Source organism: Rhamphochromis sp. 'chilingali' (genome assembly GCF_963969265.1).
Source record: "Rhamphochromis sp. 'chilingali' genome assembly, chromosome: 5".
Taxonomy (NCBI): domain Eukaryota; kingdom Metazoa; phylum Chordata; class Actinopteri; order Cichliformes; family Cichlidae; genus Rhamphochromis; species Rhamphochromis sp. 'chilingali'.
The window spans coordinates 27,034,015-27,156,705 of NC_137932.1; the positions used below are offsets into that span (position 1 = coordinate 27,034,015).

Sequence of the window (122,691 nt, forward strand, 5' to 3'; positions counted from 1 at the left end):
TTTGTACAATTAATTCAACAATCTGCAAAAATTATTGATATGTGTTCTCATTTATGTTAAATTTACAAGGAGCAGGCCGGTTTGTCAGACTGTACTCTAATTTGATTGGATATTTTTCCTCAGTACAGAGTATGCAATAACGTGATTAAATTCCTTTGTACAAAAGTCCCAAAAGGCTTTTCAAGAAATATGCTTTTTTTATGAAATATGCTTAAACGGCAGCCTGTGAACTCATCAGAATTAAGTCAGTCAACAAAATTATTCTGATTAAGAATGATAAGAGAAGCTACAGGGTGGTCAGTGACGCTGATGTGATTCTACTGTATCATATCAAATTACCAAAATTGGCCGACTTGGCTGCCAGAATGTAAGATGAAACTAGGAGCAAGGGGGAGTGATCAGAGGGGTGAGGAAAGACAAAAAAATGAAAAAAAAAAAAAAGGATGTTATCAAAGAAAAAACTAGACTCTTAGGTTTGGCATCTTTTTAATACTGTGATGTTTATTAAAACTGTCCATTTGTGCACGTGTGTGTGGAGCCATACCCTCTGTAAATATAGATCTATGTATTCTATGTGCCTTATTTTTATTGTGAAAATCTGTCTGGATGGTTGATTTTATTCATGCCTTTGTAAGGTCCTCAAAGGGTCACTGCAACTGTACATACTTTATGCTTTATATACATGCTTTAAGTTGTGATGACCAAAGGGGCAGAAATAGGATGGACACACACAAAAAGAGAATTGAACAGAATATAATCTCCACCGGGAAAGGCCGATTGATCAAGGTGTTTTCAAATACTCATTTAACATATTTACATTTATTAAAAATATTATTATCATGAACAAAACTTGGTATGTCTATTGATGGAATGCTTGAGTTTATCAACACATATTTTGATTTTCAGACTCCATTTTTGAAAATGTTGTGCTCATATATAATTACTGTAATATTTCCCACATGTTTGGTGGTTTATTGGATAAAAGATGTTGAAGCTTTCTTGTGCATGTCAGCCAGAGTTTAGCAATCATAGTGGTAAATTCTTTACTGTTCACATTTGGAGGTTTGTTTTCTTACTCTTGTTCTAATATCTGCTCTTATTCAGAATTTTGTGATAGTTTTTTTTAAGGTAATACAACTGCTAGAATGACAATATTATAGCCTAAAGGACTTATGGATAAGTTTACCCAGATCCCAGCAAAAATGCTAAGTCTGCCGATGTTGTGGTTTAGACAATACAACTCAGCATCAGTGTGTCTTTTTATATCCGATATTCAAATTACTACAAGTATTTTGCAGACCTCCTTTTAGAAGGAACATATTTTTAAGAGAAACCTGATGACAGCCAAGTCTGTAGATTACCCAGCGGTCCTGGAAGTGCAAGAGGAATTCCATCCTAGTCCTTTCATGTGGTGGCAAATATCTAAAGCAGAGGAGATTTAAATATATCAGCATGAAAAACGAGAGGGAACAGGAGCAGTGACAGAGGATATTTTTGTTCTCGTAATTCAGCTGAACTGATCCATGAATTTAATCATCAGTATCATTTTTTCTTTTTAAGAGAATCAACCGAGTTAGCAAAATAATCTACACTTATTTCTCAAAATGTAAAAAAGTCAATATCAGTTTCATATTAATGTTGTTTCATCACCTTCTACACAGGTAAAGCAGCATTTTTACATATGGTTTAATTTGTAAAGCCATGAAAGTCAGCACTTCCTTCCCTTCCTTAGACTTTAAATCCTGATAAGAATTCCTTTGTATAATAAAGAGATATAAAAAGAAACTCCATGGCACACATGCAGCCACCATGCAGTGATCAAGTGTGATATTCATTGTTTGACTGTGTTTGTATCATGGACAACATCGTCAGTCTAGGTATGCCACACTGCATTGACATTTTTAACTGGCTGCAGTTTATACAATATTTTATTAAATTAAAAATGTTGAAAATGTAATTCCTCATTGCTGTTAGACCAAAACTGCGCTTTCAAATCCGCTGGATAAACTCACTTTTAATTACTACCAAATTAAAAATAACTAATTCCCATGTTTTAAGGCCCCTGAGACCTAAACCATCACAGGTGGTCATCCTAACCCTGTTCCTTTATTCCGATTTTCTGGAAGCAGTGTAAATAGCTTTTGATATCAGTTGGAATCATTATTGTCTGGGAAGACAATTTAAGAAGAACAGAAATAAAATATTCCGATTGGCGACTGGGTTGTGGCTGATGAGAGGGTTAACGACTTGCACATGAAATGTTATCCAATTTGCCACCAAACAATCAAACGTAATCTTTTTTCTTTATTTTATCAATCAAATTTAATAGAAACATACACTCTGCACATTAGACCACGTGTTAAATATATATATAAAGTAGTAACATTGTATCAGTATTTAAAGCTGTAAGAGGCTCAGTTAGTAGTTAATTTGTAATGAAATTTGAAAAGTTCACTGTTACATTTAGAAAAATATAACTTGTGTGTGAGTGACATCGTAGTAGTAGACCTTTCTTTGCCCGGCAGCACTTTAACTCCCATTTACACAATTAGCACTGGAGCATTCTTGGTGTTGCATTAATAAAAGACAATCAGTCAAACAGTTTTATGATGGTCTTTTGTCACCACCATAAAATTTCATGAATTCTGTCAAAGTGGGGAAAAAGCACCATTCTGTTCCAATAGAAGCCTTTTTTGAAAAAAAAAAAACAAATATGTGTGCTATTCTGTTCCATTGCTTTGAGCATCTTTTGAGCAGTGTTTATTGTGTTGTATGCTATTTATTTTGTAAATGTTTTCCTGTGTCCGGTTAACCACAAATTAAACTTACTGGAAGGGAAAACCATAGAAGATGAACATGGGGACCTATCTGAGGTCTTTTTTGGTATTCAGACTCATTGGACCTCCACTCATCAGCTGTTGGCTAACTGGACTTCCACTGCCTACATGGAGCCAACAGCATTCAACACTGCAGAATGTATTGTAGTAGTCACACATTGTACCCCTTAACCCCTGTTTCTTTTTTCTTTTGCCCAGAGTGGCAGAAGAATGCACTCTTCAGCACTCAGAAACAATTCCCTTGAGACTGTGAAAGAAGAGCCGAGGCCTTTTTGGCAGCTCCGTGCGGGGGCATAGCTCAGTTATCCTGTCAGTCACTGGACTGGCTTCAGAAATGCCTTAAAATGTTCATATCAAGCACGACTGCCCAAAGAGGACAACACACACACACACGTCAGGTTTTCAAATCTGTGGGGACATCTAATTAACGTAATGCTTTCCTTAGCCCCTTACCCTAACCATAACCCAATTGTAACCCTGGCACTAAAACCACATTTTAAGTCTCAAAAATGCCTTCAAACTTGTGGGGTCCAGGATTTTGGTCCCCACAAGTATAGTAAACTTCCCATTTTTGGTCTCCACAAAGATGTGAATATATGCTCACACACACACGCACACACACACACACACACTCACACACACACAAACGTGGATTACCAGGTGTGCACACAAACTGAATTTTCCTGACTGGAACAAGGCTGAATGTTTGTGTGGTAACAAAATGAAAAAGTACACACAGAGTGTAAGGAGACTGCTCAATCCAGACAGGCTGAAAACAAAAGTCATGTGACAAAATCAGATGAACCCAAACTCTGCCCAACGCCAAGAAAAGGCCAATAAAGAGCCTTAAAGTTAAACTCACTCGCACTGCTTGGCTGAAGAGGCCAGAATTCATTTTATGTTTCTAATCAAGCAGAAATTAATTATTTTAATGAACTGCCGATGCCCACCTTAACTTTTTGAAGCCATTTGTAGACGAGTTCTTTAATCTGTCTGCTCTTGTGCAGAATTCTTGTTCCCTAACGGCTCTCTGGCAGCTCAGCATGCAGTAGCATTATAGTCACTGTTCAATCAGATATCCAAACTCAGTAAACGTTACGAGTCCCGTTTCGTTTCCTCTGGGCTGGCTCGTCCACTCACAGGTTAAGTCCTCCCACATCTCTATTTTCCTCTAACATGACGTGTGTACAGTTGCATTTAATGTAAATACTTCATGTCACCTGCACTATGTTTAGTTGACGGATATTGTATCACATGCAGATGTTTCACAGAGGATTGTAACTCATCTTGGCTTTTGCTGTGTTTTAGCGTTTGTACTATTTTTTCTATGATTCTGTGAACGCTTGTCCTCCCTTCACGGCTGCGTTATTGCCTGGTTTTTCTGTGAGGTTATTTTGTGAAAGCACGCTTTAGTTTCAGCATTAAAGGGAATAAAGGTTTGACATGATTACAGAGCCGGAGTCAAACTTTTGTGTTGCTTCTTTATTTTTTTGTGACATATGACTTTGAGTGTGATCCATTTCAGTTAAGAACACAGAGGAAGTTCCCTGCTATAGTATAGTGAAAAGATTTCTATCAAGCCAAATCATGAATTGTTGTTTCTTTCATAATCAAATGATGGTGAAAATAAAGAAGGAAAGAGGCTCTGCTGCAACAGTGCAGATAAGAGCCAACAAGGTCTGATTTAAAAAGAGAAGGAAGCAAAAAAAAAAGAGGACAAACACTACCTGATCAGCCGATGGCATGGATTACCAAGTGATGGCATCCCGCAAGGATTAAAGGACATCAGTTTTACATTCACCCTTAAAAATCACTTTCAGTGCCATCATTTGTGCAGAAACAAGGTCTGAGGCAGAAGAAAGAAACTCAAGTAAGAAAACATCTGGAAGTCCCTCAGAGTTGCTGCTGTGCCCTAGAAACGAGCCAACCGAGGCAGTTCAGGCTTCTAATAAGGATGCCTCCTGGGTGCCCCCTGGAACCCACGGAAGATTTCTTAGGCCGCCTTGGAGTTGTTAACTCACCTCATTCGAGCACATCTTGAGATCTCTTGCAACGATCGGGAAGATGCTGCTGGGAAGCGCGTTTGAAGTAGCTCGCTTAGTACGGTGCCACCATGACCAGACTTGGATGAGAAAGTGGATGGACAGACAGGTGTTTATATTTCAGTACACAAGGCCCGTGGGTTTTCCCATCCACTTCTACTTCTACTCAGCCTTATACAAGTTTTATACAATTTTAAGGTGCAAAAATTGAACATATATAATGAATGCTGTCCATATTTTTTGAAAAATGGTCCATCAACCTGCTTTCAGGTCTTTTTTTATTGTTCAGCAGGAATAACTAAAAGACTATGAAAAGATAAGAGGCTGAAATTTTCTCTGACCTTTCATGCCATCAAACTGAATCAGGATTTGTAATTTGGCAAAGATACACCAGAAAATGTCCAAGTATTGGCTGGTTAAGTTAAGATAAAAGGTCACACACTAGTAAAGTCTCAAATTTTATTGAATTAATTTAAAAAAATGTCTGAGGACTGTTCCACATCACTAAAGCATGCTATAAGGTTACTTGGTAGATATCTGAGTTCATCAACTTAGCCACAAGTCAAATGGGAGAAAACACAAGACGTCCTAGGTCATTTCTCATAGTGTGCATGGAGATGAGGTGGTTAACACATTCTTACACAAACAGTCTAAACAGTGTTCACTCAGAATTCACTGGTTTCGCTCTCTTGACTCCTGAAATTGATTTTAATGCCACAGCGTCTGGATAAAGTATGTGGTTTGGAAGCTGCTCTGAGTAGATGCTTTTCTGAGGTTAGAGAGGTTCCTGCTGCTGCACGGTGGAGGAGATATCCTGAGGTCCTGGACTGGCGCACAGCCCTGTAAGGGAAAAAAGACCAACTCAAGTGCACATTAGTTCAGTGGCCACACTTTACTCTGAAATCTAATCTGAAATCTGAAATGTATAGAATTTAGAGGTGAAACTGACCATATGGAGACAGAAAGTAACTAAATATGAAGTATATAGTGTACGTGCTCTTATCTTTGTGGATCTGGCAGCTGTAGCGATTATATTTTCAGTCTGCCTGGCTGATCTGGATGTTCTGATAGACTGAGCTTCATGATTTGCAGCTACAAGGTATGAGCATGCATATTTCTATAAACCGTATATATAGTGGTAGATCTAAACAAATATGGACCATACAGTATGTAATATAACAAACATACAGTACTGCGCTATGATCAGGGCTGCACTTTTTCTCCAAGCAGCAGATCACTGAATCACTTTCCTTTATGATAAAGCATGTAACTACATGCTTTATCATAAAGGAAAGTGATTCAGGGCTGGATCAAGTGACCCTGAATCCTCCCTTAGTTATGCTGCAATCCGGTTGTTCAGTCTGACGTCACTAGCCGTGTCTGGGTCTAAACTCCGCTGCAGGTCCATATATCAAACGATCACTATGGCTTTACTGAGAGTTGAAAAACTGTCTAAATTCTTTCATCTTTAATAAAATGATCAGCGTTCTGCTCTACCAGGTGTAACAATTGAGTTTAACATCCAGGCATCCATGAAAACGGAATTTATGACATTTAACGGAGTTAGAAGTTAGCAGGGAGTTAGCTCGCTAGCTTCTATCTAAATACAATATAGCATGTCCTGACTGCGGGGTTTTGGAAACAAATTAAAACGTACAGCTCTGTTATCACTTCCAACATAAATGAAGACAGAAAGCTAAACAGCAGTGACGTTTGTAGGGTTACTGAAGTTTGGCTAGCTGGTATATAATGATGTGCTACGTGACCGCTAGCGACACAGCTATGTTAGCATAATATAAACAAGCTAACTTTTTTTCCACTTGATAAAAGTTACCGTGAGTGTTCTCGGTGGTCAGGAACAAATGTAATCGCATGGCAGGATGCTGTAAACGGACCAAACTTCAGCCAGGAGAACAACTGAGATAATCCATCCACAATACGAGGTTAGTCATTCATATACTGCTGCATAGGCTGGGCTGTAGTTACATCCTAAGGTTTTAAAAACTGAGCTTAAATAAATGATTAGCGGTAATAAAAGCCGAGGGAGGTCAACAGTGATCGCTGACTGTTTTAGGAGCTTTTTGAGATCAAATAGAAGAAAATACATAACATTAAACATGTTAACAACACAAATGCCATATTAAACACAGACTACTTTAGACCCGGAAGTAGGATTCATCACGTCATCACTGAACAAGCGGATAGGTGTAGGCTGCTGGGGGATTCCCATGATGCACTGTGCGTTTCTTTTCACTCACTATGTGTTAATAGACCTCTCTGCACTGAATCATACTTGTTATTAATCTCTGGCTCTCTTCCACAGCATGTCTTTTATCCTGTCTTCCTTTTCTCATGGCAACCCTCGTCACCCCTCCCTGAGCCTGGTTCTGCTGGAGGTTTCTTCTTTTTTTTTTTTTTTTTTTTTTTTTTTTCTATTTTTATGACATCAGAAACAGCAGTATGCGACATTACGTGATGGCAGAGCTTCAGTTCATCCTTTGTCTTTTTTTTTTTTTTTTTTTTTTTTTTTTTAATAAATAGGACAGGGGGAATGAATGAGAGAAAGAGGGGGAGAGAAAGAAAGAAAACCAAAGGGGAGAAGAGACGGTGAGAAGGGGGGGGAAGAGAGAGAGAGAAGAAAAAAAAAGAACTCCTGGGTCACCTGTATGGAGAAAAAAAACAAACAAACAAAAAAAACAAACAGAGGAGACAGCAAACAACAAAGAGCAACATAATAATAGAGAAAACAAAGCACCATCACAATAAACTAGCTAGCCATAGATATCAATATTTACTAAATAATAAACGATATTGTGCAGCACGCAAGATAGACAGCGCACAGTGTGCTTTGAGGTAGCAGCCAAGAAAGCTTTAGTCCGCGTCTGTGAATACCCATGTGTGCATACCTGTGTGGATCAGCATGCTTGCATTCCAAAGGTTTCTCCATGTAATGATCTGCTAGGGAGTGTGGGGGGGCCACAGCCCCGTCCTCCAGGGTGTGAAGCGGGTATGGAGGAGATCAAAACTCCAGATATCCAGAGGCCCCCAGAACACAAGAGACCATGGAAGACCAACAGAGGGGCAGCCGCGCCACTATTCCAGTAAGAGCTGAGGAGAGTCCCAGATGAGGGCTCGCCCAGCAGCCGCGGAGCAGAAGTCAGGGGGAGTTGCAGTGACGCGCCCGTGAGCTCCGCCGGCCCCCAGCTGCGCCTGAGTGACCGAGCCCCAGGCCGAGAGGCCGGGGGCACCCCACCTCCAAAGGGGGCCCGAGCGAGCCCCAGGCCCCAGGCCCCGACAAGCGGCCGCCAAGGAGTGAGCCGGTGTGTACCCGGACGCCCACCCCCAGACACAAAGAACCACCAACACACCGACACCTGAGGGAGTCCGCCACCGGCAGGGGAAGTGGTGGTGGGTGGAGATAGGCCTCCAAACCTTGGAGGGCCTGAGGTGTCCCCAGAGAGGTGGCGTCTGATACCCAACCTGACATATAGACACAGACATACAGGCACACACAGACACAAACATCCATTCCTACCCTCATGCTCTCATATGCACTCACTCCACACTCAACCAACGTGGAGACAGACATAAAGAGACGCTGTACACACAATCACACTCCCCAAGCGTACTCTACAAACCGGGTCTAGGTACCCTTGCCCCTGGAGGGGGGAATTGCACCCAGACCCAGGTGGTGTTACCCTTTTCCCTGCGGTGGGGAGAGGCAGACCACCCCGACTCCGCAGCAGCAGGGAGGCCCCACACCCCAGACAGCAGTCGGACGGCCAACTCCTCCTACTAGCCCTCCCGCTCCAGCAGGCCGCAGAGAATGGGGGTGGGAGAAGACTCCAAACCTCCCTCCACCCGCTCATTGTAGTGTTGATGCATATGTGTTCTAAGGTGCAATTAAAACCCAGGAGGGCATGGAGCTACCTGCCATGGAGCAGCAGGTAAGCGCATAGTCCCTCCTGCTAGCCCTCAATGACTAAGTGTATTTAAAATTGAGAGGTGGGCAACGACGTCAGGGGTGAGGTATACACCCTGATGGTAAATTGGACTCCGTGATTGTGCCCACCCCCAAGATCCTATATGTATGTGTAATGAGAGTGTGCTGGAGGTTTCTTCCTGCTAAAAGGGAGTTTTTCCTTCCCACTGTCACCAAATTGCTTGATCATCTGGGATCGTATGATTGTTGTGTTTTTCTCTGTATTTATTATTGTAGGGCCTACCTTACAATATAAAGCACATTGAGGTGACTGTTGTAGTGATTTGGAGCTGTATAAATAAAACTGAATTGAACTTAATTGAACTGAAGGCCGAATAGTCAGTTTTGTTGCCCAAGTGGACATGAATACCATGTTGAAATGCATCATAACTTATATATGAGCGTTTATGTAGCCCTGCACCGTACTGAAAAATGTCTGTGTTGGAATAATGACCATGAAGAAAGGGAAGCTGCATACTTTGTATTCCATACAGAGCAGCTTTCCAGGATTCACAGTTAAAAATAAGCTTTTTTTAATGACACGCTTGTGCAGTGCCTCAGTGCACAGCCGAGGCGATCAGGTGTGTGAAGGTGTTCAGAGCAGTTTGAGCAGCTGGCTCACAGACTGACTTACACTGACTGCTCCTTACTTTTGCACTGAATAGAATAAATGTATTAGACCGTCTGTTATGAAAATAGGAAAACACAAATATTTTCGAAATCTGTTGTGAACTTCAAAAGTAAAAGTAACCGTTTTGAGCCTGTAAACTGGAGTTCTCTGAAAAGCAATGAAGCATAACATTCATCCACCAAGGATCATTTCTGTTCAGGAATTCAAATAAATGAAGGAACTTACTGGATAAATATTCATATCAAGCATTTATTTTTCTTTAATTTGCAAATATTATTATTATTTCTTTTTTAGCTGATAAGATGCATTATGAGGAGACTAGAACAGTCCTTTTACTGTGATTATGCATGGCAGCTGCTTTAGTGTAAAAATAAGGTTCATAAACAAAGGAAGGCTTATTCTTTTTTTCTTTTTTTTTTGCTAAACCAGCCTCTCTGTCTCTGTGTATTTATTTCATTCAGCCTGACAGACCTGACTGCTGCATTGTTGCAGGGGTTACATCAGACTGCGGTCTGGCAACACAACCGCTCTGAATTTTCCTCATTTATCATCTCATCAAAACAGAAAATGAACAGAAACCAATTAATGTGACTGAATAACCCTTCATACCACTACACTGCTCCTGAAAGTTTGCTCATACACACGTGAAGACCAAACTAATGAAAGCCAAAGAGGCAGATAGAAGACACGGCTGGAAGGCTGAGCACAGCCGCAACATGAAAACCACTGACAAAGGAAGTGAAATGATCTGCTGGGAACTCTGTGGTCCTGGCTCACCAGGAAATCACCAGAACACCACCAGAGACCTGCGCTATGAAACAAGCTGAACACAGCCCAATATCTCCTTATCGTGTGTTATGTGAGTGATAAGGGACCGAGCCAAAACCTGCTTTAAATTCCAGGCCTCAGATGAACAGGTATAACTTGCACAAACTAACCAGACAGTCCCGTTAAACAGGGTGCTGATGCGTCGACAGTAAACACAAGCAGGTAACCTGTAGGATTACAGAAACCTCAGAGAACTTTAGCAAGAGAAAGATCACCAACAGAGCTAACACCTGACGTTTAAAAAGTGAGGCAGCATAGTTTTATGATTTATCCTGTAGTTTTTTCATCTTCCATTCAGTTATGAAATATGCAGGATTTGGAGGAGAGGACGGGAAGCTTTAGTTGTACTTTGACTGATCACATTCAAGCAGATCTTCACTGGTTTACTCAACAAGTAAACAGTTTATTTGCCGAAATTAAATGTCAGAAACATCTGCAATGCTCTAATTTCAGGTTAGCTTTTAAAATGTAAAATCTATGGCAGTAAATGATGATGAATGGAAGGCCCTCAGAGGGCATGTCAGCAGGGGGTTTTCCAGACCGAGCACTGTCTGGACCGAGCTAAAATTCAAACTGATGTTTTCTGGCTGGAACAAAAAAGATTTTTTTTTGGGCACCTTGTGGGATCTTTACTGGTTTCAAGTGTCGATTGTTGTAATGAGACGCAGAAGCAGTTCAGGATTTGCAGCCCTCTGCAGTTTTCTGGATCAGAATTCACGACTTACTTTTTTCGTTTGGAGGTGAATTTCCCAGATAAGCAGAGTATGATGCATCGCTGTTTACTGCCCATCTCTTGACTGCTCTCCCTCCGCTCCTCTAGTTTCAACATCTCCTTTGACATTTCCTTTTCCTGCTTGTGAAGTGATGAGCGCTCATGATAAATATCTGGAATATGAACATACACCCTGTTTTCCTGTTGCACTGTGAAACGTGAACAGACCATGAATATTAATCAAATTCTTTTTCACTTTGCCAAGGGAAAAGGAGAACTTCCCTTCAGTAAGACTCAGCAGCAAATGTAAATCTTCAGTGCCTTGCTCAAGGACATGTGTGCAGGCTATTAGTAAAGGAAAAAAAAGAACAGTTAGCCTCAAATAAATCTTAAATATAGCAAATGGTGCTGATTCCACAGCGGTAACAATCCTCTATTTGTCAGTTCACTTCTGTTTGCATTAAAAAAAAAACTGATTCTCTGTTTTTATAAACATGAAGCAATAATTTTGTGCAAAATGCAACAGAAATATATAATATTAACAGTTTTTATCAAGGAAAATATAGTTGGTATATACAGAATTTACAACAGTCAAGTCCATTTTTTTTGTTTTTCCTGAATCATGTGTGAAAAATCATGTCTGATTTTAACGATCATGATGTGCAGTATTTGTTTACAAGCAGATATTTCTCGAGTTTTTTTCAATGTTTTAATGAAAGCATTACATAATGTGGATGATAGAATCCAAATCTACAGTTACACTTTCCTATTAAACATTCTGGTCACTCTGAACTTCTGATATAAATTTATTGATGCATTTTTTTAATACAAGCCATCATGAGGACGTGTGCAGAAATGTTTAAAAAGTGTGAGGCTGAATACATCATGTAACCCAGTGAGTTTACACGACTCAGTAATGCACTACAACATGTTATTGTTAATTGGGATTTATCATTACTCTGTTAATCACTGAGTTGATCAAAAATAAATCAATAATAAAAGATAAATACTATAAATATAAGAATAAAACCCAAAGAGTATATTTAACACCCCTACTGGTTAGGAAGGAACAAGCCCCGCCTTCCCCTGCTCTGTACCGTCACGTGCTCAGACACAGAGAGAGACGGAGGTGCAGGAGACCATCGCTGATTTTCACCGCCAAGCTTTTTGCTGGAAAATAACTATTAACTTGATAAATTGAGCAAATATCCATACCGGAGATCTGCATGGACCTTGGAGAAACGGACCTGATTTATTGTGAACATTTCGGACCTTGAAACCATCGCGGTGAGTCAGAAGCTGTTAAGGTAACCTTGAAGCTAAAAAGCTAACAAGAAGTTAACAGGGAATATAATGGCCCAATTTCAATGTTGTAGATCTGCGCGGGAGCGGATGAAGTGGACAAGATCCTCTCTGAGAGTTGAACAAGATCCTCTCTGAGAGTTGAACAAGATCCTCTCTGAGAGTTGAACAAGATCCTCTCTGAGAGTTGAACAAGATCCTCTCTGAGAGTTGAACATTAGAAGTGTGCTGGTGAGTTAAACTGGGACTGGGCGAATCAGGCTAATAGGGCTTCGGAGCGTGATGTCACGGGGGTGGGCGTGGAAAGGATTTTGGCCCGATTCACCATTTTGGGGGTCTAAGCTAGGAGCGATAGCATAGCCATGGTTCGTACTTGCTGTGTGCTCGGCTGCAATGTTCGATCTTACGACCGGCACGGGAATAAGGTTGGATTGTCTTTTTATGCTTTCCCAACCTGGAAGCGACATGAGGCAGCTCGTGTATCGATGTTACCAAACGAAGGCGTCTAGCCTGGATAGCAGCTGTGAGATGAGCTGACGTGCAGCTCTCTTCCATCTCCAAATATCTGTTGGTGCTCCAGACATTTTCATTCCGGTAAGTTCTAAATATGTTCATATCTCTCTTTATAGCCTATTAGTTTCATTTTCGATGCGCTCTGAGCTCATAGCAAATTAGAACAAACATCCTACTGAGTGATTTTGCAGAACTACCGTCTATTTATAGAGTTGCTAATTATTTGGCATTATTGCAGCAAACCAGCCGATGAAATGGATGAAACATCATGACTGGTTTCCAGCGCTACACGAGGGACCTGCTTCAAACAAACCACCATGCCAATCAGATTACTTCTTCCATGTGAGGGTGAAGAGGTGACCCTTCTGGATAAGATGGTGAAGGTTTGCTGCGTTTGGTGAACAGTGTGATAATAAAACCAGAGAAGAATGAAACCTGCTCCTGTTAAATGTTCTTAAGTCTTGTGCTGTTATTACTTTATTTACTGTATCTTTTGAAAAAATGTTAGTAGTGGGTGATATCATGTAAACACTCATGATTTGGTGTAAACATTTTGTCATTTGTAAACTGTAAATGACATGGATTCTACACTGTTACTGATGTGATGTTCTATAAAGTGGTTTTAATAAAAAAAAAAAAAAAAAAAGGCAAAATAATTTAGTTTCTTTATTCAACTTTTGAACAGTGGGACTCAGTCAGTACATATTCAGTAAATGCAAATTATTTACACAGCAGTGCACTACAGGCATACATCTAGACCCCTAGATAAAACATGATGGCATTATAGCAGTGACAACTCCTCCACAGTAGCAGGTGGGGTTTTTCTTTTTTGAGGACGGCTCCTTTTACCTGTCACTACAGATGGTCTGTGTATGTTTTGATCAAGAGCCTTTTTTTGGGCAGCTGAAGAGAAGTCGTCTATCTTATGGCCAACCTCTGGGTGTATCTTGGTATTATTACCAGGCAAAACCCAGTATGCAGGTTCATCTGTAACAGTCCTTGTGCCACGGATCAACACTGTTCCGTCTACTTTAGACAGAAGAGCAGCGACGTGGGTGCAGGTCTCTGCGACTCCGGCCATACAGGTGCAGCGGGCGGCTTCAACCTTCCCTGTGATGCTCACAGTGACCCATGGCTGCAATGCTGGTTCATTCAGTCTTAGAGTGAAACACACACAGACAAAGTTCATTTAAAGACAAGAACTATGAGCCAAGGCCGACACAAATGTGTTTAATCTACTTTATCATAAATGTAACAAAGTGTCAAGAAAGTTAGCACATACATGTAATTTTTCATTTCTTTATGTGTCCATCTATAGAACGCTGCATGTTATAGTCTAAATCTGTCTGTTCTGTCAGAAACCTGCCTGCAGAAAATGAACCTAAAGTATGTAATGCAAGGATGTCATCACTTTAGAGATGGAGAAAGCATAAAGTGACAATTATGAATCACTTAATATGTTAAGGAGATTCTGCAGGTCATTAATCAAAGTATAAAACTAAAATAAAATGTATTTTTAGTGACACAAGATACAAATATGGAAGCAAGATGTATAATTAGAATTATTTATAATAAACATTAATAAATCATTGCAATTTCTTTAACCATAGAGAATAACTAAATCCTTCAGGACAGTGTCTCATCAATGCACTGAACTCACTATGTTATCCACCTAACAGTCTCCACATGTTCTCACTGTAATTTCCCCTCATGAATGAATTTATGCTGCAGTAATCTGAATGTTTGCAGGGAAATCAAACGCATTTCACTCGCTGTACTCGAGCTGACTTACCTTTGATTGAATGACGACTTGTACGCGCTGACTCCACAGATAAGGTATGAAATATATCAGGCTACGTCAATAGCGGTTGGTCTTCAGGGTTTCTACTCCACGGCCGTATTTCATACGGGTCCACATTTCCAATGCACGCTATTTTCTGCAAGTACCGCCGCTTCGCCTCTGGACGCAATCGGTCTCTATACAGTCCATTCTCTTTTAAGCTGCTTTTAAGCATCTTGTAATCGTCGTTCCAACACAGTGTGTTTGATTTGATTCGTAGACCCCGAAAATGCCGCCGCGCTCCCACAATGCATTGCGGCGTGACGTCAACTCCGAAGCCCTATTGAAAGCTAACTAGCCTAATGCTCATAGCTGCAGCTGTAGCTGACCACGTTTTCACTGTGGGAGAACACACGGGGTTTCTCATGGAGTTCAGCCATTTTGAGCACTCAGCTTGTGTGCTGATGATATTCTAGTATTACTTGTTGAATATTAAATGCACTAAAATTAGATGATGGAATAAGTTAATGTTGATCTTAAAGGTCATGAATCTACTTTATTTTGTTACATTTGATGCTCGAGCGGCACTGGATAGATGTCCGTGTGTATTCTTACTGTGCTGATACGTTACCACATACTGTAAAACTACAGCCTGTGGGTTTTTGTATATTCTTTTCATAATTTTATTTTGTACATTGAGTGTAAATAATATATTGCTTCATTGCTATGCAGTGTATAGCAATGCTCCTGTAATTCAGTTAAAGGGCAATACTGTAAAAAACCAATCTACCATAGTTTATGGTTTATTTCTGATTTCTGATAGAAATGTGCACCTTGATGATAGAATAAGCTGATTGTGATTTAAAGATTGCATTCATGATTAAGATGCACTGTATAGACTATAGTTAGAAATTAGAATTAATGTTTTGTGCTTGTTTTGTTATAGCACTTATATTATTTACATATGGCCATGTATATCTTTAGAGTGTGAACTGAATTAGTAATAGTCCTGTTGTTTACAGGCTAGGTTTTTTTTATGGGATCGTGAGACCTGGATCTCTTCCTGACGAGGAAGATGGCGAGCCTTTCCCTTTGAACCGAACCACAGCCATTCCGAGTTGGCCCAGAAGGGCAGGTTGCTCTTCTCTCACGAACAATCGCAACAGTGCGGTAGGACGAAATCTCACCAATCACAAACTTTTGACCTGTTGGATTTGACTTGACTGAACACTGACTATTAAGCCGGCAAGACTGACATATCTGAGCTCAGATAGGATTCTGATTGTTATTATTATTGCTGTCACTGTATTTTATTTTATGTTTTCATTCCTGTTCATGAAATGCTGTTAAATTGTTGCTAAATAGTTTAATACAATTCATAGCAACTTTACCTGTGGCTCCAGTCATTCTTCTCCACGCAACTCACTATCCCTCCTACGAATCTAGCTATTGGCCCATTCTCTCCATCTTACTTTAATTTCCCCTACCCTATCCTGTACTGGGCTACAATCACATTTCACCTGTTTTTCTCGTTTCATGCTCATTTGCTGTTTTGTTAGTTTGAGTTTGGTTTATGAAAAATTGCATTCGGATTCAAATGTGCCTCATTGTGATTTACATTGTATCCAACAGTGAAAATGAACGGTGAAACTAAAACATGCTTATCTTAAATGACACCTTCAGAATGACACCGTCCTCTCGAATGAGTCATTATGAAATCATAACTGTGGATTTATGTTTTATAAATCACAATATACAAAATCAATATGTGCCACTGTTAGTTATAAAACAATATACATCCTTAAACATTACTTATAACAACAAGTATTTACTGTTAGTATTCTCAGTTCAACACAGGCTTCCAGTGATTTGGAAATTGTAATTTTTCTTCTTTCTTTTTTTTTTTTTTACATTTTACGATGTCCAAACTCTTTTAAGAAATTGGGCTGTGATTCGTTTTTTCCTGTCTTAATCCACTTTTCAGCTTCCACATAACATTTGAAACGGATAAATGAAGACTATTTCATTTTGACGTGCACGCCTGACTTCTCCAGCAGATGAACCTTATGCATATATATGTTTTAGAAATGGGGCCAGATTACATACAGTCTGTAATAAATCCCAGGCTCCCCTGAAGCTCGAACACAATAAATCACATGCTGTTTCTTTTCCCTTCCCCATGTTTCTTCTTTACTGCATTCCCTTTCAATCACCTTTCTTCTTATCTCTCCAATCCTTTCCTCTCATCTCCTTTTCTTGTTTCATTAGGTTCATTGAAAATAAAAGTGAGCTGCTGATAAAAAACAGGCTGGGTCGGTCATCAGCCGTTCAGTACGACAGACCAACATTTGATTTTCTGCTTTGAAATAAGAGCTTGAAACAGTAAACCGAGGTGCCTTCTCACTTCCCATAAAACATGGTTTAGGGGAAGGAGGAGGGATGAGGTCGGCCAAACATCAGACCTCATAAACCCGTACGTACCATATATATAAAGTGTGGTCGGAAGGAAGGGGAGCTGGAGGGGGGCAGCAAGGTTACACTTAGAAGTCATTTAGGTAAACCGAGTCCATTCCTGAGCTCAACTGCTGTATGGATGTGGTAGGTCAGGCAACATTTGCATACCGCCTTTTTTTAACAAAAGCAAGGAAAGTGTCATTTATCCCCATAGCAACCTTTACAATAATTAACCCTTTGAAATGGTAAACAAGCCTCACTTTAAACTGAGCAACACAACAAAGTGCTCAACTTGGAGTTCCGTGTTTGGCATGAGGACGGTTCAGTATGTGCAGGAGTCAGGGATAAAGCTACCAAACATTTGGAGGTAATCTAACAGTGTTTACTTAATAGGTCTCTCCCAACAAAAAGGTAACACAATGGTGACTGAGCATGACTGAGGTGACTCGTATTTATTAAGACTTTTGTGAACTGGATGTCTGTGATTGCTACTAGAATCAATACACGTTCCTGCTCATGCAAAGCCAACATTTCCTACAGCTGCTATTTCAAATAAACAATATTTAGCTAGCGAAATACACCAGATGACTGGTTGCCTACTGTTTGTTAGTGCTATGGTAACACTATGCTAAGTGTACTGTGTTAATCATCAAAACTCTGTTTACGGAACAAGACATGGTTCGTTGATGACGGGATGCAGGGGGCACTGTGAGCAGTTAGATGACAACCTGCACACCTGCATTGTCTCAGAGACTCCCTCTGTGAGTGTAATTTATGGTCCTGCAAACGTGGCCATCTGTGTAGTGCAGGTAAGGGTGTCAAAGATAAGGCCCGGGGGACAGAATTGGCCCGGCGAAGACTTAATAAATGGATGTGGATGACCCATGTGTCAACACGAAAGGAGGAATAGCAGAGTTCACCAGGAAAAGGAGACTTCCTCTCTCTCTCCTCGGCCGGCTGACGACCAGCAGTAGCACAAATAAGAGTTGCATCTGTCTGCCTCCAGCCAACAACAAACCGCTTTCACGCTTAGGCATAAAACAAGCATGATGCTGCTTCCAGCTTTTGGCAGAGCCGTGCAGTCTGCAGCGTGAAATCAGATCACTCAGCTGATAGAAGGAGATAAAAACATTTGCTGTTACCGCCAGTCACAGCGCTCGGAGAAGGTTTTGTGAGGTTTGTGCAGGAGGCTTGCCACTTTGATGCCAAGCACGTTCAGGTAGAGTCCTGTTATAGGTAAAGTACAATAGCATGTTGTCAGGCCAGCATCCTGCCCCATCTCGTCACTACTCTAATCTTTGACTATATAACAGTAATTAGTTATTCAATGCTAATAGAAACTAAAACCACATAAACAATGTAATAAATAATGTTCAGTTTATCTGTTCAGATGTATCCTCATTATAAAGGTTTTGAAGTAAAGTATGAGAGTAGTAAAACATATCAACATACCTATAATATTTGACGTGCGGTTACAAACATCTGTGGAGAGAACTGCAGTTCGATTTTTTTGTTGTACATCAGGCTTTTGTAACAAATTACTTCATCAGTAAACACACCTGCAGGCCATCAGGTAACAATTTTGTGGGTTATAAAAACCTTTGAACTCGGAGAGAACACTGCATAAACAACCTACCACACAAGATTATAGAGGACATTTAATTGAATGAATTGAGCTTTTTAAACTCATTAATCTTTGTTTTCTTCAAGTGTGCATTACAGTGAAAAGCTGGAGGACAAAATCAGTGTGTGGTTGCCATAAATTCACATTAAAACTAATAAAGGAAATGTAATTAGGATATCACATGTCAGTTGGCTCGCTCCAAGTAACGATTTACCAAGGCTGTCACTTTTATGACAGGTTCATCATTTTCTGTCTGTTCACATGAAGGCATCTGGTTTGATGCTTTCTTTTCCTTTGTCATAAAAAAACAAACAAACTGGAAGCAAACTGCATCATATTTCCTCTCCAGTGACGTGTTAAGTTCCCCGTGAGCTCTTGTTGAGGCTCACATTTACAGCTTTTCCAAATCATTACAAATTGAAAACCCATTTAAGTCAAGCACCAGTCATAATAAATCAAATCTCCACCGCAGTTGGTTTTCTGCTTTTCTGTTTATTTGCTCTGATATTGCATCTGAACATAACTTTTTCCAGTGAAGAGCTATCTTTTAGCAATGTTATGATCATTCATTTCCCCCTCGAGCTCCAAACAATTTCACTGCTAATGGGTCTAAAGTTTTTTGAAAAATACAAATAGGAACAAACTAATAAGAAACAGCTCTTGATGATTTCTTGGCATATGGAGCTTGTGGGACCTGAGGCTGCGTTCAAAAAACCCTCTTGCCACACTTGGCAGATCCTGATCCCACAACATGCTCGTTTCTTATATGAAGAATTAAAATTGATTAAGGCTGATGGAGTAAAAACATGATTGCTGTAAAAACATGCATCTATAACCCAACAAAGAAATGTAAAAATTCACCTAGTTTAAAGCTTATAAATGCTCTTGTTTGCTTTGCAGCCTTTATACGTTTTTGCTGTTTGATGAGGTTTGGTTTCCAAAATAGTCATGATGTCAGATATTAGGTGAGTTCAAAGAAACTTGCAATGAACCCAGAGAGTGTGTTCTGGTGTCAAACAGCATCATTCAGCAGAATGTGCAGAAGAAACAACAGTTACAGACGTCTCCCCTGTGCTACTTAAAGCCACGGCGAGCCGTCTCCATTGTTCTGTGAACAACCACATGTTGCGTTCCCCAAGTTCCTTTTGCCGGCTCATCTGTCAGAGCTCTGTTTTGATCTTTGAGGACCAAGCTTTTTCCAGAATTAATCACACAATGCCTCAATCCGTTACCAATCAGTGGTGGTCGCCTGCCAGAATTCTTATTAGAGTGTCTTGCTGAGCCTCAGTTTTTTAAAAAAAATTCCCCGTCTGGCCTCACCCCAGTCATCTTTTGGAACAAATCTGATCTGCTGTGGTTCCACCTCATAGGGACTCAAATGGTCTGGTGCTAGCATCTTGGTGCCAAATAATACAGGACACCTTCAGAGGTCTGTTGGAGTTTAGGACTTTGTAGGTCAGAACTGTGTAGTCGGAGGTAGGGGTAAAGAAAATTTCCTTTTCTGTTCCTACAGGTACAGTCTACACAAAGGTAAGTGCAGGAGAGAAGTATCTCACATTTTCTATATGTACTTTTCAAATTAGGAATCACAATGTCCACATTCTGCAGTGGCTTCTGTTTTCTTTTGGCTTTTGGCTTTTATAAATTTCCATTTGGAGGATGATGGAGAATGATCTCAAAATAAATAGTGACGCTGCAAAAACCTCAGTCTTTGCAAAATCAGAGTCCACGATTAAAACTCTGATGTACCTTTAGATGTGGTGGGGTGCCACTGTTGGACCTAAAGGTGTAGTAGGATTCTTTATTTTGTGATGCAGAGACTCTGGCTCCTTTCAGAGGGCCTTGATATAGTTGGGGGCATTTTGGGAAGTTCGGAGGTGGTGTTGTGGGTTGTGGGTTTAGCTGGTTGGTTGGTATTCAGAGGGCAGGAGATGTGTAGGTGGAGTGGCTTCAGACCAGAAGCGTCTGCTTCCAGACTCAGACTGTATGATGTGGTGTTTTCTCCAGCACAAATCCACCGGCTCACGGCTGTCACAGCAACAACAAAGTGAGAAAATGCTTCCTGAATCAAAGCAAACCGACTCAAGTGCTGAGGTGTAATTATACAAGCGCAGATGGAGCCGTCGACCTGGCCAGACGACCACAGACCCTTTTTTAAAACACTGTTGTACACATTTGTGTGCAAGTCTGCGTACATCTGTGCTTTCAATTATTCAAACTGAGAGATGAACAGGTTGTTTTTCTCCACTAAAGCCCATCTGTTTGGGCCTCTAAGGAGGGGTCGATCATGCAGGCAGAACACCATTGAAGAAGAATTAGCAGTAATTTATCCTTCTAATACAGCTCACTGATCTTCACCGTGTGTTAAAGTCTTTACTGGTGAGGAAAAATGAGAGAATGTGAGGAAATGGTTATCAGACTGTGAGGGGAGAAAATGAGATCCACATGAAAAACAGGCACAGACAACTGAGACAAATCGAACCAAACATCACATCGATAATGAAGTCTTTGACAGTGTAAAACATCCTTCACTTATTTAACAGCAGTGCAGATGAATTTAAAATACGAGCTCATATTTAAATCATAACCCAAATTAACAGGCGACACAGTGCAGTGGTCGGTACTGTCCCCTCACAGGAAGAAGGTCTCGCTGTGCCTGTCAAGGACGTTAATTTTAGTCCTTCAGAGACTTTCAGCCCCATGTGCATCAGGTTAACTGGTGATTCAATAACTCTGAATTGGACACAAAAATGAAATGGAAACCAAAATTAAGCTGTTAATTTTAATAGACTTACACCAAATCACCAAACACATCTCCACATGCTCACTGACTGGCAAGACTGAGATCTGTATTTATAATAGTCAAAGATCACACTGACTCAGTTTTATTAACGCTGTTCTAACAACCATCAACTACTACACGATTGATCTGACTGAGTGTAAGGACAAATACTCTGGGACATTCAGAACATGTCTCTGTCTGGGAGGTCTCTGATGCAGAAAAGTTCATTCAGATTCTGTTCAGCAGAACAACAACACAAAAAGGCTTTCGAAAGCTGAAGAGAACCAGTCGATATAAGGGATTTTGTTTGGTGACCCTCAGGTGCAAAACACTTCAAAACACCAAAACCCAACATTTCATAAAACATAAGAATGGAAAAAATAAACACAACAACCTCAAGACCGCTAATTTCCATCTCTACAAAGATTACAGTTAGAGTGACCCACAGAGAGAGAACCGACACCAGAATGAAAAAACCCAGACTGAAAGAGAGTGGAAGGATCTTCTAATGTTTCACAAACAGTGAAAAATGTAACATCCTTTAATGTTCAAAGACGACTCCTTTAGTGAAATCTGTGACCCGTAAGCTATTACTTAAGATTACACTCAACTGTCACTGTGTTAGTAACACCTGGGTTTCATGGCTTTGACATCTTTTTGCCTCCAGAACTGAGAAATGTACCATGTCAACCCATCAAAAATCGATATGGCAACATGACATTTGTTGTTTGCAAAACTTGTGCATATGATGATGCCATTTATATTTGCATTTAAAGTTATGAAATATGATTCATTAAACATGTTTGTGGTTGTTACAGTAAAAATAACTTTTTCTACTCGAATTTTATGGGTTTTTTTTTCTGATTTTAGATCAATTGTGTTAATACAGTATGCCAAAATGAAAACATAACTGTAAATTCAGACATGTGAGGTTGTGCTGAAAAGGATGATACCAAATTTTTCGGTAAGTGAATGTGTTTAATTGTAGGCAGGGACATTACTGGATATTCTTTTGTTATTGCTACAGAATAATTTATGTTATACTTTGTTATTGCTACAGAAGAATATTGATTTTATTGTTTTACATTTACAATTTTTTTTCCTGGGGACCCTGTGACACCCCATCGAAGAGCCGTAGTCTGTGGATCTCTTAAGATCTCGCTGTTGGGTTTGTAAGGCCATGTTACTCCTCAATTTCTATCTTGTTCAAAGAGAAGATATAAAACAAAGATCTAAGCTAATCGACCTTAGTGTTCTGCTTTTTAAAAATAAGAATCGATAAGAGAATCGATAAAGAATCGAATCATTAAACATAATCGAAGATGGAATCGGAATCGTGAAAATCTTATTAATTCCCATCCCTATCTGACACACAACACAAAACTAGAAATCTAGCAATCTAAACAACATAGAGTCAGGAACACCAATGTGTAAGTATCACATACCTGTGGATCCTTTGTGCCTGTCAGAGTGAAATTCAGCTCAAAGCTTTGCTCTGTGACCTTGGATTTTCAGCTGGAGCTGGATGCCAGCCTCACCTTTTCTCGCAGCTCAACAAAGATTTTTTCATTTCCAAAGCTCAAGTTGGCTTGTTTTCAACAGCGCAAGAACATTTCAATTCAATTTTATTTTATTGATAAAATTGAATTGAAATAAAAAGTATGTGTGAAACACTGAGTTCATATTTCTGTTTCATTAAAGATCCAACCCTGTATCCTTCACATGCCCTGCTTGTCTCTCAGGAATGTTGATCCGGTCTTTGACTGGTGGACAGAAAATATGGGGTGGATTTGTGGGCAGAATTAGGTGGTTTTTATACTAAAGCTGATCAGGACATTCTGTTCATGGGAGCTCATAAAATCTGCCTGTGTGTATTTTTTCTTTGTGTCCAGTTGAAGCAGACAGCATGCTTTTATTGCTCCTGTATGTCCATCATTTTTTCCAAGATGAGTTTGATGTGCATTCTCATCATCGGGGAATTTCAAACCAAAATGTATTTGATGTATTTAAAGTAATGGGGAAAATAAATATACATGGAGAATACTAAATCCAAATTTTAGACACCTCAATGTTACATCAGATGTAAGCTGGCAAAAATGTGAAGCTGACTGAAAAAAGCTTTGTGCCAAACTTTGTTAAACATGTAATAAAATCGTATGTTTTATTTCACTTCATTCAGCGTGCTGCGTTCCAAAAGAACCTCCTCAGGAATAAAATCTGTTTGTTGTTCTACAATGAACAAGTGTGCATTATATACATAATAAAGGCCATAATAGGAACACTGGGATTCCAAAATCCATCATTTTTAATTTGTTTCAATTCAGCTTTATTTATACAGTGCAAAACCAGAACAACAGTCGCCTCAAGGTGCTTTATATTGTAAGGTAAAAGAAGAGAAAAAGAGAAAACTGTGGGCGTGAGATGAACAGGTGCAGTACTTAACCGAATTTCCCAGAGGAACCCGCCCGAGGGATTAATAAAGTTCTATCTTATCTTATCTTACTTCTTTTGTTGCTTTTTGTTTGAAAAAGGTGGGTTTGATTCTTGAGGAGTTGCTGTCATGACTCATCCAGTGATTTCACTCCCTGGTCAGTCAGTCGGCATGCAGTCTGTTGAAACTGTTTTTCAGCTCCACTCAGTTTGTTTGGAATTCTGGTAGTTAAGTAGGTACTAAGAAGTACCTGTGATCAGGTACTGCTACCTAATGGTAAACACCTAATGGAAATGAGGCATATGTATTGCAATTGTATTGTAACTTATCTCCCTGGATACCAGATTTAGGGGTGTGGCCACATTGATTAACAGATATCCTGACACAGAACAATGGAGCCAATCAGTGTCTGCTTAGCCTCACTTCTGCTATTCCTGATTAATTTCTGTTATTCAGCTGTGGTCAATGAAATTCTCTTATGTATTTATATTTAGTTTGTTAGCACTAACTGACAAATTTGTGTCTCTGCATTGCACCTGTACTGTTTATGAATGTAGCTTGCTAGCCAGGTTTGCTAATGTTAGATGATAACTTAGCATTCCTCTTTTCATACATATGAGGTAACGTCTGGCATCATAAAAAACAAAACACAAAAACTGGATTAAAGCAGAATCAGAAATTAATGTGTGACGTCATGATGACTACAAACCGTCGTTTAGTTTGTTTGTGACTAAATTAAAGAGACAGAGTTGCAGTTCCTCTAATGCCTGCTTGGATTTGACTTCAAAAACAGGTCAGAATCTCAAAAAGTTTGTTCCTCATTTTGATCTGGTTGAGTCTGTAAATGTCACAGTCCCCGGCGTCTCAGACTGTTAAAGACAGACATTTAAATTCCACATCATTTCCCAGCAGTTTGTGCACATTTTGGTCCTCCCTACAAATTCCAACATTTTTTTACCTGCAGCTCCACAGCTACTTTAGTGTGCTGTTATATATTATGCACAAATGCAAAGAAGAGATTGCCCTGTTTATGAACAAAAATAAATTTAAAAAGCCAAGAGTGCACCTGGGAAGCAGATTTGTGTGGATATTTTTGCCATGTAAGTTGACAGAGGGTGGATTAATGAAAAAGCTGTACGGTATAGTCTGCCATGTCCCTGCACTTAATAAGACACTGGATGGGATAATACACAGTGGAAGAGAGGAGGGGTCGTGAACACATGCATTATTCAGGATTGCATTAGTTCCTCAAGCTGTTGTTACCAGGTGTAACTTTAGATGGTTGACATTTTCTAGCCAAAGTACTTTCAATCATTCTATTAGTAATTTTGGGTTATTCATTTCACCACAAACACATGACCATCAGAAAAAAGGCCAGAGTAGAAGTGGAAAGCTGTTGCTCTATCAGAACAATTAAGCCTGTGTAATAGAAGAATATAATGATGAAGGACTAAGATTTGGTCTAAGGTTTCTCACCTTGACTCATCCTCACACACTCCAGGGAACAGGGAGGGAGCTAATCAATCAGACATTCCTCCAAGTCCACAATATCATACCACCATACTGTGGACAGATGGGAATGTTGAATCAGAAACAGCAGGGAGGGCCTCTCTGGAGTTAGATAACTTGACTTGAAGATGAGAGAAAAATGGAGAACAACAGTTACAACTGATATGAAAAACTCCTGTGGTTAAACTGCAAAAACTCGGACTGTAATGAGATGAGCTAATCTTTTTCAGATGTCATTAACATTAATGATGGATTGCATTTTTCCTGAATTCTCCTTTTTGTCTTTGTTAAACCACCCAGTAAGCGGTAAACTTGATATCAAATTCATTTGCTTCCGTGTACCCTACCAGAGCTGGGTTGGACCAGCATACTTTCTGGCTAATCACTTGTTTTTCTAAAAATAATTTTAATGACAGTGTTTAAAAATTCAGACAGATTTAAAGGGACACCTCACCACCAAATCAAACATTTTTTTTTCCTTTGGCCCATAGCGCCATTTATCCTTCTAGATTGTTTTAGCATGTGATGAATAATTTTGGAGATATTGGCTGCAGAGATGTCTGGCTTCTCTTAGATTTAATGGAACCAGATGGCACTTGCATTTTGGTGCTCAAAGTATATTTTAAAAAATCAGCAACAGTGTCTTTTTCCAGAAATTATGACCTGGTTACTCATAAAGGAATAAGACCAATCTTTTTGCGAGCATATTCACATGTGATTTTCCTGTTTCTCCTGAAGCAGCATAACCTTTTCCCAACCATTGCTTTCTGCCATCCTTTTCCATTCCTCTCTGTTGATGATCTCTATAATCCAGTCTTCTAGTCTTCCAACATGTGCTATCCCATTTTGTTAATGCACACAATACATCTATCTTCAGGTCTCAGTTTAGTTCAGTGGGTGAGCAAACTACCATTTGTCTCATGGCTAGACTGCAGTGGCCCAGCTTTGAGCAAACCGGAGGGCCTTTGCAGCACATATCTGCTACACTAGCGAAAAAAATGCCCCCCAAAAATCATCTTAAGAGATAAAGACAGTTGTCTGCATATGAAAAATGTTAAAGGCTGATTTACAAGATTGTTCAATGGTGAACTTGGGTGGGGGTAACAAGGCTTTGAGTAGCTTTGAGTGAAGGAGAATGAATCCTAATCCTATTAGAGCACTTCGCTCTCGCACTGCAGGCCTACTTGTTGTTCCTAGAGAATTTAAAAGTAGAATGGGAGGGGAGAGTCCTTCAGTTTTCAGGTCCCTCTTCCGTGGAACCAGCTTCCCATTTGGATTCGGGAGACAGACATTATCTCTACTTTTAAGATTAGGCTTATAACTTTCCTTTTTGCCAAAGCGTATAGTTAGAGCTGGACCAGGTGACCCTGAATCCTCCCTTAGTTATGCTGTAATAGGCATAGGCTGCCAGGGGATGTATTGAGTTTTTCCTTTCCAGTCACCTTTCTCACTCACTATGTGTTAATAGACCTCTCTGCATTGACTCGTACCTGTTATTAACCTCTGTCTCTCTTCCACAGCATGTCTTTATCCTGTCTTCCTTCTCTCACCCCAACTGGTCGCAGCAGATGGCCCCGCCCCTCCCTGAGCCTGGTTCTGCCGGAGGTTTCTTCCTGTTAAAAGGGAGTTTTTCCTTCCCACTGTCAGCAAAGTGCTTGCTCACAGGGGGTCATATGATTGTTGGGTTTTTCTCTGTATTTATTATTGTAGAATCTTCTGTACAATATAAAGCGCCTTGAGGGGACTGTTGTTGTGATTTGGCGCTATATAAATAAAATTGAATTGAATTGAATTGAATTGAATTGAATTGAATTGAATTGAATTGAATTGAATTGAATAGGCGGGTTTATCCAGAATGAGACAAGATGCACAAGAAGTGATATGAAGCACAAAAAACAAAAAATGACAGGAAGTCACAAGAAAAACACGACCAGACTTGAACACTGTTACCAGAAAGCTGCCAAACAATCTGGCAGTGGTGTTTAAATGGAGAAGGTGATTATAAACAGGAACCAATGAAGACTAGAAGGAGCCAAGTTAGAAAAAGTTGGAAAATAGGCAACCAGCACTGAGATGGAGAGAGAAAGATGTTAAAGAGGCAGATTAACACTAGAAGGAAATGGTAGATCATAACAAGGACAAGATATTTGGTACTGGAAGCAGTGTGATTTCTGGTTGTAGTAAGTGTGTAGTATGAGTTCACAGCTGGCTTTGGTTTCATTCAGCCCAAGAGAATCCAGTTATATAATCTTTCCTAATATATATGTGTTCATTAACATTGACATACAGAACCAACAGGAAGTACAAGCCTGGATATTCTGGCTACCTGGATCTAAATCTGGTAGCTATAGTACATTACCCACAATGCACCTTTACCACTTATTGGCTAGTAAGTAGTCAGATGGTGTTACTCATGGCACATGGCAGCAGCTACAAAGCTCAGGTAAAGTCACTTTCGCTGTCTTTAAAATCACAAGAATTTGTGTCATACATTTCATAAAAGCAAATCTGCAGCCACACAGTTCAATGGCTTCCTTCCATTGTCCTAAAGCCTTTGATGCAGTCAGGTACACAGTAGTAATAAGGCTAGCAGAGATGTGCAGGAAACCTGTTCCTCACAACTTCTAAAAAGAACAAACGTATAAGAAGAAGACATGTCCAGGAGCATTGTGCTAACATTTCTGTCTATCTGTATTCATGTATTAGCATACTTTGAGATTCATCCTCTTGGAATACAACAATACAGTCATAATGATTATTCAAATATTTCCATGTTAAGAATATCATGAAATGAGATTTTAACAGCATCTCTCTTCACTTTACTCTTAAACCTTACAGTTCAGACAGTGTGAGGCCTCGTTCAGCTCTTTCCACGGTGTCATCACTGGAAGAGTGAACACCTTTGTCCTTTACATGCCGATTAGTCCACATTGTTGAGCATTAACACACTCTTCCTCTTTTTGTCACCTGAAGCTGCAGACAGTGTTCTATTCAGAAAACACTCATTGCTGTGGTCTGCTTACCAAACTAAATGGTGGTCCTGAACAGGACAAAACTCCAGAGCAGCTGCTGGTGTTTGTTCAGAGGTCATCTGGAATTATAACTCTGTTATTCTCAGAAATTTAAATGTCTGGAAGAACCGGCTGCTGGTGGTCAAAATGCTTTTATTTATGATAATGTCACTGCCAGTTCAGCTGCCAGCACACAAAACAGATAATGACTCGAGTTTTTTTTTTTGTTTTATTTTGTTTTGTTTTTTTTGTTTTTTTTGTTTTTTGGGGGGGGGATCTCACATATAGCAGACTATCCAGATATGGATTAAGGCTAACCCCAAGTTAAAAGAACTGAAGATTTCCATTGAATTAATAAATAGACATTGCTTCATATGTATAACTGGGTGTTTTTACTTTTACCTTAATATTTCACGCTGTTTTGTTTTTTTTTTTTTTTTCATTTTAAAACATAGTATTAACAAAATTAATCTAAAATATTACAAATATAAATAGGAAGAATATTTTTACTGTTGAAAACCACATACACGTTCAACCATAGCTGGACTGGCCATCGGGCATACCGGGTGGGCCGGTGGGCCGCTGGCGATTTTTTGTTTTTATGGGCCGATCGATTTTTTTTTTTTTTGGAAGGGTATAAATAATGAAAGGTGTTGGACTGGCCAATTGGTCATGATCAACTCTGGGCTGGACCAATTACAGCCGAGGAGGTCGGATACACCCTCCCCCTTGTTTAGCAATCTTATAGACGAACTAAAGAAAATGGAGAACAAAAAAAAGGAAAGGAGGTGCAGAAAAAATTAGGGCCAAAAAGAAACAAGCCCTTCAGGCAGACGCTGCCAAACGTGTTAAAATAACTGAATTGTTTGGCGGTAGCTATGGCATAGCTTCCACAGATTTAGCAACATCAGCAAGTGGTGGAGGCCAGCAGGTGGATAAGGGAAAGGGGAGGCAAGAGGAGGAGTTATGACCTGCTGTCTATCTGTGTCAGATATAAACCAAGTTTAGTTGTAGTTTGTTTTCGTTGTGTTGACTTCTTACAGTCGCTTAGAATAACTGGTACTGCGTACTAGCTAGCATGACGGAGTTTATATACTGCTGGGCGGGTGCTATGAAGTTACTGATAGTAAATTTTATTTTATGCTTAAGGTTAGTTTGTCAAACTCCTCAAAATCTTAACAAATTGTGCCAATCCTTACATGTTGCACCAGGCTGATTTATCATCAAAAGTGGAGAAGTCCGTGACAGAGGAGACAGAAGAGCAGGAGAGAGAGATGGAGATGGAGAGATGACTTTATGTCATCCATGAGAGATGCATTTGACATATGTTTCACATATTATAGCCCAACAAGTTACTTATAGCAATTTAAATACGAGCAATCAGTTTTTGGCAAATACCAGAAATCAGTTTTTGGCAGACAATCACTTTTTGGCACAACACCGGCTATTGCAGTTAATAATACAACAGCTTCTTGCCATTTTTTGTGTTTCTTTTTATCGCTGTGTAACTGAGTTCAATTGAAAGCCTGCATGCGCTAGTACCTTTTGCCACAAGTTCCCAGAATCCTTTGCGGTTTTACCCCTGAATGACATCACATTTTTGGTGGGCCGGTCTCTAGTCAAAATGCCCGGGCCGATTTTTTGTCCCAGTCCAGCCCTGCGTTCAACGAATCATTTTTATAGAATAGAATAGAATTAGAATAGAATAGAATTCAACTTTATTGTCATTGCACATGCACAGGTACAGGGCAACGAAATGCAGTTTGCATCCATCCAAAAGTGCTTTAGTGATATAGATATATTACAATATATATTAGCAATAATATAGATATTTGAGTATATTACAGAAATGGGTCTATTATGGTATGTTATAATGTACACGGTATGAAGTATGTTGTGAATATTCTATAACTATAAGTATGTACAGGCTGTAGTGAGTACAAGCTATGTACAGGATATGAACAGGATATAAATATGAAAAACTATACAGAATATGAAATAAATAACTTTACAGAATCTGAGATATACAGCTATACAGAAATGGGAACTGTGCAAGTTGTAAACAGTTGTAGGATTAAAAATTATCGAATGTACAGAATGATTATTTACACAGAGCTATACAGTAGTGCAGTTAAGATAAGTGAAGGTGTAGATAGTTTCTACAGAGGTATATAAAGTGCTAGTGGTTGTGAGTGGTGGTTCAGTCCATGTTATTATTGTGTGTTTGAGGGTACAGTTGTCCATTGTGGGTGTGTGTATGTTCAGTCCATGAGTTAACGTGGGTCAGATGTCAGGAGGCAGAGTTCAGGAGTCTGACGGCTGTGTGGAAGAAGCTGTTCCGGTACCTGGTGGTCTTAGTCCGGAGGCTCCTGTAGCGCCTCCCAGAGGCCAGGAGGGTGAAGAGTCCATGTGATGGGTGACCGGGGTCTTTGATGATTTTCCCAGCCCTTTTCAGACACCGCTTCCTGTAGATGTCTTTTATGGCAGGAAGTGGTGCTCCGGCGATGCGCTGGGCAGTTTTTTTTTTTTTTTTTTTTTTTATATTCTTTATTTCTACAATATTACCTCATAAAGATGATTACAGGCATTAATTAACACAGTTTACAAGAGAAAAACGAAACAAAACGAGAAGAAAGAAAGACAGATAGAGAGAAAGAGAAAGAAAAAAAAAGGAAAAAAAATTATATATATATAAAATAAAAGGAGAAAGCTCTGTCGGGAGTAAACAATTAACTAAATTGGTGGTTTCAAGCTTTAAAGAGAAAATTCGGTTTATAGGTATTAACGTATTGGACCCACTTATCCCAGCACAGATGGAACCAGGCCATCCTGTCATTAACATGAGCTGTTACTTCCTCCATCCTATATATCTCTAACGTAATTTCCCACCATAATGACAAAGTCGGTATGTCTTGCGAGGACCATTTCTTTGTTATACATTTCTTACTTGCAACCAATAAAGCTCTTAACAGACATATGTCATTTTTGGACCAGTTCTGCGGTATACAGCCAAAAAAAATTGTCTTCATATCCTGAGGGAATGTACAGTTAAAAATGCCTTGTAATATACCATGAATGTCTTTCCAGTAAGTCCGTAGCACAGGACAGTCCCACATAATATGGGTGTGATGGGCTCCTTGGTATCCACAGTTTCGCCAGCACACGGGAGGATTCCCATCATAGTGAGCCTTTTGACATGGAGTGATAAAGAACCTTATCAGAGTTTTCCATCCGAACTCCCTCCAGCTTTTGGAGGAAGTACTCCTCCATTGCCATTCCCACATCTGAGTCCATTCTTCCCTAGAAATACACATCCCTCCCTCCTTTTCCCATAACATCTTCACATAATCAGTTGAGTGTGGAAACTTATTCATAAAAAAATTGTACCAAAAAAAAATGAGTCTTGTGTCAACATCCCCACTGTACGCCTGTCTAAATAAAGTTACCAATTCCACGTTAGTATTTGACATCTGACCGATTGTTGTCTTTATATAGTGTCTTATTTGCAAGTATCGAAAAAAATCCTGTTTTTCTAGATTGTGTCTCTGTTTCAGCGTGTCAAAACTAATAAGGTTCCCATCCTTTATCAAACTATCATATGTAGATAACCCTTTAGCAGGCCAGCTTTTAAAACGTGAGTCCAATTTATTCGGGGCAAAGTCAGAATCATATGCATACCATTTGAATAAAGCCAAATCCTGTTCAAGTTTGAATTCTTTCACAACTTTTCTCCATATATTAAGTGTGCACGACACCCAGGGGTTATGAATCTTGTCAATATATTTTCGAATATTCGAGTCCATCAGGACAGCTTGTATTGGGGAGGAAAACATATTCTCCTCTATAGTCTTCCAGTGTGCTTGGTAGCTTGTATCACACCAATTAACCACCGTTTTCAACTGAGCAGCCCGATAATAATTTTTTAGTGATGGCAACCCCCATCCTCCCACCTTCTTATGTAATTGTAAAGTTTTAAAACAAACCCTCGGCCGCTTCCCCCCCCATATAAACCGCGATATTATTTTATCCCATTCATTGAAACGACTTGGATCAATGGATATTGGTAGTGTTTGGAATAAATATAATATTCTTGGCAAGATGTTCATTTTAATAGATTCAACTCGTGAGTGTAAAGAAAGAAAGGGGATCATGTTCCATCGCCTAATATCACCCACTATTCTCCTTTGTAGAGAACCAAAATTCTCCTCAGATAGTTTAGTTAAATCCTTGGGAATAACAACTCCTAGATATTTCAATGATTGTGCTTGCCAATTCATTGGATATTGAACAACCATGTGAGCTGGGGGGTTGTAGTTATAGCTGAGAATTTGAGTTTTAGACATATTAATTTTATATCCAGAGAGTTTCCCAAATTTTTGACACAGATTCATCAGCGAAGGCAAGGAGTTAGTGGGCTGATCTAAATAGATCAATATGTCATCCGCATAACAAGCGAGCTTGTGTTCCTGTCCTGCAATAGTGATCCCCTTAATGTCTTTATTTTGTCTAATTGATTGTGCCAAGGGTTCTAAGTACAATGCAAACAGGAGCGGGGACCAAGCACAGCCTTGTTTATTTCCTCTCTGCAGAACGAAGCTATTTGAGAGAGAACCATTAACTTTAATTCTTGCGGTGGGGTTAGTGTATAGTGCCCTCACCGTATCAACAATTCCCTTATGTAAGCCGAATTTATCCAGGACTTTATATAGAAAGTCCCAATTTACAGAATCAAAGGCTTTTTCTGCATCAATACTCATAAGCATGGCTGTACTCTTAGATGTCTGTATCTGATGTATTACATGAAGAGTTCTACGTATATTATCCTGGGTCTGTCGTCGTCTTATAAACCCCGTTTGATCATTGCTAATTAAGTCAGGTAAAAATTCTTCCATTCTCCTGGCCATTATCGAAGTAAACAATCTATAATCTATGTTAAGGACAGAAATAGGTCTATATGAGCCACACTCCATTTTGTCTTTCCCTTCTTTCGGAATAGCCGAAATAATTGCCTCCTTCCAACTCGGTGGAATTTGCGCTGTTTTTAACACACAGTTAAAAGTAGTAAGTAGTGTAGGGATCAAGTCCTGTTTGAATTCCCGATACCACTCCGCGGTGTAACCATCGGAGCCTGGTGACTTATTTGATTTCAGCCTATTGATGGCATTCATAAGTTCAGCTTCCGTCACCTCCGCTATCATCGTTTTATTTTGTTCCTCGTTAAAGCTTGGTAGCGCTGGGCAGTTTTCACGACCCTCTGCAACGCCTTCCGGTCCGAGGTAGAGCAGTTCCCGTACCAGACTGTTATATAGTTGGTCAGGATGCTCTCGATGGTGCAACGATAGAAGTTCACCAGGATGTCTGAGTGTTGGGTCTGTGTTTCCACAAACCCCGCTAATTCTAGAGACTTATTCATCATGAAGAAAACAAGACAGTCGATCGATCCATTACTTGCACAAGGGAGGCCTCGTCTGTGTCCAGCACGACAAAGAACCCCAAAATGGTGGCCTCCTCTCGCTGCCTTTTATTGACAAACTTCAAACAATAGTTTACAAAGCACCTCCCCTTGCAACCCCCCTTTGGTTACAAAGACAAGGCACTGTATGTAAATGTATACACTGAGTGTGTGTGTGTGTGTGTGTGTGTGTGTGTGTGTGTGTGTGTGTGTGTGTGTGTGTGTGTGTGTGTGTGTGTGTGTGTGTGTGTGTGTGTGAGACCTCCTGCTGACCAAAGGGTCATAAACCCAGGAAGCTTATATCAAAAGAAACAGATCTTTCAGATAGGATGTATCTACAATAAAACCTCCCCCAGCACAGAGTGGCTGGAGAGGTGGTCAGAATCAAAGGAATGGCTTTGATCCTACTGCTTAAACTAAGACTGTACAAATTTAAGAAACACAATGGCAACATTCAACAATTAGACTTAACATTTCCCTCCTTTTTGTCATTGTTCTTAAATTTCAACTTATGCACCCTTTGTTCAGACAGTGTCAGTGTAGATTTCATTCATGCACAGTAAACTACATCCTGTACATAAGCAAATCAATGTCAACAGTTCAAAAACAGGAATTAATATTTTCAAAAGAAGATGCCACCAAGGACCAGACGGTAACCAAGCTATCCAGCCTTGTGGCGGATCTACTCCTGTCGTGCAATTCATTATGTATTTCTTCAAGTAAACAACTGAATGTCAAAGGTCAAACAAGAAGAATCATCATTCTCAAAAATCATGTGTCACTACAATCCAACTGTATATAGACATAGGTATTTAAATGCATCAGTTGACTTTATTGTTTGTCCATGTGGCTCTCAGCTAACTTCAAAGCTGCAGCAAGTCAACACCCTTCTTTATGACTCCTATCAACCCCCCAAATCTTCTCACTGTAGGCATCCTGTGGGGGTTAGAGTCAACTTGTGAATTATCTGCATTTACAACTCTTCTCCTGTCCTGTTGTCACCGCAGAAAAAGCTTTGTAAAGGAAATTGGATCAAGCTGTTTTGATCTTCTTGGCTCAAAACCTCAAGTGTTCATGATGTAAATGTAGACAAAAGGCTTCTCTGTTTACATCCTTCTTGCAGAAGACAAAAGAATAGGTGATGTTGCCATGTTCCATGGTTAATCTCCAACTTGGGCTAATCCATTGTCCTTCATACACATAGGCATTTGGCCTGTTTCCAGTTCGTTTAACTGTATAATGCCCTGCAGCAAGTCATATTCTTTGAGTCAGACGAGCAGGTCTGTCCTACCAGAGCAGTTCACCTTCCCAGCTACTGGTGAATCAACCTTCCATTCAGGTTCAGAGCAGTTGAAAAGTTGGCAGTGTTCCTGGATGTGTTGCTAAAGCAACCAAACAAACTGTCTCGCTCTCAGTGATGCTACAGGGCCACAGTCCAGAAGAATGTGTAGCCAGTGGCATCACAAGCATAACCATTGGTCTCGTTGTTTATGTGAGCGGTTGTGTTCTTAAACTGCCACCAGTAGTTGTTGAAAACCCATGCGGGTACCTGGTGTGGTTCGCTCTGTCCCAGTGCGCTCCCTGTCATCCCACTCAGGGTCCACAGGCACAAGAAGATGCACAGCACATTCCCAGCCATTCTGATGAGTACCTGTGGCTCAGTTGGTTTCTTCACCGGATTGAGACGAGGGGCCCTGGAGGCTTTCCCCCCCCTTTGTTCCCGGTCTTCCTGCCACTTACTCCGAGCTGGCCTGGATGTGTGTCACCTTCTTGCAGTGCGCTTGATATATCCAAGTGTTCCTTCCAGCAATCTTCACTGCTGTGGTCGTCGTCAGCAGCATCCGATATGGACCTTCCCACCATGGACTGGACCAGCACTTCCTCTCCATGGCCTTATCAACATCCAATCTCCAGACTTCAGACTCTGCTCCTGCGGAGAAACAGAATCATCTGGCAGATCGTTTGTTCTCATGACTACTTTACTTTTAAACATTTTCAAGCATCTAATCTGCTAATATGCTCTCTCTTCTGCTTTTCTATCATCACTACAGAAGACTGGAACTCTAACTCTAAATCCTCTAACATGTGTAATCTCAAAGAGTCAGACCATTCTCTGTTGGAGTAATCCTCGTGTACTTATTCTATACAGTCTAACCATGTCCTGCCTGTCTTCCTAAATCTTAACTTTACTGTTCCATTAGTTCTCTCTGCAAAAAAGTTTTTTTTTTTAAAGTATTTAATAATCCTAGAGTGAGTATAACGACTGCTCATCTCCCTCCTGTTTGAGACATGGTATAGCCAATGGCTCAAAATAGCAGCAGTCTTATACAAATTATTAGGCAGTACTGGTTTATCACACAGATAAAAAATCATCCTGCAAGCTTGCTCCCTCTGTAAGTCACAACTATTGTCCTGCAGTAGGTGAGTGGCCCTATATGTCTGCTGATGCTGTACTGATAAAAGGTTAACACCATGTTTAACTAAAGCTGCCTCTTTTGCGATCTTATCTGCAAAAACTTTCCCTAATGCAACCGGATCTTTCCCCTCACATGTGTGCTGCACATTTACAAACGGCAATTCCACTGGTTAATAACGCTGCCTCCAGCAGAATTTGCAAGAGTTTGGTGTGTTCTGCAGGTTTCCCTGTAGAGGTTGTCACCCCTCGTCTCACTCACTGCACTACAAAGAAATGTACAGTAGCAAATGTATACTGCCTATCAGTGTATATTGTCTCTCTACAGCTTTACACGCTTCCGTTAAAGCTAGCATCTCTGCTGCTCAAGCAAACATGAAACATGCTAGTTGTCCTACATAGATAACTCTCTCTCACTGTCAGCTACAGTAAAACGTGTTCTAGTCTGTCCCTCTGCTGTTGTAAAACTCAAACCATCAGCAAACCAAACCTTTCCCTCAACGAGTGGCACATCTATTAAGTCATCCCTCAGCTTACACTTCTTCTCCTCGCGCTCTCTACTCTCATGAGAAGTGCCCTCCTCCGTTGGCAAAAAGGGTTTGGCAGATTCAGAATTCTGCACCACTTTATGGTAATATGTGTGGTTGTGAGAGTAACAGTAACATTAAAGACAAGTGTCTTGTAGGTGACAGAAATGTAAGTTTAGTCTGCAATAGTAAACATCTACCTCGTGTGGAACTAACAGTGTCAAAGGGTGAAATAAACTATTGAAACATTGTACAGCTTAAGCTGCTGCACATACTGGTCTCACGCATGGAGGTAAAGCACGAGCAACTAGAGCTAATCTTTTAGGATAGTAAGTTACTGGCTTCACTTGCGGAAAAAGTGCTGTTAGTTATTTTACAGTCACCTGGCATTTGTGCTGTTCACAGAACCACAAGTCCATCGCTGGACCTCCTCTGCGCTGTCACTTTTTGGAGCTTGGCACGCTCCCTCAGGTTCCATTTTGTGGGCGATCCTCTCAGTCACTCCTTCTCATCATGGCACCTCATGACATCTACAAATTGAAAAAATGACACTCCTCTCGCCACATGGCTTTCGCCATGTGTCAACTCCCCAATGAGACATGTACAAGAGTGTTGCACAGTCTCCCTAAAACAATCTCCAAGGTTTGTCCCTTGGAGCAGCTTCACTCCAAGCTGTAACCCTGTGTAAGAACATTAATCAGCACTTAAATGTTCAGCTTGTTTAACTCCCAGCTCCTGTATCACAGAAGACAAAGTCTTAAATTTAAACAACTTCACATTTGCAACCAACTGTAGATCATAAGAGTAATAAAGTATTCAGCATCACAGAGACAAGTATCATTGCAGGTTTATTCTAAACACATTAAACTCCTACTTTTTCCCATAATTTGTTCCAAATTATTTAACATCTCAACGTCATTCCACATTATAATCAGTGAACTTCACTTATAGGCCATCAAAGCCTCATCTGAACATGGATGCACCACTTGCATAGGTTTAATACTTGTAAATAAACAGCTAATCACACAAATCACTGCAACAATAATAGTAAACATTGTTTAATATTAATTCTGGACCCCACCTCTTGACGCATGGACACTTCTCATGCGTCAACTCACCAAACCTGGATCCCTGTCTTAAAAACTGGCTCCACCAGGAGCCTGCATACAAAAAATCTGGAATAAAATCAAACTTCACACGTATAAACAATTATATCAAAAAAGTAACACGCATTCAGCACGGGCGAGACAAGTGTCATGTGCAGGTTTTCTCAAATCATTAAATCACTATCATTACCATAATTCGCCTCAAACATGGATCATCCCATGTGCTCAGTTAACATTAATGTAATCGGTGACTTCTCTTAAGCAAAGTCACTCCACTCATATATTTATTATGGGTCCAAAAGTGGCCAGCAAATGAGCCCATAATAAACTATTCCATAAATATCGTAATCTCTTATTTGTTTTACTCATGTCACTTGTCCGTTTCAGCTGAATCTTCCACAGCATTCTCAGAGAAACAAACATTAGCAATACCCATTGACTGTGGTCAGACGGAGGTCAGACACAGGTCAACAGGTTCCAGAGGTGCCATAAAAACACCATAAAGTTAGCTAACCCTAGCCGTGGAAAGAATGTCATTCACATATAAACCCAGAAATCCTGTAGTGGGAAAGAACATCAACCAGTTGTCCTGGTATAAATCGCATCATCAATTCACATGAAGAACTGGCATGCTGTAAGAAAAGAAAATGCAAATATTAGCGCTGCGCAGGTGTGTGCATACTTTGTCACAGTTATCTCTGTGAGCAACACAAGCCTATGAATAACACACACATGGTAAATTCACAGACACAGAAAAATATAAACTAAAAGGTTAAATTTTCAGAGTTCACATAGTCATGTGACCCAAGTTTCCTCCTGTGGTCTCCTGCTCCTGCAACAGAGACGCACACAGAGATACATCCACACCTTTGTCAGGTGGGGGTTAACTTCACACAATGGTGTTAAGTCAGTCTTGTCAGCTTTTGTCAGTCAGTCAGTTCCCCATTTATTTTAAAATTCTTACTCATTCACTCAGTGATTCCTTCTTTTGCTAATTGTGGAAATTATCGTCGCATTCGTTTCCACGCTCAGCAAAACAACGTCATTTCAAAAAGAAAAATAATTTAGACTGGATTTCCTCGTTGAATCCTTTTGGACAGGAATTTGTTTCCTGATTGTCCCAAATAAGAGCCCATTTTAATTTTGGAGAAGCTCACTTTGCAACAGTTTTCTTGACGACGCTTCGATTCTAATCGTGCAGATCTGCTCAAACAGAGATCATCAAACAAAACTTTCAGTGCACCATGAAAGTAACAAAATAAAAGAAAGAAAATAAAAGAAATCAAAGAAAATAAAGGAAAGATAGGCCTTGTTTAAATCATGACACGTGTTCTTCATGCCAGGGGGATAAATCGTAACAACCCAATTGGCAGGTTCAACTTTAGTAATAAAAGACAAATCAAACAGCCAGTTTAATCTCAAACATTCATCCAATCAGCCATACACACAACATACAGCATAACCCTGTTGTCTTAGCACATAATAAGTTTTAGTTCTCATGTAACTAAATGTGTGCCATGGTAAAACTTCTTCACACACCAGAAACTCACAATCAGCTCACTCAACTCACTCATTTAAGACCTCTCATCAGCATTCTGTTTCCTCCTCTATGATGCAACCATCTGTCCTCCTATAATATTCAGTCCACTAGTCTATGTATCACTTTCATCTTACTAGTGACTTGGACAAGATGACAAACAGAATCTCATGCTTAAGATGCTGTCTGGTCTCATGAGTATCATTGTATGTGTATATGCATGTGGGGTTAGTATAGTTAATGCATTTTCAGTATGTTTTTGTGTTAGTCTCTCATCACACTTTCATTATTCTCATCACTGCTTAAAACAACACACATCTCTCTCTGTTTTTTTTCTTTAACTGTACTTTTCTCCAAAACAGAAAATAGCATTACAGCTGTTTCAGACTGAGAAACACCAAACACTCTTCGTGCCATCATTCATCCACACAACTATTTTATTTCTTTTTGTCCACTGGGCAGGTGACCTGCAGAATCACGTCTGCCCCAGCTGGATACCTTTCACACACACCATGACGTCAGACACTCTCACACTCGCGGAATTGATCAGGAGAAAAACTTTCTTCATCTTCACACTCTGTTACAGAAACACCATATGTTTTTGTTGTTTTTTTTTTGTGTTGTGTCAGGGATGGATATGTAGTTGTAACGTTTGTGTTCACTTTCTTTCCTTTCTGTCTCCTCTCTTGCCTAGTCTGTCTTGGACTCAATGCTGCTCCTAATATGCCTCTAATCTCTCCTCCACTTCTACCTCTGCTCTCTCACGCTCTTCTCTGACTCTACTTTCTGCTAACATTCTTGCTTTTTCTAATGCTTTTCTACGGTGTTGTTCTAGAGTAGTTGCAGTGGATTGAGCTGTAGTTTCATCCTCAGGTTTCACAACTACTTCTTGCAATATTGCTCTTTTAACATTCTGTGCTTCTCTCCTCTTCTGAGCCTGCTCCAGCCACAACTTAGCAACTGCTAACTGCAATTCCTTCCTCTGCTTCGCTTTACCTGTTTTACCTGCTACACTTACAGATATTCTTTCTACCAGCATTTTACACTTAACTTCCACTAATGTCCCTTCAAATCCACATTTCTTATACCAACAACCTACATACTGCGTGCTGCCTGGTAAAACTTTCTGCATAAATTTTACATCTCCTTCTAAGGCAGACTTACACATTTTATTCTCCATTACAAGACAACAATCAGCCACACTCACGCAGACCACGTCTGGCCCGCACACACACACAACATAGGCCTATCGCTTGCGTCTGCACGCACAGCTAGCGCTCTCTGTTGAAAACTCTCAAACGCCCCATATGGCGGAGAATTCAACCTTCGGACACTCTCCAACGCCCCAAATGGCGGAGATTCCGGACTCTGAACCTAGGTTCTCTCCACGCCCCAAATGGCGGAGAACTCTCTACGCCCCAAACGGCGGAGAAGCCTGCGTCTCTCTCACGCGGCTAGCGCGCTCCCGGACTCACGTTTAACGCACAGCCCGTAGCCGCTCTCTATTGTTTTGGGTCCACGTGCGCTCTCGTGACCAGCGCTCCCCGGGACTCAAACGTTTCACGCAGAATCACGGTGACGCGTTTCTAGGATCCCACATTCATTCACACGGTTATAGAGACGCTCTCTAAGGCCTTCTGTACTCACTGTTTGTTTACGTTCATGGGAAGAGTCTCTGGATCCCGTCAATCGTCATCCATCCCGAGGGGAGGTCAGGCGCAAACTTCCCGGCCTGGTGGCAAGCCAAAAACACCAGGGCTTTACGTCAATCATCCCAGACGTTGCGGTGGCGTCCTCTCCCTCTCCTCGGTGGATGCAATGTGTTAGGCTCCGGCTCCGAAGGACCAAATAAATGTTGGGTCTGTGTTTCCACAAACCCCGCTAATTCTAGAGACTTATTCATCATGAAGAAAACAAGACAGTCGATCGATCCATTACTTGCACAAGGGAGGCCTCGTCTGTGTCCAGCACGACAAAGAACCCCAAAATGGTGGCCTCCTCTCGCTGCCTTTTATTGACAAACTTCAAACAATAGTTTACAAAGCACCTCCCCTTGCAACCCCCCTTTGGTTACAAAGACAAGGCACTGTATGTAAATGTATACACTGAGTGTGTGTGTGTGTGTGTGTGTGTGTGTGTGTGTGTGTGTGTGTGTGTGTGTGTGTGTGTGTGTGTGTGTGTGTGTGTGTGTGTGTGTGTGTGTGAGACCTCCTGCTGACCAAAGGGTCATAAACCCAGGAAGCTTATATCAAAAGAAACAGATCTTTCAGATAGGATGTATCTACAATAAAACCTCCCCCAGCACAGAGTGGCTGGAGAGGTGGTCAGAATCAAAGGAATGGCTTTGATCCTACTGCTTAAACTAAGACTGTACAAATTTAAGAAACACAATGGCAACATTCAACAATTAGACTTAACACTGAGGACAGGTGGTTCTTCTTCAGAGTCCTCAAGAAGAAGAGGCGCTGGTGAGCCTTCTTGACCAGCTTGGAGCAGTTGGTCGTCCAGGTGAGATCCTCGGAGATGTGGACTCCCAGGGACTTGAAGCTGCTCACACGGTCCACAGCCGTCCCCTTAATGTGAATGGGTGGATGTGGGTCAGCATTCCTCCTGTAGTCCACGATGAGCTCCTTGGTCTTCTCGGTGTTAAGCAGCAGGTTGTTTCTGTCGCACCACTCAGCCAGACGATCCACCTCCTCCCTGTAGGCGGCCTCATCGTTGTCACTGATGAGGCCAATCACCGTGGTGTCATCTGCAAACTTAATGATGGTGTTGGAACCATCAGCAGGTCTGCAGTCATGGGTGAAGAGGGAGTAGAGGAAAGGGCTCATCACACAGCCTTGTGGTACACCGGTGTTCATTGTGATGGTAGATGAACAGTGGTTATCCAGCCGGATATGTTGGGGGCGGTTGGTCAGGAAGTCCAGTAACCATTTGCAAATGAGGGAACTGATGCCCAGGTCTGTCAGTTTCCTGATGAGTTGTGAGGGGTGGATTGTATTGAATGCTGAACTGAAGTCTATAAACAGCATTCTGGCGTAGGTGTTGTTGTTGTCCACGTGTGAGAGGACAGAGTGCAGTGCGATGGAGACTGCATCCTCTGTGCTCCTGTTCTGGCGGTATGCGAATTGGTGGGGGTCCAGGGTGGGGGGGAGACAGGATTTGAAGTGTGCTAGGACCAGCTGCTCTAAGCACTTAGTGATGATGGGGGTGAGTGCTACTGGGCGGTAGTCATTGAGGCAAGATGGGTTGGACTTTGCTTAGGCTGCTGCCCCCGCGACCCGGCCTCGGATAAAGCGGATGAAGATGGATGGATGGATGGGGTTGGAGTTGTTGGGTATCGGGACGATGGAGGTGGATTTGAAGCAGGCCGGTACTACAGCGTGGGCCAAGGACAGGTTGAATATGTCTGTCAGCACTCCTGCAAGCTCCCCAGAACACGCTCTGAGAACACGCCCAGGGATGCCATCAGGACCTGCAGCCTTGTGGACATTGATCCTGCTCAGCACCGCTCCTACATCGGTGGGGGAGAGAGTCAGAGGTTGGTGGTCTGCTTCGGTTGTGGTTGTGGGGTTATGCTCAAAACGAGCATAAAAGTTGTTGAGCTCATTGAGGAAGGAGACATCAGCGGATGCGGGGGAGGGTTTGGTGGTTGTAGTCTGTAATGGTCTGGAGTCCTTGCCACATGCGTCGGGGGTTGGAGTTGGAGAAGTGTTCTTCTACCTTCTTTTTGTAATGGTGTTTGGCTTTTTTGATGCCCTTCTTTAGATTAGCCCTGGCTGTACTGTAGGCATGTACATCTCCTGACCTAAAGGCAGTGTTGCGGGCCTTCAGGAGGAGACGAACATCCCGGTTCATCCAAGGCTTCTGGTTGGGGTACATGGTGATCCGTTTCTGGGTGGTGACACTGTCTGTGGTTTCGGAGATGTAATCCAGTACAGATGAGGCGTACTGGTCCAGGTCTGTGTGGGTGAACATATTCCAGTCTGTGTTTTTAAATCTGTCCTGGAGCACTGCGTCTGTCCCCTCTGGACACACTTTAATTGTCCTCACAGCAGGTTTCTCACGTTGGATGAGTGGTGAATACCTAGGTGTGAGGAACAGGGAGAGATGGTCCGATTGTCCAATGTGGGGGAGGGATGTGGCTTTGTAGGCTCCAGCCAGGTTGGAATACACATGGTCTAAAGTCTTGTCTCCTCTGGTGTGGCAGGACACATGTTGGTGGAATCTGGGGAGGACTGTCTTTAAGTTGGTGTGGTTCAAGTCGCCAGCAACAATAAAAGCAGCCTCGGGGTGTTTATTCTGGTGTTTGTTAATGGCTGCAGAAAGTTCTTTCATGGCCAACCTAGCATTAGCGTCGGGGGGTATATACACGGCAGTGAGTATGATCGAAGTGAGTTCTCTGGGGAGGTAATAAGGTCTGCATTTGACCATTAAAAACTCCGCATTAGGTGAGCAGTGACTCTCAGTAGTAGTGGAGTTCATGCACCAAGCATTGTTAATATAAATGCACAAACCTCCACCTCTGGTCTTGCCAGAGTCATCTGCTAGCCCGTTGGTTCGGTGTGTGTGGCGTCCTGCTAACTCGATAGCATTGTCCGGGCAGCTGTTGTTCAACCATGTTTCAGTGAAAAACATGACATTTGAGTTCATAATCCGTCTGTTGTTAGTGATGGAGAGCCGTATCGCATCCATTTTGTTTGCCAGAGAACGGACATTATAACTTGAAATGTAAGCTTTTCATTTTCCAGCAGGAACCTCAGAAAGTTTAAGCTAACCAGTCCAGCGACGGGAGACTGTGTAGAAAACAGAGAAGATATTGATCACAAAACAAAGAGATTTTTTCCAACTTTCAGTCTATGATATTGATGCATTGCAATAGCAGGTGAATGCAAAAGAAACATCTTAAAAACACAAACAAATAAGAGAACAATAATATCAAGCCCACACAGAACACTGGTTCTTTGCTTCATAGCACGCTTCACGGGTTTTTATTTCTGGTGCCCAGAAGTCTCCCATTCTCATATCTTCCTCTGCATATGACGTGCAGAAAAAAACAGTCAGTAATTTCTTGCACGCTTTAAAATTTAGGTGCTTATGATATGTTTTCATAGCTCTTTGATTCCCGGCACGTCACGTCAAACATGCCAACATGGTTTTGTTGACCCTGCAGGCTAAACCACTGCTGCAGAGGTTTGAGCATCAACTCCATCAAACAGCAGGCAAAAGGGTTTCGCCTGCTGCTTTTGATTGCACATATCTCACACTTGACCTTGACAAACCACTGTTATGCAAACCATACATACTTCGGACTGTTTTGAATGTGGGCTGTGCTGCGCTCAAATGCACTTTCAAAACACATCTTAAGTTCACAGTTGTCTTTCACACAGCATGTATTCTCCAGACCACTCGTATCTTTTCATTAACACTGTTATTTTCTCAGATATACTCAAGCCAGTATTTTGCCTCTGTTGTTTCCCTTTCTCTCTCTCTGTTTCTGTCTTCCTCTTTTACTACCTCTCTTTCTCCTTTCCTCCCCTCTCTGTTCTTTCTTGTCCACTTCTTCCACATTATCTCACCTCTATAATTGCAGTTTCTTGTGGCCATGGGAGCATCTGGCTGTTGTTTCCAGTTTGTGCTCTCTAATTATCTCCCCAGAAAACAAGAAATCAGCCACCTAAATGACGAGCATTTGCAGAAACAAACAGAGCAACAGCTGAAAACTGTTTGCAAAAGTGTGCCTTGTACATTCTTAACATTCTCATACTGAAAATCAAAAGTTCACAAAGTTTTGTGAATAAGGTTCTCAGTGTGGCTGGGTGGGCACACTACCTAATCAAACACTGTGTTATTTCAGGGAGGACACGGACCTCAAGCTCAGCTGAAATCCCAGCAGATCAGCTGATGCCAGTGCACATCAACTGATGGCTCTGCAGAGGCGTTTTCGTGCATCTAATTGGCAAACCTCATATACAGCCCACGGCTTAAGCTGCTGTCCCCTGTGTACATGCTGCATGCTACAAGCCGCCCTGAAACCACTTTCCGATCCTTGTTCAGTTCCATATCTACCAGCTCTCTACTGGGGTGTGCCGATGCTCTCGCTGCCCTACACTCCTTGCAGTATCTGCACAAAGAAGACTGATGCCAAATCTAAATAAGTGTAAATGGAGATTTACAATCTTCTCTCAACTATAGGGGTCCTGACTGTAATCTAAAAAAACAAATCTCACAACAGCAAGAAAAAAACCATGATATCGAAAACTTCAGAATCAATCTGCCCGGCACCCTGACAAACAGTTCGTGTCATGAAACATGTAAATGTCAGTTTGTGGTTTTAGGAGTTGTTATAATTGGAACTATTGGTGAACGGCCAGTAGCAGCAATAGTTTTGTTAAAGCCCAAGATGAATGGATTTATAGTTTATCTGGTCTTGGTGCTGGATAAACTGGGTTTTTCCTATAATAATAAAACTTTTCAATCACAATAATCATCTCATTTTGACCCATATCTAAACAGATATCTGCGTATGAATGTGTCGACCCCACAGGGCGTCTTGCTGTTTCCCAACGTTTACGACTTCATCCTTCGCTCTGTGTCTGACCAGCTCTGCCAGTTATAGCTCAGATGAAGCCACATGATCCATGTCTCTAAAACATGATGATGAACTAAGACCAGATTGGCTAACAAGCAGTTCAATAAGCAGAGATCACTTGAACGTGATTTATTCAAACAGAGAAATTAATGTACTTGGCAAACAGACTCTGATGACCCGTCATGGTCGAACAGAATCCTGGTGGCAGGATTTAGGACAGGACCTCCTGGAGTCTGGACGCTGGTGGTGGTGAAGATGAAGATTGAGGCTTGGATGGAGATCTAACTGACGTGTCTGTTAGTTCGAGATCGGGACAACGTGGGCTGCATGAATTACCGAGAGCACAGAGTCAAACCACACGAAGCCGAGGCTGATTGGCTCAAAGAAGACAGGCAGGAAGATGATTGGACTACAGCAATGATATCATCATTGAGACAGTGTGGGGAAGTCATAGTGACATAGACAACAGAAAAGCAGACTAACACCAGGGAGATGAGTGATTACAGATCAACAGATCAACATTACTGAACTTACACTTCATTACTTGATGGCCATCAAGCAGCTGCTTTACTGAATAAAAGCTCCAAAGCAGGCAAGTCAAGGTTATTGACTTCTCACAACATGAAGTGCTAGAACCATTTCCCCTCTCCTACTGACACTCATCGGAGCGTTTTACACAGAGACAGTTGAATAATGTCAATAAAAAACAAGGATGTCACCATTTGTTCCTGGCACGGTACAAATGTGGCTTAGAGTGGATACTGTAGTTCTGCCCACTGCAAAACAAAAGGCTGCATATGTTTGCACAGTGATACACAATCACAATCTTTGCTTTGCTAAAGTCTGCAAACTTAGTTTTTCAACTTTAGACTCTTATTAAAGGTTTCAGATGTACAGTAATGTTTCATAATTGCCAGAAAAGCTGATGCAAGCATGGAAACGAGTGCTAAAGCACAGAGTCATTCACAGCCAAAAGAACAAACTGGATCTCAGTGGACTGTTGGACTCTTTAGTAGTAAACAACCAAAGCTTCTATTTTCTAGAAGAATCAGGTTTTGTTTGGGGTTTATATGACAAGACCACGATTTTATTGTAAATTACTGTAATATCCTAGTACAAACACTGTAATGAAAATTTTGGAGAAATCCAGTTAATGCACATCCCAAGATCTTTGAGGTGCATGAATAATAATAATAATAATAATAATAATAATAATAATAATAATAATAATAATAATAATAATAATAATAATAATGTATAAGCTGGGAAAAATACATGGATGTGGTTCTGCTACGCTAACATCATTAAAATCCATCATGTGTGTTCACTGTTAACTTATCATTTCATATCACTGTGTAGTTTATAGAGGGAAGCCCACAAATTTGTGCTCAGAGATGTAATGAAGCACATTGTTACAGTGGGGCAAAAAAGTATTTAGTCAGCCACCGATTGTGCAAGTTCCCCCACTTAAAATGATGACAGAGGTCAGTAATTTGCACCAGAGGTACACTTCAACTGTGAGAGACAGAATATGAAAAAAAAAATCCATGAATTCACATGGTAGGATTTGTAAAGAATTTATTCGTAAATCAGGGTGGAAAATAAGTATTTGGTCACCTCAAACATGGAAAATCTCTGGCTCTCACAGACCTGTAACGTCTTCTGTAAGACGCTTTTCTGTCCCCCACTCGTTACCTGTATGAATGGCACCTGTTTGAACTCATCATCTGTATAAAAGACACCTGTCCACAGCCTCAAACAGTCAGACTCCAAACTCCGCCATGGCCAAGACCAAAGAGCTTTCGAAGGACACCAGGAAAAGTATTGTAGACCTGCACCAGATTGGGAAGAGTGAATCTACAATAGGCAAGCAGCTTGGTGTGAAAAAATCAACTGTGGGAGCAATCATCAGAAAATGGAAGACATACAAGACCACTGATAATCTCCCACGATCTGGGGCTCCACGCAAGATCTCATCCCGTGGGGTCAAAATGATCATGAGAATGGTGAGCAAAGATCCCAGAACCACACGGGGGGACCTGGTGAATGACCTGCAGAGAGCTGGGACCAAAGTAACAAAGGTCACCATCAGTAACACACTACAACGGCAGGGAATCAAATCCCGCAGTGCCAGACGTGTTCCGCTGCTGAAGCCAGTGCATGTCCAGGCCCGTCTGAAGTTTGCCAGAGAGCACATGGATGATACAGCAGAGGATTGGGAGAATGTCATGTGGTCAGATGAAACCAAAGTAGAACTTTTTGGTATAAACTCAACTCGTCGTGTTTGGAGGAAGAAGAATACTGAGTTGCATCCCAAGAACACCATACCTACTGTGAAGCATGGGGGTGGAAACATCATGCTATGGGGCTGTTTTTCTGCCAAGGGGACAGGATGACTGATTCGTGTTAAGGACAGAATGAATGGGGCCATGTATCGTGAGATTTTGAGCCAAAACCTCCTTCCATCAGTGAGAACTTTGAAGATGAAACGAGGCTGGGTCTTCCAACATGACAATGATCCAAAACACACCGCCCGGGCAACAAAGGAGTGGCTCCGTAAGAAGCATTTGAAAGTCCTGGAGTGGCCTAGCCAGTCTCCAGACCTCAACCCCATAGAAAATCTGTGGCGGGAGTTGAAAGTCCGTGTTGCTCGGCGACAGCCCCAAAACATCACTGCTCTCGAGAAGATCTGCATGGAGGAATGGGCCAAAATACCAGCTACTGTGTGTGCAAACCTGGTAAAGACCTATAGTAAATGTTTGACCTCTGTTATTGCCAACAAAGGTTATGTTACAAAGTATTGAGAGTTATTTTTGTTATTGACCAAATACTTATTTTCCACCCTGATTTACGAATAAATTCTTTACAAATCCTACCATGTGAATTCATGGATTTTTTTTTCACATTCTGTCTCTCACAGTTGAAGTGCACCTCTGGTGCAAATTACTGACCTCTGTCATCATTTTAAGTGGGGGAACTTGCACAATCGGTGGCTGACTAAATACTTTTTTGCCCCACTGTATGTTTGTTGTAAACCCAACACATACTGACTAACAGACTCTGGATGTTCTCTTATGATCATACTAGTCTGTGACTGTGAGCTTGCATGTGCTTTCAGTTTCTATCTGCTCTGCAGTTCTGTGTGGAGTACAGATGTACTGGGACTGTTTGTCTGTGTTCAACTACCATCAGTAGACTGCAAATAGAGTACAAATAAATTCTAAAGAGGCTTCAGTGCCATCTTGTCTTTTGCTTAAAGATTTTAGTTTAATTACATGTTTGAAGACACTGTGGCCGTGCAGGCTACAAGCTGAATGTTCCCGCTTCCCACAGTGCTCATTATGTGAAACGCTGCCCGTATCCGTTCTTTCTTCCATGGTGGTGAAGTGTTCACTTCCTCTGCACAGAGCTTGCGATTTGCTTGCTCCTTTTATCAGCAGTTTTGGGGAAACCCGACCAAAAGCATCTTTGTGGCACACAGTAAATGATCTGGCTCGCAGATGTTCGGATTGTCCTCGTTAATCTCCTTATGAAGATGCTTTACTGCTTTTTGGTTAAACTCACAGAAAGACAGCGAGACAGCTTCCTCCATACCCGACCCAAGAGAGGATAGATATGAAGACAGAGAAAAACTGGGGCCCACCTTTTGTAGCTCTGTTGTTTTCCTGTTCAGTTTTCACTGATTTGATCCAAGTGACCTCAGAATCGACTGCAGGCAACTCCCCAGCAATTCATTCCAAAGCAAATACGCAGAAAATATTATCTGCCAGTAGTAGGGAAGCTGAAAACAGTGCTCATTTGGGATTAAAGTAATAGATGGAGGACAGAAATATTATACACATTTTATTTATCTCAGTGTCCTCTTTCAGGATCTCCTGCTACAGTTTAATACACCATTGCAGGCCTCTCCACAAATTTCGGTATTTCCAGTGTTTTTAGCTGTCCTTTGGAAAAAGATGAATGTGTCCATGGGCTTTGAAAGCAAAGCAGCGATCTGGGATTTGAACAAAGTTGAAAAATTCATTTCTTGTGAGCGAAGAAGACCTTCAGGGAAAAGTGTTTATCAAAACCACAAAAGACAGACATGTGGAACATTATTGCATTGTTTGTGTCTCATTTATCTGGACATATGGAGGAAGACGGTCACATGACATGCTGCTGAGTTACATATATTTTTACCATTTTTAGTCACTTATGTTTTTAATTTCAACATGAATTTGGAGCATTTCTTATATTTGAAGCAGTTTGGCCTGATCTCCCGTGAATTGTTTCCATACAGCTAAACCTGATTCTGAATTATGTTTCACAAAAACGTAGCTAGCAGTTAAAAAGACGGATGATGTCTGCTTAGGTGGTGAAGGATATCACAAGCTTCTCACAGAGGACGCTAAGGTTCAGTTCTGGTGCAAAATCACAATTTCTTCCAAGCCAAGATCTTTTTTTTGGGTCTCCTGCTCGACGAGTGTTACCCCAAATAAAATGTACATAATTATGTTTTTAAAAGAACGATCGGTATGAAAGATATTACAAGCCATTTTTATAAAATCACAGCAAAGCATGTAATAGAAACACCAGTCCATGGTGTCAGTTTCACACTTTGCCTCTCCAAAGCTTCAAATAGACATGTTTCAGTTGTGGTACCAGCAGGGGGAGATAATATATTCAAAGCAGTCACCGAGGAAGATGTGATGTATAGTGATGTACCAAGTACCACTGATTTCCTTTCCAATCTGATACCAAGTAAAATTCAGGGTGGTATCAACAATACTGCTCCAATACCGATACTTTGTACAAAACCTTAATGTGTTATTGTATTTCAAATTACAGCTTCAGAATGATTACAGGACATCAGACTACTTGTTCGTACTGTTTAATATTGAAGAATTATCATATAGAAATAAAAAACCTGAATTGTTAATTGACGCTGTTTGAACACGTATATCTTGTCATTTAACATGCATATATTTGCCTGGACATTTCAACAAAAACATTCAACATTCACACTTACCCTCATTCACAGTAGTGCTGTGCCACACTACAAATTTTAGTATTGATCCAATACCAAGTAAATACAGGGCCACTATTGCTGATATCAGTACCAATAATTTTAAGTTATTCAGGCAGCTAATTGGGGGAGAGTAGCGTGCCATAACTTATCAATTTACAAATTCTGAACACATTTCAGGGGAATAATGGAGTTTGATATAATCTTTATTTCACCAGGAAGTGAAACACCTGAGAATTAAACATTTTTAGCACTACTATGGAGTGGCTCATACTGATAGTGGTTTACATGTGAGAGACAGACAGCCTTGTCAGTATTGGGTGGTGGTCTTAATTAAAGGGTCCTCCCGTGTAATGAAGGGAAGACTTCACCTGCTGGGCAGCCTGTATAGGCAGGTTTTCTCTCATGATGTCTCAGGCACCCAGCTTTGTTTTATTCCTACTTTGGTTTGATTGTGTTATAGTCATCTGTAACTGAAGTCACATCCTGATAGCATGTAGTTTTTATTTCCTAGTAAATTTGCTGACAAACTGTTGTTGTGTGGATCTCCCTTCTTTGGCCCTGAATGAGCCCGCCATAACATGAAACTGGAGGAGACACAAGTCCCTTGTTGTTTTAGGAAGATCATACACCATAATAATCTGCTCACACAGATATGCAGAGCCGCTTGGTACCCCTGCTATGCCCCCTATGAATAATGGAGCTCGAGTATCCTAGTAGCACAAAGCAGGACCCTGCCCGGGTCTGGATCAGAACATGCTTGTCTGGTTGCTGCTTAGCAGACTCTGCAGTAAGATTTTTAATCCTGCTTCTTTCATCACACGTGTCCTTCTGGGGAAATTAAGCTAATGTGCAAGTACCGTAAGCTTTGTTTCTGAGGGCCTACAGTGGGTGAGGTGTGAGAAAATGGCCTTACTGCTCAGTAGATCTAAGAACTCAATAAACATTTTCCTGATAAGTTTAAAGTTGCTAGTTTGAATCTATCCATCCATTCTCTTCTGCTAATCCTTATCAGGGTAAAAAAAACAGACAGACAGCTGGTCACACTCACATTCACACCTATGGACAATTTTGAATCATTGGTTGACCTTACCCCACTGATTGTCTCTGGACTGTGTGAGGAATAAAAAACGAGTTTAAAGTTCCCATGCTAATTAAAATGAGGGGAAAGCAGGACGCTCTCTGGGTCAGGCTTGCCCGTCTGATTGATGAGTAACAACATAGAGTGTGACATGTTGTTTCTCAGTCATGTTCGGCATCTGGTTTAAAAAAAGTTCAGGGGGTGGAAGCCAGAGTTGAGAATTCACCCCACTACTCGCTTAATTTATGACCTCAGTGAACAGTTTCCTTTTGTGTTCCTGGTTTCAAATGATCGCTGCAGGTCACCGTGGCTACATCTGTCTTTTTTATAGTCTGTGACTTTGTGCATCATTAGCTGAGTGGGCACTGACTAACAGGCTGTCATCGTGTCTGCAGCCTAAAACTTTTAAATGCTTCTGTGTGACAGACGCCTCAGAAACTGGCAAATATGTTAACTCTTCACTACATAGAGAACAGAGGACAGCTACAGCAAACAAGGAAATGAACCCCTGTGTCTGTAATATTTTATTGCCATCAGATGAACTGTCATTGTGGCAGATTAGCTCTTTTTCAACCAAGACTTAAACACTTAAAAGTTCAGGTCTACAGTTTTCACTCAGTGTCTCCAGGCAGGTTTTACTCCAGCTGCTGGTGGGATAATAATTCAGTGAGGGTGAAGGAATATTGCAAAAGGGGCAGGATGACAACTATACATGTATGCACGTGTTGCCCCACACAGATAAAGACGTGTGTGCCTAAAATAGCAAGCTGGGCTGTTCCACACATGTAGAGCACTCTGTGAGGAGATCCCAGGGAGGCGAGCGTCACAATTCAGCTTACACAAAGAAAAAAAGAGGCGAGAAGATGAAAGAGACTAGTGAGGGACGCGGCAAGCATGAGAGCATGACATGGCTGAACCACAGGAGGAGGAGGCTGTGATTAATGACATTCAAGCTGTGAAGGTGTCTCAGTGCAGAGCCAGCCTCCCCGTTGTATCCTCCTCCTCCTCTCGCAGTCACTTCTCTCCATCTGTTTTGATGCAGCTCATAACAGATCGTCACATTATCCTCCCTCCGTCTGGAAACCGCAGCAGCCTTGGGATTAAACCCAGCACCACACTCCTCTCAGTGCTGCACCTGGGAGGCAGCTGTACACAGCGCGTTACCTGACTGGACATTTGAAACAAACCCTCGGAGCCCATTCTTCGTCTTCTTAGGTGCTCACTGGAAACACTTAGGTTAGGTTTTGATTCAGCAGGAGCCTCTGCTCTGCTGCTTCAGCTCCTCCAGCTGCTGCGAGGAACTTTACGAGGAGCCAAGGTGCTTTTGCTCCTTTGATTTCTCACCTGGATGCTGAGGAGATCAACAGGATGGACCTCACCTACATTTGTCTCCTCTTCACGGCTCTAATGTTGATCCAGCACAGCGAAGGTAAACCCGTTTTTATATCTGTCCAATTAGATGTTTGTTACTAGATGGGTGGGATGTAAGGACTCTGTTTACATGGTATAATTTACATGATCCTCTTAAAAGACAATGCATCACTAAGCAAATTAAGGAATATGTTATTCTTTGAGATCTAAGTATTTCTCCAGACGCTGATAAATTTTTATTCCCCTTTCAGGACTCAGTTTGATTTTATTAGCCAGTGAGTTAATAAACAGGTTTGTGGACTACCATGGCAACTTGTTAATTTTGGAGCCCTGAAATTAATAAAAGGTAGAAAAGAGTTATCAAGCTTACAAAAATAATAAACAAAAGTGGTTAAATAAAAAATAATGACCTTTTTCTGTATCTCTTACATAAATACTGCTCATTTTTAATACCGTCACAGCTTCTGCAAATCAAGTATCAAAAATCGATTAGGAATATTTAAACAGTGTTTGAGATGTCAATAAATTATGAATTTATTCATTTTCATGAAGGAAAAATCCACAGCACTACACGTTATTTTTCATGACATGAAAGCACTGCAACCTCAATATTTTAATGTTCACATTATTCATATTTTAATTGAAAGCAGAAACAACATCAGGACTGTGAGGCTGTATAATGAGATCTGCAGCTAGGCGCTCTGCTCTCTGGTTTCCACAGTTGAGCTCATCGTGACATTTTATTATTCAAAAAGCAATCAGAGGTCACGTAGCGTGTAAGGACTCCCTCTGTTGTCGCTTTCTAGCTCTTGGATGATGAAGTTTTACAGTGTCAGTGTCACGGCACCCTGTGACCTGTATATAATCATACCCTTGCTCTTTCAGCAAATTCCTGTGTTGAAGGTCCTACGAACAGATAGCTGTGGAAGGCCGCCTCACACTTCAAACATGATAGAGGTCAAATTTAAAAAGAATATGTCTAATTCAGGCTAAAAATGTCAAAAGTGCATTTATACTTCTCTCACTCTTCAATGTTGATGAAACTGGAACTAAAAGTAACTTTCCAACGTCACCATCTTCCAACACAGGATTGCTTTGTGTTTTAAAACGGCTGGTCTGGTTATAGTAAAACACCGCCAAATGTGATCTTTTCTGGGACCAAAACACCAATGAGAATAATACTGGAATAAACTGTAGGTTCAAAATACGAAACCCCAGTGAGCAGCATCACGATGGTTTCACCTTTCTTTGCATATTGTCGACTTGCTTCAGGTCTTTGAAGTTGCCGGGCTTTCATTCATGCACAGCACTCTTAAGGACCCACCACAGCATTAGAGTCAGGTTGCGGTCTGGACTTTGGATCATTGCAGACCTTGGGTCATTGCATTACCTCAGTACTTTTCTTTTTCAGACATTCTGTTGGAGATTTGCTGCTGTGCTTGGGATCACTGTCTGTTTTAGGCCAAGCTTTAGTCCAAACTTTAGGCCTCACACTGACTCTAGAATACATTGCTATGTAGGTAAGTTCACAGTGGATTCAATGACTGCAAAGTGCCTGTTGCTGCAAATCAAGATCAAACTGTCACCCTTCTACCACCATGCTTCACAGTTAGTGCTCTCCAAGCAAAGTACTTTCTTTTACAGAAGAGGCTTTCTCCTGGGAACCCTTATAAATAAGCCATACCTGTTCACTCTTTCTCAGTTCAGAGAGCTGTTCACTTGGAGGTGGCTGTAGCTCAGATCACCCTCTAATTGGAAGGTTAGTGGTTCGATCCCTGTCTGCTCGAGTCTGCATGCCAAATATCTTTGGGTAATGACTAGGGATGGGTATCGTTTAGGTTTTATCCGATACCGGTGCCAAATCGGTACTTTTGAAACGGTGCCGGTGCTCAAACGGTGCTCAAACCGGTGCTTAAAGAATGGAGAACACAAACTTTGTCCAAAAACCTCTCATGTTCAGCTGGTTTTTGTAAAAATATAACAATGTTAGCCTTTTCTGCAGCTATGGGGCATATATGGTATCACTCTTGGCTGGAAGCAGTGCTTAAACAATGGAAAAAACACAAACTTTGTCCTAAACCTCTCATGTTTAACTGTTTTCCACTTTTTCTTTGGTCATTTTAGCCTTTTTAGCCAGGGTGAAGGGAGTATCTGCCATCAAACAAGAGGACAGCCGCATGTAGCTATGATGATGTTTGCTAGTTCACCTTACATGCATTAATGTAATAACGTGGTTAGCCTACTCAACGTAAATTAGCTACTCACGCAGAGAAGAACGGCTGCTGCCACCATCATCCGTCATCATTTCTGCTACACTGGCAGGGCTAGGGGCCAGGACTCTCCTCTTCGTGTTTTTGGGGGATGTTGCATAACAGGCAACCCACCCGCAGTAGATGTGCTCGTGTGAGGTCTCGCAGCAAGCTATCAAATACGGCGCATTTCTGGGCTTTTAAAAAAAACGCTATGCGTCGCCAGGTGTTTCATCGGATTTGAGGTGTTACCTCCTTTGACAGTATCACAGTATCAACTTAAAGCACTTGTTGCTGCTGAGTTTGCATATTTTGCTATGAAGTACAGCCAGACTTTTGACCGCTTCGCCTTGGACATTTTTAATCTGTAGCTCTGCTCTAACAGAACGTACGTACCTGGCCCCGCCTACTATCCTCGGAAACGTAAAATGATTGGCTAGAATCTAAAGTGTATCACAGCTCAGGAAAAAAAAGCACCGAAATAAAGCACCGAAATGTGCGCTGCTTTTCGGTCTGGTTACTACCGTTTATGTCAGAACCGGCACCGGACACCGGTACCCATCCCTAGTAATAACCCCAGGTTTCCTGCACTGGAGTTTGAATGATAGATAGGTAGACAGACAGATAGATAGCACGTAGTTAGGGAATACATAGAAGATGTTTTCGTGTGAATGAGGCAAGCCATATAAAGTGCTCTGAGTAGAGGAGTGCTGTATAAGACACCAATATTAAATAAATTCTAACAGCTGATCAAGCTTAAATGTGCAGCTGTTGTTTAACGCGACATCCGCTGGTTTCCTCTTTCTGGCGCAAAGTGGGCAATAAACAAACGAGAGAGAAAAGCCGATCAGCTGATCATTGATCAGTTTCATGATCATGTTCATTGAAGTAGAAACAGGAGAGGGAGGGCAAAGAATGAGCGAAGAAGAGGCAGCTGTGCAGCGTAAAGACAGAATAACTCCAGCTTTGTGTCTTTTTCCATCCTAGCTGAAGTCCGGGACAAACTGTGTTCCTTTTCAGCTCAATACAAAATGCGTAATATTTTCTCTGAATACCGGACGATTCCAGTTTTTACAGGACGGTTGGCAACTCTAATAACTAACCTTATGAATAAAATAAAGTTCACTATCAGTAACATCATAGCACCCACCCAGCTGTATAGAAACTCCGTCATGCTAGCTAGTACGCAGTAAGAGTTATTGTAACTGACTGTAAAAAGTCAGCACAACGAAAATAAACTCCACCTAAACTTGGTTTATATCTGACCCAGATAGACTGCAGGTCATTACTTCTTACCTGAAGTTCAGTTCACCTGACACTCGGACCGGCGGCCGCCTCGGGTCTCTCCTCCTCCTGCCTCCCCTTTCTCTCATCCTCCTGCTGTCCTCCACCACTTGCTAATGTTACTGAATCTGTGGAAGCTCCGCGATAGCCACCACCAAACAACTGAGTTATTTTTACACACCGGCCAGCATCTGGCCAATCCACCACCTTTCATTGTTTATACCGTTACCAAAAAAAATAAAAAAAATCATTGGCCCATAAAAATGAAAAATCACCATAGACGGGTAAGATGGGACGATTTAGTCTGTGAAGCTGAGTTTGAGCCACACAGAAATCCAACCATGAACACAAAACGACCTCTTGTAGCCTCCAGCTAACATACCTGAGGGCTGCTGAGGAAATAAGTCTTACAGCTGTACATGCTAAGGACTGTGCGGTAAAACCCTTTTCATTGAAAATTAATTCTTTTTCAAATGACTGATGAGTCAAGTAAAACTGTGGATTTAATGAAAGCTGGTATAATCTGGTCTTTAGCTGAGTTTGGGTAACAATGCCTGGTTTAGGTGTTCTTCAGACTGTTAGCACATTCAATCCCCAGATATCTTTGTGAAGCAGCTAATAAAATGTTTTCAGAAACCTTGATGGTAAGGCCCTCACAGAAGGAAGAAGTAATTTTAAAAAATACAAAAGGACATTATTTCACATTAGCCCGAGGTATAGTTTGAGCCTGCCAGGAACTTTAAAAATCGAAGCAGGCTGGGATATTTAACTTTTTGAATAGGTCTACCTGCAGAACTGGATTGTGGATCTTTCATTTCTAAAACCAGGGCTGTGTTGTGTTTTCATACTCCTAAATTTCCTGCACAAGTCTAAACCAGGCTTTCTATTATAGAAGAGTCATTTACAAAGAAAGCTTTGTAGGCTTGATAAAGGTGCCTACAAAGTGAATAAAAATTCATTAATTATTTTAATATACAAATATTGAATTGAAACACTGGCAAAAAAATCATGGTTTGTCAAACAGACTCATTTCATGGTGCAGGCGATGAAGGACAAACACATTATCGGGTGTTTTAAAGAGTTATTTGTGATTTGAACTCATTTAAACTTTTGAAACACCAAAGACATAAAGTGGAATAACCAGTCTAGGTAGCAGCAGACCAGTGACCCCTCTGTTCTCAAAGATAACATTCCTGGTTTGGTCTTTAGGTTTGTTGGCTTGAACCACACGCAGTGCTTACAATGGCTTACAGAGCCGATCTTCTCAAAAGAATTTACAAGCATAACAAATTTAAATCATACTTTATGCTCATTCTTGCATGATGAATTTATATTTGTGATAATAAAAATGTTGTCACATGTACAGTACGTGTCAAAGAAGCCTGACACCAAGTCTAATTTAGCATGCCACAGGCCAGCCAGCTGAAGTACAGCTGGGCACATTTATGTGTAATCCTGGTAAGAACAGGATTTGGTGCAGCATTACAGTATGACCCTCTTGGTGTTGCTGAATGAAAACCCACATCCTCAGGTAGATCTTAAAGGTTAAGGGACGGGGTGGCTACTTGCAGTTGCAAGTTTTCTTTTACATTTACACACCACAAGCTAGAGCTAACCGTTGTAATCATTTCGAGCAGTGTGCAGTTAAAAGGAAAATATAAATGGAAGTTGGCTGAACATCTTCTCTATGAAACAAGAATTACTGAGGTTTGTCATAAAGTGTGAGCACATTCTGAGAAACACCAGCGTTCTTCCTGTTTCTACATCAGTTGAAATCGTCATTATGAAATAGTACTTGTGGTTTCGGGTGTCCTGACCAACACTCAATCTACTCATTTCCTCTTGTTCAGCAGTGTGCATGCTCATTACTGTCACAGGGTACTACTTATGACTGAGGTGAGGCGAGGAGCTGCCTTTTCCATGAAATATTTAGCATACTGAATTACTGGGTACATGCTACCTCCATCATCTTAAACAAATATAGTTTGGGTAGAGTCTTTGTTAGCGTGAGGACCTCAGAGAATTTTTAAAGCACCTTTCTGTCAACATGTTGTCCCTACTCTTTCTCTACTTTTCTGGCTGCCGCTGTCTTTTTTTCCCACTTACCAAACTGTCTACCGTTTTTCTTGCCATTTTTCTGTCTCCTCTATCTCCACCTTCCCGTTGGTCTTAATCTGTGCTGCGTGTTTTGTATTTGTCTATCACAGCCAGACATCTGAGCCTTATTAGGGATTGCTGGAGAAAGTAGCACTTTGAAATCACAAGACAACACCACAGCCTGTCACGGCTGGCGGAGGGAGCCGTGTGGTGTGGAGGAAAAGGAGGACCCAAGATGCAGCAAACTGATGATACGAGTGATGTTTTATTTACAAAGGTGGTGGTGACAAAAACAGGCAACGAGGTATGAGTACTTTACAAACGGAAACCTAAACTGGGAGAAACTAAATAGCAAACCTGAGACCGTACAAAGGGGGTGCGGGGCAGAGGGACGCAGAGACAGGACACCATGGAACGCAGATGAATGCAGAGATACGCAGAAATACACGGATGAGTGCAGACGAGCCGACAACGAACACAGACCGACACCCACTAAATATACACACACAAGGTAATCAGGTAATCACACACAGGAGGGAAGAACAGCTGAACCTAATACACCTGGGGACCGGAGGAGACAAGCTGAACACAATAACAGACACAGACCTTCAGAACAGAACAGGAAATCCAGAACACGAGCCTTCAAAATAAAACAGGAAACAGACTGATGTACAACACAACACGGGGACATGAACAGAGCACCAAGGACAGACACAGGTAGGGCTGACAATACACCAAACTTCAGGTTAACCCTAACTAATACAGATCAGAAAAAACGCAAAACGCTGGGTCAACGACCCAGGACCATGACACAGCCTTTGTCTTCGAGCACTGAGGACACTAAATAAAACCTAACAGCCTGTATAACAACAGAAACAGCCTGAGCTGGTTGAAAATGTGCAGATGGGTGGTAATTTGAAAGAAAAACTACAACCCTGACCCTTACAGTTTGAGCCCTACTTTTCTGTTCCTGTCCATTTTTCCTTATAGTGAGACTGGTCACTGCAAATCAATGCAAAGTAATAACTCATATCACCTTTCTCTCCTGGGATAATGATGCCCCAGTCCACTAAATGATTAGATTAGGAAGAAATGTTTGGACTTGTACCCTGGGCACTCACCGGATTTCAGGCCAGCTGACTTTAGAATGAAACAAATGAAGTAAAAGAATTTGGAAGAATGGTGTTGGTGTCTCCAACAGAGATCAGCAGATTTGGACAGTCAGTAGCTAAGAGCAGATCAACTGTTCTGGTAGCAAGGGCACAACACTTTACTAAAATATTTGGGAATTTTTAAAAAATTTATTTTTTCATTTATTTTATTCATTTTACTAATCCTTGAACACAATCTTCATGCCACTATGTAACCCTCGTTTACATTTCCTATCCCAAATATTTTGGAATGAAACAAGCCATCAGCTGTCAAACAGCTGTTTGGTAAAAAGCTTAAAAATCTACAAAGACAATCTTCAAAAAGTCACAAATCTCTAATGTTTTGGCAAATAACATGAAAGGGTTAATTTCTCCGTCAAACTGCAACCTGTGCGTCAACACAAGGATAAAGTCAGGCTACCTTCTGGAGCTCAGGTGTCATCATTATCACTAACTTGACGCTCGCCGTTCTTCGCTCTGTGCTCACCTGTGCTCAGTCGGGAGGTCAGAAGGTCTCTGACAAAGCAACATGTCCAGGGTGGACGTCAGAGTTTCATCAGGGATGGTTGATGGAAAGTGTATTTTGTTTTTAAACTCTCAAGTGTAATTTTATTCTGCCTTTCGTGACATAAAACTGGAGACACTGGGGCTTCAACGGCCCCAAATTAGGCTGGGAGTTTACTCTGGCTTTAATGTTGGCCTCAGTACATTTTTATAATCTCCGAACGTTGTGCCCGCCAAGGGTAGAATGTTCAGAGACAATGCCCAAGAGTGCGCTCAAACTAAATACAGTGTTTTACTTCTTACACAAAACCACTGCATACCTTCTGTTTCTTTTCAAGTGTTTATGAATGCTGAAGAATTCAAAGGACTGAATGTTACAGTCTTTTCCTGGCTGAGAGGTTTGTACCTGTGCACTGACTTCTGCCAGTCCAAACAACCAGCTCGTGGATTAGCAGCTGATCCATGTGTATATTGTCAAATATTGTCAAACCCCGCGGAGCCTACCAGACCCTCTCATAACAGGGGCAAGAAATTAAACTTTGGCTCAGCAGTCCGCACACGATGCAGGACCCTGAACAGGGGGTTTGCCTCTTGGTATTTCCCATGATTTTATTTTTGTTCTTAAGCCAAAGATGCAAAATAGCACACGAGCTTGCATGAATACTTGCACATGTATGTAAAGTATGCAGGTTCATATGCACAGGCATGTGGATACCTGTGCTAAAGGATCACAAAATACTAAATGCAAATTATGGGAAAGGAAATGTGCATCACACTGAGAGCTGCTTAAAGGACTGAAAGGGTGCCAAATACAGAGACGAAATCATAAGGTCCAGGAAAAGTTTAAATGTTTACATCCATAAAGTGTAATTCACTGCCTGTGGCAAGGAAACAATAAAGAACCAACTTTCAGCTTGAAGTCTGATATCACTCATGCTCCTATAGAGAACAAGACTGGCAAATATCCAAGTAAGATTTCAGGGACAGTGCTTCCCCCATAGTGTGTGTAAAATTTATTATGCCGAGCTCAAGATCAGTCTGATATGTTGTTGTTCTTCTTCTTATTATTAGTATTATTATCATTATTATTATAACTAGTAGTAGTAGTATTGTTCTGGCATTCATTAAGAGCATCACGTTCATGGTCTCTTTTGTATTGTATTTGTGTTACTTTTATCTGTCACAGCTGCTTTGAAATGTTCCCTGATATGCAAACGACTGATGGATCTGAATTATCGATTCAAATGTTTACTAAGACTGATATTAAGATTCTCAAAGCTCACATTATGATGTTTTAGTGGCAGAAAGCATCAGTTTGCAACTCAGGTTCTGGAAATGACACTAACCAGACAAGAACCGAACCCAAGGTGCTGACTGAACATTTTGGCACCTTGTTCCACACAGTGAGCTCTGCAGGAAGAATAAACTCAAAGTGGTGTTGCGTGACTTTTGTGATACATGATGTGACTTCTTACCCAGCTCGTGAATTAAATTGTCTTTTCATTTTACTTTTGTTCTCTATGACACGTTCCTCTTAGATATTTTCTGCTTGTGACTGAATTAACACGAGAAGCTCTGATGCCCACCCAGTTTTTGTTCGTTTATTTCTGGCACAGTTAGATGCTTAGCTCTCATTGGCTTCTGCCCAAGACAAACAAAACCTGAAACTTGAAGGCTTGAAAAACATCTGGAATCAACTAAAGATGCTCAGCCTAAGCAGACTTAGCAGTCCCTGTATTTCCTCTGTCTCTGCAGGTTTGTGAGCATTGTAATTAACACAAACGTCTTTGGGACTGTGCACCAACCCAGTGTGAGTGTGAGTGATCCATTGAGTGTCTACCATCAGTCAATATCAGACCCCTAACTATAACCCTTAGGTGGCCTAAAATTGCCCCAGGAGGTTGTCCTTACCTCATTCAGCAGAGGTCATTTTGTCTTTATGATATAGTCATAAAATCTTGGCCTTTGTCATACAAAAAGGAGTATTTAATTAAATAAGGTGATAAGTTCAAAGAAGGCTGCGATGATAAAATAAAAATGATAAATGATATTTCAATTTTCTTCTTGACAGATCTCAGCCCTGAAATCAAAACGTTAGTGAGGATGAAGCGAAAGGCACCGACAGGTGGTGGCACTGAAAAGTTCACTTTTTTTTCCCCCGACAAACTTGAGGATTCGCGATACGCTCAGTGCTGCAAACATCTGCACGCTGCACTCTGTCATTATTAGTATTATTCTATCCTTTCTGCAGACCGCTCAATCAGTGCCCATGTCTCCGATTTTGCAGTAATTACAACAAGCTGCTTCTTTTGTCTTCAGTCAGATGTCTTAACTTAATCAGAGGTTTACAGGACAAATGAGCGATGGAGACATCTCCCTGTTCAAAAGATGCAAACCAGCGAGGCTGGTTGCATCTGTACATCAATCTTTGATGCTGTACATACACATAAAACATGTGTATTATATATTCTGTTAAAGAATATAAAAGCAATGATGGAGAAACTCGAGCCACCGCACAGCTGGGTGCCACGTGTTCAAACTGAGAGAGGCAAGGTCGACGTTGATGCCAGTTTGTTTTTTTTCTGGCATATTTCTGGCCTTTGGACTCGACATCAGTGCTCCAAAGTGACATTTTGGAAGCAACACTCACTCAGTCATCCTCTGGCACAGCCTCGGAAAAGATGAATAATAATGACTAAATAGGAACATGATAATTCAATATCACAAAATGTGAAACTGGTTAGTGTCATATTGTCTTTTTAGCTTTCGATGCAAATGAGTGGCCTTTCAAGCAGTTGAAAGTCTTTATTGAGGAATTTAGTTTTGATGACAGAGATTTAACCTGACAAATCTCTGAAGTCATCTGAGAGACAGCATTATTTGACTGTTTCCTCATGCAGGCCAGGATTGAAACCTCTAAGCTGCTTGTCTAACCTCGTCTATGTACAGTACGTAAAGGTCACACTCAAGCATGTGTGTTTTTAGGAGGAAATGTGAGGACCATGGATAAAAAGTGTGAAATCTCCATGCCAAATGGATTCAAGCCTCAGTATCGAGAAAGTCCCTCAGTTCAGGTGAGTTGGACTTGGCTGCCCGAGAAGTAACTGTGCAAACCAGTTTGGAAAATGTGTTTGTTTAATGTGCCTTCCTGCTGCAAAACTCCAGATGCAGAAACACTGAGACGTGAAGTTTCCCAAAAACTTTTAACCGAAGCAGAACTGATTTTTTATTTTACCTTGACTAATAACTAATAATAAATATAATTCCTGGTGTACTTGCACCAGCTTCAGTTACATAAAGAGGAAGGACACTTTACAGGTCATTTTTCTTCTGTCAGATTAACAGTTGTTTTTATCTTTAAACAAAGATTCAGTTTTTTATTTGACATTCTTGCTTTGACTGAAACTCCGCTGATCACGCCTCAGCTCAGTTTCTACCAACCAGTAAGGTGATGTGAAACATCTGTGGTGTCAACCCCACTGTGAGGTCAGGAAGTCTGGATCAAGCCTGAAGTGCTATTAGGAAGTTGAAGCTAAGCTGGGATTAAAATCATTTTACATTTTGTAGAGTTTTCTTGTCAAGGCATTTTATTCACATTCAGTGTTTCAATCAGTCCGAAGGTTTCCTCTTAAAGAAAGTTATCACAGATCCTTTTCAGAATATACTTTGGCATTACCACAAAGACCGTGGGTTAAAAATAAGATCCGAGCACTGTGAAGTAAAGCAGAACAGGAGATCCATTATCCTCTTCATCGTGTTGTGTCTGATATCGTAATGATGTCTGGCAGAAAGCTGCTGTGCTGACAGATGTGTCCGTCTGGCACTGAAGCATTCAGGTGTGCAAAAACACACACATAACTTCGACATGACGTTGCAAACAGCAGCAGGTAGCTTTGTGTGGTTCCCGGTCTGTACTTGCCTAAATAAAACCTCCTCACTCCTCCATGACAGCACCCTGCTGCCCAGAATATACAAAATGCTCTGTATCAGTGCAAAGTGCATGCATATGTGTTAAAAATGTGACGCAAAATTAGATTTGAGCGTAGGCGGGCTAGGCTCAGTCTCAGATACAGAGCAAGAAGTTTTGGCATCTGGAATCTGCCACTTAAAAAGAGCCATTTAATGTTGCCTTTTATTGGAGGTTTTCCGTGCTGGTTTACCTCCGGGTAGTCCCAGAAAATCCTGGAGAGATTATAAATCTCAGCATCCCCCAAAAGTATTTTGAAAATGTTGCTTGAGAAGTGTTTTACTGGGATGCTTATTGTAGTAAAAGGGCCTCCACTGACTGGTGTGTCTGAGAATGCTCATCCTGCTGATGACGGCTGGGGTTAGTTGAAATTAGAGATGGACCGATCCGATGTTACGTATCGGTATCGGTCCGATACTGACCTAAATTACTGGATCGGATATCGGAGAAAAATAAAAAATGTAATCCGATCCATTAAATATCACGAAAGCACCTCACAAAACTTGCAACACGCCGTAACTCACCTCAGAACGTTAGCACGTGGGAGCAGTATGCATCACGTGATAGAGCGGCTGTGGCATGCTGGACCTGTCGGTGGTCTGGATAGCATTTGGAGCTTCGCTAGCAACCCGGCATTTCATCTCCGACAAAGTTATCCCCGAGAGAAGTAAAGCAAGTGTGTAAGTCCATCTCTGAATGTAAAGCATTCCTGCGTTAAGCTTAACAAGCGACTGCCTCTTCTTGCTGCTACTTCAATCATGAAACGGCTTAATGATCAGCTGATCGGCTTTTCTGTCGCGAGTCCGTCTCTCTTGTTTGTTTTTGGCCCACTTTGCACCAGAAAGAGGAAACCAGTGGCTGAACAACAGCAGCACGTTTAAGCTTGATAAGCTGTTGTTAGAATTTATTTAATATTAATTTTTACACCAGGATCTTTTTCTACGTAGCTGACGCTGGTAACTGTGCAGGGGCGGATCTAGCAAAGTTTAGCTAGGGGGGCCGATAGGGCATGAACAGGGAAAAGGGGGCACAAAGACATACTTTTCTTTCTTATTTTCATTTAAAATGTCGAGCTTTTAATAAATAATTATCTGACACCCAAAGTTTTAATTTGATGTAAAAGGAATAGAAGTCCATTACTGTATATAGTATTTTAGTGAGGACTCGAGCAGCAGAGTTCTGAATGAGCTGTAGTTGTCTGACTGATTTTTTAGGTAGACCTGTAAAGATGCTGTTACAGTAATCAAGCCTACTAAAGATGAATGCATGGACTAGTTTTTCCAGGTCCTGTTGAGACATCAGATCTTTTATCCTTGATATATTCTTGAGGTGATAGTAAGCTGACTTTGTTATTGTCTTAATGTGTTTTTCTAAGTTTAGGTCTGCATCCATCACTACACCCAAATTTCTCGCCTGGGGCCCGTTCTTCGTACGTCGCTTACTACATCCAAGATCAAATGACACATCCAAGATCAAATCATCGCGCTAACTCTGAGCTCGCTATTCCGGTTCCCCGAACACACCTGTTGTTGACGATTAGTATAGCTGGATGAAGTAATGTGAGATCACTGGGTGGCCCAACAGGGGCTACGCATCGATAGTAGAAACATTGATCGGCAACCCTTTGATTGGTCGGCGAAAATGTCGAAGGAGCGCGCTCGGTATTCTTCGGCAGCAGAGCAAGAACTCTTGAGTGAGGGATTTCAGGAGTTTCAGCGTTTAATTAAAACGCAAGGGAACACTGCAAAGGCTGCAAAAGCAAGGAGAGGGGGCTGGCAGAAAGTTGCTGACAAATCAAACTCGTAAGTAATTTAATAATAACAATAATAATGGAGTGGATTTATATAGCGCTTTTCAAGGCACCCAAAGCGCTTTACAATGCCACTATTCATTCACTCTCACATTCACACACTGGTGGAGGCAGCTACGGTTGTAGCCACAGCTGCCCTGGGGCAGACTGACAGAAGCCAGGCTGCCATATTGCGCCATCGGCCCCTCTGGCCAACACCAGTAGGCGGTAGGGTAGATTTATCATATCACACCATATTATCCAATATTATATTACATTATATTATATTATATTATATTATAATATGTTATATTATATCCCCTTTCACATTAGAGCCACAACAGGACCCACTAGAACATGGGAACAAGTAAAAGTGAAATATAAGAATATTCTACAGAATGGTAATATTTATCACTTATATTGCTTGTCGTCTCTTGGAAAGAGACCCTGGAATACTCTGTTTGTTTGTTCATAACAGCAACCAAGAAAAGGGCAGAGCAAAAAAAAAGACAGGTGGTGGTCCTGCACCCCCTCGTCAACAAGTTGGTTAAGTGAATAATACCCTCACGGGAAAATCGATATCTCTCTATGAGCACACTGTCGCGCTGAGCTAAAGGATCCTGTCTGTCCCGCAATATACGCTGAATTCTGAGGACTCTCCTTATCAATCTTGCACCTTCCGCAATGGGTGGCTCGCGTAAACGGACAGGATATGACTGCGACAGACTTCCCAAATCCACCTTCGCTTTTATAGCCGTGGTCTCTCATCTTGATTACACGAAGTAATTTACAATTACTACTCTGAAATATGAATTACATCTGTAATAATCACATACATGTAATAGAATGTTAATAGTACATTTCCCTTTTTTAGGGAATGACTTGTATGTATCTGTGTGAAATCAATAAAAGGATCAAGTGCTGCATTATCTTTAGTTACATTGATGTTATTTATTTATGGTGAAACAGTGGTGGAATATCGCTGTTGCTTTCGTATGAATGACGCGGACATACCTGCGTGGCCGCGATCTAATCCTGTTTACATAAAGTAAACCTGCTCCCGAGCAGGTTTACGCTTACGGCTCTGTTGCTATGACAGCAAGTCCCGGATGGGCTTCGAAGAACCGAACGATCCAGGATCACGCGAAATCGTCAACAGTCAAATCCGGCTAACTTACTTAGCGAGGTACGAAGAACGGGCCCCTGGTTTGTGGTTTTTAGATGTATAGATTGAAGTTCTCTGGTGACCTGTAATCGTTTTTCTTTGGCGCCAAAGACTATTACCTCAGTTTTGTTTTTGTTTAGCTGAAGAAAATTGTGGCACAACCAGTCATTGATTTCCTCAATGCATTTACCAAGAGCCTGTACAGTGCCTCGGTCTCCTGGTGACATTGTGATATATATTTGTGTGTCATCTGCATAGCTGTGATAGTTTATTTTGTTGTTGTTTATAATCTGTGCCAGTGGGAGCATGTAGATGTTAAACAGAAGGGGTCCCAAGATGGAACCTTGGGGAACTCCACATGTGATACTTGTCTGCTCAGATGTGAAGTTACCTATTGATACAAAGTATTTCCTGTTTTCTACGTATGTTTTGAACCAGTTTAGTACAGTTCCTGAAAGACCTGTCCAGTTCTCCAGTCGTTTGAGTAATATGTTGTGGTCAACTGTATCAAATGCTGCACTGAGATCCAGTAAAACTAGGACTGACATTTTTCCACTGTCTGTATTCAGACATATGTCATTAAACACTTTGGTCAGAGCGGTTTCAGTGCTGTGGTTCTGTCTAAAACCTGACTGGAAGGCATCATAGCAATTATTCTGTTTTAAGAAGTAACTGAGCTGTTGAGAAACTGCTTTTTCAATGATCTTACTTAAAAACGGGAGATTTGAGATCGGCCTGTAGTTGTTCATTTGTGTCTTGTCAAGATTGTCCTTTTTCAGTATAGGTTTGATTACAGCAGTTTTTAGTGATTCTGGAAACACACCTGATAATAAAGAAAAGTTGACGATCTGTAACAGGTCTGACTCTAAAGTCTTTGAGACCTTTTTGAAAAAACTTGTTGGCAGGACATCTAAACAGCAGGAGGAGGAGTTCAGTTGACCTAAGATGTCCTCCAGGTCTTTGCTGTTAATAGGTTGAAACTGTTTCATGGTGTTTAAACAGTTTTTTGGTGGACACAGTACATATCCTGGATCTGCTGTTGATGTACCAATTGCTTGTCTAATTTTTTGGATTTTTTCAGTGAAGAATTTGGCAAAGTCATTGCAGGCCATGGTCGAATGAAGTTCAGCTGCCACTGACACAGGGGGGTTTGTTAGCCTGTCAACTGTAGAAAATAAGACCCGAGCATTATGGCTGTTTTTAGTGATGATGTCAGAGAAGTAGGACCTCCTTGCATTCCTCAGTTGTAAATTATAATTGTGAAGTTTCTCTTTATAAATGTCATAATGAACCTGGAGGTTTGTTTTTCTCCATCTGCGCTCAGCTTTCCTACACTCTCTTTTTTCATTTTTCACCAGTGTGGAGTTTCTCCATGGAGACTTTTTCCTTCCAGAGATAACCTTCATCTTAGTGGGAGCAATAGTGTCCATTACATTTAACATGTTAGCATTGAAGCTATTGACGAGCTCATTGACTGACCCTCTGGACAGGTCAGGTGTTAATGGGAAGACCTGGTTAAAAATTGCACTACTGTGTTCAGTTATACACCGTTTTGTGATCACTGCTGTTGATATATTTGTGTGGGCTGAGATTTTACTTTCAAAGAAAACACAGTAATGATCAGACAGGCCCACATCAGACACAGTAACCTTTGAAATGCTCAGGCCTTTGGAGATCAGTAGGTCAAGAGTGTGTCCTCTATTATGTGTGGCCTCTGTTACATGCTGAGTCAGCCCAAAGTTGCCCAGAGTGTTACTCAGGTCTTTAGTCCCTTTGTCCTGAGGGTTGTCCACATGAATGTTAAAATCCCCAACAATAATTACACAGTCGAAATCAACACAGATCACAGACAGCAGTTCACTGAGGTCATTAAAAAAGTCTGTGCAGTATTTGGGAGGCCTGTAAACATTAAGAAACACAACTTTGGATGGGGCCTTCAGCTGTAAAGCCACATATTCAAAAGACTGAAAACTTCCAGGAGATAGCTGCTTACATTGAAATGATTCAGGACCAAAATACATCAATGACCTCCTGACCCAGTATGAACCATCCAGATCCCTCAGGTCATCTGGATCCGGTCTTTTATCAGTTCCCAGAGTCAGAACCAGACACGGAGAAGCTGCATTCAGCTTTTATGCTCCTTACATCTGGAACAAACTCCCAGAAAGCCTCAGATCAGCTGAAACACTCAGTTTATTTAAATCCAGGTTGAAGACTCACTTATTCTCAGCTGCATTTGAATAAAGCACCAAATCCACACTTTAAGCTTAAATTTCAAAACTTACATTTAACTACTGATTTTATCTACTGTTCTGATTTTATCTGTTTTGATTTTATATACTGTTGTTTGTTTGTTTGTTTGTTAATTAGTTAGTTTATTTGCTTGTTTTAATCAATTTTAAATCATGCTTTTTATTTGTTCTTGTTTCTAATGTCTCTGTAAAGCACTTTGAATCACCTTGTTGTTGAATTGTGCTATACAAATAAACTTGCCTTGCCTTGCCTTGCCTATATAGTAACTATTAAGTCTAATATACCCTAGTAAGCTATAGTACTTTTTCCTTTGGGAAGGTACCATCTGTGCAGTCTGCAATTTTGTTGAAGAAAGATGTTGAATCTATTTAATATTTCTTGAGAAATAATTGATTTCTGTGCATTTTTTTTCACACTGCATCAAATTAAGGTTGATTACGTCGATTAAGCATCATGAGGTGGAGGGTGGTTCCCTATTTTTTATTTATTTATTTTTGTTGTTGCTGGGAGTTGGAACCCTATTAGTTAGGTTGCTTAATATTTACGCTAAGTACTCTTTAAAATACCAGAATAGGGAGGATGGTGTAGGTTTAAGTTTATTAGATTGATCAGTATTGCTGAACTATGAAATTTTTTTTTTTGCATACAGGTATAACAGAATAGCTTTAGTGTAGTTGTTGTTTTAAACTTGAGTATGAACTTATACAAAATGCAGCAAGATATTAAAAAACAGTTTTGTTGATTAAAAAACACTATATCGGATTCATATCGGTATCGGCAGATATCCAAATTTATGATATCGGAATCGGTATCGGACATAAAAAAGTGGTATCGTGCCATCTCTAGTTGAAATGTGAACCTTTATGAACTTTCTTTGAAAAATGTGCATGAATAAAAACCTAATGTGATTCTCTGGGACACAGCCGGGTGAAGAACAGAGCAACACCTAAGTTTATTGTGAGAAAAGGTGTTATTTTGCTCCCACATGTAAATCGTGTAAATCCCTCTTGGACGCCTAAACGTTCTCCCATGCGCATCGAGAACAAGATCAAAGGCCGTCTGTGGGTTCTGCCTGCTTTATGGGCTCTCTGTGTGTACGTGTGCTTTTAAACATGTGTCTTTGTGTTTGTAAGTCTATGTTCAGGTACAATATTACATGTCATTCATGCTAAGGGAGTTGTGTTAAGTTAAGTGGGAAGGAACAGGGAGTTGTTCCGACGCTCCGGTGACAAAAACAAAGGCAATGACGGCTCTGGCTCTCTTATCGGAAACACACCAGGCCCGTTGGAGGGCATGGTGTCATGTGACTGTAGCTGTGAATGTGCTTTTCTGGGGTGTTGATGAAGACCTTGAGACTATAAAATTGAATAAAGTAATTTCCGACTTTAACAAAGTAAAAGCTGCACACAGACTTTCCTTTGTTGTGCACCCAAGGAAAACCTGTGAGTGAATGAACTAGTTAGGTTAAGAGTAGCTATTTCTACAGGTACTGGATTGATTGCCATGAAATTTCTAAAAGGCATTCATGGCCCCAACAGGCTGGATCTCTTTGTTGATGCATTAACTTATAATCCTGCAGTCGGCTCTACCGCCATGCAAGCCGCTCTTGAAGCTGCTCATGGTGGGTATCTGAACTTTCTTAATGTTTACCGTCTTCACCATCCATCGTTTGTATCCTGTTGATTTATGTTGACATTTCTTATTAGCAGCAAATGAAAATAAAATGAATAATAAACCACCATACAAATTTAAACATTAATATCTGTACCCAGTCTAGATCTTAAAACCAATATTTTCAGTCTCATGTTTTACCAGTTTTCCAATCTGCCCCAGGGCTGGTGATGTGAGCAAACCCTGGCGTTATAGTTTCTGGATATAATAACTGGAAGTATATAGGAATGAAAGTTGGATGCAATGTCCATTTTTTCTTTAGGTCTATGAGAAACTGACCCTACTGCTCAGTTGATACACGGCCCCAGTAAACACTTTCCTGACGTGTCCCAGTGGCCATGCTTATTTAATACATGCTCGTATTTCAGACTAGGGGGCGTATGCTTTTTTGCACTGGACCTGCCCAATGGGTCCTGTTAAAATGACTACAGATTTTATATACAGTCTATTGTTTTTAGGCATTTGCAAATTATCAGTGGCAATTGCACATGCAAGCTCACAGTGTAAGGATCCCACAGTATTCCCACTCTTCCTGTTGATGCTTCACGTCTCTTTGCATTTGAAACACGTACATACCTGTAGGAATTCACGTGCTGTGTAGGCAGTTTTTAATGTATGTTTCCACCTCGAGGTACAACAGATCATCATCAGCAAAAATGTAAAGAAAAGAGACAAAGAGACTGACATGTGGATAAAATATGATTGCTTCTCTCCTCAACACCAGCTTTAGATGAGAACTGCTTCACACGGCTTCTTCATTAATATTGATCTAAACAGAATTGGCAGTAAAAATTTGAATTCTGAACTCAAATCTCAAGTTAATGCAAACATCTCTCATTCATCCACTCATGACAAAGCAGCAGAATCGCTGCATACTTGAGTAGATGATCATTAATAGCCGATAACCCTGCCCTGCCTGTGTGTTCCAGCCCTCTCTGTTTCGAGCTCTGTGCTGGAGGATGGCCCCCCAGTGCAGCTCCCCCATATGGCTCACCGGCGAGAGAAACGCTGCTCCTGCGAGAACCAGAAAGACAAAGAGTGCATTTTTTTCTGTCACATTGGCATCGTCTGGATCAACACCCCGAGGTGAGTCTGCGAGAGAACAAAATTAACCCTTGTGTGGTGTTCGTATTTTTGTTACACAGCCAGTGTTCATGGGTCTGGTGGACCCGCTAGAGTTTTGGCTTTCCAAATTAACACTATCAAACAATTTTATGTTAAATTACTCAACAGATGTTTACTTCATCCCAATTACAAGACATATGAACAGCAAACATGGTTAATTTTTTCCCTTTACCTTTGTTAGATCACATTTATGAATTAATGTGCTTCTCGTTTTTCTTTTATATAAAATGTTATAAATAAATCAGTTATAATCAAGTGGAGTGAGTGGAAAGACACAACACATTTACACGTGAAAAAATAATTAATTGTTTAATTTTTCTTTTGAAAAAAACTGAACACGGGTCTCACAGACCCGAACACCATACAAGGGTTAAACATTTTATGGCTTTGTTTCCTCTGTAATGAAACATTGGAGTGTTGCGATAAAGTTTACTGCCGTAAATGTGATGACAAAACAAAACCGAGAAAAGAAGTTGTCTATAATCTGTCCAAAGGATAAACAAAGCTCTGTGCGTGCAGCTTTAGCAGGGCCGTGGGTGGGAGGCTTCTGCAGCAGCTTCAGTCCATGAATAAGATTAACTTTCACTGTTTTGTCAAGGCAGTGATTTTCTGAATTTTCAGTGATTTTCCCCTTATTCTGCCTCAGACCAAAGACATGCACAGTAGCACATTAGCTTCACTGCTGAGTCTGAAGCAGATAAAGTGGTGACATGGAGCAACCATTCACCAACCATTCAGAGACTTGAATGGTTGGTGAGGCTAGAAATTTTCTCTACATTTCTCATTTCATTTCCATATTTCTCCTTAAGAGAGTCAGACTCTGCAGCACCCGTCCTACTGAGCATACATGTGTACACTCAACCACTTATCCACATCAGGGTCATGTGAGGTGGTCAGAGCAAAAGGCAGAGTTCCCCCAGAACAGCTCCTCAGCCTTAGTCACATCCACTGCAACAAGTCTTTAATTAATGCCTGGTTCACCTTTCAATTCAATTCAATTCAGTTTTATTTATACAGCGCCAAATCACAACAACACACAAGACACTTTATATTGTAAGGTAGACCCTACAAAAATACGTACAGAGAAAAACTCAACAATCATATGACCCCCTATGAGCAAGCACTTTGGCAACAGTGGTAAGGAAAAACTCCCTTTAAACAGGAAGAAAATTCCAGCAGAACCAGGCTCTGGGAGCGGCAGCCATCTGCCGCGACCAGTTGCTGTGAGAGAAGGAAGACAGAATAAAAGACATACTGTGGAAGAGAGCTAGAGATTAATAACAGTATGATTCAGTGCATAGACGTCTATTAACACATAGTGAGAGAAGAAAAAACACACAGTGTATCATTGGAATCCCCCGGCAGCCTACACGTATTGCAGCATAACTAAGGGAGGATTCAGGGTCACCTGGTCCAGCCCTAATGATTCAGCAAAAAGGAAAGTTTGAAGCCTAATCTTGAAAGTAGAGATAGTGTCTGTGTCCTGAATACAAACTGGAAGCTGGTTCCACAGAAGAGGGGCCTGAAAACTGAAGGCTCTCCCTCCCATTCTACTTTTAAATTCTCTAGAAACAACAAGTGTGATGGTACTACAAGGTCATTAAGATAAAATGGGGCCTGATTATTTGAGCTTTAATACTAATACTACATTTCTTTAACTCTGTGAAGAGACAAGTGAGTAACAAAGGTTCCCTGAAACAGCCATGTCGGGTTGACTTGAATGTCTTTTCTAGTCCAGTTGTTCATATTTTTTAAAATGGCTGGCCTCAAATAAGAAGTAGGCGTGCAGCTCCCTTCACAATTGGTAGCAATTAACTTCATTTTAGTTCAGTATGCACAAGCAACGAGTAACCGCTTAGATGTGGTGGAGCTAATGAGAAAGCACACCTTTCCTAAAGAAGGGTTGTTTCTGCTCAGTTTCCTCTCCGTGTTTCAAAAGAGCTTTTTTTAACCCTTTAACACCAACTCAACAGAGAGTCTGAAATCATGGTCGGACCTTTATCTGCCCACAGCTGCTTAACTCCTCACAGCCTGCTCCCGTTTGTGTGTTGACATTTCATCCTCAACTGTTTCTAGAAATGAGACGCAGTTATAATAATAATAACTCAATTTACCCCTGTTCAAAATAATGAGATGAAAAGATTTAAAGGTAAAAATGTGGAAGATAGTGTAGAAATCTTAGAATAAAATAATAATAAAATGGAAAAAGTAGTCTGGTTTGAGCTTTACTATATGTATTTACAGCATCATCCCTTTTGATAAAGTGCAATTATGCTGTTCAGTGTTTCCCTGAATTGGTTACTGCACTGTAAGCTGTTTCATGTCATGCCAGTAAGTCACACTCCAAATTAATTGGTGTAGAAAAAGACAAGTCACCAAAATAGCTTCCAGAGGTTAGCCAAAAACGGCTCCAGTGGTGGTGGGACCGTCTCAGACTGTTAGCTCACTCTAAATATAGCCATGTGGTAAAATGCAATCTTCCTGCTTTCACTATAAAGACGCTTTAAAGAGCACTGCCAGCACCCGCTGTCACTAATGATGCCACTAAAGAGCGTTGGGGAGTCCCGAGTGCATTTCCTTTTTCTTCACACACAGCGTCATTTAAAATATGTAACCTTGCTAACATGTACGCGACAGAGTGAACAACATGTTTTATTCTTGCAAATAACCACATCTGTAGACCTAAACAAAATTATCCATTTGAGAACAGCGCTTGAAGGTTCACACTGTCGGTAGGAGAGCAACAGACAGAAGATCAGAACAAGCTGAAATAATGTTGGGTTTTTTTCTACTCGTGTTGTATTGTTTAAAGAGAAAATATCGAGTAACACCAGTGTAACCTTTAAAGGACATCCTTTGGCTCCCTGCTATTTTACACCAGAAGAAAACAGAAATCTCGGAGTACTTGAAGCACAAAGGCTGTTTTTAAAGTCCGATTTTCACCTTCGCAAGTGTTCAAACAAACAGTGAAGTCAGTGAGGAGTTTCCCTCTCAGTTACAGATGGATGTGTCTGATCATCCAAAAAGGCAGTGATCCAAACTAAAGAGAGAGACGCCAGGATCAGAACCACCTTCAGTGAACTCAAACAAACGCAATTTATTTAACATCTGCTCATTTTTGGACTCATTTATTTGACAGCAAGACAACAGAAAACATATTATTATTTTGGCACTGTCACTGACAATATGAGCCAATAATTAACTGTCAAACTCAGTGCCTGCCGGCATGACATGCTGTCAGGGATGGCGTGGTCATATTTTATTGGGAGGACACAGTGTGAGATATGAGTTGTGCTGCTGAATAGACTTTATTCAAAAGTTTTAAAAAAGTCCAAATGTAACGTGTTATCAGCCGCCCCTCCACACGCGTGACCTGTAGGCATATACCGCGGAGAAAACAGAAAATTGTGCTATGGGAATGATTTGGTTTGATGTAGACACCAAATGAGTAAAACATAATCGTTTGGTGAAAGTTTCAGGGATTGATGTTTGTGTCACATCTGGCGAGGCAGACGGTGAGGCGTGGGGAGACTGGGGACCCAAGTGCAGGCAAATGGAAATAAGGGTGGAATGATAACAAAAAATGAGCCTTTATTGTCAGCTGTACAAATCCTAAAGAACTGAGGGAGCTATAAATACTGAAACAGAAACCAACAAACTAGCAGTGATAAATCATGATGAAATCAAAGATTAACAATAACACAAAACACTGGGTCACCGACCCAGGACCGTGACAGTTTGAAGCCCAAAGTTTTGTCCACACCAGCCTCCTATCCACTCGAACATCACATTATATCCTTCTTTGCTTCTGTCGTGATCTCTGCACAACACAACAGGCCAGATGCACAACATCTGAATGAGAGGATATTTGTTTTTATATTTCTTCCTGTTAAATCACTCTCAGTACCTCCAGTATCATAAAGGATTTATCTTCCTCCAGGTCTAATGCTGCAAGAACTCTGGTCGTGTAGCTTCGTGTAGACAAGAAGAAAGTAAAGGTTCACTCTCAGTCATTTCCAGTGTTGGGACTAACGCGTTATTAAGTAACGCGTTACAGTAACTACGTTATTATTGTGGTAACGAGCACGGTAACTAGTTATTATGCCAAAACTGGGAACGCGTTACTCGTTACTGGGATTTAGATAGGCTCGTTATCTGTTACTTCGTGTGGTGGCTATCGCGGAGCTTCCACAGATTCAATAACATTAACAAGTGGTGGAGGCCAGCAGGTGGATGAAGGAAAAGGGAGGCAAGAGGAGAGACCCGAAGCGGCCGCTGGTCCGAGTGTGTCAGGTGAACTGAACACAAGAAGTTATAACCTGCAGTCCATCTGGGTCAGATATGAACCAAGTTTAGGTGGAGTTTATTTTCGTTATGCTGACTTTTTCGTACTGGGTGCTAGCTAGCATGACGGAGTTTCTATACAGCTGGGTGGGTGCTATGTTACTGATGTTGAACTTTATTTTGTTCATAAGGTTAATTATTAGAGTTGCCAACCATTCCGTAAAAAACAGAATCGTCTCGTATTCAGAGAAAATATTACGCGTTTCTTATTGAGGTGAAAAGGAACAGTTTGTCCCGGACACAAAGCTGAAGTTATTCTGTGTCTCTGCTGCACAGCTGCCTCTTCTCCTCTCATCCTCTCACCCTCCCTCTCCTGTTTCTACTTCAATCATGAAACTGATCAATGATCAGCTGATTGGCTTTTCTCTCTTGTTTATTTATCACCCACTTTGCGCCAGAAAGAGGAAACCAGCCGATGTCGCGGTAAACAATGGCAGCACTTTTAAGCTTGATCAGCTGTTGTTAGAATTTATTTAATATTAATTTCTAGTATCAGCTGATGTTGGCTGGAGCCACAGCTGTAAAGCTGCTGGTCATGATATCAGTTTGGTTATCTGGTGAGAAGGAAACATGAAGATGAAAGCAGGAGATGTCCTTACTGAATCACCAGAGCTGTGATGGAGAAACAGGTTTACCTTTTAGTTAACATGAATGAGTTGAAGGGAAGTTATGAACTGTTTCTGAGAGACAAATAACACCAGGATCCTTTTCTAAGTAGCTGACAGCTGGTAACTGTGCAGGGGCGGGTCTAGCAAAGTGTTGCCAGGGGTCCATGTAGGGCATTAAAAGGGAAAGGGGGGCACAAGGAAATACTTTCTTATTCTCATTTAAAATGTCTCACTTTTTAAAAAATAATTATCTTACAACAAACAATTGATAGATTAATGCATATATACCATCAGAACAGTGTACATCACTGTCACAACAGTGTTTATTTTCATTCAAAGGCTTTATGATTTTTCCTATAATGGTGGGCCAGTCTCTAGTCAAAATGCCCGGGACGATTTTTTTGTCCCAGTCCAGCCCTGTATGCAGCTCATCTGCAGTCTGGTGTTACCTACATCTTCCTATTCAGAAGGCAGAATTTCCGAGTTCTGAGTACAATCGAAAGCACCACGACTGCAGTTTGTGTTGGATGTAAAAAGCAGGCTAGGATAGAATCAGGCGTGGGATTTCTCTCGTGGAAATGTGCACATTATCTTTTCCTTTAATTGGTAGGTGGCACAGTGCACTGTGGCAAGTAAGCAAGCTAGAAGACTAGCAATCTTGCTGGGTATCTAGTTACGGAAGCAACACATTAAGAGAATTCTGAGTAAAACCAAAGTTACTTTCCCTAGTAACTAGTTACTCTGAAAGTAACGAGTAACTTGAAGTAACTGAGTTACTTTTGATAGAAGTAACTAGTAATGTAACTAAGTTACTAATTTAAGGTAACTTACCCAACACTGGTCATTTCCTAGCTTCACATTTGGCTGTAGAAAACGTGCTCGTCATGAATCTGATCGTTCTTCAGATGCATCTATGAGACTGAACTTGGAAACAGTTTGGCAAAAGGCCAGGACAGTCTTGGCCCATCTTAATGCCTGGACCCAAACGCAGACTGAGGACCAGTGTTGGTCAAGTTACTTGAAAAAGGTAATCAGTAACTAATTACTTGCCCAAAAAAGTAATCCCATTACTTTACTGATTACTTATTTTCAAAAGTAATTAATTACTTAGTTACTTAAAAAAAAAAAAAAAACAAAAAAAAACACGATTTACAACCTGAATAGGTGATAAAGCGAAACAAAAACACCGAAGCACAAGAAAGCCCCAAAACAAAACACGAGTCCAAAAAAGAACAGTTCAGGGGGCCGACAGCACAGGAGGCCAAACAGTTCAGGGGGCCGGCCGCGCGGAAGGCAGCGGCGGCGACGAAGAAGACGACGGAGCAGTTCAGGGGGCCGGCCACGCGGAAGGCAGCGGCGGCGCTCCAGTGTCAAGCGTACTGGCTGAGGCCCGGTGGGCACAGGACCAGACGGGGCCGGACCAGGCGATGGCGGGGCCGGACCAGGCGATGGCGGGGCTGAAGACACGGAGGCTGGGCCAGGCGAGGCTGAAGACACGGAGGCTGGGCCAGGCGAGGATGATGATGGAGCTGCAGCAGGCGAGGATGATGATGGAGCTGCAGCAGGCGGCTGGACGGGCTCCTCGGGCCCCCCAGCCGACGAGGCAGGAAGCTGGACGGGCTCCTCGGGCCCCCCAGCCGACGAGGCAGGAAACAAAGGCCGGAGCGGTCCCTCGGACCCTCCAGCGGAGACACGAGGCGAAGGCCGGAGCGGTCCCTCAGACCCTCCAATGGAGACACTAGACGAAGGCCGGAGCGGCCCCTCGGACCCTCCAGCGGAGACAGGAGACGAAGGCCAGACGGGCCCCCCGGACCCTCCAGCGGAAACAGAAGACGAAGGCCGGAGCGGTCCCTCGGACCCTCCAGCGGAGACACGAGATGAAGGCTGGACGGGCCCCTTGGACCCTCCAGCAGAAGCCATCACAAAGCCAGCAGGCATGGAGTCCTCTGGCAGACACGAAGGCAATGGGTGCTGTGCTGAGCACTGGCCCTGCTCAGACAGCACTGACACGGAGTTGTTCTCTGAGGGCTGCTCAATCTTCAGGGGTCCAGAATCAGCTGGGGACCAAGACCTAGCCTCTGGGGAAGCCCTGGAGTGCAGAACAGTGCCTGAAGCAGCTAAAGCGCGAGAAACTCCCTGACTGGACCTTAAATTTTCTCCCTGCAAAAAGTGAATGTGTGAGACCGCTATTACTGGAGCCAGAGCTACGGGTAGCGGGGGCACTGGAGCTACTGGGGCCTGCGCTACAGGCGGCACTGGAGCTACTGGAGACACAGGTGACACTGGTGTACTGGGGAGGATGCAGCGAGGATGCAGTTTCTCTCTTAAGGGAGGATCGAATGATTTAGTGATCAATCTTGATGGGAAAGGATGCTGATGCTGAGAATACCAGGCAGCGAGGGCTTCCAGGAGGGCAGCTGACCCTTCCTTGCCTGGACCGCCCATGCCAAACAGTTCGAAGCAAATCCTAGCCCTAAGAGCTGTTATTAGTTGTTTTAATCTGTTAATGTCCAAAAAACCAGCTGTGCAGAGGGTGGACGACAAAAAGTTGTCCAAAAAAGACCACCTGAATGAGTCTCTTGGGGGTGTCCTCAGCGTGGATTACGCCCCGGCAGTAATTCCACAACTGCGCGAGATACTGAGACCGTGAGTCCGCAGGATCCATTTGATGGTTGCGTCGTTCTGTCATGGTTGGCTGTGTGGCAGGCGGGCAAGCAGGAGTGGTGGATCCAAAATGCAGGACTCAGACACAGAAGTTCAACTTAAAGCACAGCTTTATTGCTGGGAAAACCTCTTACTAAACTAAACTCACCAAAAGACAAACAAAAACGCTGGTGGACTAAAACACTGAAGCAGAAATACTGAACTGGAGCTAGAGCTGGAAACAAAACACTGGTAACACGGAGGCAAAACACACACAGCTTGTTGAGGGTACGACGCAACACTGACTCAGAGAAACACAGGGTCTAAATACACTGGGAAGTAACGAGGAGAATGAGACACAGAAGGAGAGCACAGCTGGGGGAAATTAGAACTGACGAGACAAGCAAAGCAGGACACATTCACGTAAGACACGGACCTTCAAAGTAAAACAGGAAGGATCACACAGAGACGCGAACTTGACACAGTGGAGACAGCAACTAAGAAACACAGAGACATAAACCATAAGGCAGAGGACTCTAAGAACCGAGAGACACAGAGGGGAACTCAAACATGCAGACACAGACTTACAGAACAGAGGGGACACAGAGAAACGAGAAGGGCAAGGGATCGAAACTAGAAACCATAGAATAACTCACACCAAGTACAATAATACAAAAATCACAAAGAACTAAAACGCTGGGTCAGGAGACCCAGGACCCTGACAGATAGATCTTTCAGCCCAATTCTACTTTTTCTACATAATCCATCATACAAAATGTAATCAAATGGAAAAGTCTCTTTTTAAAACTTGTTTTATTAGTTTTAATCTTTTAACTTTATGCATCAAGCAAAAATGTAATTATATGCAACATTCTCTAACTGGAAGAAATTTGTTTAATATTTAAACCTATTTTCTGCACATTCCAGCACATAAAATATTTTTTTTGTGTGTGTTTACACTCACTCTTTCAAATAGATGCAAGTAAAACACAGCAGAAAATAAATAAAGTCAAAGACTAGCTGATAGGTTTGTAGCTTGAACCTATTCGCTGGAACGTTGAAGACAATTTAATTACACAGCAAGCAAGACACGAAGTAGGCAAAGTTCTTCATGTTTCTCGTGCACGGGAGAGAACCGGACAAAAGCCGTTCCTTCGCTTGACCCCAGGTAACATAAATATGCATAGGTTCATTAACATATGACGTCTACATACAAACAAAGAGTACCTTGCCTGTGTGTGTGTGTGTGTGTGTGTGTGTGTGGGGGGGGGGGGGGGGGGGGTGTCAGAGCGTGGCCCCATAGACAACTTCCCTTAACCTGCTGGTCTGGAAAATCCAACAGTTCATCTATATGTAAAAAAGCACTTAGTCTAAAACTGACATAGCTACGTTAATCCTACCGTAAACCAATAAAACAAGGTACGACCTCTTCCCATGCTCCCAGGATGTAGGTGTGCATTCCTGGAATGCACACCAAGCCTTTGCAGATCACACATCCTATCACTACACAATTGATTATACACCTCTAAGCATATATGGTTAAATATTTCTAAGCATAAATGACAATCAACAATACAAAACCTAACACTAGCGGTCCTTTTGCTCTATTTTCACCTGTAAAGAAGGAGTAGGGTAAGCGGAGGTTTACCCTGGTGCAGGTGTGCCGCGGCGGTCAGTGGAAGAATCCGCGAGTTTCTCTGTGAATTTCCCATTACGTCGTAGCGCACTCGGTGCTTGCTTGGAAGTTTAGGGGGTTTTTTTCACTGTAAAAAGAAGTTTTCTTCCCACGCACAACGGACACTAATGTTTTTGTCACTTTTTATGGAATCAAACTTAAAGTAAGGTCAGTACTTCCACGCTTTAAACGCTGCACGCTCATACTCTCTTCCGCACTCGATATATGATCCATTGTTGATCTGCACGCAGCTGTTGTCACGAACGTCACACTTGCTTACGTCACTGTCATGAGACATTCTAGCAAAAAAATCACGGTTTTAGTAACGCAGTAACGCAGCGTTCCTACGGGAAAGTAACGGTAATCTAATTACCGTTTTTGCAATAGTAATCCCTTACTTTACTCGTTACTTGAAAAAGTAATCAGATTACAGTAACGCGTTACAAGTAACGCGTTCCTGCCCATCTCTGCTGAGGACACAGTAATTTTTTTTTTTCAAACAAGGCAAATCTTTATTGAGACATAGCACCAGTCCAAGAAGACAGCAGAAAGCAAAGTTCATAAATATAAATAAGTAACACGGGATGAAAACAGGAAGACGGATAACAGACGTCACAGCAAAGATGAAGAGCAAATCAACACAAGTGTAGACGAAGCAGTGAGGCAGGGGACCAATAAAGACTGAACGCAATATACACAAGACAGAACTGTACCAAAATAAAACAGGAAGTGGAACAGGAACACATTAAACACACCAGACTGAAACACTATTGGAATACAGAAAGGTGAAAATCAGAAGATATTTAATAATGAAGAGAAGACCAAAACACACCAAACACTTTCATTGCAGATGGGCCATGAAACGCTGATGCTGTGTGTCTCAACAGATTTCAGCCAATCTGCATTTTACTTCCTACGCCTGAAGACAAACATCTCTTTCCACTCCTCATATTTTAGGGCTGACTTGTTATTTCAGTTCCACACATGTGAGTGATTGGAACTAAAACAGAGGGAAACATAACAAAGACAGTCTCTCTGGTTCATCCATCATTGCTGCTTATTGCACACGATGAATTGAACAGGGTAAAAACAAATACCTTCCCTTATAGCTCTATGCTTCACTTATAGCTCTATGCTTCACTTACAGATGTCTTGATGCATGCTTGATCATCCAGGTAAGTAAATCTCCAAAAGTTGATTCTGTCCATCTGGACGTAACGTTTACTCCCAGTAGTTGGAGAACAAAAAGATTGTAGATAATTGGGACTCACGGACTTCTGGAGAGTCAGAGGCTTTCTAAACCTCATTAAGTATTACAAGAAAGTAAAATCTGGTTTTCTTAACAATAAAAGACTCCAGACAGATTAATTCATGTACCAAAACACTGAGCCCATGTGTTCAATGTACAAAAAAATGCACTAATTTGTAAATTATTTAAAACCTGTGTTTAATAAGAACAGTAAAAAAAAATAATGTTTTTTTTAAATCAAACGTTGAAACTGAGAAAATTAACTTTTTTGATCATCTTTTTGTGATGAGATCTGGAAATACAAACTTCATATGTAAGCACATGTTGTTCCGCCAACTCTAAATGTCCTCCAGATTTATAATGCAGGAAGAATTAGTCATCAGACAAGAAGCTGTTTGGTGTCTGTTCAAGAAAAAGTATCTTCTGTAACAAATGACAGCCACAGAAGCAGAGCCTGCGATATGCAAATAAATAAAAGTGCAATGAAACTTTCTATTGTTTTAATCTTGATTCTTTTCCCTCCATACGTTTGTACTAAACTAAGTAAGTTAAACAGTTATCATTGATGTTTTTTAAACACCTGAAAGTCTAACAATTTCATTAAATCAGTTTTAAGCACAGGTTAACTGAAATTGTTCAGAGATTGAGTAATAAAGTATTTGGTGGTTAGACTCCAAGCTGAAGTGATGTAGGGCAGAGACAGCTGGTGATGATGCAGAAGATGGAAGATGGAAACGTGGCTGAGACTGTCTGAAAGTCAGGAGTAAGGTGAAGATGCTGTGCATGAGGGAAAGTCTGAAAGAGAAATAAAGAAAGTCACAATAACAAAGTAGGAGTGAGAGGATTAGAGGTTGGGTATGGAGACTGGGTGCTTGTTTTAGAGACATGATGACAGAAATTACAGTTAAATCGCTTAATTCACTTTTCAATTCGATTTATTCATATAGCATCATATCACAGCCTCAAGGGGCTTTATATTGAAAGGTAAAGAGCCTACAATGCCACACACAAAACCCCAATAATCACATGACTCCCTATGAGCAAGAACTTTGGCGACAGTAGGAAAGGAAAACTCCCTTCTTTTTTTTTTTTTTTTTTCTTTTTTTTTCTAAATGACATCAGAAACAGCAGTATGCGACATTACGTGATGGCAGAGCTTCAGTTCATCCTTTGTCATTTTTTTTTTTTTTAATAAATAGGACAGGGGGAATGAATGAGAGAGAGAGGGGGAGAGAAAGAAAGAAAACCAAAGGGGAGAAGAGACGGTGAGAAGGGGGGGGAAGAGAGAGAAAAAAAAAAAACTCCTGGGTCACCTGTATGGAGAAAAAAACAAACAAACAAACAAACAAACAAACAAAAACAAACAGAGGAGACAGCAAACAACAAAGAGCAACATAATAATAGAGAAAACAAAGCACCATCACAATAAACTAGCTAGTCATAGATATCAGTATTTACTAAGTAATAAACGATATTGTGCAGCACGCAAGATAGACAGCGCACAGTGTGCTTTGAGGCAGCAGCCAAGAAAGCTTTAGTCCGCGTCTGTGAATACCCATGTGTGCATACCTGTGTGGATCAGCATGCTTGCATTCCAAAGGTTTCTCCATGTAATGATCTGCTAGGGAGTGTGGGGGGGCCACAGCCCCGTCCTCCAGGGTGTGAAGCGGGTATGGAGGAGATCAAAACTCCAGACATCCAGAGGCCCCCAGAACACAAGAGACCATGGAAGACCAACAGAGGGGCAGCCGCGCCACTGTCCCAGTAAGAGCTGAGGAGAGTCCCAGATGAGGGCTCGCCCAGCAGCCGCGGAGCAGAAGTCAGGGGGAGTTGCAGTGACGCGCCCGTGAGCTCCGCCGGCCCCCAGCTGCGCCTGAGTGACCGAGCCCTAGGCCGAGAGGCCGGGGGCACCCCACCTCCAAAGGGGCCCGAGCGAGCCCCAGGCCCCAGGCCCCGACAAGCGGCCGCCAAGGAGTGAGCCGGTGTGCACCCGGACGCCCACCCCCAGACACAAAGAACCACCAACACACCGACACCTGAGGGAGTCCGCCACCGGCAGGGGAAGTGGTGGTGGGTGGAGATAGGCCTCCAAACCTTGGAGGGCCTGAGGTGTCCCCAGAGAGGTGGCGTCTGATACCCAACCTGACATATAGACACAGACATACAGGCACACACAGACACAAACATCCATTCCCACCCTCATGCTCTCATATGCACTCACTCCACACTCAACCAACGTGGAGACAGACATAAAGAGACGCTGTACACACAATCACACTCCCCAAGCGTACTCTACAAACCGGGTCTAGGTACCCTTGCCCCTGGAGGGGGGAATTGCACCCAGACCCAGGTGGTGTTACCCTTTTCCCTGCGGTGGGGAGAGGCAGACCACCCCGACTCCGCAGCAGCAGGGAGGCCCCACACCCCAGACCGCAGTCGGACGGCCAACTCCTCCTACTAGCCCTCCCGCTCCAGCAGGCCGCAGAGAATGGGGGTGGGAGAAGACTCCAAACCTCCCTCCACCCGCTCATTGTAGTGTTGATGCATATGTGTTCTAAGGTGCAATTAAAACCCAGGAGGGCATGGAGCTACCTGCCAAGGAGCAGCAGGTAAGCGCATAGTCCCTCCTGCTAACCCTCAATGACTAAGTGTATTTAAAATTGAGAGGTGGGCAACGACGTCAGGGGTGAAGTATACACCCTGATGGTGATTTGGACTCCGTGATTGTGCCCACCCCCAAGATCCTATATGTATGTGTAATGAGAGTGTGAATAATGTGAATGTCTAAGTTGTGGGATAAAATTGAGGCAGAGGCAGCCAGAAGGGGAAGGGGGGGGGGGGGGGGTAGCCTCCTCTGCACCCTGGTGACATACCCCCACTCCAAGGCCCTGCATGTGTGGGTGGTTGTGGAGGAGCGGGAAGAGGGAGGCAGCTGGAGATGGGGAGGGAAGGAAGGGAGGGGCAGGTAACCCCTCCCTGGGGCCAGCTCCCCCGCTGACCCCAGTAGGCACTCCCACCCTCCGCGACCCGCCAGGGAAGGGGGGCCCAGGCCCATCAGACCGGGGCCCAGTGCAGTAGCGCCCCCCGGCTCCACAGAGCCCTGGACAGTCCACCCAACCCCACCACAGAGAAAACTGCACCCACCCCACCAACCACACATCTTCCAGACAACATAAGACGGTAAACGCCCAGGCTGAGATCTTCCTCCACCTCTCCTGTATCTCCCCCTCCTGCAGAGAGTTCCTGAGAGAAGAAAGCTCCTGCAAGGAAAACTCCCTTCTAACAGGAAGAAACCTCCAGCAGAACCAGACTCAGGGAGGGGTGGCCATCTGCCATGACTGGTTACGTGTGAGGGGAGAAAGACAAGACAAAGACATGCTGTGGGAAATGGAGCAGCAGAAATAAGCCAAACACTCAGGAATGCTCTGTGAGCAAACACTGCAATCAAGAGTGAAGTGTTGCGTTATTGCAGGTTTTTCAGTGTTTGGACCCTACTACTAATATCAAAAAATACATATACTATTATATAAGAGTTATATAAGAAAACCTTCGACCTGCACTACATTATCTGCCAATAGGGAATCTATATGATCGATAGCCAGGAATAAATACAGCCTTAAGTAGAAGAGTTCAGCAGGTATGCAGAACAGTGGAGCCATAACTCATATCGCAGCAGTTCAACAGTTCAGGTCACTCAGATTTATTCATCCTTGTAACTTAAGAAAGGAGCTCAGTAACCCTTTGACACATAAGGAAAGAAAAAAATGAGCAAATGCAGCCAACGGACTCATAAAAACAACATGAAGGTCAATAAGCAGTAAAGAGGAAAGTCAATGATATTTTAGAAATGAGTAGACAGGAGTGCTCATGGAGGAGGCGAGAAGCAGTGGAAAGCTGGGAGATGAAAGGGTAACATAGAGCAACGAGAGCCAGATGTGTCGCCATTTAATTAAGGAAAAGGAAAAAGGGGAAGCCATTCAGGTCTCCAGTCAGGATAATTCAGACTGAAATGTAAATCCAAATCTTTGTAATATTAAGACACAGAGAATGTTTTTTACCATCAGTGAAGGTTTATTTTCGGATGCGCCCGCTTGTTTTGAGATAAGTGTTTTGCTGGTGAGCCACCGGCATCTGCTTGCTGTTCCTCCAGTGGTCTAGTTAATTCTGCCACTAATCCAGCAGCAGAGCCTCCTCAAACCTGCTGCCTAGCCGAAGTCCATCTTGGCGGTCTCGCTGGCACCAGACGGATGAGCAGCGGGCTGAATCACTGCAGGAAAACTAACTCCTGCGGCTGTTTGCAGAGACGCTACTTAAATAGCGAGATGCGTGGAACATGATAAGGGGCACTAACATGGACATAATTGGAAAATAAACGCCCTCAGTCATTCGAAGTCATGTTTGTGGTCTGGCTGTAATACAGGTCTGAAAGTCAGTTAAATGAAACTCTGGTTGAGAGTACATTTTTGGAAGTAACTGATGGATTGCTGGGAAATATGTTCCAAACGTTTAACATGCCCAGGGAATACTAACGAATAGCAAACTAGCAGCAGAGACGAGGATTTTGATTGCGGGTCTGAAGCAGGGACTCACTTCTGACCGCAGAGCATCAATGTGCATGCTGTAGCCCAGACCTTCCCAAAGTGCGGGGCCCGTCCCCTAGGGAGGGCGCAGAGCCATGGCAGGGGGGGCGCAGTATGAAAAGGAAAAAAACAAAACGCTTGGACGCTACATGGGCGCCCACAGAAACGCAAAGCAGGAGATGAAGCATAGCTGAATATGTTTCCAAACCAACTTCATTCTAAGCCAAAGACTAGAAAATATGGTGAAGCATATCTGCCCTTTGGTTTCACCTGCACAAGTGCCGAGGTAGGTCTCCCCTGCAGAATTGGTTTTCCCTTCTTGAGAGCAGCGCTGGGCTGTTCAAATCACGGACAAACAGGATCCCACATTCTTGATTTTTAGTTCACAAACACTTGTTGTAATGACTAACTACTCCTGACATTTTGGAGACGTTAGCTCTTTATACAGTAAAGTTACAGCGAGATAAAAATAATATCAGGCTGATCCTGCCACAATTTGTTCCCTGTTCAAATCATGGACAAACAGTATCCCACAGCTGTTTAAACCCATTTTGCACAGAGAGGCATTTTTTTGAAAAATGTATTGATAGCAATGTTGAAAATTATTACACAGAAGAAAAAAAAAACAACTACATGTAAAATAAGAAGCTTCTGCCTTTGTAAATGGAGGGACAGTAACTGCTTGTAAAACCTGAAGACAGTCAGATTAACAGAATTCCATCTGCCATTCTGCAATTCATCTCATGTAAACAATAACATGGCGCACAGCCTGACGTGAAAAGAGGCACATACCTTTGACGTTGCCAGACAAACCCTGTATTCCTCATCCGCAAAAAAGGAGTTTTAAAAATCCTCCATTTTCGGTGATTCGAAACGCCGTTTACGTGTGGATGAAACGGCTGCGTTTTCAAAAATACCCGTGTAGGTGCGGACAGCGTAAAAGAGTTAGTAGTTTATTTTATTACTACCTGTCATTTATTGCAGTTTACCAGTTTACTTGTATTTACTTAACTGTTTACTAAATGTTTGAGGTGTGAAATAAACCGCAATGGAGCAAAATATGGGTGTGTGTGGTTGGAGGATGTGTTAATGCGCAAACGTTTTTTGTGTAAAACGAAGGGGGGCCCAGCAAAAAAAGTTTGGGAACCACTGCTGTAGCCGAATGCTCCCTGGTTTATCTGTTTGAATTATTTATCAGTGGTTACTGATCTCTACAGGTTGCTTACATGAAGCTCTGGCTGATGGTCTGTGAACGTTGCCTGATAGCTTAACCTCAAAAAGGATTGAACTGTTAAAGATTAAGATAGCTATTCATACTCTTGGCTGAACTAGAAGGGGAGTTTGTCATCTTTCCGACGTCTGTGGGTTGTTGTTAGTTCCACAAAGGAGATATATCTCTCTTAACTCCGTGTGCCATTTTATTTTGATCCAGAAAGTTAAAAATATACACTGTTTCGCAAAAAGTCTGGCCCAAATCTAAACACCAAACATAAATTTCTTCAGCGAAATTGTGTTTCTTCATTCTTCATTTTTCTAGCAGACATATTTCTGGCATCTCTCGACAGACAAAATCCTCAGTAGTGTTTCAGCAAATTGTAAATGAAGCAGTCTCAGAGGGGACTACACTCTCGCTCCCCCTCCCAGCCCTGATTTTAGACCAGCAGGGGGAGCACCCTGTGATGTGAGATTCTGGCCAATCACAGGTCGTTTCAGACCAGGCCAGGTGGGCATTAGAAAATCTGACAAAAGGAAAGCAGGGCTAGGTTGGGCTTGCCCACTTGTACGTGGTTTAGTTTTATAATGTTGTATTGAGTTTCAGATATAAACTCAGTGTGCTGTGTTGAGAATCATTACCATTGTGCTCTGCAGCCTCTGTATGTGATGATCTCACCTGTGTGCCTTATTAGTGTAGCATAGGTCATCTTCTTCTTTGTCTGAGCTGCAGAATAAAACTCCACACAAGCAAACACATATCTGAGCGCAGTGGCCGTCCTAGCCTGTTTGGCGCCCTGGCCGAACACTTCCTCTGGCTATGCCTTTACCCCTAGTCTTAAGTGTATATTATTTTCTTACTCTTCTTATATACATTGTTTGTTTACTTGCACTGCTGTAACTGGAGCCTCGTCGTCTCGTCTCTCTGTATGTAGCGGAGATGACAATAAAGTTTACTTTGATTTCAGCAGCGAGCAGGCGCACCGAGGGCTCTCGCGCTCACTATATAGAATTTCGAAAAACCATCGGTGCAAATTATATGTCTGTATCATAATGTCTGGTGTTTTCGTGTTTGTTGTTTTTTTGTTTGTTTGTTTTATTTTGCGGGTTGGTTATTAGATGCTGCTCCAGCCAGCCAGAGAATCCCCCGCCGCCCCGCCCTCTCCTCCCTGTGCCGCAAGCAGCAGGCGCACCTCGCAAACGGAGGGCGCCCTTACTCACAGCAAATGGGCGATAGAAAACCGATCGGTGTCTATGCCATTCCCAATATGCGCTGGCATGACGTCGGAGCGGCATGAGTACGAGTAATTTTTCTTTTTTTTTTTTCCCGTGATGCCGCCCCCCACCACGCTGCCGCCCCGGGCAACCGCCGTGTCCGCTACTGTCTGAGTGACTGACACTTGAATATGTTATTACATTTGATCAAATTGCTCACCTTTAAAATATTAGCACACGAGTTAATGGTACATCTGTATAAAAACTGCTGACTTATTTATTTAACTGTTTGTGGTTTTTGCTTAATTCCTTTATTGTACACGAGTTAGCAGTTGCACAGTAAAAACAATGGCTGAAACAAGTTTTTAAGGAAGTTACATGCGCACATATTTGATCGGATTTCAGGGTTGTGGAGAGATATATCAGTTTCAATGCGTATTTAAAAAAAAGCAGCATTGTTGTGTCTTTGGCCATAAATGTGGTGCAGATGCTTGATGTTTGTTTCAGTGATAGATAATTATGAACAGCTGAACTCTGGAGCAGTGTACCAACAGCTGTCTGCATGTGTTCCACAGAGGGAGTGAGAGTCATTTTTTCAGGGCCTGAGTAAGGTAACAAGTGCAAACAAAATTAAGCCGAGCCACACAGCCAGCTTTCACCTGGAAGAGTGAGGTCTTAATCCACGAAACTATAAAATTGAGCTACTTTTAGCACAAGGTCAGAACACCCACAGCATCACATTCATATGTCTGCCTTCCACGACTTCATTTATCACATTACCTTGCAGATTTATCCTCCGACCGCTTGGAAGGGCATCATCAGAAGTTTTGAAACTACAGTGAAATGCTGACAGTATTGACAGAGAGCGTGTCATAGCATAATGTTCATTATAAAAGTGATATAAAAGGTGCGACTTCCAGAGATTTTGTACAATTATGTCTAATGTTCATGTTTATTGAAAGAAAAAACTGACAGAGGTGTGCTCACTGTCATGTATGCACAGAGTTCACACTCACATGCCACATGCCAGTAAGAGCAAAGGTTTGAGACGAACAGTAAATAATCTGAAGACACATCAGTGCAAACAAACAGAACTAAAGGGCAGCATCCTTTAAGCCAAAGTGTGAAAGCACTATGGCTCTTATATATCAGCACCATGCTCACAGATAAATATAGCTGCAATCAGAAAAGTGCCCAAAAATGACAATGATAACAATAATAACCTTTCTTAAATAACAGAGAGTAAATAATACACTGAGAAAGCTGGAGTCACCGACTGAGATCGCTCACCAAAGACGACGGATGACCTCTTTCTTACTCTTCTCACCTGTGACCTTGCTCAACGACCGCACAGGATGATCTGCTCCCAACACATCTGGAAATGTCAGCCACCATCATCACCGTCCTCAGTCATCATGTTAGTTTAGTGGTGAACTAAGTGAATATCATAATTTGTTGAGCTTGATACCTGTCACTAGTGTGGACAAACTCTCTAACTCAGTTTAGCTTCACCTGCAACAGCTGCAACAGTAAAAATACTCTTACACACTTCAAATCAAAACAAACTGACGCTAAGTATCGGTAAGATTTGGAAACACAGTCTTACTTTGGTTGTGATGCTAAAGCTTAACAACTGCCATCTCTTCAAGAGGCCATACCAGGATGGATTTGTTATAATGGCTGTGATATTCTCTACAAACATACCAGCAGTCCAAAACGCAAAGCAGAATCCATGTGACTATACAGACTTGGAGCTTTCAGTGTCCAGTCTATACTATATGTGTTCTTCAGTGTGACATTTATTTGGATTTGATTCGGCTCAAAATCAAAATGCTGATAAGTTCCATGAAAGTCTGACTGAACATTGTCGCCTGTGGATTTCTGCCGTGCTGCCTGGAGAGCAGTGTAAACGGCATGTTTATTACTGCGGTCATCCAAAGGCTCTGATTAGCTTTAACTACTCTGCCTACAGACTGGGATTTATTACAAGCACCAGTGCATGAAACCCTGTTCAACCTCTCTTCTAAAAATTCCCTTAAATCTAAACAAGGAAATCTGTAAGCAGGTCCTTCCTGCAGGACAGCAGAACTTGCCTCCTGTGTCAGACCTATCTGTTGCACATTTGAAGGTGCAGATGTATATGGAACCAGAACTTTTAGGAGTTTGTTTACTCAGTCTTATGGGAAGATTGTGGGCACATCATCAGTTCCTCCCTCTGAACAGAAAACACCAAAATATGTCAGAAATGCCATCAGGCAGTGATTTAACTTGAAGCCAGTGTGGCTGCTGGCGTGATCATGCTCCGCTGCACAGACTCTGCACATATCTGATGACGGACAGGAGAACTGCGAGTGTGTTTAATGCATGTTTGCAGTGCCTCCATCATATCTGACAGTGAATATCTGACTCTGACTCTTCCAGCCAGCTGGTGCCTTACGGGTTTGGATCGGTGCGAGTGAGGAGGGAGTTGAGCCGCTGCCGCTGCACGGATTCAGAGGATGCTGAGTGCATGAAGTTCTGCAGCGTCCAGGAGAAACCAAAGTAAGCACATGTGACACACACACTATTGAAGACACATTGTGGACTGAGAACACTCAGAGACGTGTCCTCTCTTTGTCCTCAGAGCTGAGAACGCTCCTGTGAAGAGGAAGAAGGACAAACAGCTGAGAGGATACAAGACTGCATTCTGGGAAAAGAGGAGCAGACCTGCACTCAGACAGACCTGAGGAAGAGGAGGCCAACCAGTGACACCAGCCCCTCTGGATGAAAGTCCTTGATTTATGAATGAGAACAAATGGACTCGGCATGGACATGTACAGTGTGTGTTTGTGTAAATGTAACAACAGTGAAGCGTTAGGACAGGAGTGCTGATCACTTACAAGCTCATCTTTCTAACATTTAGCTGGCATCCTGCCCTGCTCAGATTCTTTAGAGCTGAGGGAGTTGACTTTTCTGTTACCTGATGATTACAGCTTATTTATAGCACAGAAAGATGGAGCACATCTCCATCCAGGCTGGACCAGAAACCGCTCCAGACCGGCCAGTGTGTGTAAACCTCACATCTCTGAAATCGTCCAAAGTTTAGAGTTTTTCCAAATGAGTTTCAAATATGTCGTCCACAGAAGCTACATAGGGTTGCTACCTCTGTGAAGGAGGTTATGGGTCATCTAAAGTAGATTCATTTGGTTGGTTTTTTTAACAGTCAAATACGATCATAAAATCTCACGAGGGTTTCAGGCTGGGTCGATCTGAGAAAACGATGAAGCAAAACCCCGAGGCCAGTAGAAGAGATAACTTCAATTTCAGGTCAATTTTAACACAATGAAATCACGTCAGAACAAAGTCGTCATTTCATTCGATCAAACTGAACTAAGTGGTGAATTTTTATTATTTAGAGAAAGACTTGATGAGCACAACAAATCTGATCAACCGTGAGTGTGTCGACCTCAGCAATCCACGACGCAAAAAATGAGTTCATGAGCTTGTTTCCATGGATACAATGGTGATAAATTCTAAACTACTTGCAGTTACTCGTACAACCACAAGACGTCTGTGTTAGCAGTTCCTGTTTTTGCAGCTTTCAGCTTGAACAATAGCTGTGGATTAAAAGCTTTCGGACAAAAACACCATATTCACAGTGTTATGACTCTGAGTTACAGCTTCAGTGGTTTAATCAAAAAGTCAAATGTTTTAATCTGTATAAACTTTATTTAATCTACAAATTTTTAATCTAAAAATATAAAGACTCAGATATAAAATTACAATTTTATTCTTGAAATATGTCAGAACTTCAGCAAAACAGTAAAATGCTTTGACTCTTCTTGTAAAAATGCTAACTTATTCTTAAATATGTCACAACTTAGCATCACTTTATAATATTCAGACTTTTATCTTAAAACAAAGCAGCATATTTTAACTTTAATCCTGAGCTCCTGGATTTGTCTGAGTCTTCCTCGTGGCCTCGTGTTGTTCTCGGAGTTTCTCTCTGATTACGAATGAGCTGTTATGAACATCATGAAGTGTAAAATGTGAAGTGTTTTCATGTATTATTATAATTTTAGTTCAGCACACAGAGTGGCCAGTTTGTTCTAACAGGAAACGATGTGTCTGACTTTGAAGCTTTGAACTTCAGCTGTAGAGTCTGCTTTCTAATCAGTTAAATATGCGAACAGCTCTGTTTTTCTTTTTGTGTAATGTGGTTATAAAGTATAAAATGAACAGTTTTTCTTTAATATTTTGGAGTTGTGAGATTTTGGTATAGAGTGAGGTCACTGCCGTGCTCTATCAGGTAATAAAAGTGAAGCTGAGCAGGTGCGAAAACAATGATAGACTGTTCAGATTACAAACATTATTATTATATATTTATTATTAACATTCTGTACATTCACCTTTAAAATAAAGGTGAATGTACAGAATGAGAAACATCATATGATTATTTCCACGTTTGCAGCGAGGCCAACTGTGAAAGCAAAAAAATAAATAAATAAATGAAATCTGTGTACGTGGAGGATGTGGGACAGATTCAGTCCTCTAAATGGAAGTCACCACCATTTCCATTCAACTGAGTGTCTGTGTTCTTGTGTTACTCTATTTTTTCTTAAAATAGAGCAAAGGTCATCATACTTGCCCAGGTCTAACAAACTAACGTTGGGAGTTTGACTCATTGACTTGCACCGTTGTTCTTCACTGTGGGGATTCAGGCTGGGCAGGTGTTCTGGTCGACCCACAGAGATTCAAATATGAATATAATCTGCCAACATCTTTTACTTCACTCCCGTTTTTGTGGTTGGTCGTGGCAGCGGCACCCCAAATGAAATCACCACAGCCTGTTTGGGTGAGGGAATGATGCAGCCTGGTTCTCCCAGAGGTCACTTCCTGTTTAAGGAAGTTTCTTCTCTCCACTCTCAGAAAGTGCTGCTCACTGTTGGCTCTCTCTGAGGCTGTAATGCCTGTGATTTTAAAATACAAAAACAGTAGATACTTCATGGTACCTACACCTATCAAGTATTTGAAAATTCATGGCAGTAAATACTCAGTACATAGAAACATGCATATTGTAACATATTGTAGTGATATTGCACAGTGGTGGACTCACTCGAGTTGAAATGTTAGAGTTTTCGATATGGATGCCTGAATGTGAATAATAACCTATATCTTTATACTTTTGTAGACTCTCTTTGTCCTTTATTTCATGTGATTGCATGAAACCACACTGCAGTACTTATTCCTCCATCATGTTAAAGAAAACCTGAGAAGTGCAAACACATTTGGCTGTAAAAGAGAAATGTTTACCCTTTATGATGCTCTTCTATACACATGAAGAACAATGAATAATCATTTAAACACACATGTCTCTGTAAGCTGCAGCTGTGTATGACAGGCAGTGACCTGTCATACACCTGAGGACCTGTGAGTTCAGCTAATGGTCAGGTTTGTCAGGCGTTGTGTGGAGGCGAGGAAGAAGGAACCCAAACGCAGGACTCGCAGGTAGGTGAAGACTGGTGAAGGTTTATTATAAGGAGTGGGTGAACAGAACAGAGGTAGAAAATGGCTGGCTGGCTGGACAACTGACTGAAAGACTCAATGGCTGGCTGGACGACTGACTGAAAGACTCAATGGCTGGCTGGCTGAACGCAGGGGGAAACGACAACATAACATCAATGACACGACAAGGGCTGAAGGGAAGAGAGGGCTTAAATGTCAAAGGAGCTTGCAAAGAAAAGCGTCTGGACTTCTTTAAGTTGCTTGAAGACGTTTCACCTCTCATCCAAGAAGCTTCTTCAGTTCTAAGGTCAAATGGCGGAGAGTCCCAGATATAAACCTAGTGGGAGTGACCCCCCACAGAGGGACAAAAGGACCCCCTGATGATCCTCTAATCGCCTGAGCCAAGGTGTGAAACTGGGTGTGGGTCCCAATCAGCCAGAGTTTCGGGTGAGTTCATTGTGAAACCTGGCCCCACCTTATCATGCGAATTCCTGAGGTCAGATGGCCCAGGATGTGAGTGGGCGTTAAGGCGTCTGGGAAGGGATCTCAAAACTGGATTATAGATGGCAGAGAGTTGGTGTCATAAACCACCGCCTCTGTTCAAAGATGGTCGCTCACAGTGGACATAGATGGCTTCTTTCACTCCTCTTTCAAACCATCTGTCCTCTCTGTCCAAAATGTGAACATTGGCATCCTCGAAAGAGTGTCCTTTATCCTTAAGATGCAGATGGACAGCTGAGTCTTGTCCTGTGGAGGTGGCTCTTCTGTGTTGTGCCATGCGCTTGTGAAGTGGCTGTTTGGTCTCTCCAATGTAGAGGTCTGAGCATTCCTCGCTGCACTGTACAGCATACACCACATTGTTAAGTTTGTGTTTTGGCGTTTTGTCTTTCGGGTGAACCAGTTTTTGTCTGAGCGTGTTGCTGGGTCTGAAATGCACCGGGATGTCATGCTTGGAGAAAACTCTCCTGAGTTTCTCTGATACACCGGCTACATAGGGGATGACAATGTTGTTGCGTCTGTCCTTCTTATCCTCCCTCGCTGGTGTCTGGACTTCTTTTCTGTGCCTCTTTGCTGACTTTAAGAACGCCCATTTAGGATAGCCGCACGTTTTGAGTGCTTCCTTTACATGTGTGTGTTCCTTCTTTTTTCCTTCAGGCTTAGAGGGAACATGTTCTGCCCGGTGGTGTAGGGTCCTAATTACTCCAAGTTTGTGTTCCAGAGGGTGATGGGAGTCAAAGAGGAGGTACTGGTCCGTGTGTGTGGGCTTCCGGTAAACTTCGATGTTGAGGTTGCCGTTCTCTTCAATGTGCACGACGCAGTCCAGGAAAGGCAAACAGTTGTCCTTTGTGTCTTCCCTGGTGAACTTGATGTTTTTATCCACCGCGTTAATGTGCGCAGTGAAGGATTCCACTTCTTGTGTCTTGATTTTGACCCAGGTGTCGTCCACATATCTGTACCAGTGGCTGGGTACTCTTCCTTTGAAAGAGCCAAGAGCCTTCCTTTCCACTTCCTCCATGTAAAGGTTGGCTACAATAGGTGACACGGGGGAGCCCATGGCACAGCCATGTTTTTGTCTGTAAAAGCCTTCGTTGTACTTGAAATATGTAGTGGTGAGGCAGAGGTCTGGTCCTGCAGCTGCTCCTCAGCCACCGCCGGCTCCCATGCCGCGTCCTGCAGCTGCTCCTCAGCCACCTTCTCCTCGTCGCCAGCGTGGTCGACCACCGGATGACCTGGATGACTGAGAACCTTCACAGACATATTGCCGTACATTTTGGGAGGAACACCCTTCAACTGGTGCGGGAGTATGAAAGGGAATCAAGGAAACTAGCGGATTATAGGAACCATCTCCGTTTCAACCTAAGATGTAGACAAAGCAGAGTTGTTCCTAAGAGCCTGCGCCTTGGATCCACTGTCAGGGGATACAGAACAGACTTGATTCTACAGAGAGCACAAAATCACCTTTTAAGTAAAAGGATAAGACAGGTCCATTTCACCATAGATGCCCTCCAGATCAAGATCAGCCAGACCCTGCAGGAACTGGAAATCCTTCTACCCTCTCCAATCTTAGAAGAGGTTTACAAGTTTGTGGACAAGGCTCAGCGGGCCCAACACTCTAAAGGAAAAGAAAGACAACGCAGGAAATTTCACACCTTGCTTTCAAAAACACACACTCCTCATCCTGAACCTACACAACCCAGAGAAGAAAACACACCTGAAGTCAGTCAGGAGAAATGGGTTAAGAACTTTTCAGACAGGATTCTCACTGAACCTGAAAAGAGAGTATTAGCCAAAGGACTCAATTTTGCCATTTCTCCACAACAGTTGCCCATAGTGGACCTCATCACAGCCACAGAATCTGCCATACGGATTAATAAATTATCACAGACAGAAGCAGAGCAAATCAGGATGAAAGTCTCAGCCACGCTCTCCAGTGCCAAAGTCCCTCCATCCAACCTCACAATACAGGAAAAGAAGGCTGTCGCTTCCCTGAGCAAAGACCACAACATCACTGTTTTACCAGCTGATAAGGGAAGATGCACCGTGGTCCTAAACACTACAGATTACCATACAAAGATCACTACTCTCCTCAGTGACAACAATACCTACGAAGCCCTAAAGCGAGACCCCACAAGCAGCTACAAAAAGAAAGTTATAGCTTGCCTTCAAGACTTTGAAAAGGACAAAATTATTGACCGCCTTACATATCACCGCCTTTACCCAGGGGATACCATACCCTGCACCTATGGACTTCCTAATATCCACAAGGAAGCTGTCCCACTCAGACCCATAGTCAGTAGCATAAACTCAGCCACTTATAACATTGCTAAACACCTTGCTACCATCCTTGCTCCTCTTGTGGGGAACACCCCACACCACATCAAGAACTCCACCGACTTCACCGACAAGGTCCAGAAACTTACCCTGGATCCAGATGAAACCATGGTGTCCTTTGATGTAGTCTCTCTCTTCACTTGCATACCCACCATGGAGGCCATGGAGACTGTCAGAAAACGACTACAAGAAGACAGCTCCTTGGAGGACAGGACCAACTTCACACCCGATCAGATCTGCACACTGTTAGACCTCTGCCTCACCACTACATATTTCAAGTACAACGAAGGCTTTTACAGACAAAAACATGGCTGTGCCATGGGCTCCCCCGTGTCACCTATTGTAGCCAACCTTTACATGGAGGAAGTGGAAAGGAAGGCTCTTGGCTCTTTCAAAGGAAGAGTACCCAGCCACTGGTACAGATATGTGGACGACACCTGGGTCAAAATCAAGACACAAGAAGTGGAATCCTTCACTGCGCACATTAACGCGGTGGATAAAAACATCAAGTTCACCAGGGAAGACACAAAGGACAACTGTTTGCCTTTCCTGGACTGCGTCGTGCACATTGAAGAGAACGGCAACCTCAACATCGAAGTTTACCGGAAGCCCACACACACGGACCAGTACCTCCTCTTTGACTCCCATCACCCTCTGGAACACAAGCTTGGAGTAATTAGGACCCTACACCACCGGGCAGAACATGTTCCCTCTAAGCCTGAAGGAAAAAAGAAGGAACACACACATGTAAAGGAAGCACTCAAAATGTGCGGCTATCCTAAATGGGCGTTCTTAAAGTCAGCAAAGAGGCACAGAAAAGAAGTCCAGACACCAGCGAGGGAGGATAAGAAGGACAGACGCAACAACATTGTCATCCCCTATGTAGCCGGTGTATCAGAGAAACTCAGGAGAGTTTTCTCCAAGCATGACATCCCGGTGCATTTCAGACCCAGCAACACGCTCAGACAAAAACTGGTTCACCCGAAAGACAAAACGCCAAAACACAAACTTAACAATGTGGTGTATGCTGTACAGTGCAGCAAGGAATGCTCAGACCTCTACATTGGAGAGACCAAACAGCCACTTCACAAGCGCATGGCACAACACAGAAGAGCCACCTCCACAGGACAAGACTCAGCTGTCCATCTGCATCTTAAGGATAAAGGACACTCTTTCGAGGATGCCAATGTTCACATTTTGGACAGAGAGGACAGATGGTTTGAAAGAGGAGTGAAAGAAGCCATCTATGTCCACTGTGAGCGACCATCTTTGAACAGAGGCGGTGGTTTACGACACCAACTCTCTGCCATCTATAATCCAGTTTTGAGATCCCTTCCCAGACGCCTTAACGCCCACTCACATCCTGGGCCATCTGACCTCAGGAATTCGCATGATAAGGTGGGGCCAGGTTTCACAATGAACACACCCGAAACTCTGGCTGATTGGGACCCACACCCAGTTTCACACCTTGGCTCAGGCGATTAGAGGATCATCAGGGGGTCCTTTTGTCCCTCTGTGGGGGGATACTCCCACTAGGTTTATATCTGGGACTCTCCACCATTTGACCTTAGAACTGAAGAAGCTTCTCGGATGAGAGGTGAAACGTCTTCAAGCAACTTAAAGAAGTCCAGACGCTTTTCTTTGCAAGCTCCTTTGACTACGATGACCTGGATGACTGAGAACCTTCACAGACAGAGGGCTTAAATACACGACTAACAATGCAACGATTGGAGACAGGTGAGTGAACAGCTGAACCTAATGAACTAATGATAAATGGGAAGAGGACTGAACATAATGCACACAGGCCAAGGCTAACACAATAAAACAGGAAGTGGAACAGGCAGTAGATAAACAGTGAACGTGAACTGAAAATACTGGGTCAACGACCCAGAAACCCTGACAGTACCCCCCCCCCTTCAAAGGCCGGCACCCGACGGCCAAAAGAAAAGAAAAACCAGAACAGGGCGGGCGGAGGGGGCCCAGGACGGAGGGACGGAGTCCAAAACAAAGACCGGTCTGGCGGGCGGCCCTGTGGCCGGTGGCCGAGATGGGACAGGTCCGGCGGGCGGCCGCGAGGAGGACGGCGGCGGCCACTGAGCCGGTCCGGTGGTCGACCACGCTGGCGACGAGGAGAAGGTGGCTGAGGAGCAGCTGCAGGAGGCGGCGTGAGAGCCGGCGGTGGCTGAGGAGCAGCTGCAGGAGGCGGCATGGGAGGCGGCATGGGAGGCGGCATGGGAGGCGGCATGGGAGGCGGCGGTGGCTGAGGAGCAGCTGCAGGAGGCGGCGTGGGCGCCGGCGGTGCCTGAGGAGGAGCTGCAGGACCAGGCGAAGCAGAAGCTGAGGCTGAAGCTGGACCAGGCGACGGCACGGGAGCGGGGGGTGACGGAGCCACAGCTGTAGGGCCAGCGGGTGCGGAAACCCCTGGCTGCTCATTTGAGTGAGTATATTGCACAGTGATTATTGCACAGTCAAATACAAGAAAAAAGACAAAACAAAAAACAAAAAACAAATATTGCAAATATTGCACAGTGAAGAAAAGCACCTACAGCTCAGTTGTTCCTGCCGTCCCTTGTCCCCCTGTTTCTCCTCCTTCTCCCCTCCAGTGAGGAGTTAAACAGTGTGATGGCATGTGGGACAAAGGAGTTTTTAAGTCTGTTGGTTTTTGACTTTGGGAGAAGCAGCCTGTCGCTGAATAGGCTCCTCTGATTGTTTACGACCGTGTGCAGAGGATGCCTGGCATTGTTCATAATGTCCATCAGTTTCTTTAAGGTCCTCTTCTCTGCCACTGTCACCAGAGTGTCCAGCTTCATGCCGACCACAGAGCCAGCCTTCCTGATTAGTTTCTCCAGTCTGGATGAGTCCCTCTTTGCTGTGCTGCTCCCCCAGCACACCACGCCATAGAAAAGGACTCCTGCGACCACTGACTGGTAAAACATCCTCAGGAGCTTCCTGCAGATGTTGAAAGACCTCAGCCTCCTGAGGAAGTACAGTCGGCTTTGGCCTTTTTTATACAGGTTCTGCGTGTTGCATGACCAGTCCAGTTTGTTGTCCACCAACAGCCCGAGGTACTTGTATGTGTTGACCACCTCCACCTCCTCTCCCTCTATCTGAACTGGCAGTGGACCTGGTCTGGACCTCCCGAAATCCACAACCAGTTCCTTGGTCTTTGAAGTGTTGAGTTGCAGGTGGTTTGTGTGACTCCATGTGACAAAGTTCCTCACCATATAAAACAAAAACAAGCAAGATTATTTAGCAATTCATTTCAGTTTTATTTATATAGTGCCAAATCACAACAACAGTCGCTTCAAGGCGACTGTATATATCATTATAGAACCTACAATAATATATACGGTACAGAGAAAAATCCAACAATCATATGACCCCCATAAGCAAGCACTTTGGCAACAGTGGGAAGGAAAAACTCCCTTTTAACAGGAAGAAACCTCCAGCAGAACCAGGCTCAGGGAGGGGCGGGGCCATCCACCGCGACTGGTTGGGGTGAGACAGAAACATAGAGTCATAATTTTGTTTTGTTTTCAGTTTACTAAACTTTACGGTTCACTGCTGAGACAAAGTGAGTGGTTTTAAATAGTGTTATGAAATTAGAGAAAAATCTTTCATGTCAGAACTATAGGACATTATGATAATTCTGCTCTCCTGCTCTTTCTTCGCTCACTGTGTGATAATACACTTCTCTGCATTTAAATCATTAGTCATCTGTGGCTCTCTTCCATAGCGTGTCTTTGTCCCGTCTTCCTCCCCTCACCCCTAAAAACCCAGAGGTTTTTTCCTGTTAAAAGGGAGTTTTTCCTTCCCACTGTTGCAAAACACTTTCTCATGGAGGGCGGGTAATATGATTGAAGGGTCTTTAGCTTACAACATAAAGTTCTTTGATTTGATTTGACACCATATAAATAAAATCATATTGAATCTGCTGTTAATACAATAAAAATACAACAATCATTTTATATTAAAAGTTAAATCCAGGAATTTTATGTTGACAGGCAACAATGAGAAGTTTATTAAGGTACTTTTTATCAGTTTATTAGGTATGAAACAGTTTGTTATTCGTGCGTTTCTGACAAATTTCCTCTCAGGAGCAATAAAGCAGGTCTTGTTGTATCTTATCTTACAGGAGTTATTAGTCTGTCTCTTTACTGTCAGTGCAGCAGGAAGTGAACCTTGTAGTATGAGTCCAGGGGAATGTGAATGTGTGGAGGCTGAGGTGATGGATGTGGGTGTAGGCCATGTATACATCTTCCCCTTCACTCATCTTTCATTACCTGCAATCCTTCTCTAACCTCTGACTTTAAGCGGGTGAAGCAGCCAGGTGGAGAATATAAAAAATGTTGGTGTTGGACATAAAAATGTGGCTGATTAACAACATTTTTCATCTACAGCACATTGTGTTAAACCTTTTCCAACCACATGTATACTTTCAGAATCAGAATCAGAATCAGAAAGGGTTTTATTACCAAATGTTGAGCGGGTTTACAACATTAGGAGATTGCTGCGGTGCTTCAGTGCAAACATACTGTTATAAATACTGTTATAAATTAAGCTTAAATGGACATGAAAATAAAAATGAGAATAAGAATTAAAAGTGCTAAGTAGATAGATAGATATATACATGATATATACATGAGTGCAGGTGGTGATCAGTGCCAAACATGGAATGATGCAGTGAACACAGCGTAGGGTCATGTGTTAGTGGCGGGTACAGTCATATGGTTATTGTTCATGTGTCCAACAGCAGAGGGGAAGAAACTGTTCTTATGGCGAGAGGTTCTGGTGCGAATGGACCGGAGCCTCCTGCCTGAGGGGAGCAGGTCAAACAGACTGTGTCCAGGGTGAGAAGGGTCAGCTGAGATCCGAGACGCACGCCCCAGTGTCCTGGAGGTGTACAGGTCCTGCAGAGATGGGAGTCTGCAGCCAATCACCTTCTCAGCAGAGCGCACAACACGCTGCAGTCTCTGTTTGTCCCTGATAGTGGCTCCAGCGTACCACACGGTGATGGAGGAGGTGAGGATGGACTCGATGATTGCAGTGTAGAACTGCATCATCGTCCGTGTTGGCAGGTTGAATTTCTTCAGCTGCCTCAGGAAGTACATCCTCTGCTGGGCTTTCTTTATGACGGAGGTGATGGTGGGCTCCCACTTCAGGTCCTGGGTGATGGTGGTACCCAGGAAGCAGAATGAGTCCACAGAGGTGATGGGGGTGTCAGTCAGGATGATGGGGGGGAGTGGAGCTGTGTGCTTCCTGAAGTCCACAATAATCTCCACTGTCTTCTGGGCATTCAGCACCAGGTTGTTGTGGCTGCACCAGGACACCAGACGTTCAACCTCCCTCCTGTAGGCAGACTCATCCCCGTCCGAGATGAGTCCAATAACGGTGGTGTCATCTGCAAACTTGATTAGCTTGACAGACTGGTGGGTGGAGGTGCAGCAGTTAGTATACAGGGAGACGAGCAGGGGAGAAAGAACACAGCCCTGAGGGGAGCCGGTGCTGATGGTCCGGGAGTCCGAGACATTCTTTCCCAGCCTCACATGCTGCTTCACTACAGTTTATGATTATGTTCATGTGTTTAATGTCCCAGGCAACATGTGGAGGAGGTTTTAATGGAGAACCAGAACTTCTTGTTTAAATTGGGGCTATTAAAGCATAAAGACTTTTGCAGAGTCTGTGTACAGAGTATGCTAATTAACCAGTGATCATTAAAGGGGCTGTAAGTAAAGCCAAAAGTTAGAATCCAATCACATAATCGTGTAATTAATAAGCAGCTCTAGGAGCCGCTGTTTCTCTGGCTTTTCTGTTAATGTTTGACCAACACGACTTTTCAAAGAGTATTCAATTGAATTTCTTGTGGAATTAAAATCTATTTTTAAGTGTTCATTTTAAGAGCTAACTTACTCCTTCATAACAACCTTAAGTTAGCATTCAGGGTGTGGGTGCTTTGACTGACAGGTAGGAGATACTAGAATGTCATGATGGTTGACCAATCACAGGGAGGTTTTAATCACCTGTCTGAAGCCTTGGTTATTTAAAGGCCATTAACTCTCTGATGATGATTGATGTTTGAGCTTTTTTCCTGCTATACTCTCTCAACACTGTAAAAATGAAAGCCTGCTCTTCTTAAGCTCAAACTGTTGAATGATGCGGAGAGGCGGATGCTGTCCAAGATAAAGACAATGTTGGATAACACCTCCCACCCACTCCATGACATGTTGGTCAGTCACAGGAGCTCGTTCAGTGAGAGACTGAGATTACCGAAAAGCACCACTGAACGACACAGGAAATCATTCCTGCCTGTGGCCATCTCCCTGTACAACGCATCCACTTAACACACTGTTTGCTGCTACAGCTACACATGTTTCTTTTCCAAATATTTATTTATAAGTGACTTATGTATGTATGTATGTATATATATGTATATATTGTACTATTCTTAGTTAGCGTATTGTCTGTCTTGTCTTAATGTTGGTTTAAAATGGAGCACTGTAACAAAAAATAATTTCCCCCAGGGATCAATAAAGTATTCTGATTCTGATTCTGATTCTGAAACAGTTTCAGGTGTTTTTCTCCCGAATGAGGCAGTAAAACATCTTTGATTACTCACACAGGACCTTCTTACACCTGCTGAGATAAACAGAGATGGATCTCACGTAATTAAGAACACATTACGCTGCTCTTATCATACAAAAATGCAGCAGGTATTTTCTCTCAGTCTTGGCAGACACAAGACAACATATAAAATTTAATCCTGTTATTAATGTTTCTGTAACATGAAGCTTGGAACAGAACCGTCTGTGAAATAATGTTTTTATGATGTCATGAATGCCAAACATTCATAATGTAAAGCATCAAATAAGGACATTTACTTTGTAGATATGTTTAACTACTTCAACAATTAAAAGCAACCTGTGAACACCACCGCTGACTTTTTAAGTACTGATTACTGAACACTTGTTTCACATTTTCATGAAGTTAAATATAAAAGAACTACGAGACTATGAAAGGTCTTCATAGTCCCCCATAACTAAAGCGTTTCTGCCATTTTCACTTGGGACATGACAGCCTGAGACTGATAAGCGTATTCTTCTCTGCTGCCTTGGCAATACCTCAATGCTTCAGGGAGATGTGGGAGTCTTTGCACCTCTGTGCAGACTGCTGCATCCATGACTTCAAATAACAAATCAATAGATCAGTCTATGGATGGATAATGCGTGGTAGAACGGATGGATGGATGGATGATAGATGATAGGTATATGGATGGATGGATGGATGGGTGGATATGAGCTGGTTTGTAGCCAGTTTGTGTTTCCAGTCTCATAAAGAAATTTTTCCAGTTTCACTGCTTTTATTTGAGTTTAGTCCTGCAGTGCTGCCTGTAGGTAATGGTGTAGAGGTTGTGTAGCAGTGCCATCTACTGACTGCAGCCAGAACTACACTGAGACCACAGAGACTCATGACGTATTGTAATTTTGTTCATGCTCAACACATAACAAGTGAAGGTATTGCAGAAGTGGCTTGAGCCTGACATCGTTCTAATGGCTGGTTTTTCTAGTGGGTTTATGGACTCATCATGATGTGATGGTTAGTGAATGTTTTCAGTATATGCTGCATTGTTTTCAGACTGAGGTGTGTGTGTGTGTGTGTGTGTGTGTGTGTGTGTGTGTGTGTGTGTGTGTGTGTGTGTGTGTGTGTGTGTGTGTGTGTGTGTGTGTGTGTTGCTTAATAAAAGCCTTCTTTGCTCTTTTTTTTTGTGTTATCAGAACTTTATGATGCAGCTGATAAGGACTCGTGCTGTGTGTACTTGTGTGACTTCTGCTCTTTATTCCAAGGGTCATGGTGCAGTTTTCAGGTTTCCTTAAGGAAGACTTCAGTTTGTAGATAAATCCAGAGAGCTGAGACTGTGTGTGAATCTCCTGCTCTCTGCATGTTTCCCGTTGAAGCTGTGGATTCACTTAAGCTTCATGCAGATTATTTTCTCCATCAGAAGGTAACGTACTTTAACTCTGAACACAAAACCTAACAAAATCAACCTGCAGACTTATTTTGTTCGGTGTTCATTATGATCATTTGATCAGTTCAAACATTTTTAGTATTTTAACACCAAACTGAGCAAAGTTACACAAAGTGAGATGTTTATTGTTAACGATTGGGAGACTTTAACTTTGACCTGGCAGGTGGTGTTACTGAGAAACAGCAAGGTTCAAAGTTCTTTACATGGAGCTACAAAAATATTGTTAACATTTATCACTGATTAACAAATCATGACTCACCTGCAGCCAGGAGAAAAGAATCAAACAGGACCATTGAATATAAAATGATTAATCTCAGCAGGAAGGATTTTAATGTTTAATCAAATGTGTTCATGTTCAGGTTCATAAAGTTTTTATGCAGATATCTGAAGTGTTTTATAAAACTCTGAACATTTCCATGGACTTGTTGCCATGTGAGAAATGCTTCATGTTTCATGTTGATGATAAATTTGAATCAACGCTTTTTATAAAGTTATCTTTTTAGCATTTTTATTAAATCATAAATACCATAAAGAGAGAAAATTCATTAGTTTTCACCATGTCTTCTATAAACCAGGCTGAATGATACATGAAGACTGCGCTCTAAAAATCTTCAGCAAACTTAATTGTTTTAGAAAATCCTCATCATAAACAAACTGTAGCAACAAAATCATCTACAAATGTTATTTGGATGTTTTCTTTTCCTGACAGAAGTTATGAAGAACACAACCTCATAATTCAAAATGCACTGATGGAAAAACAAAAAAACATGTTTCTTTTAGTATTACTGCACCTTAAACCATGATGACATCACTGTTTGAACAAATTAAGCTCCTACTGAAGCAGCTGGGCTCTGCTCTTTGTAGTATGAAGGTTTCACTGACCTGCAGTCTGACCGGCTCTGATGGTGATTATGAGAATGTAACAGAGCCCTTGGGTTAAAGCAGCTTCTCTCTGTGTTTCCTCTAAAGGTGAAGATAGAACAACTCTGTAATGGACGTGGACCTGAATCTGGGTGGTGAGGATTTTCTTTATTCTGTCGTGCAGCTGACTTGTCTGCTGCTCCACACGAGAGCAGACACCATTCTTAAGAAAGAAATGATATATCATATGACTTCCATTTTCTGCAGCTAGTCTTGGTATACACAGCAACACAGTCTGAAGTATAAATGTTGTTGTGCTGACTGAGCGTGTTGTTGTGTCTGTGTGAAGGTGTGTTCTCTTCTGTGGATCAGTGTGAGCACAGAAAGGAGGGAGTCCCTAACTCTGCATCCACTCTGTGTGGGGAACATGAGAGCCAGATCAAACCTCAGAGGTGAGAGGACCGTCTCTAACTGTCAGGACTCTTCTCCAGGTCACAGCTCAGCTCTCCCATCACAAAATCAATATTGAATCAGTGTGTAACTTTCCCAGAACAATGTCGGACTCTGTAGTTTTCTCTGGTCCCCTGTGACATATGAAGCTGCATGTTCTCCTTAAATTGCTGGCTGTCTAGATAGTTGGGAAACTTTCTGAAGGAAACCTGGTCTTATTAGGAGAGACGGCATCCATCCCACTTTGGATGGAGCAGCTCTCATTTCTAGAAATCTGGTCAAATTTATCAAACCCCCCAAACTGCTTCCTAATTGAGACCAGGAAGCAGAGCTGCAGCTTCTTAATGAACCAGCTTGGATTCACTGTCAATAAGTGCTGGAGTTTGTTTAAAATATTCCAGCATCTTTCCTGTACAACATTAAGCACTTTGAAGTAACTGTTGGAACTGAATCTTCATCGTCACGATTCGTGCTCTGAGCACTATATGTGTTGCATTTAAGGGTAAAGCAGCAGGTTGGACCAGACTCTGCCGGACCTGGAGCTGATCCTGAACCGGGTTGGGTGTCTGAATCCCTGAATAGAGAACGGGTCATGAACATTTACACTCCCATCTCTCAGATGCCATTCTCTGACAAAACGTGAGCTTTGACTGAAAACTACATTTCTTTCTGTCGTTTCTAGAAGCTTCTATAAACCTCTGCTTATAATGTGTCTGTTTTATGTTTCAAGACCAAATAAAAAGCAGACATTTGATCCTTGTGTAACCACATGTCTGACTGTGACATCCAGTGGCTCCATCAACCGTGAAATTAAATTTAAAGGCTCAACGTAAGGATGAAAATTTGATTATCATTTGATATTTTTAGAATATACGGTGTATGAAATGTATCCTGTTTTTTCTGACATTTCCACAGAGATGAGCAGCAGCAGAATTTAAAGGTTCCCCATCACCAGCCTGATAGTGGGCACCAAACAGCTCTGCAGGACATATTTATGGTATGTAAGCACAGAAAACACATATCACCATGGAGAAATACTGCAGTGTTTCTGCTTAATACTACTATCAATCAATCTACCTACAATCTTTTTCATCACAGCTCCTGCTGTTTGGGAACAACACTGCTCTCTGCTCTCTTAAATTTAGTTTAGTCCAAAGTTCATGTTTCTGTTTTCATCAGAGCCAGCTGGGGCTTGAAATGTTGTACTCTTTCCAGGTTTGTCATTACTTATATGGTACAAGTAATGACAAAAATATCTCAAAGACAGTGACCGTGACTGAGTTGGTGCTTTTTCTGCACTGAGCACTTCACAGACAGTTAGATATACTAAATGTGGTGTTGTGTTTAACAGAAGCTAACATTTCTTTCTAGCAACTTGAGGAGAACATTATGAGATTTGTGAAGACCGAGCTGAAGAGGTTCCAGGAGGTCCTAAATCCAGATTACAGAGACGGTGGACTTGATCAGAGTGAAGATGAGGGCCTGGGTGGTACAGCTGAAGAGCAGAAGAGCAGCAGAGAGTCATTTCTAAAGATCACACAACACTTCCTGAGGAGAATGAAGCAGGAGGAGCTGGCCGACTGTCTACAAACCAGTAAGATAATTTAAAATAAGATAAGAAATACACCACCCATAAAAGTTTGTTCGGTGACCTCCAGCTCTGGTGGAGAGGAGGTCCAGTTTGCAACCTATTATAGAGCCAGCCTTCATGGTCAGTTTATTTAATCTGCTGGTGTCACCAGCTTCCACTGGTGATAGTGTGATTTTCTTTGCTAAAGGAACTAGGCGTGTTGTTTTCACTAACACTGGAGTCTCACTATGCTTTTGACAAGCATAGTGAGACTTTTACTGGACTGGAGTCAATCCAGCTGTAAATGTGACAGCTGGGCAGCACAAGTCCTCAGGACCTTAAAACTGACATCACAGTCCAGCAGGGGATGTTTCTCAGTGTGACAAAGGGATAAGCAGTTGTAATGCTCTCCACTTGTCCCAGATGTGTTGACTTTTTTTTTTTTTTTTTTTGCATATTATGCACCTTATTCTGTCTCTCTATTTATTTGCTATGATTTGCTATTTGTCAAAGTAACTTTGCTGCACTGACTATCCTGGGTTTGTTTGTGTACGCATTCTGTGGATGGAAAAACAAACTTTCTGCAAATTAAGACAAATACTCAGTTACATGTTTCTTTATACTCTATTGTGCTGCAGATTAAGTCATTTTTTTTCATACTTCGTTCTTTGTTTTCAGTCTTTATGTAGGTCAGGTGTGTGGAAAGGCCCCCCTAGCATTTCCTGATTTTAAAGTGCTGATAATGTCAGACATGACATCAACAGGTGGGGGGGGGGGGGGGGGGGATCCTTCTACCATAGAAATACTTCCTTTTGCTTCTTTCTAGGTCTGCAGGGGTTTTTTGAATTTGTTTTTTTGTTTTGTTTTTTGTAAATAGAGCCGTTTAGTTGTGTAAATGTGCTAATCAGAAGTGTGAGGAGCTTCAGATGAGGGAGGAGAGGTGAGCTGTGTTATTGCACTCATGTACTTTTGAGTTTTGGTAATTAAGTTAATTAAGTTTCACGTATGATGGAGTTCACTGTAAATTCTCTAAATGTCTGCTGAGTCTGCTTCCTTACCACCTTCCTTGACGTTCGAGTCTGACTACATCACACTCAGATGTCAGGATTCCCTTGATGACAGAAGACTAGTAGTGCGAATGTGTGAAAGGTGTTGTGTGGTGGAGAAGACTTCAGAAATAAAAGTCGAGAAATAAACCTGTTGAAATTATTTATCTTTTTGTTGTCTACAGGCTGCCCACTCATTGTCTGTCACCTTTATCCTAGTGATTTTTTTTGTTCCGCTCCACTCGTTCCTTACATTTTTCGGATCATGTTTTACTTCCGTAGAACTGCCTGGATAGTAATCATAGTTTTTGTATGTTTCTTTAGGAACCCATGCTGCAGAGTGCCAACGTAAACTGAAAGTTTATCTACAGAAAAACATCCAGTGCATGTTTGAAGGGATCACTAAAGCAGGAAACCCAAATTTTTGTAATCAGATCTACACAGAGCTCTACATCACAGAGGGAGGGACTTCAGAGGTCAATGATGAACATGAGGCCAGACAGATTGAAACAGCATCCAGGAAACCAGACAGACCAGAAGCAACAATCAGACAAGAAGACATCTTTAAAGCCTCACCTGTTAAAGACAAGCCAATCAGAACAGTGCTGACAAAGGGAGTGGCTGGCATTGGGAAAACAGTCCTAACACAGAAGTTCACTCTGGACTGGGCTGAAGACAAAGCCAACCAGGACATCCAGTTCATGTTTCCATTCACTTTCAGAGAGCTGAATGTGCTGAAAGAGAAAAAGTTCAGCTTGGTGGAACTTGTTCATCACTTCTTTACTGAAACCAAAGAAGCAAGAATCTGCAGCTTTGAAGACTTCCAGGTTGTGTTCATCTTTGATGGTCTGGATGAGTGTCGACTTCCTCTGGACTTCCACAACACTACAATTTTGACTGATGTTACAGAGTCCACCTCAGTGGATGTGCTGCTGATAAACCTCATCAGGGGGAAACTGCTTCCTTCTGCTTGCCTCTGGATAACCACACGACCTGTAGCAGCCAATCAGATCCCTTCTGACTGTGTTGACATGGTAACAGAGGTCAGAGGATTCACTGACCCACAGAAGGAGGAGTACTTTAGGAAGAGATTCAGAGATGAAGAAAAATCCAGCATGATCATCTCCCACATAAAGACATCACGAAGCCTCCACATCATGTGCCACATCCCAGTCTTCTGCTGGATCACTGCTACAGTTCTTGAGGATGTGCTGAAAACCAGTGAGGAAGGTGAGTTGCCCAAGACCCTGACTGAGATGTACATCCACTTCCTGGTGGTTCAGTCCAAAGTGAAGAAGGTCAAGTATGATGGAGGAGCTAAGACAAATCAATCCTGGAGTCTAGAGAGCAGGAAGCTGATCAAGTCTCTGGGAAAACTGGCTTTTGATCAGCTGCAGAAAGGAAACCTGATCTTCTATGAATCAGACCTGAAAGAGTGTGGCATCAATATCACAGCAGCCTCAGTGTACTCAGGAGTGTTCACACAGATCTTTAAAGAGGAGAGAGGACTGTACCAGGACAAGGTGTTCTGCTTCATCCATCTGAATGTTCAGGAGTTTCTGGCTGCTCTTCATGTCCATCTGACCTTCATCAACTCTGGAGTTGATCTGTTAGAAGAAGAACAAACATCATCTCTGTTGTCTAAAGTAAGACCCAAATCTAAACTCAAACATCTCCATGAGAGTGCTGTGGACAAAGCCCTAAAGAGTCCAAATGGACACCTGGACTTGTTCCTGCGGTTTCTCCTGGGTCTTTCCCTGCAGACCAATCAGAGTCTCTTACAAGGCCTGCTGACACAGACAGGAAGTAGCTCAGAGACCAATCAGGAAACAGTCCAGTACATCAAGAAGAAACTCCGCAAGAAACTGTCTGCAGGGAAATGTATTAATCTGTTCCACTGTCTCAACGAGCTGAATGATCGTTCTCTGGTGGAGGAGATCCAACAGTCCCTGATTTCAGGAAGTCTCTCCAAAGATGAGCTGTCTCCCTCTCAGTGGTCAGCTCTGGTCTTCATCTTACTGTCATCAGAAGAAGATCAGGATGTGTTTGACTCAAAGAAATACTCAGTTACTGAGGAGGCTCTTCTGAGGCTGCTGCCAGTGGTGAAAACTAATAAATCTCAGCACGTTGATAGACGTATGGAGTATCCGAAACAACTAAAGAGGTAGAAAATGGAAATATAAATTAACATTTTTAAATTATACTCTAAACCAATTGCTGTTTTCATTAATGATACAGTATAGTAGCATACTATGCTAATTCTTTTTGTTAGCAAGTGACTCATAAAAACATTGAACTCGAACGCATTTTCAAAGGTTATTTTTTGGCTTTCACATTTTATAGGATGAAACTATTGAGACCAACATTTTTATGCACTTTTGTTTGTTTTTTTTTAAATCAAAGTCAGATTCTTTTGCACTTCTTAGATTCTTAAAACACTTTTGTGGTTTACAATTTGACATCACCAACAAAAGTAACTTGTTCGCCCCCATCAGTAAAATAGCAATTTGATCTAAAACAGTGTCTCATATCAGGAAATTTGAATTCTTTGCATTCATGACTAATGTATTGTGCTTGATAATTTGTATGTCGCTGTCACTATACTTATCTACAGAGTGGACCACAGCACAGAGCAGGTGTTAAGGTTTGCACTGCAAAAATGTAAGTTTGCACTTTTTATTCATCTCTTATTAAATTCAAATTCCTAAATCACTTAAGATGCAAGTGAGAAGCTGATTAGATAATTCAGCTTACTCTCAAAGGTTTTCATTCTGCTGGCACTCTGAAGGGGCACCGATTGTGGAACTGATCTTCTATTCGTGCTTGACTGTGCAAGAATTAAGATCTATAAACTACTATTGTAATGTCTTTGCTTTTACATTGTACTTTCTCTGTTAGACTTCTGCGAACTTGAACTGGACCCAAATACAGCGCACAGAAACCTCAAACTGTCTGACAACAACAGGAGGGTGACACATGTGAGAGTGGTGCAGCCATATCCTGATCATCCAGGCAGATTTGACTACTGGAATCAGCTTCTCTGCAAAAATGAGCTTACAGGTTGCTGTTACTGGGAGATCGAGTGTAGAGGAGTGATTGACGTCGCAGTGACTTACGGACAAATTCAAAGGAGAGGAGACAGCGATGACTGCAAGCTTGGCTCCAACGATCAGTCTTGGAGTCTGAACTTTTGTGAAGATGGTTACCGTGCTTGTCACAACAACTTTAGGAAGGACGTAGATTTGGCCCTACCCTCCTCCGTCTCTAACAGAGTAGCAGTGTATGTGGACTGTCCTGCTGGCACTCTGTCCTTCTACAGAGTCTCCTCTGACAAACTCGTCCACCTCCACACCTTCAACACCACATTCACCGAACCTCTTTATCCTGGTTTTGAAGTGTGGTATGGGTCTTCAGTGTCTCTGTGTTCTGTGTAGGAGGGAGCGTTTCCGCATGAGTGGAAAAATGTTCCCACTGCTGACTGACTGCAGCTGCTTAGACCAGCTAAGAGAATCATGTAGAGATATTTGACTGTTCAAATTTTATTTTAAAGGGCAGAAATGTTTTTAATGTACGAAATTATCAACATAGAAAATCAGTGAATGGAACAGCATTGAAATTTGATGATGTCATGTCAATGCGTGTGTGTGTGTGTGTGTGTGTGTGTGTGTGTGTGTGTGTGTGTGTGTGTGTGTATGTTGATAATAATGCATAATGCATATGTTCATAAATGATAACGTGTCATCACGTGGCCCAGGCATTAAGGACGGTCAAACTGTATTTTTTTCTGTTGGCAGAATAACCAGTCATAGTAACCGAAGTCAAGTGTCATACATGCCTTAAAGTCTCTTATCATATCAAATAATGGTACTGCAGTATCGGCAGCACATTGTTTTTCATAGTATTCTCCTCCCACAGAGATTTTGGTGTAACTATAACATGTTGTAACAGGTTCTTCCAGAAATGTTTTTATAGGGTTTCTGATAATCTGAGATCAAAGGATGACTGGATGTCTGAGCATTCCCTTTTTTCTTTTCCATTAAATTTTATATTAAATGTTTATTGTGATTACTATCCTTTTTGTGTGTCTGTCCTGTCTTTTGTACTGTCTGTCATACAGAGTTATTGGTAAAGCCACTGTGCACAGTATGTATATGCAAATTTACTTCAGTTTTACTAAATGCTGAGATGCGTTCAAATACTGAGTGTCTTTGAGATTTTATTTGTGTTTTGAAATGATTTAGGATTCAGTACAGTCATGTCAGCGGTCAGGTTTTGTGAAAATCTTGTGAGCGTGACAACTCACAAACAGTGTTGGGAAGGTCACTTTTAAAATGTATTCCACTACAGATTAGAGATGGACCGATCCGATATTACGTATCGGTATCGGTCCGATACTGACCTAAATTACTGGATCGGATATCGGAGAAAAAAAAAAAAAAGTAATCCGATCCATTAAATATCACAAAAGCACCTCACAAAACTTGCAACACGCCGTAACTTACCTCAGAACGTTAGCACGTCGGAGCAGTATGCATCACGTGATAGAGCGGCTGTGGCATGCGGGACCTGTCGGTGGTCTGGATAGCATTTGGAGCTTCGCTAGCAACCCGGCATTTCATCTCCGACAGAGTTATCCCAGAGAGAAGTAAAGCAAGTGTGTAAGTCCATCTCTGAATGTTTGTAAAGCATTCCTGCGTTAAGCTTAACAAGCGACTGCCTCTTCTTGCTGCTACTTCAATCATGAAACTGCTTAATGATCAGCTGATCGGCTTTTCTGTCGCGAGTCCGTGTCTCTTGTTTGTTTTTGGCCCACTTTGCACCAGAAAGAGGAAACCAGTGGCTGAACAACAGCAGCACGTTTAAGCTTGATAAGCTGTTGTTAGAATTTATTTAATATTACTTTTTACACCAGGATCTTTTTCTACGTAGCTGACGGCTGGTAACTGTGCAGGGGCGGATCTAGCAAAGTTTAGCCAGGGGGGCCGATAGGGCATTAACAGGGAGAAGGGGGCACAAAGACATACTTTTCTTTCTTATTCTCATTTAAAATGTCGAGCTTTTAATAAATAATTATCTGACACCCAAAGTTTTAATTTGATGTAAAATGAATAGAAGTCAATTACTGTATATAGTAACTATTAAGTCTAATATATATACCCTAGTAAGCTATAGTACTTTTTCCTTTGGGAAGGTACCATCTGTGCAGTCTGCAATTTTGTTGAAGAAAGATGTTGAATCTATTTAATATTTCTTGAAAAATAATTGATTTCTGTGCATTTTTTTTTTCACACTGCATCAAATTAAGGTTGATTACGTCGATTAAGCATCATGAGGTGGAGGGTGGTTCCCTATTTTTTTATTTAGTCATTTTTGTTGTTGCTGGGATTTGGAACCCTATTAGTTAGGTTGCTTAATATTTATGCTAAGTACTCTTTAAAATACCAGAATAGGGAGGATGGTGTAGGTTTAAGTTTATTAGATTGATCAGTGTTGCTGAACTATGAAATTTTTTTTTTTTTTTTTTTTTGGGCATACGGGTATAACAGAATAGCTTTAGTGTAGTTGTTGTTTTAAACTTGAGTATGAACTTACCGTATTTTCACGACCATAAGACGCACTGTGCTAAAAGGCGCAGTCTCAGTTATGTGTGCCATTACTGTATTTAACACACACATAAGGCGCACTGGATCATAGGGCGCATACAAGTACTGTATGCGTATTTAAAAATAAAGCGGGAGCAAACCTGAGTTCGGTACCTTACTCACATTTTTATTACCAGTAATCGTCATCATCAACAACACACAAGCATACAAGTGTGCGTATTTAAAAATAAAGCAGTAGCAAAACAAAGTTTGGTACTCACATTTTTATCATCAATCAAACCCATCGAAGTCCTCATCCTCTGTGTCTGAATTGAACAGCTGCGCTAAATCTCCATCAAACATGCCAGGGCCCTATTTCAGGAAGCCGGTTTAGAGCAAACTCTGAGTAAGTATACCCTGAGTTAACGAAAACTCTGGGTTTTCGGTTTCACAAAGCGAGTTTAGATTAATTCTGAGTGAGTTACTATGACAACACACTCCGTGAAGCTAACCTGCCCCCTAGCAGGTTTACTTCAACTAACCCTGACTTTCTCCGCCTCTTTGTCGGAAACCTGACTGTAGGAAGTGTCAGACATGGCGTGCTCCTTCCTTGAAGAGCCAGTAGATGTTGAAGCCCAAATTCTCCGCAGAGCTCTCCGCCGGGAGAGAGTGATTAGAGCGCGTTCAGACATTTTATCATTTCCTGATGATTTCCTGTGTGAACGTTACCGTTTTTCAGCACAATCTATAATTTATTTGAATAACATCCTCAGGACTAATATTGCTCATGTGACACATCGCGGACATGCTCTCAGTTCTGTACATATTATTTGTATTGCACTTCGGTTTTTTGCAAACGGGAGCTTTCTGTATAATATTGGTGACGCTGAGCACGTTTCCAAGGCTACCGTCTGTCGGGCAGTCAGGAATGTTACAGTTGCACTGAAACGTCTCCTGTACTCGTTTGTGGTGTTCCCCGGTCATAGACCCACAAGATTTATCAAAGAGGGATTCCACAAAATTGCAGGTATCAGGATGACCAAAACTTAATTCATGATGTGGTGATACTTGAACTACTACTTAAATTTTACATTTATTCTCACGGTTCCCAGGCGTGATTGGCTGTATAGATGGCACTCACATTCCAATCATTGCTCCTTCAGTAAATGAAGGAGACTATGTGAACAGGAAGTCTTTCAACAGCATTAATGTACAGGTACATAGTTCCCTGTAGCATTTCAAACTAACAAATTATTTCATTATAGTAATGGATGCTAATTTGTGTTCTCTGCACTGTGAAGATCATATGTGATGCTGCCAACATTATCACAAATGTGGAAGCCAACTGCTCAGCCTCTGTGAGTGGTGGTGGTGGAGGACCCCCACCTGTTTTTCAGGCCTCCGCTTTTTTCCTGTTGGCTATAACGGGTCACATTTGAGCATACAGAGTAAGCAAATATGTACTTGTAATGTGCTCAGATAATTTCAATAAGTGCTTACAGAGGGGAAATTAATGTAGCCTCTAACTGCAATCGATTTACATCGGACAAACAGACCAAGCACTATGGCTCATAATACAATTACACCTTACCTGTTTGGACTATATTTTTATATTTCATTTTTACTTGCTGCCAGGAACGTTTGGGGCCTGTTGGGTTGCACCTGCGCTCACATCACGTCACAAAATAAAATGTATGAAATAAAACATAAAATATAATAAAATAACGTGTTAAATGGGTGGAAATCCCTAGATCAATGTTTAAATTAACACTCACGCATTGACTCTGTCGGCTATGTTTTGCCATGCATGCTCCCTTTCTTTTGCAGCTGAGGCTGTGTTACTTTTTTTCCCGCAAAATTTGCATGTTATCGCCCACCCCCGTGACATCACGCTCCAAAGCCCTATACTGCCATCAGAATTTCGGCCTCAAGCGCTGTAAAATACATTGACCGCGCCTTCTTTCCCTCCGTCTCCATGGTGACTCGCTTAATCTGTGCTCCACTAATCAGGGCTTTATGTATCCTCGTGCGCGCGCTTAACTTGGGGTTAAAGCAACTCCGCGTTGATTGAACTAATTGTTATCAGCCTTTCTGAAACCGAATATTCCGAGTTGGACAGTTCGGGGTTACTCAACCCTGAGTATCGTTTTTCACTCTGAGTTTTCTAAACCGGCTTCCTTAAATAGGGCCCAGGTTCACTTTCTTCACTGTCAGAGTCACTTTCCGTGCCGTGCGGTTCCTCGGAAATGATGCCGGCTTTTGCGAAAGCTCGAACAACAGTGCCAGCAGACATGTTAGCCCAAGCATCTACAATCCATTGGCAAATTGTGGCGTAACTCGCCGGGCGCTGCCTTCCACTCTTGGTGAAACTGTGGTCTCCATCGGTCATCCATCGCTGGATGTGTTTGTCGCCGATGTGTTTGCTGCAGTAGGAGCGGAAGATGGCCGGCTTTTCCTTATAATCCGCTGGAAGTTGCTGCGCTACCGTAGTCCTGGTCCGGATGGAAAAATGGCACCGTTTCATAAAAAGTGAAAGTGAAACTGCTTTTAGCCGAATGGTGACCGTCGAAACGCTTCTCCCGCTTGTTCTTTGCTCGATGATCCACCGCTCGAGTCTTTCCTCCAACTCGGGCCACCTCGCCTTATGTCCGCGGAAACTCAGCTGCGTTTTCTTGACCTGCCGGAGCTTGTTTTCTAGCTTCCTCCATTTGCGAACCATCGATTCGTTAATCTTAAATTCTCTCACCGCTGCTCGATTTCCATGTTCCTCCGCGTAGCTGATGGCCTTCAGTTTAAACTGTGCTTTGTAAACGTGTCTCTTTGCCATTTTCAGGGTTGTTAAAACAACGATGTCCTGCATAACGCACACACCTGTTCTTTTATACAGGTATGTGCGATAAAGTCAACGCACACACTTCACCCTTTAGCGTTCTCATGGTGTTCTCTACTACGTCCTCATTACAACACACAGGGCGCACTGCGCTATAGGGCGCGCCGTACTTTTTGAAGAAAATCTAAGACTTTTAAGTGCGCCTTATGGTTGTGAAAATACGGTATACAAAATGCAGCAAGATATTTAAAAAAAAAACAAAAAAACAGTTTTGTTGATTAAAAAACACTATATCGGATTCATATTGGTATCGGCAGATATCCAAATTTATGATATCGGTATCAGACATAAAAAAAAAAGTGGTATCGTGCCATCTCTAATAATAACAACTGCAGCCAAGAAGAGTGCCTGACGAGCCCAGTTGTAAGTAAGCTATTAAGACTCGACTGTACATTGTGTTTGTGTTTTCCTCCAAAACTATAAGTTCCATTGGAGCAGCCTTTCAATGCCTCTCTGTCTCTCGCAAGCAAAGTTGACCCAGACAACAAAGTAAAGCTATTTTTTGGCTATGACCCCGACACGGAACCCGACGTATTAGCCAGAGGTCCCTTTACTATGGTTTGGAGCCGCGGACCTTCAGTAATAGTAATAAATCACACAGCAATAGTACATTCATGTAGTTGTAAAAAGCATGATAATATATTAAGTAATCCAAAGTATTCAGAATATGTTACTCTCATTGAGTAACGTAATGGAATACGTTACAAAATACATTTTGGGGCATGTATTCTGTAATTTGTAGTGGAATACATTTTAAAAGTAACCTTCCCAACACTGGTTACTCCCCAACACTGCTCACAAAGTCACCTTCCTTCTTGAGGGGTGGCTGTAGCCTAGTAGGTAGAGCAGGTCATGTAGTAATCAGCTGTTTGGTTGTTGGCTGCAAATATCCTTGGGCAACATACTAACCCCGAGTTGCTCTCGGAGTGAAAGAATGAGATTGCGAATATAGGCAGCGTTCTCCGAAGAGTGGCTAGCCCTTAGAGTTGAGGTTCAATCGGGGTACAGCTGCTACTCCTCCACCCTGAAAGGAGTCAGGTGAGTTAATTTACACATCTGACCAGATCCCTCCTGGTTCATATTGCTTCTTCACTGGACTATATGTGGTGTCGCGATTGAGGAATAACCGGGGACGGTAACTAAGATATTGACAACGCCACCTGGGGGAGGGCGTTACACCCCAGGAAAGATTTCTCTAGCCAATGTACGTGTTGCACTGGCTACCAAAGCCCACAGACTCGTTATTAACGGCAGAGGTGAGACAAAGGAAGTTACCAAATCAAAATTTATTAAGAGGAACTACTAAAAACATAACTACAGGGAGTGCAGAATTATTAGGCAAATGAGTATTTTGTCCACATCATCCTCTTCATGCATGTTGTCTTACTCCAAGCTGTATAGGCTCGAAAGCCTACTACCAATTAAGCATATTAGGTGATGTGCATCTCTGTAATGAGAAGAGGTGTGGTCTAATGACATCAACACCCTATATCAGGTGTGCATAATTATTAGGCAACGTCCTTTCCTTTGGCAAAATGGGTCAAAAGAAGGACTTGACAGGCTCAGAAAAGTCAAAAATAGTGAGATATCTTGCAGAGGGATGCAGCAGTCTCAAAATTTCAAAGCTTCTGAAGCGTGATCATCGAACAATCAAGCGTTTCATTCAAAATAGTCAACAGGGTCGCAAGAAGCGTGTGGAAAAACCAAGGCACCACATAACTGCCCATGAACTGAGAAAAGTCAAGCGTGCAGCTGCCAAGATGCCACTTGCCACCAGTTTGGCCATATTTCAGAGCTGCAACATCACTGGAGTGCCCAAAAGCACAAGGTGTGCAATACTCAGAGACATGGCCAAGGTAAGAAAGGCTGAAAGACGACCACCACTGAACAAGACACACAAGCTGAAATGTCAAGACTGGTTTTTCTAAGGTTTTATGGACTGATGAAATGAGAGTGAGTCTTGATGGGCCAGATGGATGGGCCCGTGGCTGGATTGGTAAAGGGCAGAGAGCTCCAGTCCGACTCAGACACCAGCAAGGTGGAGGTGGAGTACTGGTTTGGGCTGGTATCATCAAAGATGAGCTTGTGGGGCCTTTTCGGGTTGAGGTTGGAGTCAAGCTCAACTCCCAGTCCTACTGCCAGTTTCTGGAAGACACCTTCTTCAAGCAGTGGTACAGGAAGAAGTCTGCATCCTTCAAGAAAAACATGAGTTTCATGCAGGACAATGCTCCATCACACGCGTCCAAGTACTCCACAGCGTGGCTGGCAAGAAAGGGTATAAAAGAAGTAAAACTAATGACATGGCCTCCTTGTTCACCTGATCTGAACCCCATTGAGAACCTGTGGTCCATCATCAAATGTGAGATTTACAAGGAGGGAAAACAGTACACCTCTCTGAACAGTGTCTGGGAGGCTGTGGTTGCTGCTGCACGCAATGTTGATGGTGAACAGATCAAAACACTGACAGAATCCATGGATGGCAGGCTTTTGAGTGTCCTTGCAAAGAAAGGTGGCTATATTGGTCGCTGATTTGTTTTTGTTTTGTTTTTGAATGTCAGAAATGTATATTTGTGACTGTGGAGATGTTATATTGGTGTCACTGGTAAAAATAAATTATTTAAATGGGTATATTTGTTTTTTGTTAAGTTGCCTAATAATTATGCACAGTAATAGTCACCTGCACACACAGATATCCCCCTAAAATAGCTAAAACTAAAAACTACTTCCAAAAACATTCAGCTTTGATATTAAAGAGTTTTTTGGGTTCATTGAGAACATGGTTGTTCAATAATAAAATTATTCCTCAAAAATACAACTTGCCTAATAATTCTGCACTCCTTGTATAAAAACAGGAAGGCACCTAGGGTAGCAGGGTTGGGACGGCAAAATAGTTAATAAAAACACTTTATTAACAAACGATGATTAAAATGACCAGACTCCCTCTCACAATGCTACCCTAAAACAATCACAGCATGGTAAAAGAATAACTAAACAAAATAGCGGAGACCGGCCACTTGAGGAGGCAACCGACAGGGAGGAGTGCCCAAGGGTGCCACCAATTACTCACCGTTGTAACTTCACTGCAGACCTCACTGTCACTCACACTAAACTCTAAATGGTGCAATCTACCTATGCCCGGGATTCCACCTCACGTGCCTAGCCACTCAGCAAGCGGCCGCACCTCCACTAAAGCAATAAAACATTACACACATTAATAAAAGATCTACATGAAACAAATACACCCCAAAGTACTGTTCGTTATAAAAGCATCACATAACAAACAAAACAGCATATGACAAGACAGCAGCAGTATAGTGCAAACCTGCAACAAAAGAGGGAAACAGTTGTTAAAGTCCACCCTACTATATGCCACGTTATGATGAACACAAGAGTCCCACTCACCACTCTCTAAAGGGCAATACTAAACTGAGTAGTTTTCCTTTAGAGATCTGCAGCACTTAACTGCCTAATGCTCTCAGCCACCTTCTTTCTTTCTTTCTTTCTTACAGTTATATTGGCGGTTGGCAAACAAGTGAAAGGTGCATTACCGCCACCAACAGGGTATGGAGTACGGTCTGGAATGACGCCCAAAAAAAAAAAAAAAATTTCTCAAATCCTGCTAAACAGGTTCCCCTCTCAGCCACCTTGGA

The 122,691-nt window shown here is 42.0% G+C and overlaps 4 protein-coding genes and 1 long non-coding RNA gene across 7 annotated transcripts in view; all 5 read left to right on the top strand.

Annotated features, from left to right (window-relative positions):
* Positions 1 to 849, top strand: part of adgrg6 (adhesion G protein-coupled receptor G6) — a 99,263-nt gene extending 98,414 nt beyond the window's left edge. For all 3 annotated transcript variants that reach the window (XM_080882644.1, XM_080882645.1, XM_080882646.1), the window contains one exon: positions 1 to 849. This exon is cut by the window's left edge and continues 818 nt beyond it. The gene's annotated coding sequence lies outside the window, so the exon portion shown is untranslated.
* An 11,074-nt stretch (positions 850 to 11,923) lies between these two features.
* Positions 11,924 to 15,903, top strand: LOC308397344. The gene is made up of 3 exons (XR_013971729.1): positions 11,924 to 12,319; positions 12,409 to 12,565; positions 15,650 to 15,903. It is a non-coding gene; the product is annotated as an uncharacterized lncRNA (long non-coding RNA).
* Positions 15,904 to 53,187: 37,284 nt separating this feature from the next.
* LOC308397112 (endothelin-2) lies at positions 53,188 to 95,445 on the top strand. Its single transcript, XM_080882840.1, has 4 exons — positions 53,188 to 53,580; positions 72,582 to 72,738; positions 92,725 to 92,844; positions 92,927 to 95,445. Exons 1-4 carry the CDS (start codon positions 53,520 to 53,522, stop codon positions 93,027 to 93,029), a joined length of 441 nt encoding a protein of 146 aa, XP_080738966.1. The 5' UTR covers positions 53,188 to 53,519; the 3' UTR covers positions 93,030 to 95,445.
* Positions 95,446 to 107,611: 12,166 nt separating this feature from the next.
* LOC308397485 (uncharacterized protein) lies at positions 107,612 to 108,894 on the top strand. Its single transcript, XM_080883409.1, has 4 exons — positions 107,612 to 107,658; positions 107,853 to 107,955; positions 108,455 to 108,592; positions 108,684 to 108,894. The coding sequence occupies exons 1-4, from the start codon at positions 107,634 to 107,636 to the stop codon at positions 108,784 to 108,786; spliced, it is 369 nt and encodes a 122-aa protein (XP_080739535.1). The 5' UTR covers positions 107,612 to 107,633; the 3' UTR covers positions 108,787 to 108,894.
* A 554-nt stretch (positions 108,895 to 109,448) lies between these two features.
* On the top strand, positions 109,449 to 114,097 carry LOC308397589 (NLR family CARD domain-containing protein 3-like; the record flags this gene model as incomplete). Its single annotated transcript, XM_080883564.1, has 4 exons — positions 109,449 to 109,547; positions 110,894 to 112,705; positions 113,468 to 113,849; positions 114,004 to 114,097. The coding sequence occupies exons 1-4, from the start codon at positions 109,511 to 109,513 to the stop codon at positions 114,095 to 114,097; spliced, it is 2,325 nt and encodes a 774-aa protein (XP_080739690.1). The 5' UTR covers positions 109,449 to 109,510.
* Positions 114,098 to 122,691: the final 8,594 nt, after the last annotated feature.

Excerpts from the sequence above, each read along its gene's own strand:
- LOC308397485 (XM_080883409.1), top strand. The coding sequence starts at position 107,634 with ATGGACGTGGACCTGAATCTGGGTG. Across the intron at positions 107,956-108,454 it reads AGCCAGATCAAACCTCAGAG|GGTAAAGCAGCAGGTTGGAC; the intron begins GTGAGAGGACCG and ends GTTGCATTTAAG. Across the intron at positions 108,593-108,683 it reads ATGCCATTCTCTGACAAAAC|ACCAAATAAAAAGCAGACAT; the intron begins GTGAGCTTTGAC and ends TTATGTTTCAAG.
- LOC308397112 (XM_080882840.1), top strand. The coding sequence starts at position 53,520 with ATGGACCTCACCTACATTTGTCTCCTCTTCACGGCTCTAATGTTGATC. Across the intron at positions 53,581-72,581 it reads GTTGATCCAGCACAGCGAAG|CCCTCTCTGTTTCGAGCTCT; the intron begins GTAAACCCGTTT and ends TGTGTGTTCCAG. Across the intron at positions 92,845-92,926 it reads AGCGTCCAGGAGAAACCAAA|AGCTGAGAACGCTCCTGTGA; the intron begins GTAAGCACATGT and ends CTTTGTCCTCAG.